Source organism: Hesperophylax consimilis, chromosome 27 (assembly GCF_061612785.1).
Source record: "Hesperophylax consimilis isolate HC1 chromosome 27, BYU_Hcon_1.0, whole genome shotgun sequence".
Taxonomy (NCBI): Eukaryota; Metazoa; Arthropoda; class Insecta; order Trichoptera; family Limnephilidae; genus Hesperophylax; species Hesperophylax consimilis.
Genome location: NC_142862.1, coordinates 3,436,489 through 3,550,914, shown reverse-complemented (window position 1 = coordinate 3,550,914; position 114,426 = coordinate 3,436,489). Strand labels below are relative to the sequence as shown.

At 35.9% G+C, this 114,426-nt stretch overlaps 3 protein-coding genes and 1 long non-coding RNA gene across 8 annotated transcripts; 1 reads left to right on the top strand and 3 right to left on the bottom strand.

Annotated features, from left to right (window-relative positions):
- Positions 1 to 9,581: 9,581 nt before the first annotated feature.
- On the bottom strand, positions 9,582 to 80,908 carry swm (Zinc finger protein swm). 5 transcript variants are annotated; one of them, XM_089648404.1, is made up of 25 exons: positions 80,499 to 80,908; positions 77,127 to 77,245; positions 72,739 to 72,953; positions 64,635 to 64,808; positions 64,113 to 64,318; positions 57,927 to 58,040; positions 57,496 to 57,690; positions 57,169 to 57,341; positions 55,189 to 55,323; positions 48,318 to 48,507; positions 39,975 to 40,132; positions 39,192 to 39,349; positions 38,813 to 38,944; positions 37,748 to 37,849; positions 36,626 to 36,892; positions 31,015 to 31,144; positions 30,044 to 30,156; positions 25,061 to 25,129; positions 21,482 to 21,583; positions 20,477 to 20,589; positions 18,987 to 19,013; positions 18,370 to 18,520; positions 16,425 to 16,553; positions 15,452 to 15,685; positions 9,582 to 14,872 (listed from the first exon to the last, which is right to left on the bottom strand). In XM_089648404.1, exons 1-25 carry the CDS (start codon positions 80,555 to 80,557, stop codon positions 14,792 to 14,794), a joined length of 3,546 nt encoding a protein of 1,181 aa, XP_089504530.1. In that variant the 5' UTR covers positions 80,558 to 80,908; the 3' UTR covers positions 9,582 to 14,791. The 5 variants fall into 5 exon arrangements, with proteins under 5 accessions (XP_089504530.1, XP_089504531.1, XP_089504533.1 ...); XM_089648405.1 differs by having other exon boundaries at positions 48,318 to 48,495; XM_089648407.1 differs by lacking the exon at positions 18,987 to 19,013.
- Positions 80,909 to 80,910: 2 nt separating this feature from the next.
- Positions 80,911 to 101,026, top strand: LOC149410482 (NADH dehydrogenase [ubiquinone] 1 alpha subcomplex assembly factor 3). The gene is made up of 6 exons (XM_089648410.1): positions 80,911 to 81,084; positions 82,489 to 82,597; positions 82,896 to 82,954; positions 95,536 to 95,629; positions 96,891 to 97,033; positions 99,868 to 101,026. The coding sequence occupies exons 1-6, from the start codon at positions 81,008 to 81,010 to the stop codon at positions 99,983 to 99,985; spliced, it is 600 nt and encodes a 199-aa protein (XP_089504536.1). The 5' UTR covers positions 80,911 to 81,007; the 3' UTR covers positions 99,986 to 101,026.
- Positions 101,027 to 102,758: 1,732 nt separating this feature from the next.
- Positions 102,759 to 104,597, bottom strand: LOC149410481 (uncharacterized). The gene is made up of 2 exons (XR_016304982.1): positions 104,552 to 104,597; positions 102,759 to 103,569 (listed from the first exon to the last, which is right to left on the bottom strand). It is a non-coding gene; the product is annotated as an uncharacterized LOC149410481 (long non-coding RNA).
- Positions 104,598 to 106,543: 1,946 nt separating this feature from the next.
- Positions 106,544 to 114,196, bottom strand: Rpn9 (regulatory particle non-ATPase 9). Its single transcript, XM_089648100.1, has 7 exons — positions 114,037 to 114,196; positions 113,818 to 113,931; positions 113,416 to 113,551; positions 110,142 to 110,290; positions 109,555 to 109,711; positions 108,610 to 108,798; positions 106,544 to 107,832 (listed from the first exon to the last, which is right to left on the bottom strand). The coding sequence occupies exons 1-7, from the start codon at positions 114,150 to 114,152 to the stop codon at positions 107,515 to 107,517; spliced, it is 1,179 nt and encodes a 392-aa protein (XP_089504226.1). The 5' UTR covers positions 114,153 to 114,196; the 3' UTR covers positions 106,544 to 107,514.
- Between the last annotated feature and the right edge of the window lie 230 nt (positions 114,197 to 114,426).

Here is a 114,426-nt window from a genome sequence, read left to right as displayed (position 1 = left end):
ACTAAAGGGATGTTTTTTGGATAAATTTTTGCCTGTAGTCGAAGTAGTAGATTCTTTTTATCATGGAAGTTCTTTTCACTTTACCAACTTATTACAAACAATAATTAAACCAACCAAGTTCTCATTGTTTCGTCAAACTTTCATATTCTCTCAAAGATGGAAATGCGCGTTATCTTTTATATATTATAATTTATCTTTGGAAAATTGAAATCTTGGATTTCCAAGAGAGCGGAAAAAAAACTTCATAACCGTGAAAACTTCTTAAGGAGGTTTCACTGTATCACTTTAGAATATTTGTTCAGTTCTTGTACAATGGAAGAAATAACTCCAAGCTCAAAATAGTTTATACTTCAGTATCAGCAAACATAATATGTATGTATATTTGTCAGTCATCATCGACCGTTGCAAAACATTGTGTTTCTGAAATTTAAAAACATTTATTGAAAAAAACCAATACAACATTAATAAATTATTGTTAAAACCTACTGACTTGAGAAATTATAAGTTGTAATATGCGTTTCATACTTTCCTTTGGAATTAAATCATGTTGAACATGCACAGATGTCAAATCTTGCAATAAATAAATGACTTTTCATAGTCCAAATGGAAAAACTTTTTTGTTAGTCAAGTTCCACGCCTTCTTATTGCCCTCGCCGATCCTTAATGATCCCGAGGTCACAACCGCCCCCTGAGGGGGAATACCACCTACTTTGGGATGTTCTGTTGATTGTACTCTGAAAGAAAATTTGAAAAAAAATCAATTATAATTAGATAAAGGGATTTAGACTTTTGTAGTTTTTTTCTTCTAGTCATATTCCTCATAACATTACTAAGGAATACTCTGTGTACATTCTCTTCCTTCAGACCCAACATTCCCAATATATATGGCGTTTTTAATTCTTAAAATTGTTTCAAATTTTATCTGCCAGATCTTCAATCAACTTTAATTGATTGCAAGCCACGTGATTAAAGGTTGTCGAACACATATAACCCCGGCATCGCCTCAGCTCCAGGCATTCATAATTCTTTCTATTATACTCCGGACCGCAATGCATTTCAATCAGCATCGTAACGGCATCGCCTCGCCTCGAAGCAGTATCATTCCAATGCCGGGTTGACCTTTAAAACCACTGAAGCACTGCAAAATGGTACCATCGAATTTCTTCCTGCCTTTTTTACAAAGTAATTGACTTGTCCGATTTATTAAGAACTATATTTTGAAACAAATAATGCTATTTAATATTGAAACAATGTTAATATCATAGATAATGGGACACAGGGGAGATGGGCCATGAATTAATACGCACGAGTGTCATTCATACTACTGCAAATCTATGCACAGCGGCGTCGCGCCTTTGTTTCTAACAAAACATAATAACTTTCGCTGCTTGAGTCCGTACAGTTTGGTTATAGCTTAGAGACTTCTATATCTCCCTTTATTTCTGTTATCTATGGTTAGCATTCATATTTATGAAAAAATGTCTATGGTACTGCGAAAGGTGCAGAGTTTAATATTGAATTCCTCTATACAGTCATGACACACTAATCTTTGCAGTCAGTGCAGTCAACCATAAAAAAAACAATTTTTACAATACAAAAGGGCAGTGTTCCATTTTTAAATCTATAAGCTGACAATATTTTTTTCTTTTATCAATTTTTGACTAAAGGACAATCAAAAAAACATTGTTTTAACCCAAATGAGAATATTTATAATACTACATGTATGATAATATTTTGGTATAAAATATGTTCTCTTTTAAATTATCAATTTATCTTACTAGTTTTATTTGTATTCCTAATTTGTATGGTGATTTAAATAAATTTATAAGTAAAATAAAAAATTAGGAAGTTCTTCATTTCGCCGACCTTTCCCTTACCACTGTGACGGAAATCTGCAGATTGGAAGCTGTAAAATTGAATCATAAAGGCAGTCGTATCGGTAAGGAATCGACAAAAACCAAGTATTGTAAAGACGCGAGAAATGTTGCGTATGATTTCTGCACACGGCAGATAAGCTATGTAGCTTGTAAATGGGTAAACTTTCTGTTTTTGCATTTACCGCTTTTACGCTGAATGCCATTAACTTGTCATTGTCAATTTGACTCACAGGTTCAATTGTAATAGATAATTTAATTTAATATATTAATATAAATTGTAATTTGACAAAAGACAGAGAAGATGGCCGAATGATGCATAAACAATAACAAACGACTGTGAATCAAGTCAGTCACCAAGTAAATGTGGATTTTTTTTTGATATTATTAATGTGCCTAAATAATGGTTCCATGATAACTCCCCATAATGACAATTCAACACTCCTATAAAGTTATGAAAAGTGTAGAAACAAAAACATTGCATCGCTTCCTCTCGCCCATCGACCCGTTTGCATTGTTTGCAGGCCCCAATACAAATATATGAATTGGTGAGCTCTCGGTATACCATATTCGGTTTTGCCTATTCTTTACCGACCCGTGGGACGACTACCTTACATTTAGCATAGTAAACAAACAAACTTAGTAAAGTCTAAGAAACAACTCGTTTTTATACTGCCAACATTAACTGTGATTGGAAATTCTCGTCCGTTGAGTTTCTCCCTGCAGTACCAGTGTGCAGAACTTCAATGCTGCTAGTTTCTCCATTTGTAACACCTGTAAAACAGACTCAGAAAACCTACATTTTGTCTGTGCGTAAGATATGGCAATCGGTCTATTAACAATGGATTATTAATCAGACTAACCTCCCTCACAGCAAAGATTCAAGGAGGTTGTTAGATATTTTTGCCACAGAAGTGGCTGAACTAGATTTAAATGTAAGACATGTTTGAGATTTATATACATTCACTAAGAGACAAATTTACTCAGGCTTCAAAAAGCTGAACACTTATCTGAGATCTCTCACTCAAAGTATTTCAATGCATGCTTTTTTTCTATCAGGCTAAAGTTCTTCCTCAGCAATATGTAAGTTTCCGATACTGTTGTTGCATATTCACCTTGCAAATAACTTGTTGCGCCCAGTCTGCATACGTCGCTATTGAAATCACAAGTCCTGCAGAGCTACCATTTCTCGAAACGTCAAAACTAGGTTTCATAACCTCACTCGCAACCAGTGGCGGCTCGTCATATTTGGGGGTACTATAGTGCTAATATTACAAAAAATTGGCATTATTGATATTGTTGTAGCCGAAAACGGATTATTGCTAGACTATTGTATTTATTAATTGCTCCGCCATGTGTGGTAACATCTTTCACCAGATGGTTGCGGGAGACTGGCGTCACCGAAGAGTTTACAAAATGCTGACAACGGGTGCCTGTATATGAATCTCCACCCAGATGTGTGGCGGTAGTCACCAAGATACTTAAATCATCGAGTATCGGATACTTGCGTATCCCTCTGGAAGAAGGGCCTTAAGTCTAGTCCAAAAATATATCGATGGATATTAAACGCCGTTAGTCCATTGAATGACAAACTAAGAAAAACGACATAATCTGTTATTTGGAAATCTGCACTCTGTTGCAGGATTGAGACATTTACATGATGGAATGAAAGCGGAAGCAGTAGCTGCAGAGAGGCAGTTTATTTTGGTAGGTAAGTACTTCATTTGCAATAAATGGGCAAAACCAGTGTTTTAATACTGGCAATGATAATAATAATATTTGTATAGCGCTGTTTTTGTGCAAAATCACCTCAATTATGATATGTTTATTGTTAACTTTTTACGTGGCCCAATCTATTGATATGCCCGTTTTCTTTGCCTACGAATTTGAATGCTTATTCTTTCGTGAAGTCATTCTTCAAAAGAAGAAATAATACAATATTTCATCCCCACGGATATAAAAACTAAACCGAATAAATTTTTTATATTATCAGGCACATACATAACCTTAAAATACATGTCAACCGTAGATTCTTGATAGTTTTTTTAGGTTCTTCACAAAAACGGCGTCATAAAAATTATTAATTCATTTTTATTAATGACCTCGACTAAATATGGGCGTCGTAATTCCCAAACTAAAAATGAATGAATTGTTCACATACTTGTAGCTTCTTAAGTTCGTAGATAATATCGTAATTTAAAAGCTAATACCTAATAGTCGCCGGCCATTCGGCCGGCACTCCGCCGTTACTTCACCACGCCGCTACAGGCCACGAACATACCTACTACGCCCGGACATTTAAGGAGGCTACGGAATATCATGGATTCCTCAGGATTACATCAGCGCCCTGGCCCTGGATATCATCCCTGGCCTGCGCTCCTCACGCCCCTATACCCTGCGATATCTTTACCGGTCTGCGCTTCACCCCGCGAAATCGTTGTCGGCCTGCATCTCCCAACTAGGCCAATCATACCTTCGGCTATCCTGTTTTACACTGGAGTACCCGGAAGACACCACGCCTTCGCCAGTGCTGAACACATCCACAAGTCCGGTCTCCGCCAACCTGCGGTGTTGAGACATCGACTTTACCGCCTCGACCACTCCACTGCCGTCATCGCCACTTACGCCTGGTATCATCGGTCCAGTCATCTCACAACTGACTCAAAATAAACGCTGTGACATCACAACCACATCTTTCATTGTCTACTACCAAATCCCCAAAGCGTAATCCCAAATGCATATCAAATCATATCTAAAGTAATGTAACACAATGTACCCACGGAAATAATATCTCATTTGTCAAGCAATCCAATATATTCTTGAATTTGGGAATCGATTTACGTTTTCGAATGAATTCTGACCAATGACGTGACTGTTTTGATGTTGATTAATTCTGACCAATGACGTGACTGCGTTGGTTTCAAATGATTTTTGACGAAATTGATTCCTTGTTTGATGACATTTCAAAATGATTGTCTCGGACTTTGGTTTCTAATGATTTTTGACAGAATCGATTCCTTGTTCGATGACGTTTCAAAAGAATTATCTCGGACTGTGATTTCGAATGATTTTAGACAGAATTGATTCCTTGTTCAGTGACATTTCAAAACGATTGTCTCGGACTGTGATTTCGAATGATTTTAGACAGAATTCATTCCTTGTTCGATTACATTTCAAAACGATTGTCTCGGACTGTGATTTCGAATGATTTTAGACAGAATTGATTCCTTGTTCAGTGACATTTCAAAACGATTGTCTCGGACTGTGATTTCGAATGATTTTAGACAGAATTCATTCCTTGTTCGATTACATTTCAAAACGATTGTCTCGGACTGTGATTTCGAATGATTTTAGACAGAATTGATTCCTTGTTCAATGACATTTCAAAACGATTGTCTCGGACTGTGATTTCAAATGATTTTTGGCAGAATCGATTTGTCTACGACAATGAATCGAAATATTTCGATGCTCAAAAAGATCAAGTAAATCATCGATTGTGCCCATCACTACTCTGTTGCATTTTAATTTGATAAAAATACAATAAAACATGCCAGGAGACACTGTGCACCTCTCAACCGCTCTTCACTAAGGAATAGTGGCGGCCATGACAGGAAAATTCTTGTCTCTGATTGAATGAAAGGGACTTTCTTGAATTTGATTTAAATCTCTGTAAGGACTTAATGTTGTTAAAAAAAATCACATTTCATTTTTTATTTACACATTTTTTCAAAATTTGTAATTGCAACTGTCGTTTTTAATACGCATTTAAAAAATAAACAAACCTTTGATTCAACTTAATGACAATAAACAACAAATTTTCGAATTTACGATTATTGAAAATAGTGATATTTAATATTATTTTCGTAAATATTAATTACACGTAAAATTGTTCATATTTGACGAATCGAGGTTCAGTTAAGATGGACCAGGAATTCGTTCAGTTTCTCCGTTACATGAGGCCAAATGGCAAAGACATCGTCGACGTAGCGCCACCATACTTGCCAGCCGAAGCTGTGTCGAGTACCACTTCTTCAAACTTCTCCATAAAAAGTTGGCTAGTACTGGCGACAGCAGACTGCCCATCGCAACTCCCTCCAATTGCTCAAACAGTTCACCCTGAAACGCAAAGTATCCCGTTTTGAGGCAGTGTTCAAAAAGTTTGCAAATGTTTTCCTCATATATCTCACTGAGCATTGTCATGGAGTCTTCTAGAGGCACATTTGTGAAAAGTGACACGACGTCAAAGCTGACCAGAATATCTCCTTCCTCAGTCTTAACTTTCTTGAGCTTACTAATCAGATCTGTTGAATCCTTAATCCACAATTCGGTTTTTCCAGTTTGCATCTGCAGTAATCTCGAGATGTGTTGGGAAAGTTTGTATGTAGGAGCACCAATAGCGCTGACAATCTGTCTCATTGGGATTTCCTTTTTACGTATTAAAAAATTAAACAAACCCCTATTCAGAATCACTGTCAAATTATCTAAATAAAAAAACCGGGTGGTATAATATTTATTATTGCAATGAAATAACCCTAGCTCTTTTCATATAAATAAATTATGTGCTCTTTTTTGAACCCTTCATTTATAGCCCCTGGTTAAGTGATTTTTTTAAGTGATTTTGGCATTACCTACCTACTAAACCTCGCTTCGATTAGCTTCTACAATGTTATGTCAAATATGTAGGATTTTACAAGTGTATTAATATTTACGAAAATAATACAGGGTTTCCCGATAATATGTGTTATTTTGAATAGCCCGCTATTTCGGTAGATGTTACTTTTGAAGCTGTCATTTTTTGACATTTGACAAGTAGAAACTACGCCATTAATAAAAATGGAACGATACACGCTTCAACAACGCATTGAAATTATTAAAATTCACTTGAGTGAATCAAATGCCATCTTGAGTGATGAGGCCCATTTCCACCTCGGTGGCTTCGTCAACAAGCAAAATTGTCGCATCTGGGGCTCGGAAAACCCAAGAGTTATTGTTGAAAAGCCTCTCTATCGTCAACGTGCGACTGTTTGGCGATGTTTATGGTCCGGCGGAGTCATTGGACCTTACTTTTTCGAAAATGAGGCTGGAGCAACAGTTACGGTGAATGGATTGCGCTATCGAGAGATGATTAGTGATTTTTTATGGCCGGAATTGAATGGTATTGATCTGGACAACGTTTACTTTCAACAAGACGGCGCTACGTGCCACACAACCAACGAAACCATTGATCTTTTACGGAAAAAGTTTCTTTGAATATCAAAATAATACCTCTTATTGGAAAACTCTGTATATAAAAAGGGTAAAGGCGATTTTCAGTACAAAATATTGTCAATATTATGCAAAGCGATAAACGTCTTCATCATTATTTGAATCCTATAATTTCTATACCCGCTATATCCGATTTTTTGACAAAATGATCTGAGTATGACATCTTGTTCACATTTTTGCGAGCAACAAGAGGAGCCTAAAATTGAGTTTCAAAACCCTCCTTATCATGACCAAAAACCATGTTAAAACTGCGAGTGAGAAACCAAATCCGCTATATCATACAGAAAGTCACTACAGTAGAACCCCGTTAATTCGAACCCCGATAATTCGAAAAAACGCGTAATTCGAAATTTTCGCAAAAAAAATTTCCGCTGAAAAATTTTTTCATACAAAATTTTTTTTAATTCGAAATTCGTTAATTCGTAATTCGAAATTTATTTTTGTCCGCGCACGAAAATTTGTTCGTGTAATTCGAAAAAGTTTGATTTTTGCGAAAATAAATCATAATATTTCGTAAATCTGTATCTAAAAGTCAGCCGTGGCGGTAAAACGCCGAAAAATGTATTTTTACGTGGTTATACATAGTCCTAATTAGTATTATTATTTTGTAAATCTGAATCGATTTACACTGGAATGTCGTATTTTTTCAAATTTATTTCGAATATCCGAGTTTAAAGGGCCGAGAAAATACATTTTACGCGGATATATGTCGTAGTTTTACGAGTTTACGCCAAATATCTGCATTTAAAGGGTCGGCCGCGACGAAACTCGGACGCGTAATTACGATTTACGCGTAAATATATTGTATTTTTACTAACTTTACTTCGAATATCCGCATTGAAAAAATACGGCGCGACGGAAATCGGCCGAAAAATTTCGATCCATGCCGAAATATGACATATTTTTACGAATTTACTTCAAATATCTGAACATAAAAGGCCGGCCGCGACGAAAAACTGCCGACAAAATTCGATTTACGCGGAAATGTATCATATTTTTACGAATTTATTTCGAATATCTGAATTTGAAGAGCCGGCCGCGACGGAATACGGCCGCGAATCCTCGTTTTACGCGGAAATATATCGTATTTTTACGAATTCAAATTCAGATATTTGAAATAAAGGGCCGGCCGCGACGGAAAATTACCGCGAAATCTCGATTTACGCGGATATATATCGTATTTTTACGAATATCTCAATTTAAAGGGTAGGCCGCGACCGAAATCGGCAGCACAATCTCGATTTACGCGTAAATATATAGCATTTTTACGAATTTATTGCGAATATCTGAATTTACAGGGCTGGCCGCTACTGTAATCGACCGCGAAAATAAAGAAATAATTGGTATTAATACGAATTTACAACTAAAATACCACCCGGATTTGAAGAGGCGGCCGAGAAAATCGATTTTCGGCGTTTTTTTTTTTTTTTTTTTTTTTCATAAAATTTCGAATTACGTGGGAATTCGTTAATTCGAAATTTGATTTTTGATGTCCGCTGGATTTCGAATTAACGAGGTTCTACTGTATCAATATCCGCTATATCGGATTCAACGAATCACAAGCAGTTATTTTGCCAAAATACAATATGGCCGCCGCTCTGACGCTACGCTCGTGTGTCAAAATGATCTACGCGTGAGTTTCTAAACCCGCCATGTCGCCTCAGTTGACTTTCAAAATCACGAAGTGAGTATCAAAATCCGCTATATCCATTTTATTTATCGAAATTACTTAATTATTGCTAGACATATATAGAAAAATAAATGCTTTTCGAAATTTTATTACTCCAATTCATTATATAAAAAATTTTAATGCATTTACTTATGTACGCTAGAGATGTGACAGTTTTTTGCGGTTTTCTCCAAATCAATGAAAGTTGATATAGCGGGTATAGAAATTACACGACTCATTTCTAGAAACGACAATCTTGGCAACATTGATGGAAAGATTTATACAGAATAACAATAGTATCTTAATCTTCTCGTAATGAATCATAATGTGTTTCGCAGAAATATACTTAACTGGCTTTAAAAAAATATGTATTTAAAACATTGGTAGTTTTAAGTAAAAATTTACCCATATTTATTATTAAAATAAAAGCCATTTGAAGGTTTGAATAATATCACAGTATGCAGAAATTAATTCTGTTTAAATTTTAATTCTGTCAAAAAAACAGGCTTAGAATAATTTCTTAATCCTTCTCAGTAGGTACTCCTTACTAGGAGATGCTGGGCTGAGGCGAAGTAGGTTTTTGGGTTCCATGATATTTCATCAAAATGACAGTTAAACACACCTTTAAAAAGTGATGAAACAAAAACTAGGTTAAGTAGTTACCTATGTAACCTATTTAACCTAGTTTTTATATAACTTTTTGTAGGTGTGTTGAACTGTCATTTTGATGAGATGCCCAGTCACCGTTTAAATCAAACATATCGCTTTTTTTTTTTTAGTTGTCGGACTTGACGTTTGATATACATCGACACAATTATATTTTTATGTAGTTTGATTCAATTCTAGTGAGACAATAATGAATTTACCATCAGAAGAAGTCGGGAGTTGAACAGACCTGGTTGAAAGTTGCGTCAATACTTCCTGTTTGGAATCCTATGAGATGTCCAGAGTCCTGGCAGCAACGAAGCCTCCTCCTTCAGAGTGGAGGACCAGCTGATGATGGCGACCCAAATCCATACCATGACGCCGTGGCTCGGACTACTATTGGACGGACTCCAGATGATTGTGTCTTGAAAAAGACATTTTTTGTCTTGAAAAAGACATTTGGCAACGTTTGGCGGACCATATACGACAATTGTTAAATATGTATATATCAAAGAATAATTTATTATTTTACGGCCCCAAATAATTTTTTTTGTCGCTGTTTGCATAATATTTTTAACTTTTCTTTTAATTCAAAACATTGAACATAAGAAAACAAAAAAACCAAACAAAAACATAAATAAAAACAATAAGAAAAATTCGGATATAATTTTTTTCCGATGCTTCTTGACAATGTGTAATTTTTTTTCTTCTTTTTATTTTGATTTGATTTTGTGTTATTCTTTTAGTTTGTTCAGATTATTTCATTTCAATAATCTGTCAGCAACTTTGGGGCCGTTTCGCTTACTTTATTTTTTTATTCAATATCATTTTTTTGTCAAAAATATTCTTTTCCAACAAAATTATACAAAAAAATGACAAATAGAATCTTACATACTAGTTTGAACAAGCTATTATTTCAAATTAAAAATTATACAAACTTACGATTTTCTACAATAATTATACAGTTATTTCAAGTGACTTTATATCTTAATTTATTCAAAGTGGTAGACCATAATGTTATGATTAATTATTCAAGAGATAATGGCAAATTTCATAATGTCACTGCTTATCCTTTTTAAAACTTTAATTAGCAATCAACTTTACAAACAAATTAGTGTCTACCTTAGAGCCAAAGTTATAATTTAAAAAACACCAAAAATTGTCAAAACCAAAAATCATGTACAAACTTTTCAACAAACTAAAAAGTAGTTTTAGAATTTATCGAAAAAATCCACAATCATTTTTAATCGTGACAAATTCAGCATTTATAAACTATTTACAATTTGATTATAAATACTTACTAATTTCACTATTTCCTAATGTCTAAAATGTCAATATCAAATATTAGACATGTCTGAACTATGTGACTATATTATATTCCTGCATTTTGTTAATGCACGCACAAAAACTAAAAATATATCAACAATACTTTAAAGTGGCGATAAAATAACAAAATTAATAATTAGTTAAAACGTTAAAAGCAAATATGTCATATTGCACACATTTTCAAAAAGGAAAACTAATATTATCGATGATAATATGAACGGTAGGGGCGACCACAACCAAGGCAAATGTTGGTGCAAAGGAATCGTCTTTCTGTGTGTGATCTTGGAAAAGAAGCGCAACTGATCGCATTAAGATCTTGAAATAGCTTACTTACATAAGTTGGTACAACTGACAAAAGCATCACAATCAGGTGGAAGATTTCAAAATATATTAGAATTAGCCACGAGTCGATACAACTGATAGTGTGTGATGCAGGATTAATAGAGAATTCAAGATCATACTTGCAGCGTTATATCTGCTCTGCCTACCCCTAAATATATGTAGTGTGATGTTATGTATGTAAGGGTGTATACAAACCTTTTACGAGGGATAACTTAATTCTGAAAGTCCCAAGATATGAATATCCCAAGAGACGTGCTAATAAGTCATTATTTATAATAAGGTAAGTCAAAAAAACCATACGCATTTTTGGTACAGTATGTATGTAAATAACCGTTACATGTTCAAAAGCTTTCGAACTTTGTTAATGACCACGATAAATTTAGAAAATTTTAATAAATAATTTATTGGTAAAATTTGTACAAAATATTTAGGAAGCTTTTGTAAATTACTAAAGTTTTTTAATTTACTGATTCAATGTTTTTTTTGAGAAAACTAAATAAATAATCAAACCGTGAAGTAATTTCGCTGCATTTAAATTTTTTACAATTTTTAATGTTCACAGCTTACTGGTGGGAATCAAAACCGCAAAATCGGACCCTAACTCAGGTGTCCTAACAACTACAGCGGATTAGAATGAATAATTCCTGTGCTGGATAGTTTATTTTTAAAAAGAGAAATCATTTTGGTTGTACAGAAGACTCCAACAAATAACTGAAAACACATTTGTTTCTTCATTTGGATGAGTAAAAAAAACAGTATTTAGAACCGTCAGAAGGATAAAATTTTTTGTCAATTTGTAAAAAGAAATCTAATTTTATTACGAGGGTTTTCCAAGAATTAAAAACCGTCCATCATTTGTAGTGGTACGGATGAAATATTTCACTAGTTGGCAACACTAGCTTGTAGCGCACACTCCCCCTCTACAACGGGCGTTCGCTCGGCTTGGTAGTTTATCCTGGTGGCTGCTGTTGGAGATGGCGCTCTGCTGTCGTCTCCAGCCAAATGTGAAGTGCGCTCTGTTATTCGCTTTCTTAACGCGGAAAAGGTCCCCGCCCAGTTGAAAGTCGATTTTTCGCCAAAAGAGAGCACAGTTAAAGCTGATCGTTATTGTGAAACGTTAAAAAAAACTTCTAAGAGCGATATAAAACAAGCAAAGGTTGAGCAAGGGCGTTTGTTTTTTGCATGAAAACGCCGCCCCCCATACAGTAGCTGTAACCACCGCGCTCCTGCAATCTTTTAAGTGCGATGTCCTTAGCCATTTGGCTTATAGCCCTGACCTGTGCCGCCCAGTGATTTTCATCTCTTCCTTCGTCTAAAGCAACATTTGGTCGGAAAATGCTTCATGACCGACAAGGAAGTCCAGGAAGAGGCGTAAAGCTGGTTGCTGACCGTGACGGGAGATTTTTATGACAAAGGAATAATGAACCTTGTACCCCTACTTAAGAAGTGCTTTGAACTTGACGGGGATTACGCAGAAAAATAGTGCAGACATGTACGAACAATACCTTACACAAATTTTGGACGAATAAATTTTTCCTGATTTTTAAAACGAAAATGTTCTTTAATTTTTGGACAACCCCCGTAGATGTTTTTAAAAGTTAAAATTAATATTGATAGTCATCAAATATAAGATATATTGTATTGCTTCAGATGTTAATTTGTATATATTATTATTATTATGAATTTTGACAGCTTAGGCTTAAAGTTGTATACGATTAATTTAGTTACTCTGCCTTCAAAAAGTGAATCTATCAAAACCCTACAACTATTACTTCTACATAAAATGTGGTTTGTTTGTAAGGCAACACTCTATGGCTATCGGGCACTTATAGAAATCTTGAAACAGGTACTTACTCTGCATAGATATTATATATATTATCGAATGGGTTAAACTTAATAACACGGTGTTAGTTATTATAACAATATGTATATATTATGTGAGATTATCACAAACAAAACTAAATATTGTTTATTAATAAATAGGAGATCATTACTGCATTATATGACGTGGATTATTATAAAACGAATTTGTTAATTTGGCTGTGATAAATAGCATTGAGTCATATTTGAATTGCTGGACGGATAGCCCATCCACGGAATATCATTCATAGATATTAAATATCCGGCAGAATTTCATAATTTATTCCGACTGCATAAATCATGATTATGCACCAATTTTAATGAATTCGACGCATGGTTTTTTTTTATTTCGAACGAGTGAAATTTTGGTTTTTGTCGCATCGATTAAATTGTTTTCTTTGGGAGATTTTTCAAATGTGATTTTTTCACCTTTCGACTTAATTTTATAAATATTTTGGTAGTTCTAAATGTACATAAGTTATTTAAAAAAAAAAAATTGTGTTAAATGTTGACGCGAATGTATTTTTGAACAAACTTCACAATAGTTAAATTTTCAAAGGCCCCCCCCCAAAAAAAAACTGAAATGCTAATATTTATAATTCCTTAATCTTTTGAGGTAGATTTTACACAACGATTGTAAACATTACGATAACCTATGACCTTTTATACTTTAAATTAAATTTAATTTCAAAGACATTTTAATTTGGACTGTTATCATCTATATGTAACATATTAATCTCCAATATTCTAAAAGGTGAAAATAATTACATGTTCTGATACACGATAGGAACCATAGTGTTAATACCCTCTATTGAAATTTGTGGTAATTTGCCCAATATGTTATGAATGCTGTCATGAATCAACATCCATTACAACAGCTATGAAACCATTATCGTGATGTTCATCAAACATCACATTAATACGCACAATGACGGGAACTTTTGATGGGAATTGAACTCTTGACCTCCGAACCCGTGGTCATACATATTGCCGTTATGTCGCAGAGGTTGTCAAATCAGGAGGTTGTCTTCACCTTATGGCAGACTTGTACACATGCGATCATCGAGACTGGTGCAATAAAATAAAACTAAAACTTTCTTCGCGTAAGATTGTTCTCTCTAGTAAAATAAAGCAGTGTTAATCTAATCAGAACCCGAATAAAACTTTCAACTTGGACATCCGGAAAACCGGGAAATGTACATGGTATCATTCTTATAAACTTTAAATGCTTTAAGTGTTACCGGAACACTTGACATTTTGGAGACTACAGAAATTCAACAGATGGCCGGCATTTATATCCGGCTTAGTGGAAAACGGTGTTTGATAAGTGCTCAGTTTGCATTGATGAAGTAAATTGGGGGCAAAAGGCATCCATTGTGATAGATGCATTGCAATCGTTCATCTTTACGACACATTCTTCTCAAAACGGTGCCAAAAATAGCCATTTGAAGATAAAACAGTGTTGAGAAATGCTCAGTTTGCACTGTTGAAGTAAAATAAGGTCAAAAGACATCCACTGTGACAGAAACGTTCCAATTATGACGATTTTTCCTCAAAATGGTGCCAAAAACAGCCATTTATCAAAAAAAAAAGTGTGATGAAAACAGACTGTCAAGTGATATTGAAAGAGTCAGCAATTACATTTATACAAATATATATAATACATAGTGATGTGCAATAGATGTATAAGGTCCGGCTATGAGGCAGCAGTGAAGAGGATGCAGGCGGCAGAAGCGGTTGCAGTTGGGTCCAGCGAGTGGAGTAGCCGGGTGGTGGCGGGGCGGCGATGCGGCGAAGGTTGGGGCCGTGGTCAACGTCTCCAGGAGCGGTCCTCTTCGTCCTCTTCTTCGTCGTCCTGCAGCAGGATGTCCTCAGATAATTCCACTCCTCCCTGGAAATAGGGCTTTTCGTTAGTTGAATTTTAACAATTGATATTGTGAGAATAAAAGATAAATAGCAGAGTGGAAGATACTCTCAGTATCACCATTCAGAATCAATATGTGTTTGGCAACCAGAGCTCAATAGCCAATTACTTCCAAACCTTCCTCTTACCCATCTGTTTCTCCACTTCCTTCAGCCTCACAACATACCCCAAATGTGGATGCCATAGTTCCACTGGCTCCGGAAAGTTGAGAGCAGTCTTATGTGGTAATCTTAGGTTTGGTGTTTCAAATCGAATCAAATCGATGATCAGCGCCATTTTGAATTTTTGAACGGTCTCTGTTTTAGCTCTATTTAACTTTCATAATTTATAGCCGCTATCTTACAGGCCTTCCCTTCGGGCGGCCATAATTTATATCTCTCGATAGTATGTTTATTTTTACACAAATAAATTCGGAAGAAGTTCGCACAAAAGTTAATTCAGTTGCTGCAGTCAATTTCAGTCAAAATAACTTGGGATGGGATGGGTAAAATGGTGATATTGAATATAAGAAAAAAATTGTTTTAATTAATAGAACAAAAAGCTCACCTCAAACTCCTGATCGTCGATGGTGGAATTGCTCTCATCGGCGTTGTTAGATGCAACGCCTTCCGGCTGCGGTTTAGCATCGGGTGTCGGCTGCTGCACTGGTACTTCTGATGATTTTTCGGCTCCTGTTGAGTTGGCGGAGGTGCCTGGCTCCGAGCTGGGGCAGGCCACGACGGAGGGCAGGACTGCGACGGGCAGGGGGGCCTGGCGCTTCAGCGGATCCATCCAGGTCACCTGGAAGTGATTGCAAAGATATTTTTATAAATAGTGCTAACTCTTCCAGAGGCTGGAAAATCATTTCACAGCCGAGCTGTTGAACACAAGTCTGATGTAACAAATACCAACTGTGTACAAATGAGGGGCCTGTTCCGTTTGTTTTACATTAGCTCCACACAGGAGGCTCTGAGCTCCCTCAGGGCCTATGTTATCTTGGGGATGCTGTGTGGAGGGTCTTTTTAGGGAAATAAAGTTCTGGGAGGGAAAAAGGCATGAGGGGTGGGTAGGAATTTGGGGGTCAGTGTGTCCAGGAGTGACGGACATATGAATCCATCCCACCCACTGCAGTGCAAGGCAATGGGTGGAGAGTCCAGCTGGAGCTGTCACAAGATCTCTCTCATCCAGTCTCTCCCGATCCGACCCGCCAAGCAGTATAGGAGGACAAACCTCACCACATGAACCCGGGCACCCCTGCTAAGTTCCCAAACGTAGAGAACCACTTGGGGTGACCTATGGCAGGGGTGCGGCGGTACACATACCTGCCTCCCCGATGGTGCGCCAGAGCAGAAAAGATTAATGACTACAGTTCCTTGGAACATCTTTCTTTGAAATACCAGTAGATAAAATTGCAATCTGTGTTTTTAAAGAGATATATTATACAGGGGATTATATCAAAGTACCACAGGAGTACTTTGGGGATCCAGACCAAAGATGTCTACCAAATTGAACAGTGGGGCTAAATTGTTTTATTTCTTACGCTCAGCGTACGGTCGTTGAACTGCTTTCCCTTGGCGGAGGCCAGTTCGGCGGCCTTGCGAGTGTCGTACTGGATCCACAGCGACGGGGTTTTGGGGTCCACCACTCGTCGCACTATTTCGCCATATTGCTGTAAGACAGAACAAACAATTTTTATAAATAGTCAACAGCTTCACTGCCAATCTACAACTAAACAATTAATACAAGATCAGTTCATGAGCGAGCCGTACAATCGAGCTAGCTCTTTTGGTGAGCCGTATTCGTACGACTTCCGGTAAACCGTACAGTACAAGTATTAATTGTTATTACATACTCAGAGACGTGAACGTCTTACAGTCTGGATTTGGATATAACCTACACCTACCTACTACTTAGCGCCTTATTTATCTTGTGTTACGAGGTAAAATAAGTCATTACCCAACGCTACTAAACAGAGAGGACATCTTTAGGAGAATCTATGTTTTCTAAATTAGGCAACTTCACGCTAAAAACATACCTTTTCAAACACAGACTTTTATTCGACAATCAGTAAACCTGCTTGTGATATACTTGATCCAAAGGGCATAATCTCTTACTTATCCCTTTCGCTAAAACAACATTTGGCCATAGAAATTTAACAAACTTTGCAACAAAGCACTTTCACTGGCCATCAGACAGAACACAAATTATGCTAAACATAAATTGGACACCAAGTTATGAACACAAATTATGCTAAATATAAATTGGACACCAAGTTATGAATACAAATTATGCTAAATATAAATTGGACACCAAGTTATGAATACAAATTATGCTAAATATAAATTGGACACCAAGTTATGAATACAAATTATGCTAAATATAAATTGGACACCAAGTTATGAATACAAATTATGCTAAATATAAATTGGACACCAAGTTATGAATACAAATTATGCTAAATATAAATTGGACACCAAGTTATGAATACAAATTATGCTAAATATAAATTGGACACCAAGTTATGAATACAAATTATGCTAAATATAAATTGGACACCAAGTTATGAATACAAATTATGCTAAATATAAATTGGACACCAAGTTATGAATACAAATTATGCGAAATATAAATTGGGTCACCACATCACCAGCCAAGACAGATCAAACATCAACGATTAATTTAAAACCTGTTTTTAAGTACACATTACCAATGGTACATATTGATTGACTTTTTATTTTCTCAACACAGGATTTCCTAGCGAGACATGCACACTACATAACCCGTGTAGTAATGTACTTTATAAAGAAGTTTGAATAAAAAAATAGACCGCCACACAACTCTGCATTGGCACACACCCGGGCGTCCCCGACTTCTTCTACTATTCACTTTTGCGTCGCATATTCTCCTTACTCAAATGAGTTAAGCAGATAAATTCTGCTTCACCTCAAATCATCCAAGTGTCCCTTTCTTAATCTTGTTCACTACGCTTTCTTCAACCTTGCATTCTTTATGGATCATGGTTTTATTTATACAGCATTCATTAATGTACTTTCATCTTTCCTCTGCCAGTTCCATGCTTTATCAGGGTTGGTATCAGCCAAAGATATTAGAAGAACGAGATATGCTATGTTGGCCGCCGGACCGTAGCCGGAGTACTACCTAATTAGGGTACTTTGAACGGTATCGGGACGTGTACGCACAGAAATCTGTTCTATGTATTAGTGCGGATACCTTAGCGCAAGCGAAGGTGTGCAGTAGTATTGGTGAACAAAACCGGCGACACTCGGCAAAACAATTCCACTCAGTACGAACTGCGCATAGCACATCTCGTTCTTCTAATATCTTTGGTATCAGCACTCTATTGTGGACTAATCCTCACTCCTCACTTTAATTCACACTCCGTAGACATTTCTATAACAAATCTGTATTCTGTGATTGCTGCTGCCATGTAAAAAATGTTAATAAAATGTTTTAGCCAAACTCACGGCGAAATGCTGCTCCACCAGGGTCTGTTCGTCTCCTTCATAACCGGATATCAGCAGGGATCTGGGTCGGTGGTCCACCGATTGGTTGACGTACAGCGCCCCCCCCTTAGCCATTGCGGCGATCTTGCTGAACTTGGCCCGTGTTGCCGCTCTGAAAAATCATTCAATGGTTTCAAATTTAATACAAATTACTGTACAGTGGCGAGCAGATTTCATAATTAACAAAAAAAGTTTAAATATTATTAATCATTGAAGATAATATTAACAACTCTCAAATCAAAAACGTGAAACAGAAAAAGATTCGGTTGCATCTAGGAATTGAACCCAGGATCTTAGCCTTGCCGAGGCTCTGCTCTACCACAGAGCTAATCAGACCCGATCCTTTTAAAAAAGAAATTACCAATTATTATCCTGTACATATTTATAAACATCATCTTAGCTTTGTAGGGGGAGTTCTTGTACAACCATAAATAATATCATAATACATAGTGCTAACTTCTATTGCCAATAAGTGAAATTAGTATCCTTTAAAAAGAGAACAAATGGTTTGAGGCCAGAATATATTATTGTTTTTTAACATTATTGATTGGGAATCAACAACACACAATACAACTTACCCGTGTTTTTTCCTTACAATCCGATAGCTTGTAATAAGAAAACCACACAGTTTTTAGAGAAGAAAGTAATAAGATAAGTTTCTACAGTGGAATCTCAGTTTACAAGCATAATTTGTTCTGTAAACGGTTTAAAATCAAAAAAAAATTCTAATGGAATGGAATCGAGGATATATCGTTCCAAAACTCGAAAATTAAAAAAAAAATTTAGGTCTTCTGGTTTAATGAATTCAAATTTGCTTTGAATTTGTGTCATTTTCAAAATTAGAACTGATTGTGAGAAGAATTCAGAGAAGCGATAAAGTACCTACCTAAAATTATTTTAATTTCCATTTTCAAACTAGGAACTGATTTGTCATTTATCAAGAATTAAGACCATCCTGTGATTTTTCACAGGTTTTGCACTAGTATTTACAAAAATGATTTATAAAAAATAAAGTAGGTACTTATATATTTTCTTACGTATTAAAGATATTTACAGAAAATGAATTTAAGATTAATATATAAGTGGGCGTGGCCTATTTCGCGATATCGCTCGCCGTACAATCCCATACGGTTGTCACTGAAATGTAATATAATACATATGGGAATGGCTTAGATGTGCTAGCCGAGCGAATTGTTGTAATTTATTTTTCCCCTCTCCTGCCGAACCGTGCTGGGATAGGAGTGCTCCTCACTCCCACACAACCTTCCAAGATCATATAGCTTCATGTGTAGCGTAAACATATAATCTATATTGTTCACGCCCACTTTACATTTATGTTATATTCACAAAGTGTAAATAGCTTTATTCAAATTTAAAAGTACCTACATGTATGTAATTAATTATTCTCACTTCTGTCTCCTTTTGATGATATAGCGGAAATGGATCATTGCATTGTCATTGAACAGATTTAACAAAAGGACAATGTTTTCAACGAACTTTTGTACCGCTTCCCACATTTTACAGATAAATTGCTTGTATAGTAAGACAGTGCTACCAATTTACTCACAATAAGAGGTTCCACTTTACGTCTGTAATTTATATGGTGACCGGATAAATCATCACAATGATAATTCATCACATTTTTAAAAAGTTATATAAAGTCATGGAAAGTGATGAAACAAAAACTTTATTAACTGGGTTAAGTAGGTTAGGTCAGGTTTAAATTAATTTTTTTTTCATCGTTTCTAATGACTTTATATCACTTTTTAAAGGTGTGTTGAATTGTCACTGTGTTGAGTTATCATGGAACCAATTTATTGTGACCGGATAAATCATCAAAATGATAATTCATCACATCTTTAAAAAGTAATGGAAAGTGATGAAACAAAAATTTTACTAACTGGGTTAATTAGGTTAGGTTAATTTTTTTTTTTTTTATCGTTTTTAATGACTTTATATCACTTTTTAAAGGTGTGTTGAATAGTTACTGCGTTGAGTTAGCATGGAACCCCGATTTATATATGATTAGAGACTATTGTGCAATAATCAACACAGGAGCTATTATTACCTCTGAGGAGCACCCCCCCTCCGGCTGGCCAGGGCGCTCGAGTGTCTCAGGACAGCCTGCTGTCTCCTCAAGTCCGCCACCTTTCTCATCAGCTCTGTTACATCTTGACCCTCCTGAAACCATAATTACACAATGTATTAAAAAAGACAGTACATTATGTATAGGAAAATGGGAGATAGGTACCGTTGTATAAATGTAAATTAATTCACTGTCGTTCTCAGACAGTTCTTGTTCTACTGGTATTTCAATGGAAGATAATCCGAGGAACTAACATCGTAGATCCCTTCGGCACCGGTGCAAAGTCGGGCAATACACCAAATGCGCACCCCCAACATGAGAAAGAGTCGTTTCTATGACTATGGCACGATTTGTCGGCCTCTGTGATTCCTCCGTCCCACAATATGGGTATCTTCAAGACCCATGTTCACTCCTCCTTAAAAAGACCTGCACTCAGCATCCCCAAAGATGATTTACACCCTGAGACAAATTATTTTCCTCAAGACCTTCTGTGTGGAGTAAAAAAAATACAGTAAAATGCATCCGTTTCAAATGAAATCACTTTCATCGCTTGAAATTCAATCTCAATTCTAAGTACGGATACATTTTATTACGTTTCGTGAACTGTGTTATTTTAAAACAGAGTAAAAACAGAACAGTTTGTAAATGCAATAAATTTAGTCAAATAGAAAAAGGGAATTTTGCTGAGAGAAAAATATTTTTGAAAGAATTTTGGAGAATACTAACAATTGTTTATGGATCATCTCCCTTGTTTCTTTCATCTTTAATCCTATCCATACAATTCAAGATAAAAAATTAAATACGGAAAAAAGTTTTTTTTACATACATTTTAAAATGATTTTCAAACATAATTTTTTTTTTGGTTTGACTGAGTATTGAACCTCCCTACCCAGAACTATGGGGTTAATTTTCTCTTCCTAGATTTAAATTCATTCATTTCCGAAAATAAAAATTAAATTCAAATAGATGTATTTAAAAAAATCTTACCTGTTGTTTTGTGAATAAATCCAATTCCGCGTCCAAGATCTCTTTCTGCGCTTCCTCCTTGCTTCGGGGTTTCTTCACAATTGTCCCCACGATGTTGGTGGTCTGGAAAGGTGTGAAAGACTACAAATTATAAGTATGTTTAGTTATTGGGCTTATCATATCCAAGGTAAAGGCGCTGATAACTCTCCTGTAACCAGAGACAATGACTTAATAACAGAAACAGAGATTACAACAGAGCTCTCAGCAGAAGGACTATTAAAATAATAAGGAAGAAAGGAGATGTGTTAATTATTGAAATTGCAAGTCTTAACCCCTATTCTGACAGAATATTTCTGCCTTGCCACAAAACTCAAATAAATGGAATATTTCTGAATGTATAGAAAAACTGTTTTTGAAATATAAAATTTTGAATGCAAACATAAAAAAAGTTTTCAAAATGGTTCACCATGTTTGGTTATGTTTTTTGTAACTAACAAAAAAAAACTATAAAAACACAAGCATTTTACTAAACAAATGTATCACAAAAGTTGTAATAAAAAAATTTCAACTTGCGGTGGGAAACTTTGGTTTCATAAAAGAGCACATTGATTAACTTCTAGATTTGAATACAAAGCGTAGTGAATCATATTTCTCACCATGACAGTAGGGGAAACAATGATTTCTGTGAGATCTATATGAACTGTTCCCAAAATTGAACAAACTACCCTGAAGGGTTGAAATACATACTTGGAATATTTTACTATGTTACTAATTTGTGAAATCTTTTACTACGTTACTTATTTGTGAAATCTTTTACTATGTTACTTATTTGTGAAATATTTTACGATGTTACTTATTTGTGAAATATTTTACTATGTTACTTATTTGTGAAATCTTTTACTATGTTACTTATTTGTGAAATATTTTACTATGTTACTTATTTGTGTAATATTTTACTATGTTACTAATTTGTGAAATATTTTACTATGTTACTTTTTTGGTGAAATATTTTACTATGTTACTTATTTGTGAAATATTTTAAAACGCAACTGAAATGAATGAAACTATGATGTAGAATTAAATGTATTGTGAGACAATGTTTGCAATAAAAATAAATGTATTATGAAACTGAAATATTAAAGGTTAATGCAATTAAAAACAATACAAAACGAAATCATTAATGTATCCATAATATCAAATACTTTGGTAAAATGCTTCAAGCCACATTTTTCAAGTTATTTCAATAATACTATAGAAGCCTCAAATCACTCACAAATATAAATAGAATTCTAAATTTTTAATTAGTTTTATGAATTTGTAAATATTCGTTTTCGTCATCTCATGTAAAATTTTCATTTTGTGACTTGAAAGGTTTTACCAAACCACAGTCGATATATTAATTTAATGCACAATGCACGTACGTATTTGTTGCGTTAGAATTTTACAAATTTCAAAAGCAGACTCTGTCAGATTGAAAAACTTTGCAACCAAACCACCAAGTGCCAATAAAAATTGAATGTGAACTGAAAATATAGGAATTTATAATAAGCAGTAGCAAATGAAACACTGGTATTCCTTTTTTTTGGGAAAACTAAAAAACAACAAACGAAAAACAATGCCTGGTTAAAAATAACCCGACGATATTTGAATTCGTATCACTGCCATCACCAAAAGCAGAAAATGATGCTTATGAGATAATGGAGGTCCGGCTAGCCAGAGGATTGAACCCGTGACGCTTGGGAACGTGACAATTTGGACCGCTCAACCAAGTAACTAATCTTCTATCTACATATCGTTCCCTTAGAACAACAAGGTTTTATTTGCCTTTGGTATGAAACGGAAAAATTGATGTTCAATGTTTGAATCTAGAACAAAATATTAAAGACGGGTTATTTCAGAGAATTTGAACAATTCTTCAAATTTCAAGTTCTGTCCAGCAACTACCCTACAATGCTATAATAACAGAACTCGAATAGGACTTTCACAGAACCTGAAAACGAAAGTTGAAATTTGATGAAGTGTTAAAATTCTTTGAAACAACCCATCCTAACACTTGAAATTTATGAAAAAGTGTATGTGCAAAACGTACTGTAATTGAATTATCTTAATGCTTATGAAAATTCTAAGCAAAAAAAACACGCGGAATTTAGCCAAACTAAACAAAAAATAACAGATAGAACCTTGTTGCTTTGAAAATCAGCTTAACTCAAAGCAACAAGATTCTATCAGATTACTTTAATCAGTTTTTTGGCAAAATGCCACAATATTCTTAAACCTAAAGATAATGGAATTACAATTCATTCTGCATATCCACTTTTCATAAATGTAATTTTTGGTTTATTTTCTCAGTTTGATGCAATTGTCAGATGGACCTAGTTGTCCCATGCCAATGGGCTCTAACACAATAGGCTTTGCAACACGTACTCTTAGTAGCGGCGGTACCATGCTCCACTCCAGGCCGCCGCGCAGAATAGGTAAAGTCCGAAAGTAAGGTAAGTAAGGTAACGGTAACGTCCATTGTGAGACTTTTCGGCGCAGCGGCCTGGAGCGGCGCGTGGTACCGCCGCTCCGAAGTGTATGCGTGGCAGAGCTTAATGCAAATAAATCAGTATTGCTCCATGGCAGACAGAACTGAGTTGCCCGTAAAATATGCAAATGGAACCTTGTTGAAGTATTTTAAAAAGAACTTTGTTGCATAACTATCTAAAAACGTACATAGAAGTTGGACACAGAAAGACAGAACCTTGTCCCAAGGGCACGATATATAAAAAGAGTGACGTGGGCAGGATGGCTTTGTTTTTATACAAATTTACAATTTTATTCCGAGATTGATGATATTTTGCACACTTGACCTTCAAAACATGAGGAATGTGACTACAAGAGATTTCCCCTTTTTCCACCCCTTAAAGTAGAATTTTGAAACTGCTTGATGAATATTTGCAAACTTGACATTCGAGATAATTAATTACTGTCCACATCTGATTTAAAAAAAGTCAAGCCCGGGCAGTGTAGAGGACTTCAGCTAGTATAATTTAACAGTTAAAAAACAAACACAATAATAGAATTTTGTTATATAATATATGATGAAACAAAACAGGAATATAAACTTCCAACAGACAGATAGATAGATACAGGCATGATAAGAAGTATTAATGACTAACGAGAACAAAATGCAACATGAAATGTATCCAGAATTACAATCAAATTAGCAATGCAACAATCTTTTGACGATAAGGACAATTTCAAGCAAAAAAGTAATCATTATGACTATAAGTAAATTTTAGACAGTTGAACGGTTACCTTTAACCACCGACTCTCGGCCTGTCAGCAATTGGTTAAATTTTGATACTTGAGGGCTCAATCAAACAACCCGTCTTATATCCTGACAAACTCCCGATTTGCTGTTAATCGACAGATAAAGGGGATCGGTCAAAATTAAAAACAGGGCATGACGTTGAATGTGACAGGGATTGTAACCTCAGTTCACCAAGCATCGTAATCGCAATGGTTGCATCGCTAATAATGTATTATGTATGTTAAATAAAGAAAAACGGCACAAAACATGGTGGATGCCTTAAGGTTGAAGCAGTGAATTCTGACCGTATATTTAGACTTGGTACTGAGGGACAAATTGTTCAACGATTCCAAAACACCAAACTCTTCTGTGTGCTGAAATAAGTTTTATAACCAAGGTGTAAGCTACAAAACATAATAAAGAGAAAATTACTGTCATACTCAAGCTATATACAAGCTAAAGTAATACTGCTAGTTTTTGCAAGGCTGTATTAAATTACTCACAACCGCACTGCGCATGGCTGTCTTAACCTAACCTAACAGATCGAGTATATATCGTCGGCTTACTGCCAGTAACTTAAGTTTTTTTTTTTTTTTTTTTTTATATTTACTCCACACAGGAGGCCCTGAAGAAAATAATTTCCCTCAGGGCCTATGTCATCTTTGGGGATGCTGTGTGGAGGGTCTTTTTGTGGAGAGGAAGGAGTGAACATGGGTCTTGAAGAGTCCCATGTTGTAGGAGGGAGGAAACACAGAGGCCGGCAGTTCGTTCCACAGCCGAGCTGTTGAACTTAAGAACGAATCGTAGAAGCGACCCGTTCTCATGTGACAAGTGTCAACTGTGTACAAATGTTGGGCGCGCGTTTGGCGTGTATCCCGACTACGCACCGGTGCCGAAGGGATCAATGACGCTAGTTCTTCAGAGCATCTTCCATTGTAATACCGATAGAACAAGGACAGCATACCTACCTGACGCCTGTGCTCTAAAGATTGCAGTCCGTTTGTTAAGATTGGGGAATCTATCAAACGGACCGCCCGTTTCTGCACAGAGTCAAGGGTTTTTTTCAGGTATTTTGGGGCTCCAGACCAGAGATGGCTGCCAAATTCGACAGTAGGGCGCACTTGCGATTTGTACAGGGTGAGCAGTTGTGTACTATTAAAGTATCTGCGGGCCCTGTACAGTACGCCCAGCTTCTGAGAGGCCAACTTTACTCTAGCTTCGATGGAGCCCCCGTACCTGAGCTGGTCACTTATAGTTACACCAAGCATATCAATGGAAGGCCTGTTCGGAAGATTGCTTCCGTTGAAGGAGACTAGATTATCATTTGGATCCCTTTTAGACGTAATCAGACAGGATTGGGTCTTTGAAACATTAAATTCGACGAGATTATTTTTACCCCAGTAGGAAATACTCTCGAGATAACCGTCCATTCTCTGCTTCAAAGCCCTCCGAGCCGTTGGAGTTTGTGTGCCCTTTGGGGGCTTGTCAAACAAAAAGCTATCATGAACTGTACTGTCATCCGCGTAACAATGAATCGGTGCACATGTCAAAAGGTCATTGATGTGCAACAAAAACAAAGTTGGAGACAGAACCGATCCCTGTGGGACGCCAGCATTTATGGAGTGCGAGGAAGAGGTGAAACCGTCAGCAACCGCCTGAATCGACCTATCCCTTAAAAAGTCAGCAATCCACGTACACAGGGATGCGGGAAGTCCGTAAGAATGCAATTTGTTGACAAGTCCTCGGTGCCAGACCCGGTCAAAGGCTTTGGATATGTCTAGTGCGACCGTTTGGGTCTCACCGTGTGGTTCCAGGCACCGCCCCCAAACATGCGTCACATACGCGAGAAGATCACCGCACGAGCGGTTCCGCCGGAATCCGTATTGACGGTCGTTGATAATTTTGTTCTTCTCGAGGTATGTGAGCAGTTTGTCGTTGATCACACGTTCCATCACTTTGGACAGAACTGATGTGATCGCTATGGGGCGGTAGTTGGCCGGGTTGGAGCGGTCACCTTTCTTGGGAATAGGGTGAATTACCGCTTTTTTCCAACCAGAGGGCACAGTGCCACACTTCAGGGACATTTTGAAGAGCTTTGTCAAAACTGGAACTATTTCCGCAGCACACCTCTGCAATACCAGGGCAGGTATTCCATCAGGTCCACTAGCTTTGTTAACATCGAGCCCCCGTATGACGTGGAGTACATCCCGATGCCGGATCCTCAGCTTTTTCATATAGAAGCCGCAGTGAGGAACCGACGGCGGAACAGCACCCCCGTCGTCGAGGGTCGAGTTTTCCGCAAACATTTTCCCTAAAAGGTTTGCCTTTTCGGTGGCGGTGTTTGCTAGTGAACCGTCAGGTCTGGTAAGAGGTGGCAAACTGGGTTTGCAAAAATTTCGACCTATTGAGCCCGCAAGCGACCAGAATGCTCTGCTGCCATGCGGGCAGGCAGCCAGCTTTTTGCTGATCTGCAGGTCGTGTTCGAATTTTGACCTATTGATGATTCTCTTGCATTCCTTTGCCGATTTGTTGTATGCTGATCTGCTTTCGGGCGTTCGAGATGTGTTGTAGGCTCGGTAAGCCGGGTTTTTTCATCGAACTGCTTCGGAGCATTGTCGACTGAACCACGGCTTTGAGCCCACACCAGTTTCTTTAGTAGTCGATTGTATGAAGCCATCCATCGCCGAATTGATGACTTCACCAATCTCCTGGGCACATCTTGAAGGGTCCGAAGTCCGAAAACAAACAGCTGACCACGGAAAAGCATTGAAATGGGCCCGCATACCGAACCAATCTGCTGACCTATAGTGCCACACTTTTCTCCTCAGCCTCTCATTGGTTGGTCTGAGGCTAACGGGGATTGATGTCGTCACTAGGCAGTGGTCAGATGATCCCAGAGGCGCTGTGACGTCAATCTTATAACCGTGTGGCACAGTAGTTAAGAATAGGTCTAACAGATTGGAGCGGTGAGTCTGGACATCAGGAACCCTTGTAGGCTCCTGAACCAATTGCTCTAATCCGTAGCAAATGGCAAAGGATTCCGCCTGTCGGCCAGCCGAGTCCGTTGGGCCTGAGAACTTCAACCATGGTTCGTTATGAACGTTGAAGTCCCCCAGAACAACAAACTCGGCCGAAGGGTAGCGGGGCAAGAGATCATCAATAGTATCGCTCAAATGTTTGAAGAGCTCGGAAGTGTCTGATTCGCTATGGTTCGGTGAGCGGTATAGACATGCGTAGAATCTTGCCGTACTGGCAAGATTGACGCGCACCCACATTACGTCGAATCTGGAGTTTTCCGGACTCAATAGTCGCACACAGTTGACGTCAGCTCGACTATAGAGGCAGACTCCTCCTTTCAGTCGGAATTTGCTTGCGAGGGTAAAGCCCGGGCAGCCCAGATAGGAGGAGTCTGGCGGCTCGGCTATCTGAGTTTCGGATAGGAAAAGAAGGTTGGGACGTTGGGACAAAAGATGGTGATGGACGGAATTTAAATTTGTGTGCAGGCCGCGAATGTTGGCAAAATTTACCAACAGTTTTTTTTAACTTAAGTCATTAACTAACAAATTGTCGAACAAGCTAAAATAATAGCAAAGGTGACTTTTTTAAATGTATTTTTGTTCATCTAATAAATATATTTGTACATATTTATTCAATAAATATATTTGTATATGTGGGAATTTTTTTGTAATGATTTGTGCGTAATTGAACAAAAATAATTTGAATTTGAAAAAAACAAAAATAAATGGCCCAACACTGACTTATTAAAATATATGTATTATTTTCAAAGCATAGCTGTTTAAAACAAAATCCATTTTCTCGAATGGAACCATTGTTTTCGCCCGGTTGAAGCGTGTTAAAATATACTATTCATATTTTTATTAGCAAACTATTGGTATTATATGCACTTGGTGACAGTTAAGATGCTCAATTAGCGATAAACAAGGTGTTATTCGACATAATGACTTATTTACTGGATAAAGCATTACAAATTAGGTAGATTGTGACTTCTAAGTTCTGACAAAAATGTAACTTGATGACTTCTGACAGTAAACCGACGATATATCCATAGGCCAAATAAGGCATTAAAAGAAGAAGTGGAATGCTCTTGGGCTAGGTTGGGTTAGGTCAGGAGTCGGCAGACCGTGGCTCTCAGATTTCATAGGCGTTGGCTGCTATTCAACTGTAGTTTCACCTCTACTCCGTAGTAGCCTCGTTAGTAGAGCACAATCGCAATGCTTATATTGCGGTACTTATCACTGGTACTAGTACTGTATCAAATATAACTAGGTATATAACTATATAATATAAGGTATATAAGGTATATATCAAATATAACTAGGTATCAAATATAACTAGGTACTATGTAGGAATAATTTTAAGAACTATTAACACTGAATTACCATTTTTTTAAAGTTTGTTATACGAGTAGTTAAGCGCACTTGAAGTGAAATGACACTAAACTGCGCTATATAAATTCCATGTTATTATTATTATTATTAACTAGCCATTGGAAATAATATAGATGCCGTCAACGACCAACACCATGCACAAAATTTTTCACATATCAGTTGGTATGTTATTATTCAACACAATGCAACGCCGCGCCGTTATATTACAACATATACTACTTATTGCTTTAGCAGTCTTAGCGCCACTGTGAAAACGTAATAATGTATAGTCGTTGAAAATTATGAGATTTTGTTTAGAGTCCGCCGACCCCTGCGTTGAAGAGGGGCATGTCAATGCGATTGTCGATTAGTGTCGATACAGCCACGCTAAAACTTGCGCATCTATTTTATATTGTATTTTGCCTCTGTATAACGGTCATGTACCAAAGAAGGGATAGAAAGAAAGAAAAATGAGGATAATTATAATAATATAATCAAGTAAAAATCAAACGTAACTTTGCAGCACAAAAATGTGGCACAAATTGACAAGACTTCAAACAAAGGTTTTACATAAATCTGTATTCTCTAAATAAAATGAACTCAAATAATGTATGTATACATTGTGACAAGCACAAGAAATATATACTTTAACCTTCAGTTAGCAAAAGCTTTTGTTCTTGCAAAAAGCTTGCGTTCGAAAGGTGCCGACTGTGGCCAGAAAATTGCTAATCCAACTGCCTAATTATCAGGCTATGGATTTAAATTGTTAATGATTTGATTTCTTTGACGACATTAGACAAAAAATAATATAAATAACTGATAGAAATGGGAAAAGGACCCAAACTGAAAAGGTTGTAAAAGAAGGTGGTGGTATGTCGGATGAGATTATGAAAGGCTAACCTGTTGCGAGGCCTTTGTGAGAGACGCTAGATCCTTTCTTGTCTTATCGATGTTGCCCTGCATCTGTTTGATGGTGCCTAGTAGAATGTCTTTTTGGCTTGCAATGGTGTTTTCTGAAAGTAAAAAGATATTAAAATTACTGAGAAAGTCGTTTGTGATAGGTAATTTATTAATAAGGCAATAAAAAATAAGATTATAAAAAATTGGATTACGGTTTCATTATCCTTTTCTCCCAGAGTGGTAGACATATATTTTTTAAAGTGCATACTGCACGAAGTCTCAACTGCTCCTAACCGTCTGGAGCCAGTGAGATTATGGCATCCCCAATTGGGGTATATTACGAGGCTGAAGGTGGCGGGGAGGAGAAGGAGATTGGGAGGAGGAGGGTGGGGAAGTACCTGGCTATTGAGATCTGCTCCCCAAATAGGGCAAAATCCATTTCAAACATTCTAAATGGCAGTCTTACATCAGGGTGATACTGAAAGTATTTTCTACTCCTAGTAATAGCCCTCGTGAAACACCACTATTCAGAATCAAGACATTGCTTGAAATGGCTTTAGCCGTGTTTGTGATCAGATATGAATAGCCAGATACTTCCCCACCTTTCTCTTCCCTTCTCCTTCCCCTTCCTATTTCTTCTGCCTCACAACATACCCCAATAGTTGGGAATGTCTACAGAAACACAAAAGAAGAAATGCAAACCACCGCCTCGAAAGGCTCGGCTATCCAACCGTCTTTTTAAAAACTCTTTTTGTTAAATGGTGGGCAAGTCAGATGTACATGGAGAAGGCTATAGTCCCACTGGCTCCAGATGCTTGGGAGCAAATGGGACTCTTGTGCTTATAGATACCTGTTTTTTCCATTCCCAACGACTCCTACGTGCTGTTAATCCATACTGAGTAGTTGCGTCGTTCATTTGGGATTTCAAAATGACACTAGTTTTACAATTAATCATAGAAATGAATTATTACCTTCAAGCCGAATGATCAGCGCCTTTTGCTGGCCGAGCTGCTTCTCGAGAAGAAGTTGCGTGCGCCGGCGCAAATCACGTACAATCTTTACGTGACCCTCTCCTCGTTTCTTAACCAGTGCCGCCATTTCCTGCAGAAGAAAGAAGATAAATAAATTAATTTGTTTATTCTTCATGAGTAAGCGATACTGCACTTTACTTGAAATCCAAAGAAAAACATTCTTACATTACTAATAACCTGATAATATTTTTATCCTCCTGATACCATGATCGTAAGTGGAAATAGAGCACAAGGAATTGAACCTGCAACGCCCGGGTGGGAACCTGAACAACTTAGCCACTAAACGGTTAATGGTATATCGTCGTTGCGCTTGCAGGACCGGCTATGTTTTATCAAATTTTATAGGGGAAGCAAAAAAACTTCCAGAATCAAGCGCAACGACAATATGTACAACCGGTTTACGATCAATATCTTCCGATTCAAGTCAATATTTATTCTTAAGATACAACATCAAACCACAGAACTTCATTGGGTATGTATGTTTGGAAAAAACGTGTTAAATTTACAAACACGTAATTTCAGATAACATTTTTTCATTTCCAATCAAGTGAAATACCTTAAGTATTTTATTTTTTTATGAAAAATCACAGGATATTCAGAATTCTTGAAAAATCCACTCCAATTTTGAAATGACAATTAAAATTATTACGTAATAAGTAGGTACTTTATTCCTTGTCTGAATTCTTCACACATAACAATGACACTTAAATTGAAAGCAAATCTGAGTTCATTGAACCAGATTTAATGCAAGACTAACACACAGACAACTAAAATTAATATTTTTGATGATTAGCGGACTTTTAATTTTAAAAAATGCGGCACATATTACGAAGGTCATTGTTGAAAGTGCGAAGAGAATTTTTTTTATTTTTTACATACTTTTGTAATAATAATAATACTCAGATGAATTTTAGTCACATTTTTGTGAAATACCATCTCAAAACTAAAGTAAAATAATTAAAATAATACTTTGTTATTCAAATAGATTATGATATTCATAATAACCAAGAAAACTTAGCATCTACAATATACAGGTGCCCATTTAAAAAATATTTATAACACAGTGAAACCACTTATAAAGTTTGCACATAAGAAGTTTTTCCAGTCCTTTGGAAAATCTTAGAAGAGAGTTTCACTGTATTACTTTCTTTAAAAGAAGGTACATAATTATTTACCTAACCACCGCACCGAGCACAAATTATGGAAATTAAACTTCAACAATTACTACAATAAACAACTATTCGAATGCAAAAAATAGGTTATGTTCTTAATTAGGGTTAGTTAAATAATTTATCCATATTTAGATTGAAACCAAGCTTTCAAAAACGTCAATTCACGCTAAAAAATCTATAATGGAGGCAAAGGATGCTTCATGCTTTTTCATGCTCAATCAACAAAACAATGAAAGTGAATAATATCGGTGTGTAATATATTTATATTTATGTGTAATATATATGTTATTTCTAGTTAAATAAGTGAAAATGTAATTTTCTTTTATCTAGAATAAAAATATTAAAAAAAAAAAAAAAAAAAAAAAAGGGATCATTTTATAAGAGAAATTTTGAACTTTGAAATTTCTTGTAGCAATTAAGTTGAAACGAAATGTAATTTCCATAACCTGCGCCTATTAAAAGGGCAGCAGTTAGGCAAATATTTTATAAGAAAGAAAATAATAAAATAATATAATCACATCGATTGTAGGCTGCATACGGCTATAGTAAAATTCCTCGCAGTTTCTTTGCAAAGGCAACTCATTTTCATTTAGATCCACTTCCATCTTAGACATTTTGAACAAATAATATATAACGTCCACAAAATCAAATAAATAATTCACGATAAATATATTAATGTATTCACTAATTTCACAACAACTTTTTAATTAGCTTGCAATATGCCACAATATATTTCACAGTGAACCAAAGAAATCGAAACAGCTGTCACGCTATAAACCAAAATGAATTTGAATTAACTATATTCATTAGTTCACACTTTTTTTAAACACCTGACTTAATCAAATGAGTATTTGCTTATGTGTAAAAGTTGTGCTGTTGTAAAATATAGTATGACAGTGCAAGATAACTGTTCATTATTTGCAAGTGCGAACAAGACTACATTGGAAAATAAATAAGTAACTGCAAATGATGACAACACAACACACAGATTGTAAAACTGTTTGATTTATTATTAAAAGATAGTAAATAGCTGATTAACTATACTATAATTTAGAATGTTTGACCTTCGAGTTATAAAGGCCATTGTACACAGATAGTGTTTGACTATTACCAAATTTAAAAAAAACTAATTTTTCTTATAGAATTTCTTGGATAAATATATCTAACTAACTATCACGCCGTTTCCTGAAGGGGTGGGCAGAGAGGAAGGACTGCCAAATAACTCAGTCTTGGCACACATTCCTTGCCTCATTCATTCACATACAGCGTCCCTTTCTTAATCTTACTGATTAACTCTTTGCACGCGGCCGTATCAACTGTTGTTACGGCAAAAAAGTCTATACTCACACGCGGCTGTATCAACAGTTGATACGGAAACTTTGACGGCCGATATTCCAGCGCTCTTTCGTCATAAATGTATTTCTTGCTCACTTGGACATTGGTAGAACTATCACGATGCTGACATCTACAAAAATTTCTCAAAAATAAAATTGTATTACATAAAAAAAGATTGATAATCAAGTGCGCCTCTTCGCGCCTTTTAGTCCTTTAGTTTACATATTTGTCAACGGATGGCGTTAGTACTAGTATGTCATTCACAACTTTTCATAACTAAAAATGATAAGTGATCATGGTGTCCCACTTGTGTCTATCAACGCAGTGGCCTAAGTACACACACGCCGAGTGAATGGCGGGACCACATTCAAAAGATACGGTACGTCTTTGTATGAAATTTTATGTTTTTGTTTTTATAAACATCTAAGAGTGTTGACACACGAGGATTTGTTTTCATATTGTGGAGAATAATCTGTTCTGTCTATATAGTCCAATAAATCATGCCAGAATGCTATAATTTGACATTCAATTGCGTGCATAGGTAATTGAAAATATGTACCGCGTACGGGTATAGATAAAACGGAGCAAATTAACGCGTTCAAAAGGTTAAGCTTACATTAGCCTTGCATTCTTTGTGGATCTCCACATTTCTCACACGATCGTACATGGTTTCGATCTCATTTCTACAGCATTCAGTCTATCAAAAAAATATTTTGTTTGTTAATTTCTCCTTTGACCACCTGAAAAGTTAAGGGTTTCAAGCTGTAGATAATATTTGTTAAAAACTATGGTAGGCTCTTCCGCACATGCTTTGGAACACTGCAGAAAAGTAAAGGATTTGCAGCGCAGTACATTGTGGGACTCTGCACTGTGCAGGGAATGGAGCAGCACGCAGAACGCTCATTCCGACGTGCATGTAACGTAATAGCCCACTAACGGTTTTAACTCAGTTTCCAAGATAAAAATAAACTCTTGTAAAATAAAATCCAGGGAAAAGCTTAGGGAAATTATAGTAGAACAGAATAGGAAGGACAATCGCATTTAAATAAATGACAATTTAAATATCTGGTCTGGCCAGTATGAACAAAACACTATGTAAATACTCATTTATAAAACGTCATGTTTGACATAAAAATAAATAAACGAGGACATATTTGCTTATAAATGAAATCCCTGAGGAATATGTGTGGTAAAACCACGTGTGATCGTGTGAGAAATGTGGAGATCCGCAAAGAGTGCAAGGCTGTTGTAAGCATAAAGAGTAAGATTAAGAAAGGGACGCTTAGATGGTTTGGGCATGTAGAGTGAGTAAGCGAAGAAAGGAGTGTAAAGAGAATGTGAATGGTAGCAGAAGTCGGGGACGCCCGAGGAAGACATGGCAGTCATGTGAATCAGATACTTGAGTCGGGCCATATCAAGAGTCAGAATAATAGAAGAGTATCTATGAATGTAAATGAGACAAGGAGTGTGTGCCAAGACCGAGTTATTTGGCGGTGTGTCCTCTCTGCCTACTCCTGCGGAGAAACAATGTGATGGTTGGGTAGTTAGATAGTTACTTTTCATGAGAAAATATAATAATAAATCAAACAGTTTGAGAAGCTCTAAAGCTGAGTGGGATAAATAACCTCCACTTCATGTCTTAGCTTGCATTTGTGACCTCAACACTCCAGTGATGTACAAACTTTTAATCAGAAACTTGTTACTAACAAAAAATGTTTTAGATTTTCAATGAAAAACTATGCAAACATAATGCAAAAAAACTTTAAAATATTTAACATTAATATTTTTGTTGGTTGAATTTCAAATAAACTTTAAACTCATCGGAACAAATCTTGACCATGTTAAGTACCTACTTATACAGTTTTGATTATCGAAAGGCACGGCAAGCAATCGACGTAAATCGAATGCTGCAAGACGCTGCGCAGAAAATTAAGTTCGCTGTAGTAAGGTAACGGTTTGCAGCGCAGTTCAGTATGGAACTTTTCTGCGCAGGGTCTTACAGCATTTGGTTTATGGCGAACCTCGAAAATGTTTCAGAATGTAGATTTTACCTTTAAAATATATTAATCTCTATGTATTGTTTGCACCCAGGAGTTGCGAGTTCATCATCTGTCCTCCGTCATAGCACAAGCTACAATTTCAACTTTTAATGGAGAGAGTAGCGCAAATAAGTAATGTCAGGTTATCGGTAAACGGGGAATGTTTGTCTTTAATTTGTTTTAAGAAAGATAAGAATAAAAAAAAAGAATTTTGTAACAAATTTCCCCTTCTAACAATTCCATATATTGACACGCATTGCAACAGGTTTTAGGAACTCAATAAATTAAACCAGTTAATGCATACTCGAAATTGATTCATATGTGTCACTGAACTAAATTGATTCATCCGGTCTTTTTAGCCCATGTCCACTGTGAATTTATTACATGTTATACAAAGGTTGCGTTCCCCTTGTATGCAAATAAGTTTTGAAGGCAGGTAGTGATGTGTCATGATACCCATACTTGTCCATCAGTGACGTGCAGTTGATGCAATGAATATAATCAGAAATTTTTCCATCATATTTATTTTTAAATCCAACGTTAAAACAAAAAAATGCCAAAAATTGCTATTTTTCCACACAAGTTAAAAATCATTCTCATTTAACCATGTTAATTTTTATTTAAGTTTCAAGTTTAATTTTTATTGTTTCAGGTAATTTTAGTTCAAAACGCGTTCATTCCTCCGTTAATGCAGTTTCCTGCATTTACCCTTCTATCGATAACTTAAAGCCAGTGGAACTATACCATAACAATACAGGAATGGGTGACATCATGAGGCAGGTTAAGGAAGGGATTTGTTTGTGTCAATCTTGGAGAGGTCTGAATTAAATAATAAAGGAGAAAAAAGTTACGCAGAGTGAAAAAAAAACTTTTTTCACCTAGCATAATGTGAGTTAAAAAAACGGTTACACATTTGACCCGTCCGACTGTTGGTCGAGGGTTCCCCCATCCGCACTATCGACCACCTGAATACAAAATACTTTTAAGGCATTTGAAAAAACTCACAATATTGGCTGTCTCCTGTCTGGCGGTGCCGTTCTCGGGCTTCTGGCTGGCCTCGCCGCCATTGGTCATCTTGGCAGCATCCCTCTCGCTGCTGGTGGGCGCCACGGCCTCCATGGACACGGCGGCCGTGGCGGCGGCCGCCTCGCCGGCGGATGCACCGGCCGCGGCCTCCTCCAGCTGCTGCTTCTGGAGCTTCTGCTGGGTGAGGAGTTTGGCTTCGGCCAGAGCCGTGTTGGTGATCTTTAGATTGTCCTTGTTGATCAGCACCTATGATAATTTGATTGTTGTATAAAAGTGGGTAGTTTTGCGAACAGTAGACCTTGCATCTAAGAAAGCATGTTTCTAATTTTCTCTTTAATTTAATTTAATAAATCAAAACCAAAACATCCTCTGAAATCATAAGATTTGTATATATTTTATTTCGAATACGGAATTGTACAATTTGTCCAAAGAAACACCACTATCTCAATGACAATTCTTTTTTCAAACATTCTTCAGGCTGGGATTATATTGAAAAAGACCCGTTAATTATAGAAGAACGGTCACTGTCACCCATATAATAACAAGCAAGTTACGAATGTTTTACGAAGTTTCAAATGCTACATGACGAATTCTGCCTGGGAATACTATATGTTAGGTAATTCCTGATAAACAATTCTGTTTGATGTAATAGTTTAACAACAATAACAGTTCAGGGGAATCAACAAGTTGTTTCAACAACTTTAAAAGAGGATTAAATAATGGCTATTTAAATGTTGAGCAAGTTTAACATAGGTGACTGTTTGGCATGGAGGCCTACCATAGATAATAGAAAAAGGGAGATGGGCCATAAACCATTATTAGTATAAAACCATGTCGCCAACATCATCCTTTCATTCCTACACTATACACCAAACGCAAAACTTTCATTGGCTCCGCCGCATTCATTTTGTCGTAGCTTGGCGACAGTCGGCATGCTTCCATGCCTCCTTTGTCTCCATTATCTATGGGGTCAACAGCGTATCCTTGAGCACAAGTGTGAAGAAATAGCAGGAGACAGGCAGGAATGGTGAGTGGAAGTGTTTCCTGGAGGAAAACAGGATTCTCCAAGGAAAGGATTGTAGTGGAGCATGAATTTCTTACCTTATTGTGCGAGCCGTGGTTGTTATTGTGGTGATTGGGCATTGCCAACTTGCCGTCCTTCACGGGCACCCTCTGTCCCGGAGGAACGTTCTCTTGTTTGCTCTGCAAAAGGGTAAACATTTAAATAAGTAAAGCACTAAGAATACAAGGTTTTTATTATCTAAACTTAATTGTATTTAAATAAAACTAAAAAACATATTTAATTAGAAATTTTGGTCACCTCCCTTTTTTACATTTAAAATAAAAATATCTATCGACAAATTGCAAACCTTGACAAATATTTTTCAAATGCTTGATGTTATTTCATAGAATTATTTTTAATTTTTGGGAGCGTTTACAGTAATTTTTTTCATACAAACTGAAAGCGCGGTATTCTCTCTTTCTAACACTGTTTAATTTATATTTCTCACCATACTACAAAATGAGATAGCATAATTTTTATGAGACCGTGTCAGGCTGGGGTATGATCTCCCAAAGGACTACGGATATTTGTTGTTTGTGAAGAATATCTTCTAAAATTGCAAAAGGGGTTGTGGGTTAATGGAATAATAGGGTAAATTATCTAGAGTAACTACACCAACACTAAACCGGCGCGCAAGAATCTAATAAGTAAGAAGGTTAATGTTTCAGATGCTAGTACTAAAACACTTTTCAAATCTTTGTCAGATCATTCCCAATTCTCTGGGCTCAATTTAAATTTCTACTTCTGGCAACATTGATTGAATCGAACCAGACCGTTTTGAGGGAAATAAAAAATGGAATCAAAAATGAACTCTAAAGTGTTTCAACTGCAAGCAATTCTGTTAGAAAAATGTATGCATTTTCTCATGGCATACAGGTTTAAATCGCATATAAAAAAATACCAGCTAGGGTAAAATTCCAATGCCAGCAGTGCATGAACGATTTGTCGGCGGGAATTTTTTTGTGACTGGTGCACAAAAGGTTTTCCAGTGGTTTAGGGTCCCAATTCGGTTAAAACTTGACCATCCAAAAGCCACTAAGAATTGCTTATTCAAGAAGACAACCAAAAAGACAAGGGTTATATGGTATCATAAGTCTACCAACCTCAGTGTTGTGCCAGAAGACCTTGATGAATCGGTTGTTCAGCACGGCCTCGGTGCTCTTGTAGGCAACGTTGGCCTCGGTGTGCGAGGAGAAGGTTATAATGGCTGCTTCTGGATCCCCTTCGAAGCTTACCTGCGGACAAAAATTAGAATAAATAAATTGAAACTTTTAATTGCACTGAAATTTCTCTAAGACAACAAGAATGCAATAAGAAAAATTAATCTTTTTTTGTAGTTGTGAACTCATTGCTGAGGATTGTGACTCCCACTCCAATTTCCCTGTAGAACAAGTTTGTGTTCTAAGTAATAAATGTATGAACCAATTGACCACACTGTTGCATCACTCTCATCTTGCAGAATTATACCAGAGTTCCACTCACTTGTATGTTGACTATCTTGCCGAACTTGCTGAAGTGATTGTTCAGGTGCAGGATATCGTTGAGGCCCCGGGGCACCTTCTTCAGCTCCAGGGAGCAGTTGCCCCCCTGCATCTTGGGGCTGATGTGGCGGCTCTGGCTGTTCTGCCCGGGCACAAACACTAAGGGAAACATTACATTATTGTAAATAATATTATACCTTTTACATTACAATGAAGGAGAGAAGAGTGGCACGACAAACTACCAAAAAAACCAATCACTTATATTTTTGAGGTTATGTATATATATGATATTTTTCAAAAAATCGGTTTGTAGTCAACGTCTCGAATTATCAGCGGTTCCAAGCCAAAAGGATGCAAATTGACAATTGAATAGTAAGAAAAAGCAATGAAATTCTATGTAAGTAAATAATTGAAAAAAAGATAATGTTTCCACTATACACTAATTTTTTATACTGTTTTCGCTCTTTTCATGAATAGCGAAAGGATTCATTTTGTGTTAGAAGTCGGAGACGCCCGAGAAAGAGATGATACAATCGAGCGAATCCGGTACTTGAGTCGGACCATGTCAATAGTCAGAATAACAGAAGAGTATGAATGACAAGCAAAATGTGAATGAAGCAAGGAGCGTGTGCCGAGACAGAGTTATTAATCCTCTCAGATTAGCGATTTGTCGCTTACATCCTTTTTGGCTTGGGACAGTCATTTTTATTGTGTGTTAGGGTATCTTGATTCCTTTGATGAGAAATCATGAATTTTCATAATTGGTTTATCCAAAATGACTCACCCCTCCTGTTGTAGTTGTTGATGGGCATGGGGCCCTGGTTTTGCCCGGGGAACTGTGCCCCGCTGCCGGGCAGCGCCGGCGGTCTCACTGACATGTTCTGCTGCCCGTTGCTGGCCTTGGGGCCCATCTGCCCGATGCTGGGGCGCAGGTCTTCCACTCTGGAAACACAACGAGCAAAAGTTAGATTATGGTGCATTTAAGTAACGATACTAATAATATTAGGGAATTCCAACATCGGGAAGTTCTAACTGGACTGTTATTTTACTTGCGACTGGTAGAATCACTTAGTATTGGTTGTATCGAATAGGAACACTCACAAAGACTTCTAACAGGAAGGTACATAACCAAATGACCATTACGAATCACACAATGTAAACTGTAACAGCTTTTTGGTGCCAAGACCGCTAAAACAATAGTCAGAGTCAAGTGACTGCATTGCGTCCAGAGATGTGCTTTATTTCAAATAAATCCATTTCAAATGTAAATGCAAAATGGGTATTTTCCATTTTGCATTTTAAATGCTTTTCTAAAAACCATTTTGCATTTTAAATGCTTTTCTGTAATATTAAATGTTAGATAGCAGTTTCTATGTTTTTACGTTGGCAACATTAGTCCCGCGCAAATTTTTTGTGGTTTCATAATTTGTAGTCGCGGTGTTTTTGGATTTACCATCATGTAATATGTTTGTTATACATTGATGTCTGGTGTCGCGAAGCTGCGACTCCACTATATTTTAAAGGTGGTGCAGAGGCTCTATGAGGCCCTATGCCACACGCCCAAAGGACCAGTCCCAAACTACTCCGAATGATAGGTATGGGACGATATATGCATCCGACAAACCCGATGGACAGTGCAATAATCAAAGGTATAAATCTGGGCTTCTGGAGCACAAGATAAGCCCAGATTGGAATGCAGGAAAGATGGACTCACCCGTTGATGACTATCACACGTCTCCAGGAGTATTAGTTGATTTCACTTCACAAAATATATGTATATTCGCCCTGTCTGATATTAATTATCACTCCGAACTCTGATAAGCAACTGACACCACTTGTCAGATTTTACATGTGTCGCAACAATATTTTTAATATGGTGACATTTTGGGATGGGTAAAAAGGTAGGTAGGACATTTGCAGGATTTGGTATTGACATTACACTTGTCCTTTAAGCCTGTGGATGCATACCTAACAATCCCATATATATTGCGCGAACATTCTCCCGGCGTTGAAAGTACCTTCCGAAATTTTAAGTACTTTCAAATAAAGTAAAAAGTTAAATGTAAAACGAAAGATGAAATATAAATATTCTTATCAATACGCTATTAATATTGCAAAGTTAAAACGAAAATTTATAAAATAATGAAATAAAGAAATAATAATTATTGTGTAGGCAAAGGACACAATTTTACGACTGGTCGTTTAAAGTTCCCGGAAGGGGTCCTTACGCGTGCGACACGAACCACTCCGTCTTTACCAGGGAACACCTCCTCAACAACACCCACCGGCCAATAAAGTGGAGGCGCATCCTCTTGATGCACCAATACTATGGTACCTACTAGAATGTTATTCGCGGGACTATTCCATTTTTTTCTCATCTGCAGAGAGTGAAGATACTCTATATGCCACTTCTTCCAATAAGATTGAACGAGGTGGTCCAAAAGCTCTTTCCTTTTCAGTAGACTAATGCGTTCATTAGTCAAATCATAAGCAGGTAGATGCTGAATCGGGGTAGACATCAGAAAATGAGCCGGAGTAAGAGCTTCTGGATAATGAGAACTGCTTAATAAACATAATGGCCGTGAATTAAGTACAGCCTCTATTTGTGTCAGAACTGTGAGAAGCTCTTCATAACATAAAAGTTGAGTACCCACAACCCTATACAGATGCGATTTAATGCATTTAATATTTGACTCCCATAATCCTCCAAAGTGAGGAGCGCGGGGTGGAATCGTCTTCCATTCAATTCTCCGAATGTTAAATTCATTGCGAAGAACTTCTTTAGTTGAATTTGCCTCTAAAAAATTATATAAGTCATCCAGACAATTCTTTGCGCCTATGAAATTTGTCGCATTGTCACTGTACATACATGAAACCGGTCCGCGTCTGGATAGAAAACGCTTAAATGCGTTTAAAAAATTGTCCGTGCTTAGATCTGATACCACTTCCATATGTATAGCCTTCGTTGTTAAACAAATAAATAGACATATATATGCCTTTTGACTTTTTACCCCACGACGCCTAGAAAGGGTTATATTTATTGGTCCGGCAAAATCTACACCCGTATGTGTAAATGCCTTTGCTTCCTGAACTCTAGCTGTAGGTAAATCTGCCATTAGCGGTATAATATTAGAAGGTGCAGTTTTAAAACAGAAATTACAAGCATGTACTCTTTTGCGTATTAGATTTCTCCCCGATAAGATCCAATAACGCTGTCTAATTATTGACATAAGGAGATGTGCACCAGTATGACAATTCACACGATGGTGAAAGTCTATAATTATATCGACAATATGATCCTGTCTTGGCAAAAGTACTGGATGTTTGTTTTCAAAAGGTATATTCGCGTTTGTTAATCTACCACCTATACGTAACAAGCCATTATGATCTAAGAACGGGTTTAGTTTTCGGATTGAAGGTGAGCATAATTTATCCCTCTGTATTAATTGTATATCGGCACTAAAATACCTATTCTGTAAAGCTTTTAATACATTCATTTCAGCAATGTTTAATTCCGTGGAACTTATAACTGTTGAGCGTGATAACTTTCGCATAAATCGTAAATATATACCACAATTCTCAGCAGTTTTGGCCATGAGGAAATTTTTAAAGCGAGATTATATATCGGAGAATTTTCCTCTATTGACGTTATCGTAAATGTATGCGATTTTTTCAATTCCAAAGTATTCTCCTCCTCTCGTGAGGGGGAAAATCTTTCGACAGGCCACTCGGATACTGGGTTCGCAGCCCAGGGCGGACCGTGCCACCAAAGAGAATGATCGACCAGCTGAGCAGGCAGTAGTCCTCGTGATAAACAATCACTAGGATTGGTAACGCCATCTATGTGATAAAAATGTTTCGCGGGTAAATTTTCCTGAATTTCACTAACTCGATTAGCTACAAAAGTTTGCCACCGGTGCGGGGACGAGTGAATCCAAGAAAGTGCTATTTTTGAATCTGAAAAAGCAAATATATCGTTTATCGAAACGAGATTTCTATAAGTATCTATAATAGATCTAACGAGTCTAGATAAAATAAGCGCAGCGCATAATTCCAATCGAGCGAGCGACACTGTTTTCAGAGGGGCCACCTTGGATTTAGAACATATCAAATTCATTGTAGTGTTGCCACCCTTATCCGTTACATGAAGGTATATTACACAACCGTACGCTTTCATACTCGCATCTGCGAAGGCGATAATATTTATCGTGCAGTCCTCCTTTACTCCCAAATATCGAGGTAAATTTAAATTAGAAAGCATCGGTAATTCTTCCTTGAATTTGACATATCTATTAACAATACTTTGGGGTAGTTCCTCGTCCCATCCTACTTTCTCTAACCACAGCTCTTGTAAAAGTAATTTGGCATATAAAATTACCGGAGCAACCAAACCTAATACATCGAATAAACGAGCTATTGTGGAAAGGATTGATCTTTTACATATAGTTTTTTCCTCCGTCGGACATATCATAAATTGAAAACAATCAGATATCGGATCCCATTTTAATCCTAAAATGCTACATTTATCCGAAAAATCCATTGTCGCGCGGTGCGACTCTGGTAATTGGGCCAGTAAATGAGGAGAATTACTCGACCATTTGACTAATTCAAATCCTCCACACTTGAACATCGCCATTAAATCTGTAGCCAAAATGATGCCTTCACTTATAGTATTTACAGAATATACAAAATCGTCCATATATAAATCATTAATTGCAACTTCCGCCGCTTTCGGATAACGATTTCTTTCATCGCTCGCTAGCTGCCGTATAGTTCGCATTGCTAGAAATGGTGAACAGTTCAAACCAAACGCGAGTGAATTAAATTGATAAACTCCAATTTGTTCATCTTTGTGAAATCTATAAAGAATTTTTTGATATTTTCGATGGCTTTCCGTTACCATTATACGTAGATACATTTGCTTAACATCTGCGGTTAATGCTACAGCGAATAAGCGAAATTTAATTAAAAGTGTAAATAAATTAGATTGCAAATTTGGACCTGTATACAAAATATCATTAAGTGACAACCCTGAACTGGTCTTTGTACTTGCGTCTAATACAACACGAGTTTTAGTTGTTGATTTATCTTTACGGATTACTGCGTGATGAGGAATGAAATATCCCTCATCAATATTAGATGAAGACGGAACTTCAACCCTCATATATCCCTTTTCCAGATATTCAGAAACTACTTCATTATAACTGCAATGCAATTCTGGCGACGTATTAAATTTCCGTTCTAAATATTCATATCGACGCTGCGCGACACGGCGCGAATCACCTAAATTATTAGGATCTATCTTAAACGGTAAAGATACAATATACCTTCCCGATTCATCCCGTTGGACTGACTCGAGGTACATTTTCTCACATTCTGCATCTTCAGCACTCATCAACGACTTAATAGGCATGTCTTCCATCGTCCAAAACTTGGATAACGCATTATATAAATCTACATTGGTTATGGGGCCGAACGTCCACGAAACCTCCGGCGTACACGTAGGTATTTCACCCATTACAATATACCCGAATACTGTCTGTATAGCCGGTGGTGCATTCGTATTATGTTTAGATAAAACCTTATTCCCCAGCAGAATATATGGAAATAACTGTGCACCTAATAAGATATCAACATCGGATGGAACGTTCCAGGATTCATCCGCTAAGTTTAAACCCACTAAATGCTCACATGACTTTGTGTCAACATGTTGTGTAGGAAGCTTATCAGTTATTTTATCGACAACTAATAGACTAATTTTATAAGTATCTTCTGAAACGCGGGATTTAATTTTTAACGCAACGTGTCCCAATATTGGTGTCTCTACTGAACCAACACTTTTAACTACTGAATTATTTAAAGGAATTATTTTAAGATTTAATTCATTACAAGTGTTTAAACTGATTAAATTTTGTTGCGAGGCGCAATCAATTAAACACCTTACGGTTACTTGATTATTTTTATTGTCATAAGCAAATAACTGCGCGGTTGACAGTAGTACATTCGTAGCTATATTACCCGCAGAAAAATTATTATAATGTTTATTATTACGCGCTATTAATGTAATGGCTTCGTTTTTCGATTGACTTTCAGTATTCACCGTGCTCTCAAAATGCAGAGCGGTGTGATGTCGTTTTTTACAAATTCTACAATCCGATTTAGATGGACATTTCACAGTTTTATGTTTATCGCTTAAGCAGTTTACACATAAATTATTTAATTTCACAAACTGAAAGCGAGCATTTGGTCTTAATTCGTTAAATTGTTCACATTTAAACAATTCAACATGATCAGAATGATTACATTTCCGACACCTGTTACGATTATTATTACTTGACTTCGGTTCGACCACAGCGAATGAATGCGTAACTTTGTTTTTATTATTAACAACTTTATTATCATTTTGCCCAGTTCGTTCTAGGATTTTAACATGCGACCGAATGTATTCTATTAAATCGGTATATGTAGGTATAGCTTTCTCCCGTATAGACATTTCGAAATTTTGCACCAACTGTATATCTAATTTTTTCAGTGCAACATGTAATATTATAAAATCGGTTAGGTCATCAATACCTAATTCCTTGAGTGCAGCTATGGAAGACGCAAACCGTTCAATAAAATTATTTAACTCATTTGGGTTACTAGGTGCCAATAATTTTAAATTCAAAATATTGTTCAGATAAAAGGTACCTAGCACGCGTTTGTCCTGATATTTCTTTTCGAGAGCTTCCCAAATTAAAAAATAATTTTGTTCGTTCGGAAGTATTCCCGCAAAAACTGATAACGCCTTTCCTTGGAGTTTCCCTATCAGATATTGCATCTTCTGCGATGTATTCAAATTTTCATTTGAGTGAATGTTTAATTTAAAAGCTTCATAAAATATCGACCAATTCTCTTGATTACCATCGAACGATGGCATCTCGATCGGTGGGAGTTTAATTAATGGTGAATTATTTAACTTCTGTCGATCACGTGATGAATCTTGCTTTGCTATAATGCTTTCGCGTATAGAAACTACAAAACAGTACTTATTTTCGAATTTACTCCATAAATCGAAATTCATATTGTAATTTGAATCCTTTTTCAACTGAAGTGTATGAAATTCATCACAAAATGTGTTAAATTGTGCATAATATGTAGCTATATTAACCGTTTGTTTAAGAAAATCCTCCGAACTTCTCGTCTCCCTGTCCGCAATACTTTTCGCTTTCTCGTATAATTCATTAACACGATTATGCATCAAATTAATCTTCGATTCTACTAACTTGATTTTAATATCCTGAGTACTATCGCTAGTCGCCATGATTAATTGTATGTAGGAATTTAAACACAACAATAATTACAAATGCAACCTAGTACATACAAATTAACAAAGTATAAAGAGGAAATAATATTTATTTATAACTTTAAATATGTTAATTTTAAATACCCCGTTGGTAATCCGGCTCGAAAGAACCAAAAATGGTGTCGCGAAGCTGCGACTCCACTATATTTTAAAGGTGGTGCAGAGGCTCTATGAGGCCCTATGCCACACGCCCAAAGGACCAGTCCCAAACTACTCCGAATGATAGGTATGGGACGATATATGCATCCGACAAACCCGATGGACAGTGCAATAATCAAAGGTATAAATCTGGGCTTCTGGAGCACAAGATAAGCCCAGATTGGAATGCAGGAAAGATGGACTCACCCGTTGATGACTATCACACGTCTCCAGGAGTATTAGTTGATTTCACTTCACAAAATATATGTATATTCGCCCTGTCTGATATTAATTATCACTCCGAACTCTGATAAGCAACTGACACCACTTGTCAGATTTTACATGTGTCGCAACAATATTTTTAATATGGTGACATTTTGGGATGGGTAAAAAGGTAGGTAGGACATTTGCAGGATTTGGTATTGACATTACACTTGTCCTTTAAGCCTGTGGATGCATACCTAACAATCCCATATATATTGCGCGAACAATGACAAAATTGTTTAAAAATTCTATAATTGTTTTAATTGTTTGACCTGAGAAACCATTTTGCATTTTCAATGCATTTTGAAAATAGGTATTTTGCATTTGAAATGCTTTTCTAAAAACATTTTGCATTTTCAAATGGAAAAGTTTTGACCCATTTCCATTTTGCATTTCAAATGGTTTTGGGTACCCATTTTGCACATCTCTGATTGCGTCGAATTATATTTGTATGTAGTGTGGTGATTGTTCATCTTGCGACAATGGCGATCAACACCAAGTAAAATACTATTAACAGATTATGAACAGGTAGATGGTATGGTAATAAAGACGATGAAACACAACAGGCATACTATGTAATTGGCATACCTACTATCATGCTCTCATTCATACATTCCCTTACATGTAGTTACTGACATTATCAATAATTTCCAACTGTTCCAAATTTTCGTCCATGCCAAAGTTGACGGTAGCTAGCTGTTCAGCGGTTTGTTATATTTTCATACAGTACTAAGAGGATTATTTTGTTCAATGGTCTCGTTCATTAACTTCCTGAATGTCAGGTAGCAAAACATCGGGCGAGAATTTGCAGAACTGAGCAAAAATGACCGTAGTGAGTTTTGATCAAATATCTAAATAAAAACAACGATTTATGTTATTAGACAACTGTCAAAAACATATATTTAAACAAATATATAAATTGGTTTTATTATTTCTACATAAGCCTGAATACATACCTTACACGAAAAACAACAATAAAGAGGTATTTTCGAAGAAATAATGACCTAAACACAAATTTTTATTTTATTTTTGCGATGCCGTTTTACATAAATGAATTTCTGATATTCTGATATTGTGGTCAGTAAATTGTCATGGAGGCTACATTCATGAAATAAACAGTAGAATCTAGGGTGACATCAGCGCAAGTGATTCTGATATTGGGGTCAGTAAATTGTCATAGAGGTCACCGTAGATTCTACTGTTTATTCATGAAATAAAACAGTAGAATCTAGGGTGACATCAGCGCAAGTGATAATGATATTGCGGTCAGTAAATTTTTCAAACATAAAGGATGGAATTAAAGCTCACACGGACATAAAAATTAGCGCAAGGATCAGGTTTTGTTACAGTAGGTAAGTTACAAATATGACGATCTCTCACCTCACAGTGGGTATGGGTATCAGCTCCCTGGACATCTGCAGATGGTGCTGTGGGTGGTTGGGATGGTGGGGTGGTGGGGGAGGGGGAGGCGGGGCGGAGAAGCGGTTGTGGTGGAGCTGCTGGCCGGGTGGCTGCTGCTGGCCGCGGGTCCAGATGTCCGGCGCCAGGGGGTTGTATTCTGCCAGGTGACCTGGAAACGTGTTCATTAGTTCATACAATTTATATATACAGACTAAATATCAAAATACCCAAACTGAATAACTAATTTATTGAAATAATATGATGTTTATATGCAAGCGATAGTGTATTTAAAAAACATCTTGAGCGATAGAGATTCTGGTTTTAGATTCGGCCCCTCTAATTCAAAAAATCATACCTGCAAATATTAATACAAAAACCTATAAACTGTGTACTGTGGTTTAAGGCCAATGAATCCACCTATATTTCACTGTCTATCAGATATTCTTAGGGGGTCAATCCGCACCAAATCATCCAGGCCATGTCACCCACCATCTCAGATTTTGATGAAACTTTAAATTTTTAATCCTTCCATATAGATAAGAAAATATACCAAATTTTACCTTCCTACCTCAACTCGTTTTTTTTTTATGGGCAGTTGAAGTTTGGGCAAAATAAGCGTTTTTACATATTCCGAGCACTCCGGAAGAGCTTGTACCTTCAATGAAAAAAAATTGTATCTTTGTCATTTATAGTGCAAATGCAATGAAAATTTTCAATATTATCAAGGAAACTATGCTGATTGCAGAAAAAAATAAATAAACCCTTTACATTTATCTATTGGGACGGAAAAGGTACTTTACAAAAAAGCAATATCTCGGGAAGGTACAGTGTTAATGAAGTAATTTTTTTTTTTATTCTTCTTCTTCTTCTTCTTCCTAGCACTATCCCAACTCATTGCCTAGGTAGGCTGTTGGGGTCGGCTCTTCTCGTTCTCAGGTTATAGCTTCTTCGGTTCTGAGTGTCGCTTTCATCTAGGCCGTTTCTTTGTAGGATTTTGGAGCATTGGATCATCCAGGAGTTCTTTGGTCTACCTCTGGATGACTGTCTTTGAAGCTCTATAGACATTGCCTGCTTCACAGTGTGGTCTGGTGGTCTCCGTCTTATGTGCCCATACCATCTTAACTGTCGTTCCTCTAGCTTACTGTTTATGTCAGTGACACCCAGGCTACCACGAATGCGTGAGCTTTTAATTTTATCTTTTAATGATACTCCTGCCGTCCATCTAAGCATTCGCATTTCTGCTGATTCGAGTTGCCTAGAGTAAGAGTTGTACATAGTCCAGCATTCGGAGCCATACATTATCGCGGGTCTAACAATAGTCTGGTATGTCTTTCCTTTAAGTTTTATTGGCATTTTCGTGTCGCACAAAATTCCTGTTACGGATCTAAATTTCATCCATCCCACTCCTATCCTATGGTTGACATCCGCTGCACATCCTCCGTCTCTGTGGATGAGTGAGCCCAGATACTTAAATGAGTCACAGTTGGCTAATGTTACTCCATCCAATTGCATCGAAGGAGTTACAGCATTTGGGTCTTCAAATGGTAAATACAAATATTCCGTCTTTTTCCTGCTAATTTTTAGTCCATTATCCTCCAGGATCTTTCTCCACCTTTCCAGGCTATTTTGTAGATCATAATGATTTTCTTCTATCAGTACTACATCATCTGCAAAAAGCATAGTCTTGAGAATACTGTTCATTTCTTGACTCGTTAGGTAATTCATGACCATTATGAATAGCAATGGGCTGAGGACAGATCCTTGGTGTACCCCCACTTTAATTGGAAATGTTGGTGACATCCCTGATGTGCATCTTACTTGTGTTTCTACGTCTGTATACATATCTTGTATGGAGAGCACATATCCTTCTGGTACGTTATGAGATCTCAATGCCGCCCATATCAGGCTTCGGGGTACCCTGTCAAATGCTTTTTCCAAGTCTATAAATACCATGTGTAAATCTTTTTTTGCATCTCGATATTTTTCAACTATGATTCTGACTGTTTGAATAGCATCTATTGTTGATTTCCCCGATACAAAGCCGCATTGATCGTCGTGTATTTTTACAATATTTTTTTTTTTATTCATATCTACAAATAGAATAGAATCACATACAAAAATAAAATTCATGGCATTTTACTTGCTTCAATAAATAAAATCCATTTTAAACTTTTTTCAAACTTTTTGTAATTTTTTTTTTATTCTTATCTACAATAAACATAGTACAACCTAAAAAAATAAAACTCCTGGTATTTTGTGTGCTTCACAGTGTAGAAACGTTTTTAAAATAAGAAATCTTTATCATACAGAATTGTTCTAGGTTTTTTAAAATCTAGATACAAAAATAAATAAAATCCATTTTAAACTTTTTTCAAACTTTTTGTGATTTTTTTTATATCTATTTTTAGTTTGTAATTGGGCAAGTTATAGTTTAGGTATATAGCTAGTAATATAGGTTGAATGAATGGACTAATATCAAAGAAACAGTCCTAGAGACAAGTCACTACATGGAAATGATGTATCTGCAACAAGAACAAGACAGAACATGAAAATTACTATCTGCCTCATCACTAAGTTTGCAGGATACTACATGCTTTGTTTCCTCTGACATGCTTAGTTCTGAGTCAGCTTCAAAGCAGTGATCATCTATATAAATACAGTAGTTGTTTCATGTTATGGTGTACGTTGTTAAAATGTCTCTAATCGAAACAAGTTTAGTTAAATGTAGTGTGGGACAACATAGTGGTACTGAATGTCACAAAAAAAGTTATACTAAGTCAGAGAAATTAACGAGTGTGGATTTGTTAAGTGAATTTGAAAAAAAGCTTATTCAACAAAGAAGTTTTGTATCTACAGACTTGGTTTTCAACATTTGTGAGCACCACAGAATATTTAACTTAAATAAATATGAAACATTTCAAAAAGCTTGTTTTGACCCGTTCCAAAGCCACAAAAGGAAAATTACAAAAACTTTAAGAACAGTATCCTTGGAATTTTCAGAGAACATTAATACCATTCTAAAAGTAACTAATAAAGCAATCCCTGGACAAAAAATTTGTAATGCATGCAGAGAAAAAATTAGTAAGAGCCAAAACCTTAACAATGAAATTGAAGAGCTTAACACTTTTCAAGAAGACATAAGTGAAGTTGAAAATGTTTTAAACAAAGAAATTTTTTTACAAGAAATCAACACTTCTTTAACTGACATTGGAGAATCTCCATTTAAACTACATGCAATACCATCCCACAGTAAGTCTAGTTACGCTAAACGGAAGTTAGATTCTGCTTGTTCAACCTTAAAGAAAAAAGTAAGTAAAGTTTTAGAAAAAGAATTTTCCCCAGTAAAATGTGATGCAAAAATACCAAGATGTATTCAAGAAAAAGCTAATGACATGGACAGGCTTGTTGAGTTGGTTAAAAAAAAATTGGAAACACAAGTTACACGCCGTGAGAGAATTCAGCTTCTAACTCTCGCTCCAACTTCGTGGAGTAGAAAAAAGGTTGCTGAAGAATTCAGTGTTGGTGAATACTCAGTTCGTAAAGCACGAGAGCTACTAAATGAAAATGGTATCATTGCTTTACCTGATCCAAAAAAAGGAAAACCATTAGACCAAGGAACAGTTACTTTGGTTAAAAATTTCTACCAAAACGATGAATTTTCTCGTGTTATGCCAGGGAAAAAAGATAAAGTTAGCATAACCAAAAATGTTTATGAACAACAAAAGACTATTGCTTTGTAACCTGAATGAACTTTATGCTACCTTCAAGTTTGAATACCCTGCTTCAAAAATTGGGATTTCGAAATTTTGTTGGTTGCGTCCCAAATGGTGTGTGCCAGTAGGTTCTCCAGGCTCTCATTCTGTCTGCGTTTGTGCAATTCATCAAAATGTAGTGTTGCTTCTTAATGCTTGTGACAGTGAAGAAACGTACAATGATTTAATGGACTACTTAGTGTGCTCAAAGAACAATAGAGACTGTATGCTTCGACATTGCGATAAGTGTTCAACATCTAGTGAAAATCTTAAGAAACATTTGTTAGAAAAATTTGAAGAATGGGACCAAGAAGATGAAATTACATACAGTGCATGGGTAACTACTGATAGAACACAGCAGGTTTCAGTTACAGTTCCCTTTCATGAATATGTAGAACATCTTGTGAAGAGTCTTGTAAAACTTCTTCCTCATTCTTTTATAACAAAGTCTCAATCAAAATATCTCAAAGAGTCCCTAAAAGCACAGCTTCAGATAAATGAAGCTGTTGTGTTATTAGACTTCAGTGAAAACTTCTCCTATGTTATCCAGAATGAAGTCCAGGGTTACCACTGGACGCAAGACAGTTGTTCACTCCACCCAGTGGTAATTTACACTTGTGAAGAGCCTGGCAAAGATCTCACAGTGTCAAGCTTGTGTGTAATTTCAGATGACTTGGAACATGATGTAAGTTTCGTTTACGAAACTCAAAAAATTGTTGCTCAATTTTTAAATCAAAAATTTCCCCAAATTCAAAGTGTTCATTATTTTACTGATGGTTGCGCAGCGCAATATAAAAACTGCAAAAACTTTTTAAATCTGTGTCACCATCAAAAAGACTTCAACTTGAAAGCATGTTGGTCGTTTTTTGCTACGAGTCATGGGAAATCTCCCTGTGATGGAATAGGTGGAACAGTAAAACGTCTTCTAACTAGAGAAAGTTTGCAACTTGGCCCTGGCAACACTATCACAACTGTAGACAAAACTTTTAAGTTTTGTCAGTCGAGAGTAGAAAATATATATTTTTACTTGCTGAGAAAAGAAAGCTTATTCACTTGCAGGCAACAATTACAGCAGCGTTTTTCACAAGCTAAAACAATACCAGGCACTCGAGGTTTCCACTGCTTTGTTCCTCTGTCTGAAAATGAAGTTGGCACAAAAAGGATAAGTTCAGATTCAGATTATGCTTTGATTTTTAACTTCAGTGGGGAACGAAATCGCTCTGAGCAACTAAGTATGGTACAAATTTGTACAAACTCTTATGTAGCTTGCGTATATGACAACCATTGGTTTTTTGGACTTGTGGTTTCCAAAGATGAAGACGAGTGTGATGTATCAATCAAGTTTATGCATCCTTTTGGCCCAGCTCCATCCTTTTACTGGCCACATCAAAAAGAAGATATTTGTTTTGTTCCACTACAAAATATTTTTAATATCGTTGACCCTCCCACAACAAAAGGTTCAGGAAGAGCTTACTACTTTCTTGAAAAAGACGTTCATCATGCTGATCAAAAGTTCAACCATCTTATGGGTCAGATCAAGAATAAAAGTAAAAAATGAACTTGAACATTTATTTGTAAACAATATTATTGTAATGTACTTTCATTTAACCTAATCCTACATTGCCTGTTTTATTTTTATTGTATTTGTTTTTTAAAGAGTTAACTTTGTATTGAAAAGAGTTAAAAAGTTGATCTTGTTATAAAATATTGCTATGGTGTATGCATTCAGGGTAAGGAACAAGGTACATTATTTTGTTGGTGCCTTAAGCTTACATTGCAAGCTTACCAGCATGTTGTAAAGGACCGAATAAGCTTGACTTTTTTTATTTGCAAATACAGTATCTAGATTTTAAAAAACTTGGAACAATTCTGTATGATTAAGATTTCTCATTTTAAAAACGTTTCTACACTGTGAAGCACACAAAATACCAGGAGTTTTATTTTTTTAGGTTGTACTATGTTTATTGTAGATAAGAATAAAAAAAAAATTACAAAAAGTTTGAAAAAAGTTTAAAATGGATTTTATTTATTGAAGCAAGTAAAATGCCATGAATTTTATTTTTGTATGTGATTCTATTCTATTTGTAGATATGAATAAAAAAAAAAATTACTTCATTAACACTGTACCTTCCCGAGATATTGCTTTTTTGTAAAGTACCTTTTCCGTCCCAAAAATTACTTTTGGTAATTTTTTAAAGTCAAGTAGATAAATGTAAAGGGTTTATTTATTTTTTTCTGCAATCAGCATAGTTTCCTTGATAATATTGAAAATTTTCATTGCATTTGCACTATAAATGACAAAGATACAATTTTTTTTCATTGAAGGTACAAGCTCTTCCGGAGTGCTCGGAATATGTAAAAACGCTTATTTTGCCCAAACTTCAACTGCCCATAAAAAAAAAACGAGTTGAGGTAGGAAGGTAAAATTTGGTATATTTTCTTATCTATATGGAAGGATTAAAAATTTAAAGTTTCATCAAAATCTGAGATGGTGGGTGACAAATCCAAAATTTTCTGGATGATTTGGTGCGGATTGACCCTAGGTTGAACAAAAAACAATCATAAAAATCACCAACCAAAGCCATTAGCTTAGCGGCGCTACCCAAATTTGGGTAGCTATCGCTCAAAGCCATTAGCGTAGCGGTACTACCCAAATTTGATCACATTTAAAACAGAATGACAAAGTTCATACGAGAAAATGACAGATTTTCATGATAATAATCAAAATAATATTTGGAGGACATGCAAACGTTTCTTCGTATGATGCAAAAGATTATTTAGTGAATTTTATTATTTGTTTTTCAAACTCATTCCTTACTCCATAAAAAATTGTCCATGCCTTGTACTTATCTGGTTTCATGAAGTTACAATAAAATGTTCAGATTGTTTTCATTTTCGAGAGAAAAAAATTGTTGATTGAATTTTCATAGACCATAATAAAATGTTAGATAAAACAAAATAGTTGTTATTATGCATCCTTCATTTTGCAATTGTTACTATTATTTTTCTTTTCGTCTCTACCTTAAAGTAGTGAAATATAATTATTTATTTTAGAAGCCAAGACTTTGTAATTAATTAATTGTTTGGTTGGTGCCTACCTGGTATGGGTCGCGGCGGAGGAATCCCGGTGATGGGCAGAGCCAGGACTCTGGACAGTGTTGCGTCTTCGAGCACCACAGGATCCAGGCCATGGTCAAACTGGCACAGGTCACCGCGCATGCAGTAGCCTTTTTCTAAAAACAAACAAAAGCATATTCATTCACAAATTTCATATGAAATAAACCTAACACAGGAGATTATTCAGAGACAGACTAATTAGTGACAAGAAACTCCATGACTGGGCGCTTTTAACATTCCCACGGCGACTATTAAGTGAGGGATATTAAATGTCCAAAGGGGACTTGCGACCTGCGAGTATATGTATCCTAATCAAGTACTACATAAGCCCTCATAAATCTTGATCACTGACTCTAAATTTTCACCGTGCATCGGCTGATTCTATTTTCGTAATTTTTTTGCGTAATTATGTCTTGCCAGATAATGTGTTCTAAATATATTTATAAAAAGTATATAATCTGCCATAAGTAGTTTCCCTAGAACAGCTAGTTATATTAAGGCTAAGGACTCACGGAGCGATTTTTACCCGCGCCCGCTGCGGTGGCGGAATGGAGTTTTATTTTCAAAACTCACGAGACCGCTCTTTTTTGCGGTGAAGCAACCGCCGCGGTTGCGGTTATCGCCCGCAATCTTGGCGGTTGATTATCGCAAGACGGACGGTTGCAAGACGGGCAGTTAAACGATCAGTTGAGTTCCACAGTTGAGCAACCCGCCGCGGCTGCGGGACCGCGCCCGCGCCCGCCGGTACAAGATAACCGCGGGTGCAGCGGGCCCCGCAAACAATCGCACACGCCGCGGGCGTAAAACGCGTCGTGAAATGTGCTTTAATTTTTTACATAAATATCTGCATTCTTCAAAGGCTGCGGGCCCGCAACCGCGACGGGCGCGGGTAAAAATCGCTCCGTGAGTCCTTAGCCTAAGAGAGATTACTTTTTTAATAGTACCCTTAAGGTTACTCTGGCAAACAAGACGTTAACGTCCAAATTTGACCATAGATTCTGGGCGGCTCTCACCCAACCGAAGCCTGGTAGTTCTTTTTGACCACTCGAATATTGTGGGGCTCCAGTCCAGAGGTGGCTCCCAAATTCAATTGTTGGGAGTACTTAAGATTTGTATAGGATTAGCAGCTGGTTACTATTGAGCACTCGCAATTTTTAAGAAAATGCATTATACATCTGAGCATTCGGTTTGGGATTCGTACTCAATCCAAAAATCATGCTTCTGAATATTAACATGGAAACATATAAAATCATACCTCTGAATATTAATATGGAAACGTATAAAATCATACCTCTGAATATTAATATAGAAACATATAAAATCATACCTCTGAATATTTATATGGAAACATATAAAATCATACCTCTGAATATTTATATGGAAACATATAAAATCATACCTCTGAATATTTATATGGAAACATATAAAATCATACTTCTGAATATTAATATGGTAACATATAAAATCATACTTCTGAATATTAATATGGTAACATATAAAATCATACCTCTGAATATTAATATGGAAACATATAAAATCATACTTCTGAATATTAATATGGTAACATATAAAATCATACCTCTGAATATTAATATGGAAACATATAAAATCATACTTCTGATTATTAATATGGTAACATATAAAATCATACTTCTGAATATTAATATGGTAACATATAAAATCATACCTCTGAATATTAATATGGAAACATATAAAATCATACTTCTGATTATTAATATGGTAACATATAAAATCATACTTCTGAATATTAATATGGTAACATATAAAATCATACTTCTGAATATTAATATGGAAATATATAAAATGCTTCTAAGAAATGGTTTAAAGTCAATGAATTCACCCATATCTCACCATTTATTTCATGATTTTGGGTTTTATAACCACATTACCTAAAGTCTAATTTTTAGTAATCACAATTTTGTGTTTGTTGTAGGACTTACCATCGAAATCTCTGCACCTCTTCTTGGTGATGGGGGCGAAGATGCCAGCGAGGGTGGTGGTGGTGCCACGGCTCTGTCCTGCACAGTCTCCGGGGTTGGAATCCTGAGTGGGCGTGTCCGCGCCTCCCGGGGGGTCGCGCATCACCCGTCTGTCGCGGTCTAGCCTCTGTTCCCTGCCAAACGTAATAAACGAGATTAGGGAAGGAACACTTGGATGGTTTAGGCATGTAACAGAGAACATATGATGCGAAAATTAATGATACAAAAAAACATTGCATTTAAAATATTCATAGCCTGAGAATGTTTTTCTTTATTTTTAAAGATTACCTATTGTCCCTATCGATCCTCTCGCGTTCCCGCTGGTCGATAATCCGGTCGCGGTCGATTCGCTCGCGCTGGTCTAGGCGGTCGCGGATGGGGCGGTCGGAACGGCCAGAGCGGTCGCGGTCTCGCTCGCGTGACACGCGGTCTAGGCGGTCGCGCAGAGCTGTGGCGGGCAGGGGGGACATGCGCTCGCGGGATCTGAAACGGTAAAACATGAGTTTTCAAGTTTAAGAAGGTTTGTTTTTTCAGTCCCTTGAAGACTGAAATGCAACATTCCAACATTGAAGAAAAGTGAGGAGAAAGAAAGAAAGAAAGATTGAATGGACAAAAAAATAAACAAACCTAACCTAACAAGATCATTCGTTTTGCAACCATTCCATTTAATTCAGTCACCAAAAAAACATGCTTTTTAATTTGTCAAAATGACTTTGTACCTTGATCGACTCCTGTTCTTTGGTGGTTCAATATCCGTCACTCCCGGGGGTGGTGGGCTGACATTTCTGTAGCGCGGCGCGCGCAGCGGTGGTGGTGAACCAGATCTCGACCTTCTGTGATAACATAACAAGGCAAAGAGTTAGGCAACAGACAAACTGAAGAATAACAAACAAAAAAGTAAAGGACAGACAAAGAAATACACTTTTGAATTCCAAAAGCAAATCAAAATGTCAACCCTTCAGTGATGAAATTTGAGTTGTCAGTTGAAATACCTACTAAGAAAATGATATCAGCCTGCAACACCTTTAACCCCTCCGACTTTTCGCGAACTTGAAGCTAAGATGTCTTTATCGAAATGTCAATTTCACGAAAACGTTGTGTTATTACCGCCTCACAATCAAAGCTCTATAAATGAAACATTACTGAACGGAGCCGAATAGTAAAAACTGTTTTAGAAAGGTTACAAAATAGGCTTTCAAATTGTTGTATCATAAATAAATATTAACATTTGTAAATATTTAAATTTAGAATGGAAACATGAAAAAATTGTAAAAATGACTCACCTGTAATGTTTTATGTAAAAACGATACTAAAATCACGGATAATGTAAAAAAAAACACTTATTTCATCGTACAAATGTACAATAAACAATTCTGTCACTTCACTTTTTGACCATTTCATACAAAATATATTTTTAAAAAAACAATTAAACTTGCGAGGCGGGTCGGCACGTCAAACGGCTTTCTTGGCGTCGTTTTACGATTTGGCGGGTAAAATTTGCTTCCACTGAGTAGGTCTTTTTACGGGTTTCTATGGATAACTTTGAATAGAGATGTGAAGCTTCATTCAATACGAATATTCTACTTTTTGTTTTAGGGATGTCACTAGAAGAATAACGGAGTTATGACGATTTTTGTGGAAACACACGCGTTGACGTGTAAACACGCTTATTGTACTTGACTGCTATCGTTATTTTATCGTGTATATCTGCTTACGTTGCTGACCGGTTAAAGAATTTTTCGAGTTTCGGATGGTTGTACAAATTGAATCTGCTGCATTTGATTGTCGTTGCTATTTAGAAATTGCAAAATTAACCACTTTTAGGAAAATATTGGCGTAGTAAAAAAATTGAGAAAAATTATTAATCTACACAATAAATTATCCATGGCAACTAATAAGACGAGAGTTTTATACGAGTACACGACTGATAAATAAATAAGAAAACTTTAATAAGCTTCTTTTGAATTGTAGCCAGGCATATCGGCATAGCCGACCAAACACCGATGATATGAAATCAATCATCTACAGAGTGACTGCTATCGTTATTTTATCGTGTATATCTGCTTACGTTGCTGACCGGTTAAAGAATTTTTCGAGTTTCGGATGGTTGTACAAATTGAATCTGCTGCATTTGATTGTCGTTGCTATTTAGAAATTGCAAAATTAACCACTTTTAGGAAAATATTGGCGTAGTAAAAAAATTGAGAAAAATTATTAATCTACACAATAAATTATCCATGGCAACTAATAAGACGAGAGTTTTATACGAGTACACGACTGATAAATAAATAAGAAAACTTTAATAAGCTTCTTTTGAATTGTAGCCAGGCATATCGGCATAGCCGACCAAACACCGATGATATGAAATCAATCATCTACAGAGTGACTGCTATCGTTATTTTATCGTGTATATCTGCTTACGTTGCTGACCGGTTAAAGAATTTTTCGAGTTTCGGATGGTTGTACAAATTGAATCTGCTGCATTTGATTGTCGTTGCTATTTAGAAATTGCAAAATTAACCACTTTTAGGAAAATATTGGCGTAGTAAAAAAATTGAGAAAAATTATTAATCTACACAATAAATTATCCATGGCAACTAATAAGACGAGAGTTTTATACGAGTACACGACTGATAAATAAATAAGAAAACTTTAATAAGCTTCTTTTGAATTGTAGCCAGGCATATCGGCATAGCCGACCAAACACCGATGATATGAAATCAATCATCTACAGAGTGACTGCTATCGTTATTTTATCGTGTATATCTGCTTACGTTGCTGACCGGTTAAAGAATTTTTCGAGTTTCGGATGGTTGTACAAATTGAATCTGCTGCATTTGATTGTCGTTGCTATTTAGAAATTGCAAAATTAACCACTTTTAGGAAAATATTGGCGTAGTAAAAAAATTGAGAAAAATTATTAATCTACACAATAAATTATCCATGGCAACTAATAAGACGAGAGTTTTATACGAGTACACGACTGATAAATAAATAAGAAAACTTTAATAAGCTTCTTTTGAATTGTAGCCAGGCATATCGGCATAGCCCACCAAACACCGATGATATGAAATCAATCATCTACAGAGGTAGGTGCTCTCAGTATAGCCGAGGTGAAAGACCATCATTCAGAGTCAAAACGTTGCTTGAAGTGGTTTTAGCCATATTTGAATAACTCTTAATAATATAATAATATTTGGCTAATTTATATAGCGCCGTTTTCATGAGAAATCACCTCAAGGCAGCAATATTATTATAAGTGTTTTAGTTGCGCGTGAGGTTTAAAATTGAATAGCCTTAAATGTGTACCCTTCACCCCCCTTTGCCCCTTGTCCCCTTTCCTTGATCCGGGCCCAGAGACAAGGAGTATTGTTATCAGTGTTATCGTTGCATCTTACCCGCGAACATTTTTGTGTCATATTGAAACCCGCATATGTTGAACTCGGCCGTGACTATTTTGGAGCACACATCGTCCAGTGAAACGTTTTTACCCGCCGCAGTGAATTTCACTGTCTTGTTTTGTTTTGTGTTAAGTGTTAATGTTAATTGTATGCAAACTGATAAGAGAACAGAACCAGCGGCTTAAGGAGAACGAGACCAGGGTAAGTCTTTGGCCTTTCCTACTCATTTTCCTCTTGCAAACACTAAGGCAATTCAATTCGTTTTTTTGTTTGTCTTAGTCTATATCGCATCCGCACCGCAACCCCCCGCACAATTGCGTACGAAAGATTTCCGCACAACCATGTTTTATTATCTTCCTTTTTTTGTCACAAATAGTGATAATGATATCCTCATTGGGATCTCCGGGGCTGAGGATGTAATTTATATATTATTGAAATTTAATAGTATGTGTTCTTTCTGATATAATTATAAATATATTACATGTTGTTTTTTAGTTCCGTTGAGTGGTTTCAGTTGAAGTCTGTATTTGGTCTATTTCTGATCTCCCTATGTTATATATCCAGTTTATATTTGAGATTTAAATGTTAAAATATTGTTGTTAGTTTTGTGAATGAGAGTGGGATTTTGTTTTAGAGTTTAGTACCATGGTATGGGAAGCTTTTTAGCCCAAATGTTGTATTTGTAGTTGCTTGTTGGATACGCCTTTGACCATGAGATCTAGTGTTTCTAATGTGTTTGTTGTTATTTCTTGTTTTGTATTTATGAATGTAAAGGAGCATTGTCTTAGAACCACAGACATATGAATATTAATAGACGAGAAGTTAAAGGCGAGGGGTTAAACCAAGAGTTGCGGGATGCAGAGAGGAAAGCTGACTGTGATTCGTCAATAAATCAATCTGACAGTAAATAGGCATCTCGAATTATAATATCACCATTTAGTTCTTAAAGGTAAAATCTGCTTTTGAATGAATAGACATTTTTACATGGGAGCGCAAATTACTCGCCACGTTATGAACAAATTTGCGAAGTCCAAATTCGGCAAAATGAATTACTTCTATTTTCAGAGTCGAATATTTTGTTGACGTATTTAGTTAAAACACTATTATAAATGTTTCATAATTTACTTCCCAGTAAACAACGATGAGCACACTTTAGAATCGCTACATTCGACCAATGTTGGAGGGTTGTCACAACCGCTCTGTTCCTATTAATAATAAAATAATGAAATCTTTAAGAAAATATATAACATTTCACTTTTAAGAAGATAATAGAAAAGTAAAACAACTAAAAAAACAAATGAAATTATATACACACAGCTTTTACCAGCGATTCCTAAGAGTATTTGGAGTAAAAATTTGGGCATCATTTTGCCGTACGATGACACTTTTTCAATTAAAAACAAAAACATGTTTTTCTATCACACATCGCCACTCGGTATAACCTAGCGCATTACGTGATATGCACTCCTTCTCGTTCCAGCAGTACCGTACATGCGAAATAACGCGCGTACCTAACACGTGGTCCGTTGCGACGTGTGATAGAATGATCCAAAAATAATATATGATCGGTGGCGACGTGCAATAGAAAAATATAATATTTTTGATTTGAATAGATAAAAAATATCATCAGACAGCATTAATGACACATACATTTTTCATTCCAAACATGCTCACTGTATCCAAATTTTACTTCCAAACATACCAATTTTTCACAATTGATAACCAACCATTTATCCTATATTAAGTGTTGTTTATGAGTTGTGTAAAATTCAAAACTCGTTTAGTAATAACGCCATTTAAGTGGAATAAATTTAAAAATGATTGGTTTAGTATCCTTTATTAATACGACGGAGTTCCAGCAAGATATAACAGATGAAAAAATAGACGTTCCAAATGATACGATTATGTATGTTATCAAAGCGCAAAAGGCGAAGGCACATCCCTGATTCTTATGCAAACGGCTTTGTGTTTCGCGTCCAGACGTATCTCGATGTGATAGTATATGTTTCTACAACTGATCCATATTATACGATGTGAATAAGCTTAAAATAAAGTAAAATAATGCTTACATATGGAATGTAATACGACAATTGGGTTTATTCTCTTTTTCACATCTATTTTTACAAATTTTCATAGCACAAGCCACCATTTTGCCGTGTTATTTCGTAAAATGAACCGATGATGCCTCGACCATAGGTCGACGCTAGTTCGCACAAGAATGATGACGTCACATTTTCTAAATTCATGGGAGGCCATACGCGAGCACAGCCGGCTCCAATGGAACCGGTATGGGGAGTGGGGAATAATACGCTTTTAATCACTTAGGGCAGGTCTACTAATATTCATATGTCTATGCTTAGAACAGAATTGTTTAATTGACATGATATTAAGTTTGTTTTCGTCATTGCTAGTTCTTTCAGAATGATTTTCATTATGACTTTTTGGGTTCTAATGAGTGATTTTAGGATATTGTCATTTGCACTACCAGGTACATTTCAACCTTTGCCACCCCTCTCCCTTCCAACCTTTGTTGGGGACCTCACAGCGCCACTGGCTCCTGACATTTGGGATTCTTGTACGTTATTCACATTTAAGGCGATATAATACGATTGCCCGATGCTCACATTTTAAATATTTCTAATGAACGTATTACTAACATCTCAAATGTTTCTAGAGGATGTAAGTTTTTTATCTATGTAAAATGGTTTGAAACTTTTATAAATCGTTTGTAAACAATAAAATTAGCGGTAAGCACCAGATTTTATTTTCCTCGATGATGAATTAGTACTTCCCAAGGGATCCCTCTAGAAACATTTGAGATTTTAGTAATACATTCATCAGAAATAATTCAAATAAAGCCCACGGAAAGATTGTTTTTCTAGGCCTGCTAGAGTAAAGTCGACCGTTTGTGCGTCCATTATGTCAGGCCGTGTGCCGAATGTTGTTTTTACATGACTTCATCACTTATGATTCCCACTTTATTTTAGAGATTTGGATAGGGCAAATTCAGGTCTGACCAATACACCAGGGCCGCTCCTTGCATATTGTTATGCACGGCTGCTTCACTTACGTCGTTAAGATTCTGGCTTTATTTTAGGGTATTGTCTCATCTTATCAGGTAAACGATGCATGCAACAATAGGTGTTGAACAATTTTAAAGTTCTGATGATGACAAATGAATATGATAAGAAAATTTGAAGCTATGATAGATCTATGCTATGATAATTGTCCATAAATCTCTCGTTTTTTTGTTGTTTATGTTTTTTTTCTTCCTCAGTATTTTGGTACATGAGAAAACAACAGCCTGAGACCAAAGTGTCCTACTATTATATTATTTGATTGGATAAAAAATATTGACCTGTTGAAACAGTGCCTGTATTTAACAGGTGTTGTAAATTGAAAAACAAGCAGGTTAGTAGAGAGTAAATGGTAATATGAATGGCAATGCGACGGCACTGCTCTAGGTTTAGTAATGAATGATGCTAGGTCACCACCTACCTGTACCTTGTCTGTAGTGGGGGGGAGCGGTTCCGCCAGCGGCCAGCGGCGGGGGCAGGGAGGGCGCGGCGGGAGCGCTCCCAGGAGCGGGAGCGGGACCGGTACAAGCGGCGGCGCCGGTCCTCCTTGTCCGAGTCGCTTTTGCGGTCGCGCCGGCTGTTGCGGGCCGGCAGGGGCTCGTTCATACTGTCCTCCAGGAGGTCTGGCATTACCTGCAAAACAAACGCTCATGTATTGGTGGTGATGGAATGAATGTCAATAATCAATACAATAATCCTGAACTGGGTAACTGAGTAAAATGCAAAAGATATGGAATTATGACAAAGGCATAACGAAGAACACCAATACACTATGTCTGCGCACTGAATTTCCACATACATATTTCTATATAGTGTGGAAACAAAAAGAAACAACTACAAATACGTATCTTTCGGTTACATGTGTCTTTTGCGTGGGGGGAGGTTCTTCAGCCCCAGGTCCTCCTTCTCTGAATTCTGAATGAGAAGCTTACGAAAATATGTATTGTACCTTGACTAGTGTCTGTTCCGTTGCGTAGGCGGGCTTTTCCTTTGGCACAGTGGCGGGCACGAACTTGGTGGTACGGTTTAGGACGATGCGGTGTTTGGTGGCCGAGGCGCTCTCTCTCTTGTCGGCGTGGCTGCGCGGGGCGAGGCTCTTCAGCTCCAGGTCCTCTTTCTCCGTCTGAAGAAGGAAAAAGTATTATTATTAAATAAAATTGTTTTTGTAGGATTCATAATAATGGTTTTTGCTATGCTCACTGGGAGGAGTTCCTGTGTCATGACAGGCTTATAGATTTGTTTTTACATTAATAATCTTTAATATCAAATTGCTTAACAATCATGATGAGAGGGTATGTTCTGGCGCAGGGGTGCCCAACCCAAATCTCTTGGTGGGCCAAAAAAAATTACTGAGCACACAGGTGGGCCACACAGTGAATAAGGCCAGATTGTGAATAATTCGCATCTCGGGGCGGGTGGCTAGAATATTGGTGAATTTTAACCGAATTTGGTAAGTTTTCAAAAAATCTTTAATTGGGCTACAGGTTGAGCATGCCTGTTCTAGGGTTCAAGCTGCCCCATTATGCTTCTTGAGTGCGGGGTGCCGATATATAATATAGGCTCGGCCATATAAAACGTCTCGCATACTTCACCAAATGGGGAACATTATCTTGAAAATATTTCCAATTATTGGCATGTTATTGCCATAAACATTAAAAATATTAATTTCAGTTATGATTCTGTCTGCAACACCGGTTCAATGAACTCTACAATTCGAATGTCCTTTGCTTTTCAAAATTGTAACTGATGATTGTGGGAACAATTCAGACGAGCGATAAAGTAGGTAGCAAAATTATATGAATTAATTCTACATTTGAAATGTGAATTTATTTTGTTTAAAAATTTAACAGATGTCAAAATTTTTCAAGTTATTATAATGGTGTTATTTCGAAAGGTAAATTTCTGATCGTCCTAAAATTGACAACTTTTATTTTTGAAAGACAATGTAGTTGCGCGTTAGGTTTTAAAATTGAATAGCCTTAAATGTGTACCCTTCACCCCCCCCCTTTGCCCCTTGTCCCCTTTCCGTGATCCGGGCCAGAGACAAGGAGTATTGTTATCAGTTGTTATCGTTGCATCTTACCCGCGAACATTTCGTGTCATATTGAAACCCGCATATGTTTGAACTCGGCTGTGTTTTTTTGGAGCACACATCGTCCAGTGAAACGTTTACCCGCAGCAGTGAATTTCACTGTCTTTTTGTTTTGTGTTAAGTGAACGAATGTTAATTGTATGCAAACTGATAAGAGAACAGAACCAGCGGCTTAAGGAGAACGAGACCAGGGTAAGTCTTTGGCCTTTCCTACTCATTTTCCTCTTGCAAACACTAAGGCAATTCAATTCGTTTTTGTTTGGCTTAGTCTATATCGCATCCGCAATACCGCAACCCCCCGCACAATTGCGTACGAAAGAGTTGCGCACAACCATCAGATTGGTCCAATTTCGAACCGGATTATATTGTATTACTTTCGTCCGCAATTGCAATCTATAATCATTATTTGTACCAAAATCATGGCATTTGCATTATAAATGAGTTAAAATTTAGTTCGTCAAATAGCTATATTAAAAACGAATTACATTTAATTCCTCGTGGCAAATTATAGGTTGACAATACATAATTTAATCGTGTATGTAGGTACCTGGTTTAACGCAAGGAATCGTATTCTAAGTAGGTACTTGTATTCAATACTCAATTCTAATACGAGTACATACTTCGCTAGCGTTAAGTACGTAGGTATGTATTAACGACCACTAATAATAGATAGTAAACAGAATAATAATTCAGTTGTTATTGAGTTTAATTTGGAAACACATATCAGAAGAATTGTTTACTTTGATCAATTACGCTAGCGTTAATTAAATTATAGCGTTATTTAAATTATAATTAATTATTTGGGTTAATTATTTATTGCTAAATACATAATGGCCACTAAAGAAAAAAGGTTGAGATTACTGACGGCTCAGCGAGATGCGTTAGATGCACGTCTTACTAAGTTATTTGAACTATCAAATAAAATTTCCGACTTGAGTATTCTAGAGGAGTTTCTTTCGTTAGTTGAAACTCTAGACTTGACTAGAAGTAAGTATGAGGACATATCTCAACAAATAAATATATTAAATTTGGAAATCGATTCAAACTTTGAACCTGATTTTGAAAGATGGTTCAAGTTCGACGATATGTACGGACATATCAAAAGAAAAATATCATTAAATCGGGAAAACACTTCGCGGGTTGTTAGTGAACAGAAAAAATGTAGTGTAAAACTCCCACCGATTGAATTGGCATATTTCGATGGGGAAATAAAAAATTGGCCCATATTTTATTCAAGTTTTATTAACACCGTACACAATAACGATACACTTTCGAATTCAGAAAAGTTATATTATTTGTTGGGAAAAATTAGTAACCGTGTTAAATCAACGTTCGCCGGGATCATTTTATCGCCGGAAAATTACGAAATTATTTTTAACTCGTTGATCGATAAATATAACGACAAAAGAGTAATATCTTCTGCATACATCGATCAAATTTTGGATTTTAAATCCTTTGCTGTTGCAAATATTAATAATCTGGAATCCTTCATTGATCATTTTGCGTCAGCTGTGGCAGCCGTTAAAAATGTAAATTTAGATAATTTGTGTGACTTTATTTTCTTACACATTGCATTGAAAAAACTTGATATGGACTCGGTGAAAGGATTCGAAACATACAATCGGGAAAATGAATTCCCCTCGTTTGAAGACTTGGTGAAATTTGTGCGTGAACAAGTTAAGATCTTGCAAAGAACCGGTTCTTCAAGGAAATCGGTGGAAAATAAAAGTGAAACTTTAAAACGGTCACAAAGATCGACGCAAGCCTATATGAGTGCTGGCAGTGAGGAAAATCGTCAGCCTATTAAATGTTTACTTTGCAATAATCTATCGCATGGAAATTTGTTTAAATGTTTAGAATTTAAAAAATTGACTGTAAGGGAACGGTTCAATTTTATCAAAAGCAAGGGATTCTGTTTTAGGTGCCTTAGTGATAGACATAAGGCTAGGACTTGCAATTCAAATCAAAATTGTCATAAGTGTAATGACAAGTTTCATCATACAATGTTACATTTTGAAGAACAGGGTGCATCGCACAAGGGGCAGTCAGACTCTCAAAATGCCCAAAGAATTGAAAACCAGAAAGCTGATCAACTGAATGATCCAAAACCGGGCTGCTCCAATTCTGATGTAGCTTTGTGTACTTTTTCAACTGTTCGATCTCATAATCTAAAGACTCATTGTACTGCATTGCTGGCTACCGCACGAGTGGGAATAATAGACGCACAGGGAAATGAACATCTCGTTAGGTGTTTATTGGACAGCGCATCTCAGAGCAATTTTATTACTCGGGATTGTTGTAGAAAATTAGGATTTTTTGAATATCAACGCCCGTCTTGTTCCACCGTTAAGGGTATTGGAGGATCGTCTAAGCCCATTACAGGCTCCATACAGACCGAAATTTACTCTCGTTTCAATCGAGCAATAAATTACAACATTACTTCATTGATTGTGAATAAAGTTACAGAGCGCTTACCTACCGCCAAAGTTGATGTACCTTCATTGTCATATTTGAATGACTTACCGTTGGCGGATGAGTCATATGGAGAACCAGGAGAAATTGACATGTTGCTAGGAGCCCAGCTCTTCCCGCATCTCCTGTTGTCAAAAAGGGTTCAAGACCCTTTTCAGAGGTATAATCTGCATGCTTTAGAAACAGTTCTAGGATACGTTATTTTGGGATCAGCACCAACTCGGGTTGAGGATAATGTTAGCGTATCTTGTTGTGCCATGCTAGAAGAACCAGATGATATTTGTCTCAAAAGATTTTGGGAATTAGAAGAGGTAAACGTACCGTCTATTAAAAGTCCTGAAGATCGTGAATGTGAGGAAATATATCAAAGAACAACCACAAGAGATCCTGAAAATGGAAGATATATGTAACTTTGCCATTTAAAGGGGATGTTTCAACCCTTGGGGATTCATTTGTAATGGCAAAGAAACGTTTTTTATGCCTTGAACGTAAATTGGAAGCCTCTCCAAAATTAAGAGAAGCTTATAATAATATTATCAATGAATATTTAGAGAAGGATTATTTGACTCTCAGCACTTCAAATGAAGGAAATGAGATGCCTTCATACATAATTCCGCACCATGGAGTTGTACGAGAGGATAAAATCACGACCAGTTTGAGAATAGTCCTGGACGCTAGCGCAAAAACAAGCACTTCCGTGTCATTGAATAATATTTTATATAGTGGGGAAAATTTACAGGGAAATTTATTTAATATAATTATGAATTTTCGTGTATTCCCAATAGCTCTTTCAGCTGATATACGCAAAATGTTTTTGTGTATAGGAGTGAAAGATAGTGATCGGAGATATCAACGAATCTTGTATCGCTTCTCGCCCAGCGAAGATATTAAAACTTATGAGTTTAACCGCGTTTGTTTTGGTCTTACATCCAGCCCATTTCAAGCTTTACGCACTATCAGGCAATTGGCCTCCGATGAAGGAGAAGCTTTTCCTGAGGCTAAGAAAATTATTGAAGAATTTTTATATATGGATGATTTTGTATATAGTATGGAAACTGAAGAGGGTGCAAAGGAAACGTCCTCTCAGTTAATCGCATTATTGAAGACTGGCCAATTTGACCTTGTCAAGTGGACCAGCAATTCGCAAGATGTTCTGGAATCTATTCTAGATTCGCATCGCTTATCAGCGATAAAGGAATTTGATGAAGTAAGCATGCATAAAATATTGGGCTTATACTGGTCACCAAATTCCGATTTATTCTCGTTTGTCACTTCTACACCTAAAACAGGTTGTACAAAACGAAATATATTGTCTTGTGTCGCAAAAATATGGGATATTATGGGCTTCATCGCGCCTGTCGTTTTATATGCCAAGCTTTTAATTAAACAATTGTGGCTACACAAATGCGATTGGGATGATGAGCCTCCCGACGATATTGTAAGGATATGGACGCAATTCTGTGAGGAACTTTCCTCACTAAATAGAATACAAATTCCGCGCCATACTGGCATCACGTCCAGTAGCATCGTAACCATTGTTGGTTTCGCAGATGCCAGCGAAAAGGCATATGGAGGTATAGTGTATTTCCATGTCCAAAATCATGAAGCAATTTCAGTACATGTTGCTTGTGCGAAATCGAAGGTTTCTCCTGTGAAAATTGTTTCTCTCGCACGATTAGAACTTTGCGCTGCATTAATACTTGCAAAATTAATGCATAACGTAGTAGAAACCTTAGAAAAACGCTTGAAAATTGAAAATATATACGCATTTACTGATTCCACTGTAGCACTTTGTTGGATTCAGTCTTCTCCGCACCGTTGGGGGACATTCGTGGCTAATAGAGTTGCTAAAATTCAATCTGAATCATCGGCTACCTGTTTTAATCATATAGCAGGCACAGATAATCCCGCTGATTGTCTGTCACGAGGGCTTACCCCCAATCAAATTTTAGATCACCCGCTATGGTTTCATGGCCCACCGTGGATGAAATTTAGGCCTGATCGGTGGCCCATTACCACATTTGATGTTACTATGGTGACAGAACTACCCGAACAGAAGTCTATTTCGTTAGTAATGACTTCTGGTTTAGAAGAATATGATATTCTTACCCTGTCAAAGCGCTTTTCCTCGTGGAATAAATTATTACGATGTTTGGTTTACGTATTTCGTTTTCTTAAGGTGTTGCCATATCGAAAATATATAAGTGGGTCAGATTTAGAGTTCGTTGAGCTTAAAATATTGCGCGAAATACAACGAGCGTACTTTCCCGGGGAATTGATAAATCTACAACAAGGAAAGACGTGTAAACCCGTATTTCAACGTTTGAGACCGTTCTTGAATGACGGAATCATAAGGTTGGGAGGTCGTTTAGTTAATTCGGATTTAAATTATGATCAAAAGCACCCCATAGTTCTCCCGCGAAAGGATCACGTTTTAAATTTGTTGGTTGATCATTGTCACTCGGGTTCCGCATTATTAATGTCTATTTTGAGGCAAAAATATTGGATACTGTCAGCCCGTAGTTTAATTCGAAATCGAGTACATAAATGCAATTCGTGTTTTCGGCTACGCCCTAAAACAATTGCACCTTTAATGGCGGATCATAGAGATTGTCGTGTCATTCAGTCTATAAAACCATTTACGCATGTGGGTATAGACTTTGCCGGGCCTTTAAGGATAACCGTATCACGCGGACGTGGAATTCGTTCTCAAAAGGCGTATATTTGCTTATTTGTGTGTTTGACAACAAGAGCTATACACCTTGAATTGACATCAAGTTTGAGCACCGAATGTTTTCTGAACGCATTCAAACGATTTCTTTCTAGGCGTGGTCCTGTGTCAAATTTATACTCAGACAACGGAACTAACTTTGTAGGAGCCAAGAGAAAATTGAATGAATTGCACGCATTTTCGTCATCTTCACATTTTGGTGAAGAATTCGCAAGTATTTTGGCCAATAATAGAATAAGCTGGCATTTGAATGCGCCAATAGCACCCCACTTTGGAGGAAATTGGGAATCCAATATTAAAAGTATGAAGAATCATCTTTTTCGGGTAATAGGAGATCAGATTCTATCGTTTGAAGAGGCAACTACAGTACTTGCACAAGTAGAAACCATTCTGAATACGAGGCCATTGTGTAGAACGCTCTCTTCAGACCCCTCCGAGCCCCTTGCGTTAACGCCAGCTCACTTCTTGACGACAACTCCCTTAAAACACCTGCCCGCCATGGAAATCGAGAAGGATAATTTGAACCTTCTATCGCGTCATGATTTACTCGATAAATTAATTCAATCATTCTGGAAGCGATGGAGATTAGATTACTTGCATACTTTGCAAGTACGTCCAAAATGGAATACTCCTACTAATCCAGTAAAGGTCGGCTTAGTAGTAATAGTGGGAACTGAAAACGCCCCACCATTACACTGGCCGTTAGCTATTATTGATGAAGTTTTCCCCGCAAAGGATGGAGTAATTCGTGTTGCTCGTGTCAGAACAGTGCTGGGATCTTATATTCGCCCAGTAATACGGCTATACCCTTTGCCAACTCAATAGTAGTCTAGTAGCATTAGGTTTAGTCAATGTAGGTTAGGAAATTTAGGATAACTGTAGGTTATGTTAATTTGTTTATATGATAAATGCCATGACAATGCGGTTTTAAAAGGGGTGATTTCGCACCCTTTCAAGGCGGGGGGATAGTTGCGCGTTAGGTTTTAAAATTGAATAGCCTTAAATGTGTACCCTTCACCCCCCCTTTGCCCCTTGTCCCCTTTCCGTGATCCGGGCCAGAGACAAGGAGTATTGTTATCAGTTGTTATCAGTTGTTATCGTTGCATCTTACCCGCGAACATTTCGTGTCATATTGAAACCCGCATATGTTTGAACTCGGCTGTGTTTTTTTGGAGCACACATCGTCCAGTGAAACGTTTACCCGCAGCAGTGAATTTCACTGTCTTTTTGTTTTGTGTTAAGTGAACGAATGTTAATTGTATGCAAACTGATAAGAGAACAGAACCAGCGGCTTAAGGAGAACGAGACCAGGGTAAGTCTTTGGCCTTTCCTACTCATTTTCCTCTTGCAAACACTAAGGCAATTCAATTCGTTTTTGTTTGGCTTAGTCTATATCGCATCCGCAATACCGCAACCCCCCGCACAATTGTGTACGAAAGAGTTGCGCACAACCACAATGTGATACTGAGGCAAATTTTTTTTTTAATAAACACTGTCAGCTCCACAAATCCTACAATTATAATATCCTGTGACTTTTCACAGGTCTGCGCTGGTCCGATAATAAAATGTCGTAAAAATATCATTACTTTGTTTTTCCATGGATTATTTACACTTCTCGTGAAAGTATGAAAAAAATATATATATACGCACATAGAGTTTTGATCAGATCTGAATATCCTGGTACTTTTCCCTTCTCCAATCGCATCAGCTAACTTGAAACTATTCACCATACAAAGTTGAAGAAACCAACACACATACTTTTCTGTCTCTACTTGGTGGCCTGATCTCCGCCTTATCGTCTGTCGGACTGGACGGCCCGCCGATGGCATTGTCCTGCAGCAGCGAGGAAGCCCCCGAGTGTGTGCTCACCGCCGTCGATGTGTCCGTCAAGGTGCTCTGCGTCAAGGAGACCGGAGCCAGATACTCCTGCGTCTCCAGCGTCTTGAAGAGCAGCTCCACAAAAGGTTTAGTTTCTGCAATAACAAATTGTAATTAAAATCATAGAACCCTGGCAACTCTTCTTAGAAAAGTCGCAAATGGTTTATATATCTTAATATATATATATATATATATATATATATATATATATCTTAATGTATACAATAGTGAATGGTGGAAGAAGTCTGGGACACCCAAGAAAGAGATTAGCAATAGCGAAGCATTGCAGGTCAACTATTCTTTAATATATTTGTGTTGAAACCTACATGCTTGCGAAGTGCATAATTTATTGCAAGCGCAAACTAGTTTATGACTGGCTTAAGAAACACATAAAAGCTAAATAAATAAATTACATTATACCCAATAAGCCCACGATTTTTGACGCCCACCAATGGAATTATGAATAAGAGTTATTTTGATGCAAGGAACCATAAAACTGGATAGAGCAATTTAATTTATTGAGAGGTGTATTTTTTTTAATCGGGTGATGTAAGTTCCACTGGTAAGGCATGACGAATCGCTAGATGAGGACATTGTTGTTTGGGCATTGGAAAGGTCAATAATTAACACACTTTATTGTAATTTCGGATTACAGGTGATAATGAAAAGAGAGTGGACAACCATGCACTTTACATGCCAACAGTTATCTTACTTTCATGATTTCTGCAGGTAGACGCAATGTTTCCTAGATGCGATTTACAGTAATATGGGTGAACGATGTTGGCAGGATGTGGGTGCGGTTTCATATTCATAATGGTTCAAGGGTAAAAACAGGCGCAACAGCTATTGAAGAGCGATGGGGCAGGGGTTATAAAATTGAAATACGTCATATTTGTATCAGAGCAAGAAGTACGAAGATCCAAATGAGCAAATAGAGCGTCGAAAATGTGAAAGAAACAAAACAAACACAAAGGACACCTAGTAGAAATAGTCAGATATACAGGACCTACAATGGTAGTGAAGGGATAGTTTGGGAAGCAGATATGGGTACCGCTGCCCCGGGAACCATTTAGTGGATAACCAAAACCTCTACCATAGGTTACCTCAAGTGGTTTGCTATGTTTTGTGACTTAGGAGGTGCCAGGGTTAATTGGGTGAGGTGTGTTCAGGTCTTGGCGGCGGATGCGCCTACCCACCAGCTGCGTCGTGGGCCGGCTCACGAGAGGCCGGTTTGGGGAAACCTTTCGATCTCTTCAGCTGGTCGTTGACCCCTAGATTCCTACCCACCCCTCATACCTTTTCGTTTTTTCTAAAATAAGGACCCTCCACACATCATCCTCAAAGATGACATGGGGTCTGAAGGAAATGATTCTCGTCACAGAATATCTTCAGCTATAGGTTTTGTTGAGACATTTAAACTTAATAATATGGCAACCATGACCCATCTCCCTTGTTTCGATTGTCTATGATCATTACAGATTAGTTGACATTGATATTTAGATAGTCAATGTCTTTTGTATCTATTCTTTTAGCCACACAGCTTGTATAATAAAAGATGAAAATGATAATTCCTATAAATAACCACTATCCATCCCCCACAAGTTTCAAGGAATAACCTATTTTTACAACAATACCCCCACCAAGTCTCAATTCTAAAATAAAATCAGTTATGTATGTTATTATGCACTGTGTTAAAGGAAATCTATTAATACATTAGGGACCACAACATTGAAGTTACGAATCTATTATTAAATTGGTGGGACCAGATATTTAATCCAGTCACAGCAGTGTAGTGTACGATTTTGTAGTTTTATTTTTCAGGTGATTACAAGAAAACGAGTCACAGCCAATGTTCCCACTAAGGTGTGCGGGTGTGCGGCCGCACTACCGTTAATAATTGTCCGCACACATGTTTTCATCTTCCGCACACATCTTGAAGAATCTCCAATATGAAGGAAAGTTATTGAACAAGAAAAGAGTTTATTGAAATGTTATTTATTATTTTCTGGGACATTAATTCGATTACTTATTTTAATTATCACATGAATATTCGTATTTGCGCACTAGCAGCTTTCTTCCTGGAAAAATAGAGGTAACGTTGGTTACAGCCGGTTTCAGCGGAACTATGGAATTCCCAATTTGGGGGATGTTGTTAGGCTGAAGACAGTAGGGAGGGGAAGGAGAAAGAACCTTCTTATACATATCTGGTCTCTAAACATGCCAAAATACATGAGTTTAACATTGTAATTTTTAATGGTAATCTTTCACCACAGTATCTTCCAACTCTGGAATGGGGAAAAAATACATTTAAGTATTATTTTATCAAATTGAAGCAATTCAGATTAATAACATTTTATTTTATTTGCCAGGTTTCAATTGTGCAATGAATCCAAAGACAAGGAACTTACCTCTCTAACACGGAGGTTGTAGCTTGGGTAAAAAGAATTTCAAATTATTATAAGCATTAACTACCCGCCTGAAATATCCATACAAATTGAAAATATCTCCCGAGTAAAAATCCCGGGTTCAATTTCCGTCGGCGGCATTTATTTTTACTCGGGAGATATTTTCAATTGTATGGATATTTCAGGCGAGTAGTTAATGCTTATAATAATTTGTTATCCTTTGTGCTATGCATAAAAACCTTATCTTATAAACATTTATTAAACAAAAATTTAATTAAATATTAGAAATTACTATTAAAATTGGTATTATTATAATTAATGAATTTTAACATTGGTACTATTTTACTAGTACACGACGCTACGCGTTCCTACTACATACTAGTTTGACAGAAATACAACCCGAGCATGATTTGAATGTTAAATTTGTTCTTGAGGTGGGAGAATATTTTATGTTGATGTAACCATAATTTAGTGGAATAAGTAATATAGGATTTAGCGGAGAAGATGTGGATTGATGTTGGAAAAAAAGGTTGGAACCCAACAATCATCTTTTACATTGTTTTTTTACGCTTTTTATAAAGAGAAGAATAATATTGTCTTCATCATATTAACTCCACGACTGAACGTGAACAAATTATCGAGTTCAGTACAATTCGGGTAGCGCCATGTTCAGAAATCAACTTTAAAGAGTAGCATATCAGTGGGCGACTTGTGGGTGGTTGCATCACACTATTTTTTTTTTACATTAACCCCACACAGAAGGCATATTTTGGGATGCTGTGTGGAGGGTCTTTTATAAGGAAAGGAAGGTAAAAGGTGTGAGGGTTGGGTAGGAATCTAGGGATCAGTGTGTCCAGGAGTTACAGACATATGAACATATCTCTCATATGGATCGAGAGATCAGTTAGAGAGATCAAAGGGTCTCCCCAAACCAGCCTCTCCCGATCCGACACGCCACGCAGCTGGTGGACAGGCCATCCTGAACACACCTCACCCGATGAACTCGGGCATCCCTGCTAAATCACCAATTCTAGCTTGCAACTTGCGGTGACCTATGGCAAAGGTGTTGGTCATCCAATAAATGGTTCCCAGGTACCCAAATGACCTTTAAGTACAGGGTTTTCCAATAAGAGGTGTTATTTTGATATTCAGTCGTAAAAGATCAATGGTTTCGTTGCTTGTGTGGCACGTGGCGCCGTCTCGTTGAAAGTAAATGTTGTCCAGATCAATACCATTCAATTCCGGCCATAAAAAATCATTAATCATCTCTCGACAGCGCAATCCATTCACCGTAACTGTTGCTCCAGCCTCATTTTCGAAAAAGATCCAATGATTCCGCCGGACCATAAACCGCACCAAACAGTCACACGTTGAAGATAGAGAGGCTTTTCAACAATAACTCTTCGGTTTTCCGAGCCCCAGATGCGACAATTTTGCTTGTTGACGAAGCCACCGAGGTGGAAATGGGCCTCATCACTCACGATGATTTACATTTGATTCACTCAAGTGAATTTTAATAATTTCAATGTGTTGATGAAGCGTGTATCGTTCCATTTTTATTAATGGCGTAGTTTCTACTTGTCAAATGTCAAAAAATGACAGCTTCAAAAGTAACATCTACCGAAATAGCGGGCTATTCAAAATAACACCTCTTATTGGAAAACCCTGTATATCTGTGTACAAAGGGCCAAAGAGAGGTTACAACAAAGCGGAAGAATCATACTGCGGTGAAGGATAAAACAGAACAGAAAATTATGAAATAATACGTTTGTTTTATCATGGAACCCCATATGGTGTTGGTTAGTTATTATTCCCCCACACATGGTGCTCCACACATTGTGATGTGACAGTAATAATATTTACCTGATTGTAGAAAGACATCTAGCTGGTCCACCATGCCGTCCCGCAGGTCGTCCAGTGGTTTGTCCTTTTTGACGAGGGCGTACACATATTTGGCGAGGGCAGCAGGGTCCGCCTCGCAACTGTTAAACAACAAATTATAATATTAAAATGGCCTAATAAAACTTGGTAATAAATACCTTGTGCATTACAGATGCAACTAATTAATTAAATAAAAAAAGTAATCAATGAAGATAATATTATCTAGAATTTTCAATGAAATGTGATATAGATATAAATAAGTATTTGTCTATAATAAATATTACAATGAGGTTCGTAAGCTTTAACGAATTAATCATAATAAATTGAAATAAAAAGTACTCTCTGACCAAATCACTTTCTATAATAATTGAGTAATCAGTCACCTACAAAAACAAACAATATAATTTCCTTTGTGAGTATGTCTCTCCATAAGGAGCGTGAACTTTTCAAAATTAGAACTAATCTTGAGGATATATTATCAAATTAAAAAAGAATATTTTCAAATTCAGACAAGTGGTAGGTAGGTACCAACACCTACCTATAATATATTTAAGAATGAAATTATTATTTTATTTTTATGTTTGAAATGTGTGTTCATACCATGAACCTAAAAAGCCCTGGACGAAGCAATTCAATAACAATTTGAAGCCTTAAAATCTACTTAAATCTTTTAATGGCGTATCCCAATCATTGTGTCATCAAATACTCCAAAAAAATCATAAGCCAATATAAATGCATTAACGCGAAAATAAAATAATAATAGTTCATTATCTACCACTTTACATACAAATCAGTTCAATTGTAGTCATACAAGATGGCTGCCAGGCAATTTCCCCTCACCCAAGATTTGGCTTCAATGCCATTCTTACAAAATCGCACTAATGCTCTGTCCAGGGATTTTCAGGTCCATGATTCATACGGCAGACCATTTTTAGAAAAGGAGCGAAGTCAAGATAGGCCCTTCTTCTAGGGTTTGCGTCTTAATTTTAACGATAATATTTTAGGATAACTGGACATGCTTAATACAAATATATATTTTTAAATAACTACTATTCAACTTAATTACTATGAAATACAACTACATTTTTACGCTGCGGGAGATGGTAAAAGATGTAATAAAGTTCAATTTTTTGATAAAATTTTAAAATTTCATGCTTTTTTTTATATGTTTATTTCTTGTCTGACGTATTCGTATTAAGAGTGTCCAGTTATTCTAAAAATTTACCATTTGAAAGAATTCAATGTAAGGCAAGAAATTGAACGTTATATTTAAAAATAAGCAATAGTTATCTATTTTACATGAAACATAATTTTGTGCTCAACGGAAAAATTACCTGCGTTTCGGCATGGATTGGCGAAAAACGCCATATTTAAAAGTAAGAAATTAAAAATTGACATGAAAAATTGGTAAAATTCCGCTGCACGCAAAAGCTTTTTAAAAAAAAAAACCACACTTGATTTCAACTTAAATATCTAATGGAGACAACTATTTAAGTCAGGGGTTTTTAGGGTGTTCGTTTGGGTTATTTTAAATTATTAATTTATGCGTATTTCCTAACCTTAAACGTAACTTTGATTGAGAAAAATGGAACTTTATTGCATCATTTACCATCTCCCACGACATAAATAGTTATTTCTTATAGTAATTAAGTTAAAACCAAGTGTTATTGATAGCTTTTTTTGCGTATTAAGAGTGCAGCGGATTTCAACAAGTTTATCGAAAAATTATGTCTGAATACAAAATTGTTTATTAATTTTACACCAGAAAGTGATCGGTGTGCCAGCATTATAATAAGTTGGGTTAGATTAGCATTATATACAGAATACAAACTATCTGATTTATGGTAATAATAACTTAATGTTGGATGATCGAGCACTATTTTTTTTTGAGAATCTGTAATAATTCATAACCTATAAATTGTTGCACGACTTTCATCGCTGAAATATTATCTTCAGAGGTAAAAGGCAAATTTTTTGATTACACCAATCATTATTTATGTGATGCCCGTTCAATACAAGCTCTAAAATGGTTATATTAAATTAACAATCAACTTCCCAACACACAAAAAAGATGAAAAAAAAATTGTGCATTTCGGCGGGAAAAAAAAAATTTGTCATTTACTGCAATAATGTAAGAAATACAAAACAGCTACATATCATATGGGATAAATTTTAATAAAATAATTTTATGATTTCCAAAATTACTTGAAATTAATAGATTTTAAGGTTAAACAAATCTTACTTGATCGTCTCTAACCAGCGATCCACAATCATGATTTAATGAAATAATTTATCACTTTAAGGAGTAAATCATGCACAGCAATGTAACACTTCTAATTTAAATAAACGAAAAAATTAATTCATATAAAACAAGATTACAATGTTTTTTTCAACCATTAAAATGTTACATGTTTATTTTAGAGAGATAAGAGTAATGTTAACGGCATTGGTTGGTAGATTTGATATTATCTTTTGAAATAAATTTGTTTAGAAACCCCCCCTTCTAAATTTGAAATCACAATTTTTAATTTAGTAGCTGCGTATCTAATAATGTTACAAATAATTTAGATAAAGAATGGCGTGCAAGAATATTGTACTCAGTAAGGGATTTTTAGGTTATGTTATCGAAATATAGATTAAACCAATTTTTATGATAAATTGACTGATTCGTGTGATAGAATCGCGTTTTAATTGATTGGATCTGTCTGATAATCTTAAACTTTTGGTTTTAAGGGGCAATAAAATGAAAACTGCGTATTGTGAAACATTTTTTTACGAACTTTGACAGGACATAGAATTTTTAGTCAAATAGTTTTTTTTAGTATGAATAGCCTGAAATATAATATAATTTTGATGGACAGATAAGTTAAATCATATCATTCATTGGCTTCGGTACATTTTAATTCTTAATTTGGTTTTACATAAATTATGAAAGATAATATATGAAAAAAAATCCAGATGAGGATTATATTGCATTGATTTTAGTTTATTGGAAACTTAAAGCGATAAAGCTATTGAATTTCAGCACAAGGCGCATTAAATGTATTTTTGGAAGCATATGCTCAGCAAAATGCAAATGTGATAGGAAATACTATAGATAAATTAAGGAAGCAATCTACGACTCGATACATTCGGGAGGTCAATATTCAGCAATGACAGATTACGGAGTAGAACAGAACTACAAAAAGAAAGGAAGCGAGATTTCAGTAGAGAATAAGCTTTACTATGAATTTTTATATTAGTTCTAGTCCGCGTCGCAAGGGTCGCTAGTGTTACACACAGCGATTTGAAAATCGAGCTTCCCGTCGTCTACAGCATTTGGTGATAGTACGGAAAGAAATATGGCCTACATACAGTGGTTCTAGAATGGAAGTCAGCCAAGTCTTAAAAGCGTCTGGATTTTCTATTAACATGTTGATAACTGGTAAACTCTGTAGCACAAGTGAAGTAAGGTTTCTAGCACTGCTAGGAATCACATAAACGTTGTTTAATTCCTTTAGAACAATTCGTATAAAAGTCAGAAAAATTTTACGCACTTCGCGAATGATCACAACGTTGAGTTTTTGAGTTACACTGCCATGCGATTGCAATGCCTTCTATATCATGCGAACGTTCCAAACAATTCCAAAACTCATAAATATTCTTCCTCTTCTTTTTTTAATGGCTTCTTCATCCAACAGACCAACCACGGGCACAGGCACATTCGTAATATGTTCGTAACCTTACAAACCGCCGTCATACTTGTATTAATTAGTTGAGCGTTGGTGTATACGTCTTTGACAGATCGATTTGTATGTGACATAACCTCTGAAGTTGAAATTTGTCATTTCTTTCCAGAATAATTAATTATAATATACTGTATAATGCGTTTATTAGCCAATACTTGTCATAAGTTACTAAGCAATTCATTTAGTCATAATGTCAAACGTATCTTTCCAAGGTAAGCACTATAAAAAAATGTTTAATTATTAAATCTCCCAATTGTTTTGTTTCAACGAAAGATGAAATAAAACTCCACCAACAATAACGTTACAATACACATAGACTTGTTATTATTTCACAAAATTAAGATAAAATGTGGCAAGTAAGAAACACTTGTTTCCAGTAAATTCTCAATTCAAACCTTGTTCATATATGACAAAGATAGTCATAAAAAATATGTGTATGAACGAAACAAATGATAGGACCGGGCGGCGTTTTCATATTCAAAAGTTGCGTCGAATGTATCCCGTGGCCGACTAGAGTACAGGCCTGATGGATTTTGAGGTGTCAAGTGATCAAGTCAATGGCGTGCCATAATAGAGTAATGACGGTTTGCAAATGGTGGCGTTTGTTGTTACTGCCGATGTGTATATTGTTTTACCGCAAGCATATAATTAGACTATTTTGAACATTGAAGTACTTAGCGATAGCAGTTACTTTGTAATTTGGCAGTTGCGCGCTCAGACCTGTAACTCTTGTCGGCTTTATATTTTCTCTAATGACGCATAAAATTTTCGAGCAGCAAAAAATTGTAGTATTTATAATAATGGATAATTCTAAGTTATTTGCGCATATTTACAAAATAAATGTTATCCCTTGGTTTTTACTAGTGTTTGCAACACTTTTTAAAGGCAATTTACTTAGAAGTGGCACACAACCTTACGCAACGTGATAGTTTAGTACTAAAACTATAAATCGAAATCACTATAATTGACATGCTTTTTTCTTGCCACTTTGAGATTTCTACAGCATGTCTATATAAATTGGAATGTCATTGCCCATCAAAAAGTACGATTTTAACGTTGCGAGACAATAATAATGAGCCATCTTTATTCCACCTTTCTCAACTATTTAATAAGATATTATATAACATTAAAAAAATTGTAAGATTTAAAATGTCAAATTGTCTGAAGACGATCGCACTCTAAATATACATTTATCATTGCAACTGTTTTATTCATCAATAATAGGATATGAGGAATGTATTTTAATAATAATTGTAACTGTCCTATTCTCGTATCCTGCTTAGCGCTCATGGCTGCTGTCTTTAATGTTGGCTTGTAATAAAGTAAACAAAATTGCATGGTACAAATGTATTTATTGTATGATAATTAATACCAAATACCTTAAACCTTTCATTGCCAGCATTGAATATGGTCAAGACTGTGGTTACTTGATTGAGTGGTCCAAAGTGTTGGTTTCAATTTCACATAGGTCCTCCATCACTGCATAAGAAACATTTTCTGCCTATGGATATGATGATATTGGGAGTAATTAATATAAAATAATAAATCGAGGTTTGTAACCTGGCAATGTTTCTTTCTTTATTTTTTTTTTCTAAATCGTGAAACTTTTATTGCAGTACCTACCCGGTGAGATTGGGCAGCTCTTATGAGGGTGATGGAAAAACCACATTGACAATTTTGAATAAAGAATTAGACAAAGCTTTATACATCGATAGCTATGGAAATGTATGTATTAATTTTTTATATTTTCTCAGTATCGCCCGTTAAAAAATCACCCTTCCCGGTTTTATTCACACTGCTATTAAAATTCAACTCGTAGATGACATGGACCCATAGACTAGTTTGTCTTTTTAAACTCTTGGTTGGCAAACACCATAAAATGAAGAATTTATTTTACTAACTGGACCTTGGACATAGTTGTTTAATTGAATCTAAATTAATGACTCTCTAAGTGTTGCCTGGAGTACACCGTATTTAATAATTAAATTATAAATTATCTAAATAATAATATTTATTTTTCCAGACAGGCTTCCGATTAAGTAACAAGGTTACCATTATAGGACCTTTAGTTATATTTCACAGGTATGTACTCGCTATTTTTTATATTATTATACAGTGCTCCAACAACTACTAATGCATATTGGAGAAAATTAAATCAAATTATTCATTTCGTACCCTCTCCCCCTGCTGTGTGTGTAAGATATCTAAGTTATTTTCATTAAGGTGTATAAAATATCTAAGGTATCTTAGTTATTTTCACTAAGGTGTGTAAGATATCTCAGTTATTTTCATTAAGGTGCAAAAGATATCTAAGGTATCTTAGTTATTTTCATTAAGTTGTATACGATATCTCAGTTATTTTCACTAAGGTGTATAATATATCTTAGATATCTCAGTTATTTTCATTAAGGTGTATAAAATATCTCAGTTATTTTCATTAAGGTGTAAAAGATATCTAAGGTATCTTAGTTATTTTCATTAAGTTGTATACAATATCTCAGTTATTTTCACTAAGGTGTATAATATATTATCTTAGATATCTCAGTTATTTTCATTAAGGTGTGTAAAATTTCTAAGATATCTCAGTTATTTTCATTAAGGTGTAAAAGATATCTAAGGTATCTTAGTTATTTTCATTAAGTTGTATACGATATCTCAGTTATTTTCACTAAGGTGTATAATATATCTCAGATATCTCAGTTATTTTCATTAAGGTGTGTAAAATGTCTAAGATATCTCAGTTATTTTCATTAAGGTGTGTAAGATATCCAAGATATCTCAGTTATTTTCATTAAGGTGTTCTCATTAGGGTGTAGAATGGTACATATACATTTGCGAACCGAGCCACGAATTACGGGAAAGGAACGAAGCAACTGCAAGCTGCATTTAGCGACATTTGTGGTTGCTTCGTTCCTCTCTCATAAGTTGAGATCCAGTTCGGTTGTTCGGCAGTTCGACTCGCGTATATGGGTCATTCCGCCGTTTCGTTCAAATCGCATGTTCTTGCAAAAAAGTCATATGAAAAATAATGTTTTTCAAGAAAGTTTTATTGGAAAATGTAGTTATTCAAAAAAGGAAAAAGTAGTATTTACCGGATTAGGCATTTGTTACTTAATAACTTTATGGTATACAAAAAACATGCTAAAATCTCATTACCTTCCCCGTGTAAATGAGGGACCGGTAAATTGATCAATAAATAAGAACATTTTACACTAGTAAAATCACTACATTCATTAATCGACCTGAATGTACAACTAATTTTGCATATTTATTGGTGTTTAATTTATTTTTAAAGTTACTGTATCATAGAAAGAATTGATATTTTGTTTTTGTCCAGAAAAAATCGCTGTCGTCTTCCGCCAAAGCGGTAATTAAAATTGTGACCGTGTTTGTCACTGTTCGTCAGCTGTACCCCACCCCGCGCCTCCGTTACTAATCAGTGTACCGCTATATCTGGACGGGGGAGGACGTGCGTCGCTGAATAAAGAAATATCTGCGATCTCCGTGCTCGAAAACGACTTTGTCACCGACCAGGCATCATTACCTTCCAGCATTTTTTAAAGTAAGTACATGTTTTAAAAATTCGAATCATGAACCCATAAACTATAATTAGTCGGACTATTTTTTATTGAAACATAAAGATTTGTAATGTCATTATTAAGCGAGTTATTAAGGAAAGATTGTCAAAACCTCATTACCCTCCGTCTCATTACCTTCCGTATCGTAAAATTTTTTGCTGGATGGTAATTTAGAGGTGTGGAGGGTAATGATAAATTTGTAAGGGTTATTTTTACGTGCATCTGGGACCAAGTTTGGGGGTTCATAAAAGTTAATATTATCAATAAAAGCAGTTTCTTGCGTTCTAGCGTCGGACAATTTCAGTTTTGGTGAAATACATATTTTCGTTTTATCTATTTACTGATATGGAAAAACAATCTGTTAAAATTTACCCTGCGAATTTTTATTTGAAAATCGATTTTTTTATTCAATGATATAATTATAATTATTCAAATGTAAACGAATAATATATTAAACAAATGGTTTAACTATTCCCCTACAGTCACAATTATTTTCATTACTTATCTTCATTACTTCAGTTGTCTATTAAAACAGATGAATTTTTACAAAATTTCAAGTTTCTAAACAAATCCAGATTTGAACAAAAATCTATATAAAGGGCATTATTAAGAGTCCAACGCAAATTTCTTGATTAAAAAACCATATCATTACTGTTAGATTTTAAATCATTTAGGAAAAAAAATATTAAACAAAGATATAAAAGTAGTGTAACAATTTTTGGGCTCTCCTGTAAAAGTAACGAAATTGAAATTATCCATATTTGTTATTCAACTTCTCACTTGATCCGATACTTATGATAATTTTTATTTATTATTTGTTACAGGCTAAACACCATAATCCACAATGGCAAAGTTAAATAAAAAACTGAAAAAAGAAGAAAAGTTATCCAAGGACAGGCTGCGTAAGCAACAAAAATATGCTGAGATTAAAAACAATCCGGAACTGTACAGTCTTCAGAAAGCGAAAGAAAAAAAAAAGATACTTAATGCGAAAAGCGCAAAAAAAGATTTGCAGCATTGAAGATATGAGTGAAAGAGCCCAGAGAGAGCAAAGACGAAGATGGCGAAAGAACTCTGTAAATTATTGGAAGAAAAAAGAGGAGCAGCGTAAAATAGAAACGATTACAGTAGAAAATATGCCTCCAATTCATGAAAATGTCAAGGAAGTACCCAATAATGTGCAAAATACTCTAGATCCTGACCCTCTCGCAGTCGAGAATGAACAATAAATCATTAAAAAAAATGTGCGTGGTCTAACGAATGTTAGAAAATTGAGGTATAGATCATTGAAAATCATTAAGACGTTACAGGACCAGATAAGCAAACTCAGGAACGAGAAAAGAAACGAACAAAAGAAATTGAAGGCGTTGCAGCTACAAAACGTAAATAGACCAATCGAAGATACAGTAGAGAAAAAAGTAAACGACATAGTTAAATACATCCCAATGAATAAAGTCGAAGATGTAAAAAAGAAATTGTTGTTCAGTGAATCGCTGTCTCGAGGATTAAATGAAAAATACAAGGCTTTAAAAAAAAACAGAGAAAAGACAGTTTGCGAATGAAATACTGAGAGACAAGAACAAGCTAAAGAAATATAAAGTACTCAGTAAAGTTCCCTTTCAAATCAGAAAGACTTTAGCTGAAAACAAGAATAACAAAACAAATGAAATAAAACGGAAGATACAAGATTTTTTTGAAGAAGATGTAAATAGCCGGGTAGCTCCCGGAAAAAAAGAATTTGTGAAACGCAAAGGTTTAAAAAAACAGAAAAGATATATTACAGATAACTTCAAAAACCTCCACGACAAATTCTGCAAAGAACAACAAAAAATCAGCTATTCGACTTTTTGTAAATATAGACCCTACTGGACTGTTTTCCCCAAAAAAGAACGAGACACTTGCCAATGCAAACTTCACTGTAACGTTGATCTTCTCATTAAAGCTGAGAATGAAAAAGGACAATTCACTTTCAAAAATTTGCCGAACTTTGATTTGAAATAGTTTTCCAGCAAAAACTTTCACAAGAATGATCTCAAGTTCCTTAAATATTATGTTCCTATTTAGATGTAAGACCTTTATCTTGTACTTATTAGTTACATATGTTGTGTTTGTTTTAAGTATCTCTGATTTTATTTTAAACTGCATTTCAATTGACTTCTGATTTTTTCTTATTTTTAATTATTATTTTTATTATTTCTATTTTTCAAATATTACAATGTTTGCTTAGGAATGTGAAAATTTTGTATTTCTTGTGTACAAACCTACTTATAAAACGTAATTATAAAGAATTTGACTATTCTTTATAATTTCTGGGTAAGTAGTATAATAGGAAAATTTTAGTTGTGTTGGGTTTGATGTTCCAGCTGCCTTTTCTTAATTTGTATTTTGATATTTTTTTCCATTATTTTTTAACAATTCATACAGATATTGCAAAAGCATAAGTAAGCAGAACTGATTACGTATGAAAAAATGTATTTCTTGTCTCCAATGTTCAAAAGTCTGAATAAAGCATTTAGTTTTTCACTATAATAGGTTTTTTTTTTTTTTTTTTTTTTTTTTTTTTTTTTTTTTTTTTTTTATATATTCAATAATATTGTTATTGGGTTTATAAAAACAGTTTATTTTTAAACAAGTTCTGCTGTGTAATTATTATTACGCGTGACAGCTGTTTCGCCCTCTGAAGGCATTATCAAACTGTGGGTAGCCCACTTACAGACGATACATTTATATTATTTCTAGGTAGGTATTTTAATTTCAATTACTGATTTCTTAATTGATTTTTGAGTAAAATATTAGAAATTATTAATGGTTATTACCCCAGCAAAGTTTCCCCAATTAGTGTAATGTTTAAATTTGACTGAATGTCTTAATGTTAGTTATTCCCAAACGATGACTCATAGGGTTATTTTAATAGCATAATTAAGTACTTCATAGTGTACTCATATTTGCCCTAGGTTTGAAGATATCTAGTAGGGGTGAACGAATTATATTTGTTTGTTCATTAATTAGAATAGCTTTCGGATTATTAGAGTTTTTGTTAATTTCTAACTGTTCTAAAAGATTCAGTTTACGGCCTTTATTTTGAACGTGTAACGGAGTTGGTTTATTATTATCATTAAGTGAGTGATTTTCATCTAGGAGATGTTTGGCAAATTGAGATTGCATTTTATTATTATTTTTAAAAGATCTAATATGTTCTTTGAACCTAGTGTTAAAGGACCGGCCCGTTTGTCCAACATAAACAGCGTTGCATTCGTCACACTGGAGTTTATAAATGCCACTATTTTGTAATTTGAGTACCTTACTTTTTGAGTTTTTAAGAGATGATCCTAAGTTATTATTTGTGCGGAAGGCAATATCTAAGCCACACTTTTTGAGGACTTTGGCAATTTTATTAGATGTCTGTCCGATGAATTCTAAACACCCGAATTTATTATTCGTCTTATTATTAGTCGCTGGGTAAATTAATTTAAGGTTATTTTTGTGTTTGTTATTATTAATTATTTTTTCAATGTCTCTACCCTTGAAGCCATTATTTTTAGCAATAGTTAGGATTGTATTTTTTTCCTTCTCGTATGCTTTCTTGTCGAGTGGGATGTTATTAAGCCTATGTACCATTGAGTGGTAGGCAGATAATTTATGTGACCATGGGTGTAAAGATTTATAATTAATGGTCGTATCTGTAAACGTAGGCTTACGGAAAATTTCAAACGTATGTTTATTATTTTCTCTACCGATTGTTAGGTCTAAAAAATTGATTTTATTATTACACTCTCTTTCAACCGTAAAGCAGATTTTACGGTTGATGGAGTTAGCAAATGTGACAAAAAGATCTAATTGTCTGTTGGTACCTTTCCAACAGACCAAAATGTCGTCAACATAACGAACATAGTAAATGATGTGTTTGTTAAAGATTGAATTTAAAATTTGTTTTTCAATGTAATCCATAAATATTTCTGCAAGAAGTGGACTGAGGGGCGATCCCATTGGTAATCCGTCGTTTTGTTGATAGAATTTATCGTTAAACTCAAAGTAGTTAGTTTCCACACAAATTTTAAATAGATCGAATAATTCTTTTTTAGTAACTGGGTTTATATTAGATTCGTCTAAAATATCTTCAATGATTTTAAGGCATTCTTGAATAGGGATATTGCTAAAGAGACTGACCACGTCTAAAGATATGAACTGGCAATTGTGCGGTAGATTTATGTTTTTTATTTTGTTTACAAGTTCGAGAGAATTTTTAACGCTATGTTTTGGGTAGAATTTAGTATGTTGTTTGAAAAGAAAGTTAAGTTTTTTGGCGAGTATTGTCGTTGGGGCGTTTATAAAAGAAACAACGGGACGTATGGGGATATTATCCTTGTGAATTTTAGGTTGTCCGTATAATGCAGGAGCCCTTGGATTCATCACCATTGCACTTTTTCTAGCGTATTTATTTGGGAATATTGATTGGCAATTATTTATTAGGTTGCGCACGTTTATTGAAATTTTGTCCGTTGGGTCCTTTTTTAAGATTTCGAAGTCTTCTGGCTTTAGGAATGCTTCTACTTTATTTAAGTAATCAATTTTGTTTAATATAACGACGGAATTCCCCTTATCCGCTTTAGTAATTGTGAGGTCGCTATTTTTAATTTTGGCTTTAATATCATTTAAAATTTCCGTTTCTTTTATATTGAATTTATTTTTATTTTTACTGGTTGATTTCAGAGTTTTTCTCAAGATATCCGCTGTTATTTGTTTAGGTAAGCCGTTATTTTTTATTTTAGACAGAGAAATTTCTGTGTCGATTGCCAAACATTCAATTTGTTTTTTAGTGATATCTGAATTTATTTTATATTTAAAGCCTTTATCTAGTAAATTTATTTCATCTTCTTCAAACGTTTCACCTGATAGGTTAATAGTTTTTGTATAAAACTCCGTATTTGTATTACTTTGATATTCGTTGACTTTTACATTTTTATTTTTAGATTCGACAAGTTTTTTAAGTTTATTTTCCTGAGTTTTGAATTTATCATATATAATTCCGCCGATGTGTTCACGAGTATCGTAATCCAGGGTATCAAATTCCCATGGATGCAGTTTAAAAGTTAATTCCGAATGCAATACCTTGATGTAGTGAAGTATTGTGTCCCTTTTCCGACAACATTCCTTAGTCTCCTCTTTCAGCCATATCCTCTGCGCTCGATGCACAGTTTTTATGGCTGCCGAGGATTTGCTTTTGGTAGAAATATGCACGTACTTGGGGATCACGTTTAACTTCAAACACTCTTGGTTAAACCAAAGGTTTTGCACTATTTTCCTATGTTTTAATTTTAATCGTCTGTAAAAAATCACTTGGGTAGCTATATCAGCAACCTTCAATTTATTTATTGTTATTAAGTTTAATTTGTAGAACTCCATTTTAATTTTTATTTTTTATATATTCAATAATATTGTTATTGGGTTTATAAAAACAGTTTATTTTTAAACAAGTTCTGCTGTGTAGAGGATATGGCTGAAAGAGGAGACTAAGGAATGTTGTCGGAAAAGGGACACAATACTTCACTACATCAAGGTATTGCATTCGGAATTAACTTTTAAACTGCATCCATGGGAATTTGATACCCTGGATTACGATACTCGTGAACACATCGGCGGAATTATATATGATAAATTCAAAACTCAGGAAAATAAACTTAAAAAACTTGTCGAATCTAAAAATAAAAATGTAAAAGTCAACGAATATCAAAGTAATACAAATACGGAGTTTTATACAAAAACTATTAACCTATCAGGTGAAACGTTTGAAGAAGATGAAATAAATTTACTAGATAAAGGCTTTAAATATAAAATAAATTCAGATATCACTAAAAAACAAATTGAATGTTTGGCAATCGACACAGAAATTTCTCTGTCTAAAATAAAAAATAACGGCTTACCTAAACAAATAACAGCGGATATCTTGAGAAAAACTCTGAAATCAACCAGTAAAAATAAAAATAAATTCAATATAAAAGAAACGGAAATTTTAAATGATATTAAAGCCAAAATTAAAAATAGCGACCTCACAATTACTAAAGCGGATAAGGGGAATTCCGTCGTTATATTAAACAAAATTGATTACTTAAATAAAGTAGAAGCATTCCTAAAGCCAGAAGACTTCGAAATCTTAAAAAAGGACCCAACGGACAAAATTTCAATAAACGTGCGCAACCTAATAAATAATTGCCAATCAATATTCCCAAATAAATACGCTAGAAAAAGTGCAATGGTGATGAATCCAAGGGCTCCTGCATTATACGGACAACCTAAAATTCACAAGGATAATATCCCCATACGTCCCGTTGTTTCTTTTATAAACGCCCCAACGACAATACTCGCCAAAAAACTTAACTTTCTTTTCAAACAACATACTAAATTCTACCCAAAACATAGCGTTAAAAATTCTCTCGAACTTGTAAACAAAATAAAAAACATAAATCTACCGCACAATTGCCAGTTCATATCTTTAGACGTGGTCAGTCTCTTTAGCAATATCCCTATTCAAGAATGCCTTAAAATCATTGAAGATATTTTAGACGAATCTAATATAAACCCAGTTACTAAAAAAGAATTATTCGATCTATTTAAAATTTGTGTGGAAACTAACTACTTTGAGTTTAACGATAAATTCTATCAACAAAACGACGGATTACCAATGGGATCGCCCCTCAGTCCACTTCTTGCAGAAATATTTATGGATTACATTGAAAAACAAATTTTAAATTCAATCTTTAACAAACACATCATTTACTATGTTCGTTATGTTGACGACATTTTGGTCTGTTGGAAAGGTACCAACAGACAATTAGATCTTTTTGTCACATTTGCTAACTCCATCAACCGTAAAATCTGCTTTACGGTTGAAAGAGAGTGTAATAATAAAATCAATTTTTTAGACCTAACAATCGGTAGAGAAAATAATAAACATACGTTTGAAATTTTCCGTAAGCCTACGTTTACAGATACGACCATTAATTATAAATCTTTACACCCATGGTCACATAAATTATCTGCCTACCACTCAATGGTACATAGGCTTAATAACATCCCACTCGACAAGAAAGCATACGAGAAGGAAAAAAATACAATCCTAACTATTGCTAAAAATAATGGCTTCAAGGGTAGAGACATTGAAAAAATAATTAATAATAACAAACACAAAAATAACCTTAAATTAATTTACCCAGCGACTAATAATAAGACGAATAATAAATTCGGGTGTTTAGAATTCATCGGACAGACATCTAATAAAATTGCCAAAGTCCTCAAAAAGTGTGGCTTAGATATTGCCTTCCGCACAAATAATAACTTAGGATCATCTCTTAAAAACTCAAAAAGTAAGGTACTCAAATTACAAAATAGTGGCATTTATAAACTCCAGTGTGACGAATGCAACGCTGTTTATGTTGGACAAACGGGCCGGTCCTTTAACACTAGGTTCAAAGAACATATTAGATCTTTTAAAAATAATAATAAAATGCAATCTCAATTTGCCAAACATCTCCTAGATGAAAATCACTCACTTAATGATAATAATAAACCAACTCCGTTACACGTTCAAAATAAAGGCCGTAAACTGAATCTTTTAGAACAGTTAGAAATTAACAAAAACTCTAATAATCCGAAAGCTATTCTAATTAATGAACAAACAAATATAATTCGTTCACCCCTACTAGATATCTTCAAACCTAGGGCAAATATGAGTACACTATGAAGTACTTAATTATGCTATTAAAATAACCCTATGAGTCATCGTTTGGGAATAACTAACATTAAGACATTCAGTCAAATTTAAACATTACACTAATTGGGGAAACTTTGCTGGGGTAATAACCATTAATAATTTCTAATATTTTACTCAAAAATCAATTAAGAAATCAGTAATTGAAATTAAAATACCTACCTAGAAATAATATAAATGTATCGTCTGTAAGTGGGCTACCCACAGTTTGATAATGCCTTCAGAGGGCGAAACAGCTGTCACGCGTAATAATAATTACACAGCAGAACTTGTTTAAAAATAAACTGTTTTTATAAACCCAATAACAATATTATTGAATATATAAAAAATAAAAATTAAAATGGAGTTCTACAAATTAAACTTAATAACAATAAATAATAGGTTTTTCTTCTTTTTCCTAATCCGCTCACCACGTCAAATGATACTTAGCATGATTTGAAATCTATTTTATTATTCAATTTCTATTCAAATTTCATTATTCACAGACATTTTAAGAACCTTAAACATGTTCACTACCATCTATTAATATTTCATTACCAAACTTCATTACCATCCAAATTTTTAAATTACCATCCAACAGTTTTTCATTACCATCCACACCTTCATTACCTTCCATCAATTTTCTTCGAATCCAAGTGTCGCACAAAGGTGCCCTTTTCACTTTTATACATCTGATAGGTACGGGAACCCATTTCTATAAAAATATTTAGTAAAAAGGCAAAAAAAAAAAAATCCGCGGAAACAGGCAAATTTGAACGTAACGGCGGAATGACCCATATATATGTAGCATAAGATATCTATCATTAAGGTGTTTTTATGATTTTTTCTGTATGTAACATGAATTTTATGTCGAAACTTCACTGGTTATTGCAACACGTAAAATGTAGTCATTAATATAAAATTGTTTTTTATAAAATGTATAAAATACATTTTTTATTATTTATTATTTACTGTTCTCTGTAATATAGAAAAATCTTAGGATTTAAAATATTTATTTGTTATACTTTTGAATTTAGCTATAACTTTGTGGTTATCCATTATGAATAAATTGAAAAATGTTGCTTTGTTTGAATCACTATATATTTTTTTTTTTGTATATGCCGACCGGTTTCTTAACAACTGTTCCATCCTCAGGGCAAAATATACTAACTTGAGATTACAAAACATTAGGTTCTGCCATACATACACTTCGCCGCATAGAAAACTCTCACCGTGTGGTACGTGTGGCAGAGTGTTAAAGTGGGGGTGGAGGCGTGCTTGGTTAAGAGTGGAGAGGAGACAGAACAGACGGTGATAGGGAATATGTCTATGATGGGACTGTTAGATGATATTTTTTGTTTATTGATAATGGATTCATTACTATTATTAAGGGATTTATTTATTTCTAAGGCTTCTAAGTTATCTAATCGTTTCTATCTATTCATCTACAGGGTTTTCCAATAAGAAGTGTTATTTTGAATATTTCGGTAGATGATACTTTTGAAGCTGTCATTTTTTGACATTTGACGAGTAGAAATTACGCCATTAATAAAAATGGAACGATACACGCTTCAACAACGCATTGCAATTATTAAAATTCACTTGAGTGAATCAAATGCAAATCATCTTGAGTGATGAGGCCCATTTCCACCTCAGTGGCTTCGTCAACAAGCAAAATTGTCGCACCTGGGGCTCGGAAAACCCAAGAGTTATTGTTGGAAAGCCTCTCTATCCTCAACGTGTGACTGTTTGGTGCGGTTGATGGTCCGGTGTAGTCATTGGACCTTACTTTTTCGAAAATGAGGCTGGAGCAACAGTTACGGTGAATGGATTGCGCTATCGAGAGATGATTAATGATTTTTTATGGCCGGAATTGGATGGGATTGATTTGGACGACATTTACTTTCAACAAGACGGCGCTACGTGCCGCCCTTATTTTATGAAATTAAATTGAGATTGGACTATTAGATTATCCTGCATGTATCAATTATATAAAATTACACCTTTTTAATGGACTTACTAAACTTGACCGACTTATCATCAAGGCGCACAATGACTAATTTAGTTTGTCTTTTCAAAATAGCGAATGGCAGATTAGACGCCATGGATTTAACGAACCTTATTACTTTGCGTGTACCCATACGTAAGATAAGACAGACTGCTCTCTATAATGTTCCAAAGTCTGCTAATAATTATTTCGAAAATTCGCCCATTCAGAGGCTACACAGATAGACTAGGTGATAATTATAGTTCAATCAATGTTTACCGCCACCACTCGGTGACCAAACTAAAAAACAATACATTAGAATATTTGTAACTATTATTTTTTTAATGATAAACTAATGTTTATAAGACATGGTTTTTTATGCATAGCACAAAGGATAACAAATTATTATAAGCAATAATTAGTCACCTGAAATTTCCATGCAAATTGAAAATATCTCCCGTGTAAAAATAAATGCCGTCGACGGGAATTGAACCAGCAACAAAGCCTTTCCTACAAAATAAGTTGGTTTTTTTCCGGTTGAAAAAATATAATAAGCAGTAATTGTTGATTGAAGTACTACTACATATTGAATTATTTGGCGTGTTGGAAATAAGCCGACGTAGCTCAGTGGTCCAGAGCACCTGCCCGGACATCAGAAGGTGCAAGTTCAATTCCTGTCGGCGGCATTTATTTTTACACGGGAGATATTTTCAATTTGTATGGATATTTCACGCGACTAATTATTGCTTATAATAATTTGTTATTTGTCCACAAAATTTCTTTTTTCTTACATTCACATAAAACACCCAATTGGGCGTAGTAAATGTTTGTTGATTACAACAAACCGTACTTGTTTATTCCTATACTAATGTTAAGCGATGTTCTGTATAGTACCCAATCTGGCATTTTAAATGTTTGCTAAATAAACATTTCATATTTATTTGACTAACATCAACAATGTTATTAAATATTGTTCCGCTACTACTTTCATAGTACCTTAAGTACCTATCTTGTACTCTTATTATTTATTGAACAACTATTACTTGAATGTACAACAACTCTCAAAGATAACTAGCATTGTGGGGTCAGACGAATTGGGGAGCTGCTGTGATCATTCGGCTCTCTCCTGTCAAGGTGACAAATCCTGTAAAATGAAATTAAATTCCATGCTCTCCCACTTCCCCCCTAGAACATACTAGGGGAGGGGAGAGGAAGATTATAGCTTCCGTGTGAGACTTCAACATATAATCTGTATAGGCCACTCCCAAAAACAGCATTGAGAGTATAAGGTTGTGTGACCCGAGCATTAACAACTAATGTAAATAATATTTGAATAAAATGTTTTTTTTTTTAGGTCTGTTCTTTCATGGAATATCAGTGGTCCCGCAGATATAACCAAAGAGTCATTAGCCCTCTTTAAAATACTGGTACCCAAAATAGACATTTTAGTAAGTTTAATCTATGTATTCATTTTGTACCACATACATATAGAATTGTATTTTAACCTGGCAAAGAAATTATCGCTAACACGTTTAAGCCTTTTAGCCCGTAAAATGGACGGCGCTGCAAACAGTTGCCTTACTTTACCTTTCTGCGCAGGGTCTGGAGCGGCGTACTCTTTCCTTACCGGACCGTCAGATGTTTAAACTCGTTAGTGTTAAATTTTTCTGCCAGGATAAAGTACAATGAGGTAGTCTCCTACAGTGAAATTATTATCTAATTATCTACAAATATAGGTAGAGTCATTTTTTTTTTTAAATAGTTATTAACTCGCAAATAATTTCCAAAGTTGTCTCCTAGAATAGGATTTCTTTATAGACCTGTAATGTAGAATTTGAAATGCAAATAAATTAAGTAGCACTTATCCTTACTGGATATTAGCTACAACTTTTGATCAAAAAAATAACTGTACCTCAGAAGTCAAAGATCAGTTGTCACATTTTTTAAATTGTTCAGGAGAGAGGAAATAGTAAAAATTTTCCGTTGAACATTGTAGGGATACCAGACCTTTTATGTTGACCTAACTTAGTTTCACATTGTTGTAGGACAACCGTATTTATACCTCTGTATAGATACTGAAAAAACTAAAAAGTCTCATACATAACTCATTTTCACCAAAAACTTGACAACCCACCTTTGACTTCTGAAGTACAGATAATTACATATTCAGTTTGGTCAAGTAAAGGACGTTTCAGAATGTTTTTCGTTTTTGATAATTAAAAATAAAACACCGTAATGGTTTCAAACTCGTTTTAATTATTGTTAAATTACAGAGCAGTTTTCATTTTTGAAAAACAATCATTTGTAAATGAGCATCATCCACTTCTTTACACTCATTTTAACCTGAAACTATACATTTCAATCACTTGCTGGGGCACTGCTCTTGGAATTGCATTGATTTCCTCTGTGATTTTTTGCTTTAGAACATTCAAGCTGGGTCGTAATGGGTTGAAAACTTTACTTTTTAAGTAGCCCCATAGGAAAATTTGGACTCATCAGTGGCCAGTTGTTGTCTCCTCGGTGCCTAATTACTCTTTCCTTAAAAATATCACTCTATCAAGTATGGTTATCTATGTGTTGACTTCAACGAAAAAATCTTTTTATTTATTGAAGTTTCTTGCCGGCCCAGGGTTAAGTGACTAAAGGTATCAGTAACACCAGTTCCATGCAGGTTTGCTTTTAGCAATAAAATGACATTTAAAATTTCAGGTTATTGGCTTAGGCGACAACCAAGACGTGAAGGAATTCTCCAATAAGGTGAAGATGTTTGGTTTCGAAATGGGGATAAATTGCGAGATGCTGACCACAGAGTTCGCCTGCTCCACGTACAACTTCCTCATATCGGAGGGAAGGTAAATACAACTTATGACTTAATAGTAGTCCCTACCATTTCATCATCACTGCGCAACATCCCGGGGTGGGATTTGATTTTCTTCTCAGGCTGCGGTCTTTCGCCATTCGCCTCCAGTCCTCCGTCCTTCCAGTCCACGGTCTATCCACCTCTTTCTGGTCCGCCTCCACCGGGGCAACTGCACGGTCATAACTTTTGGCACCCTATGTTTACCTGTGTTTGAGACCTACAGAACCTTATAATGGTCTCATATGTGGACTCATGGAACTTATCCGAGGTTCATGCACCATATGGACTTACTTGAGGCAAGAAATAGATGTAGCCCAGAAACTAGACGTTATGCAAATCTTGCATAGGATGGGATGTGTTGTGTTCGTACAAACAGGTCTCCAACTCGTCGTGGAAGGAGTTAATAGTGAATAAATAAATGGTTCTTTTAGATTAATCAGGGATTTATTAATACTCGTATCACCTTATACAAGTGACTCGATAGTCGACCTAACTAGAAGCTGGCTAATTGGAATCTGAAACAGTAAGTTTCTCTAGGAGCCTACCCACTGGCCCTGGCGACTACTGGCCACTGGCTCCATCTTGCGCACTTCTACAGAAGCTCTATGCACTGCCCTCTGTGCGTGCATCTATGAAACTCTTACTTCTCAACAGGTTTCACAGAATTTGTATAATTCATCAAATTTCAAATAATAATAATAATGTGTTTATTCCGGTATGTGGGGAGGTTAGTGCAGTCCCACACATTCCATATAGAGATACAATAAAATATATAATCAAAAACAAAAAGATAGAACAGAAAACCAAAGAAAAGAAAACAGAATAAATTGAGAATAAAATAGAATAAAATGATAAAATAATAGAAAGTTGAAGCCTTTAGGGAGCCGTGACTATATTAGGAGCTAGTATTTTTCTCCAGTGTGCGTCAATGCTGGAGGATGGAGTGAGGCGGGCTTCCATAGTGAGGATATTTCCAGAGCTTCTTATCCTTTCCCTCATTCCTGCCACCCTGGATCTAATAAGGGCTGCATATCCGGGAACTCGGATATGCAGCTCCGGGGAAAGTTAAAATTCAGATCTGTGAAAGTTATATTCAAGTTCTGTTGATATTTCATCATGGGTCGGTTGTTTCATAGATAATAACAACTTCAAAGTATGATGAATTGTTTAAATTCTGTGAAAATCATCCTTATGTTTTAATGTAGTGCTATGTGCAATTTGATAAAGCATTCCTCTTGGAATATTATGGCTTATACATGCCTGAAAACGTTGACCGTGGTCGTCATCATGACTTGTTAAAGATACCACATTGTAGAACAGCTGTTCTAGCACAGCCTAGCATGACCAGAGGAATGGTGTCTTCCCACATGATGACAAATCTTATAGTGTAAATGGATAATTAATCTGTTGGACAGTAATTAAAATAAATAATAATTCCAGAATGTGGGGAGGTTAGTGCAATCCCACACGTCCCATATAAATATACATTTTTTTTTTTTTATATTTGTAAAATAGATATAATAAATTAACAAATAAGGACAACTATGCAGGGTGTGAGTGCGCTTGGGCCCAGCGCTCACTCAGGAGTGGCGCTTGGTGCTGGTAGGCTGCGGTCACCAACGTGTTGGCGGAGGCCAATAGCCGCATCCTGGCTCCAGTGACCCGGTGTCTCATCAGGCCGGCAAATCCATTCAGTCCTAGTTCTGTGAACATTGTCGATGCGCTACTGTATCTTCAGTATCCAAATATGATTCTACAGGCGTCATTATATTGAATTCGGAGTCGTTCCATCGAGCAAGTTCGGTAATGACACCATGTCTCACACGTATACAGGCCAGTACAGAATGCGTTGAACAGTATTTTTTTAACAGTATTGCTGCATTTGCAAAATCTGCGGGCAATCATATTAGACACTATGCTTTGTCGTTCGATATCGCGATCGTCCGATAGGTCTTGATTAATAATGTGCCCCAAGTATTTCACGTTCGAACATGTATTTATTTTTGCCTCGTTAAGGTATACGGGGAGCATCTTACTTGTATCTTGACTTTTTCCGTGGTGGAACGCAATCAATTCCATCTTCTTCGGGCTGTGCATCATATTATGCTGTTTTCCATATTCTTCATAAGTGTTAAGCAGTAATCTTTATCCCTTGATCGACGGAGCTAGGAGGATCATGTCGTCCGCGTAGCTTATATGATTTATACATATACTGTTAACACAACAGCCCGCTCTGATGTCCAGGCGACTTGACAACTCGTCCATGTATACATTAAATAGAATGGGGGACATACACCCCCCTTGCCTTAAATAATAAATATGTAGTAAGATTTTAAAGTTCATGATTAGTGGATCACATATGCGACTTTCGTGTATGGGGATAGTCATCTATGGATCACATATGCAAAAGCCACGTAGATCAAGTTACAATTTTTTTAATGATAAACTAATGTTTCTTATAAATGCCGCCGACAGGAATTGAACCACCAACAAATGTAGATATAATGTCTCGACGCCATCTAGTGGGAAATTTAGCACTAGCAAAGCCTTTCCTACAAAAATAAAGTTGGTTGTTTACAGGTGAAAAAATATAATAAGCAGTAATTGTTGATTGAAGTACTAGTACATATTGAATTATTTGGCGTATTGGAAATAAGCCGACGTAGCTCAGCGGTCCAGAGCACCTGACTGGACATCGGAAGGTGAGGGTTTAATTCCGTTAAATCGTCGGCGGCATTTATTTCTACTCGGGAGATATTTTCAATTTGTATAGATATTTCAGGCGATTAGATCGAGTTGATAATCAGTGTATAATATTTATTTCAGGAGTGTAGCAGGCTGTCTCATCCCACCAAAGACTTTGCAATTTACGCCAGCCGACGTTTCGAGATCCAACGAGACATACAAATATCCATATAACGAAGCCGGTGACGTGCTTACGTAGACAATCTTCTTACTCACCCTGTTTAAATTAATAAAAAAATAATCACTGTAGCAGATACATTTATTACTTTATTTTCTCCTTTCGGAATGAATTCTTTCAGGCTTTTTTATTTGACTAAAAACTTTATCATTGAAGACAATATGTTAAGATCTGTTTGGGCTTGATGAAGTCTTCAATAACAGAAGATTTTTTTTTGTTTTTACTGCATAAAACTGCATTTCACTTTATTTAATGTTACAAAGAGTTAAATTATTCCCGACCCGGACAAAACACTTTTACTAATGGTCTGTAGACCATAATGACTGCTTGTTACTATTTTATAGGAGAGAAGAAGAAGGAATCCAGTCGGCGAGGCTTTTTATAATCTAACCAAGTAAAACACATTGACAAGCTAATTGTAAACAAACACTGTCAAAGAAAGCCAATTGATAAGGCAAAACATCTGTTTTATCTGTTAGCCCTAGTTTTACCTCTGACCGCTAGGTGCAGGAGCCTGTAAAGTAACTGGTGGTGAACTTTGCTAATGGTTCGTACATTTTTAACACAATATAAAGCGTGGTACACACGCAAAGCTCACATCAAAAGTTAATGTACAGCGCATCATCTTTTCTACCGACACACGACGCTATCAAATATTTCTTCCTATGGTAGGAGAGGGGGTCAGTTGAATTCGAGAGCGGCCGAGGAACATAATTTCATCTGTCAAAGTGACAACTTTACTTACTGACAGCTTGAGCACGTCTTTTATGTTTCTAAATTTACTAGCACACATGACGATATGAGCTAACATAATAAATAAGAAATGCATTATTAGGCCGCTTATGTCATGGCTGTCAAAGGGAACACGGAACTTAGTTGGTAGCTCCGTAATTAAAATGACCCCCTCTCCTTTTTACGGCGGAGAGGGGGACGCATAACTTTTCAAATATCGCGTCGGGAGCGGTTACGTAAAATAAATTCGGTTAGCGAAGTTCAGAACCACACTTATAGCGCGTTATCTTTTTACGTGTGTCGGGTCTGTATGGGATTGTATGGCGAGCGCTATTGTGCTTTATATTATCTGTTGATGTGAGCTTTGCGTGTGTACCAGGCTTTAGTGACACTCAAATAAAAATTTGAAACAGAAAAATATTCGGTCACATCTAGGAATTGAACCCCGGACCTCGGGGCTCTAGTTCCTTTCTTTTTAATAAAATTAATTTAAAAGTTAATATTAACTTTTATTTTTAAATTAATTAATGACAATTTTTTTTAATATGTACCTAATAAATATATGATTGATTGATGTAATTTCAAATATAGTTACTCACAAGTGCAAATATTAGGTAGTTTGTTTTCTTTAATTCACTTATTTATAAAATAGATTTAAGACTTTTCTGTGAATTCAAATCTTCGAAAATTTATGTAGAAAGTTTATAATTAATAAAAATATAATAAGCTATAAAAAACATGCCCGTTGTCACCATACGGCAATATTGGGTTTGATATATAATTAAATCATTTTTTCACTTGGCAGTTTTGTGGTGTGGCGAAGACATTTTTTTTATGCCGTATTGAAGCCATACCCAAATACCTATCTCCAGCGAACAGCAATTTCTCTAAGTGTCATTGCCTCAGATACTTAGGGAGCCATGTTGTTGAACCAGGAGACATTTATCCACTCGAGCGATACAGATTTCCGGGCGGTTTGGATTTAGCCACGCTCGTTCCAAAAATTATACCTCAAAATGTTAATATTGAAAAATATTAACTGCTTACTATGGTTTAATGCCAATGAATCCACCTATATTTCACCCTTTACCCCATATTTTTTAGATTTTATAGTATGTATATATTTTTTTAAATCGTAAACTTTACAAATAAATTAAATCTGGACCGAAATTTGAAAAAAACAAACTTGTACTTTTTAAGGGCAATATTGAATATTACTATTTTTTTATGTTGTCTATGGTCTATTATAAATGTCTATGGCCACAGACATGAATAAATGCAATATTTAAAGGCCCCAGTACACATTCGGCCAACGCGTGCGGCCAACGCGTTGGCCGAATGTGTACTGGGCCATTTTGTGTGAATTTCGCGTTTGCGGCCAACGCTCGCCGGCGAGCCGATGAGTGTCGGTTTTTCGTGCACGAATCAAAGGAATTTGGCGCGAGCGGCAAAGAGCGTTCACACATTGGCCGAACGTTCAGTTCATAGTTGCGCGTCGGCCGGAGTGGACGTGTGTGGTTTGGTATATTTAGTAGACTGTAGTGTCGTGTCGCGAATATGGCGCCATGGAGTAACGAAGAACTGTTTAGGTTCATTGATTATTATCATAATGAATCCATTATATGGAACCCCAAACACCAGCAACGCAAAAATAAAAACAGAGTAAGTAACTTGCCTCACTACATAAAATAATACATGTTTAGTTGCGATATTAATTTGTATATAGGTATACCGTTCCTAGCTACTTTTTTCGTTTTTACTATCAACTAGAGCTAGTAGTTCCTAACTACTTTTTTATTTCAGGTTAATGATGCTTGGAGTAGAATTGCAGACAGTATGAATATCCCTGTAAGTGAATTAAAAAAAAGAAGGAGTCGTTAATGGCAACGTACAGAATTCATCGTAGGAAGAAAATCCAGTCCATTAAATCCGGCATGGGTGAAGAGGAATATTACAACCCAATTTGGCCGTTTTATGAAGCAATGGACAATTTTTTAAATGACGTTTATGAATGTTCCAGCATTATTAACACAGAGGGTAACAGTGTAAGTAAAACAACATATTTATTTTGACAAATTTTAATTATTTTCTATACTGTTTCTACAAAAATAATTCATAAAATCCAACCGTATCTGGGTTGCTGTTTGGGTAGGTCTACGTGGCACATTTTGTAATGGCAACAAAGCACTATCTCTATTTTCATTTCTCCATGAACCTGGTCGTACAAGTTCTCCGTTAATGAAAGTATCAAATGAACCTGGGGGTGTATAAATATTCCGAGATGAACTACTGTATCTCAAGAAGTTATGTAAAAGTAGACAAGACATTGAAATAATAGAGGCTCGTAAAGGGGTTTCCAGAGCTATAGCTTTTTTAAAAATTCGAAACCTGTTGGATAGGATGCCGAAAGTATTTTCTACTTTTACACGAGAATGAGACAATTGCTGATTAAATATTCTTTCCGGGGATCCTTGGGCATGGTGGCCTGCAAAAGGTTTCATTATGTGGCTACTAAGCGCAAATGCTCCATCTCCTAAAAATACGAACGGAATATCATTGTCGCCATCCGGAAGTGGGCTCGGAGGTGGTAAATTCTTAGTGCCAGAAGATAGTTTTTGACATAAAACACTCTGATTAAATACGCCGCCATCACTTATCCGACCTTTACATCCTACATCGGCAAACAAAAAACAATAATTACTATCAACTAGAGCTAGTAGAACAATGCTGAAGCTGCCTTTATAGTTAATATAGTCAGACGCACTCTTTGCCGGTGATTGTATAGTTATGTGTTTGCCATCTATAGCCCCAAGGCAATGGGGGAAAGTAAATCCTTCTGACTTGTTAACCCATTCGTCTGCAGTTTCAGGCATCTGAAAAAAAAGTTTTTAACGAGTTAAAAAATTTATTAAAAAAATTTCAACATGTTTTTAACAAGTTATTTTTTTACAGGCCTCATCATCGACATATTCTGTAGAAGATACACTAGATGAACAAGATGATAGTCAAGGAAACAACTCCGTAGCTGGGAGTAACAGTAATCCAGGAAAAGTTCCAGCTACAAAGCGACGTTGCAAAAATCCGCCAGAATTAGCAGAGGCTAGCAGAGAGATGTCAAATGCTTTCAACACTTTAAATCAAGTCCTTAGTAAAGATTCTTCAACACGAGAAGATGATCCATGCGAATTATATGGAAAACTTCTTGCAACAAAACTGAGGAAATATACAGAGATTGAAAGCGAAGAAATCATGTTAGATATAGATAACATGTTGTTAAACAGACGTCGAAAATCACAAATGATTCCTAAAAATTCATACTTCATTCGTCCGCCCTCTTCTCAAAATTCATATGTCATTCGTCCACCATCTTCTCAAAATTTATACCGATCTGAATGGTCATGCTCGCCTCCTCCGCCTTCTTCCCCTCAAAACAGACCATTTTCAGCAAGTACACCACCATCTACATATTATGTTCCTAATCAACTTCTACCTCGACGAGTTCAAATAATTTCCAATGAAGTTTTAGCCCCAGCACAAATATACACGTCACAATCTTCACCCAACCCAACCCATCCACCGTCACAAGAACAGCAAGAATCTCCTGTTGTAATAAGTATACCAGAAGTCTCTCAACATACTATGACTGATGATCACAGTTACACGTGCGAAGGGTACAATTCTTCAGAAACTGACGCAACTCCATCACAAAATATTCTTTATCGAGCATATAGAGATGCATAAAAAAAACAAATTAATTGAAACCTATTTGAGTCAAATATTTGTCAACACAAATAAGCTAAGTATTATCTTGAAATAAATAATTGATTAAAAATAAAACCTTTTTTTTTTACCTACCTTAATCATATCTTTTAACACTTCATTGAGTGCTAAACAGACTTCAATCACTATGCATGAGATGGCTGGGCTTGACATTTTAAACAGATAGTGCAGACTTCTGTAACTGTCCCCGGTAGCTAGGAATCTTAAAGTCACTGCTAGCCGTATTTTTACTGGTATAGCTTCCCTCCATTTTGTGTCCTGTTTTGAAACGATCGGGGAAATTTTTTGTACGAGGTATTCAAAGTCAGTAGGTGACAATCGTACGAAGTTTTCAAACTCTCCAGATGGTCTCCCTAAAAAAATGTTTTTTTTAAATTATATATAATAAAAATAAATACCGTCACGCCTATATTTTCACAAAGGGGTGGCAGAATACTCTAGAAGTACACACATTCAAAATAGGATACTAACAATTAAAACAAAATTTGATTTACCTTGTTCTGTTTCGATGAATACTCAGCATCCACCATCTTCTTTTGCGCCATCTTTTTTTAATCACTCTTCTCTGGTGCACAAGTAAAAAAAATTTGAAAGCGCTGTACAAGTATATCGCAGCGGCCGCAGTCGCCCTAACGTCCATCTTCATCTAGCGACCAACGCCGAATGAACACGCGAATGTGTGAACGGTATCACGAAAATCTGCCGGTCGCATTCGCCGCACGCGTTGGCCGAATGTGTACTGGGGCCTTAACATGTAAGTAGATGTCCAATTTTTAGCCACTTGAGCGTTTCGCTGTATAATTAATTTCAGCCATTTCCCGCCCTCTTTCAAAAAAACCATACCTCCGAATTTTTATATGGAGACATAAACTGCTTATAGTTTTAAAGAGCCATCGAATGCACCTATCTTTGACTGCTTATCCCATATTTTTAGGATTCATAAAAAAATCATTAAGTTCATGCGTGAATTCTGCGTATTATTTACCTAATCGCCATTCGTGGTACCTACTTGGAGCAGTATTAATTATTATGACTACTGTTTGTTGTCTATGCCCTAGTTCAGTGTTCTGCAAACTTTTTGTTTTCAAGGTACACCTATCAAATCAAGAAATTTTAGAGGTACACCAAAGAAAAAAGCAATATTTATTTATTACATAATACCAACTTAGCGCGAAAGCTTTTAATTTTGACCGAAGACGTTAAAATATAAGAATTCTTGGCTTGCATTTTTATGTTGAGCTCATTATATATGCAAGTTTTACTACCCATTCTTATTTTTTAAACTCAAGCAAAATCTGAACCCTGGGCCTCTAAAAACGTCTGGGACTCATTTTTTAGCTCGTTAATCCGAAATAGCACTTTTCCACGAGAAAGCCATCGTACTTCTGTATGAACAGAAGTGACTGATGATCTGCTCCCATTTGCTTTCTTACTATCTTCACAATACCTCGATTTTTTTCCACGGAACACCAACTGATGACCACGGTACACCAGTGTGCTGCGGCACACGCTTTGCGGAACAATGGCCTAGTTGATAATCATAGATACAAATTAAAATTCGAACGTACATTTTTTAACACATGATATGATCCAATGATTTGTAAGAAAAAATATTTCAATAATTTCAGCCGCGGAATGTCAATAACAAATAATTCAGAAGAGATGCGAGACATCTCTTGTTAAAGTATGAAACTACTATGTTAGCTTTGTGATTTATTGAAGATTCCAACGTGCGGGAACTTTTGAAACAATTCCAATAAATGTTTTAAAATATCTCTTCAAACTGTCCACATTTTGGCTAGCGGATGCTTCGCACGTGTTTGCAAATTAGCCAAAAACCCTTTAAAGTAACGTCTTATCATGATACAAAACATTATAGAATATTCTATGACGGGAACATTACGTGATATCTTTCGGCATTTGATAGAAGCTCAATCACGCTGGCGACTTAACATTATCAGCTGATCGCGGAAATTTCAATACAGATACACTTTAATTCATAAAAATTACCTACCTCTAGAGCTATCCAAACTTAGTTAACAGTTATCGCAAAGAAAGAAACAAGGAAATTTTGTGATATTTTTTTTATTTATCAGAAGAGTTAAAAAGAACATTTTTAAAATTTTGCTAGCACAATCATTAACAGAATGATTTAACTGAAAATAGAATAAAATGTAGATTACTCTGCCGGCAGTTGAATTTGGTATATTAATTTGTGTAACTTTTCCATCCTCAACATATGAACCCAGATGAAAATGCTTTATCTGTCTGCTGTACTATCATTAATTAATAAAATAAAATATCTTAAACATTGATAAAGTATACACAATTGGCTCTGCAGTACCGATAATTAATGGACCCTCGTTGAAAATAAAAAGTATCTTTTACCTAGACAGACGCCCAATATAATATAGACCTTGTCTAAGTGAACGTTTTTAGGCAATTTTATAATGTGTACTAGTTTTCAAGGAATTGGAAACCTTTACATTCTGATTTTATGTACTGTAAAGGCATACCGTTGATAGATTCGGCGCAACCTCTCCTTCTTTCTCACAAACGACATGTAACAGAAAGAGAGGTTACAACATACAACAGAGCGCTCTTTCATAAACGATGCAAGTAACAAAATAAGAGTTTTCAACGGGCCCCTTTCATAAATGAAACATGTAATAGAAAAATAAGTTACAAGCGACCACATTAACGGAGCACGGAACAAAAAGAGTTTACAGTGAAATTGTGTTTTTAAAAACAAAAGTCAAATATTCTCGGTTTACGAACAAACTGAAAATATTTGAAAAACTCCTACTACCATCATAATAAGCAGAAATTTTGTTTGTGTGGTGATGGAGAACTCAGTTAGCAGAGGAATTGAACCCACAATGCCTGGATGGATGTCCGACGCATTTGACACCTCAGCCGCTAGCCAGTCAGTTACATGAGTAATTCAAGAGAAAGCGAGAGGTTGCATGGGAAATCTCAGCAAGATAATATTGCAAACCGGCCATTGTGTACGCTTCATTAATCCTAAATGAATCAGGCTACCCCAGTTTGGGTATGGTATCCCCGGCGATGATGTCCTTGCCCCAGTTGTGCAGCATCAGCGCTGTCTGTTTGACACCTTCGGCCCAGAGGTCCATGGCCACGGCCAGCTCCCCCACGCTCTCCCGCTCGAGAGCGCGCGGCCGCACCCACTGGATGCGCACGTCGCGTGACACCTGGTCAATGGCACCCTTCACCAGCTTCTGCGCCAGAGCTTTCATGACGAGGAGTTCAACTTCTTCTTCCGAGAGGTTGGTCTTCTCGGCAATTTCGGCAAAGGTGAGGCGTCGCTTCCACGGCAGCTTCTCAAATGCCATCTGGATAAAATAAAAATATTATAGTTAAAAGGTTTAACTGAAACAGTACCCGATCTTATTATAAAAAGAAGCCCTCGAGGAAAATAATTTCCCTCAAGGCCTATGTCACCTTTGGGAAAGCTGGGTGGAGAGTATCTTTAAGGAAATTAAAGAGAGAAAGTTCTGGGAAGGAAAAAGGTATAAAAAGTAAACGAAAATCGAATATTATTTGAAATGCAACTCGGTATTTGCCCATACCTGCTTTCTTTAAATACGCCCGACATCTCTCGCTCGCTTGCACATAGGAGTTGAGTGAGGCGGAACAGAGATAGAGATTCAAAACGGATTTCACGGTCATAAAACCCTCATTCCAGGAATTGAATTATTACAATAACAAATAATTTACTATCCTTATGTTGAAATACCGATGTAAACGAAAGGCACGAAGATAAATATAAAAAGAAGACTTGCATCACCATTCGATAATTATGTACATATAGTTGGGACCTTTACAAAGAGATTGGTATATAATATTCATATAAAAACATTGAATAATTCCGTCTAACTACCCTTCCTGCCGTTAAGCATCAATCGACCGAACGGGTAGAACTACCTTTCCCTGCCCAAGATGTTAATATGAATAAAACCAAAAAGTTAAATTCCCACATTAAAGCAAACGTAATAGATGAATAAAAGTGTAATTAATAAAAGTTGCCTTTGTCATTATTTTAGGTTGGTCATAACTGATACTTTAAAGTCGGTTATCTCAGAATATTAGAAAATGGATTATATATTGACCTCCATCAAGCAGAGAAGGCTCAACTTCTGCCTCAGGCCCTTCTCGTGCGCAGCCAGATCAGCCACGGAGGTCCAGCTCGGCCGCAGCCGCTCGAACTGTGCCACGTTGCCGCGGTTGACCGCGCGAAGCACGTCCACTAGCCACGCGTTCTCCGTGCCCGCCAGGCTCTCCACGATGGGGTGGGACAGCTGGAAACAAGACATTCATTTTGTTATTTCAGACGGTGACCGGGTATGTCATCAAAATGATAATTCAACCCATCTACAAAATGTGATATAAATTCATAAAAAGTTATGAAAAAAAACTAGGTTAAATAGGTTACATAGGTAACTATTAAACCTAGTTTTTGTTTCATCACTTCTAATGACTCTATGTCACTTTTTAAAGGTGCGATGGATTTTCATTTTGATGAAATATCGTGGAACCATTTCAGACACATGGTACAACTTAAAAAAATTGGCGTTTAACCTTCCCAATGCCATCATGCGTAGTGAAAATTTCCGAAATTATTAAATCCAGCATATACCAGCTTAAATAGAGAATTGATTTAGGTATGTGTCGTTATTTTTTGTATTTCTACGAAACCTATGAGCATAGCCTCAGGCTAGCTCTACACCCATTAATTAAATTTAATTAATAACACTTGAAACACAATTTAGTTACTCACAAGTGTGTTTACATATTCATCCAACTTATGGTAATTAATGTCCACGTAAGTGTGGAAATTTTAGTGCTCATACAAACTGATACACTTGTAAGTTTATTTGCGGCTGTGTCAATTAAGACAAAAAAAGGCCAAAAGAAAGTGTGATTTCGGTGACATGCATCTCTCTTATTTCTATTATCTATGGCTAAGATGAAGTCTTACAAGCAGCAGAAAATGGATCAGAGTAGTAAAATTGGAATAAAATAAATAGGTAAGACTAATTAAGTTATGGACTAACCAGCTCTCCCAGGTTGTAGATATCCTCGGCCAGCAGTGCGGCGAGGCCCAGGAAGAAAGCGTGTTGGGCCTTCTGCTTGGGCGTGCTGGACTCCTCCCCCGCACAGCCCAGTTGCCGCAGGGCCGCCCTGTAATACAGGGCATGTTCCCCTTGCAGTCTGAAATGGTAAATACACTATCGTTTAGAATGACATTCAAAATAACTTGACATTCGCAAATTTCGTCCACCACGTGAACCATTTATTGGATAAAGTGGTTTGTTATGTTTGGTGACTTGACAAAGGTATCCAGGTTCATGGGTTGAGGTTTATCTAGGTCTTGGCTGCAGATGCGTCTACCCACCTATGCGTAGTGGGCTGGATTGGTTAAAGGAGGCTTTTTAACCTCTCCAACAAGGCTCTTCTTCAACACTGTAAATGCAGGGGTCTGGCCCCTAGGGGTTAAAAAGAAAGAAAAACCTTCCCAGGTTACGAATAACATGACAATATTTGAATTCCCTAATTCCATCATTATAGTGAGAAAATATTGCTTGTGCAATGGTGATGAATTTATTTAGAAGAGAACTGGACCGAGTAATGGTGTACTAACCTGTAGTACTGGCTGGCGAGCTGGTAGTATCTGCCGTGAACTGTGGTGACTCCGTCAGCGTCTTCCAGAGAGCTCTCCAGCTCCTCGATGATGCGCTTGGTGTTCACCAAGTCCTGGAGGTCCTCCAGGTATATCTTACCTTGGAGCACCTGTAGATAAGTGATACGAATCGTTTCAGCCCAAGATTTAGGATATGGTATGATATACACTCGATGACAATCAATGTTACTATCCAGACTTGTTGGTAATTTTATGTATTTATTACAATTGTATTAAAAACTTCTACTGTCCAACTAGGAAATTCCCATTTTAGGATAGTCAAATGGACAAATCTTAATTCATATTACATAATAACATATAAGAAAAAGGAAACATAGTACAGAAGATCCTTGATAATCTGAACTAATGAAAAACAACACCTGTTGGGACTTGCGATGCGTTCAGATTATATTGTATTAGATAGAAAAATTCAATGAAAAAGCTGTTTGCTTATAAAATTCTATATCACAAAACACATTTACTTAGAATGATATATTGAAACAATGTAATGGAATTCCACCATGAATTGTCAGTATAAAATATAGAAATATTAAAAACATTTATTTAGAGACTTTACGCAGACACTCCATCTTTCAAACTATCCAATATGCTACACTTTTGTGCCATGCTTAATGTTTTATGGCGTAGGAGCCATGTTTTTAACTTAAATCACAACACAGGCTAGGATTAGAAAAAGGCAAATACTCATATGATGAAATTGAACTAACTCTAAACCTCTCTCCTTTGGAAGTCCGTCGGGAAAGAAATTACCTCATTTGCTTCTTCAAAATTATAAATGGTATTATTGATTCACCTACTCTACTGCAACTCATTCCCTTCAATATCTCCTCGCACAGACTCAGAAATAATGAACTGCTCTTTCTCAACCATCATTCAACAAATTATGGATATTATTCACCATTGTCCAGAATGTGTAGACTGGTCAACTCAAGTCAAAACCTTAACTTTTTTGGGATAAGTCTGAATGATTTTTGCCAGTCGCTAAACAAGTAACGGAATATTATAAGTGTCCTGTGGTCCTGATCCACGGCGTAGTCACTTTATTTTCTTATATTATATCTGCTTTATGTCTTTGCTTTCATGTACCTTTGTCTACTCCTGTATTTTTCATTTTACTGTATTCGTGTTATTATTTTGTAATTTGGACGATGTCCGTTAATAAATAAATAAACACAGAGCAGCGTGGACACGGCGCAAGAGGTCTCACCTAACGACAGAAAAACAGTGTGAGCGGCCTCGGTACGAGGGGAGGGGTCTTTTGTTCCTATTACAGCGACGTGATTAGTCTGGGCATGGATTATTGAGGCTCAACTATACATTGTGAATTATAAATAAAATTAAAATAAATGAGAAGCTAAATAATACAAATGTGTACATATTATTGAAATAACACATCATTTCAATTTAATTACCTTTGAAACAACTATTTAAGTTGGAGGAAATAGAAAATAATGCACTTAAATTCCGATTTAAATATTAATACGTTTTTTTCCTTCATAAATTAATAATCAAGATATTAGGTATAAGTGATGAAAAAATAAATAACAATTTTTATTCGAGGATGTAGAGAGGTTAGTGCAATACCAAACGTCCCATATAGATTGATTATTATATTATATGCACATTGATTGTACAATCGATATGTGAATGTTTTTTTTTTGGAAATACAAGTCTGAAAATTCAAAAAAATAAAAATGTAAATGTTCGTTTGTTCAAAATCTTAAATCTCCAAAAGTTCTTCACCAATTGCTTTGAAATTTTGACAAAACGTTGCATTTGAATACGCGTGTGAGTTTTACATACCTATATTATATAGATGTCACCTGTGATAGGTAAAAAGATGCTTTAAAAAAAAAATAGCGCAATATGTTCGACAAACTTGCTTTTTTTTTAAACAGCGCTGTTTCTGCTATCGTGGTACGAGAACACGCCGTCAGATGGAATGCAGGAAAACACTTCTTCTTCTTGACATATAAATTTATTGATTCACAATATAATTGCAGAGGATCTTATTTTCCTCTGCTAAAACTTAAACTGAAAGAAATAAAGGTCTAGTTTCCTCTATTCTTCAGTTTTCCCTAGGTTTACATAAACCTAGTAATTATCTCACGACTGACTGCCTAGGTACGCATGTACCTACCAGTTATAGCAACACTGCAATACTGTCTCCTGCGTAGGTACGTCTGTACCTACCAGTTATATGAATACTGCCCTTTTTCTGGGAGGTATCTGTATTTAAACTAAATTCTGAAGGACATTTTACCAAAATAAAGATGTTCCACCCGCTCGTTGGCAAACAACATTCTTAACATAAAATAAAATGCAATCAACTATTTTTAATGATACAGACGTGATTTAAACAATACAAATATTTTAAAGGAATTATTTCAAGGGAGATGAAACTTTATTTGGGGTTTTTATTACTATGGGACAGGGGTGGGAAAGGTATTGGCAAATATTTTTAGGCATAATGGTTAAACTAGGGTGATCATAAAATATAAAGCGAACAGCTCTATTTGAAAGCTGCCGCTGCTTGCAGTAAAATGTCACTAATTCTTAAATCATAAATGATACACAAACAAGACAATATCTTTATAAAAATACCAGGCCAAAGAATTGTTTTATTGTAGGGTCGAATCTGCAAATGTGGGAAGCTACACTAACTTTAAAAATACGAACTGTGAGAACTGGCCTGAAGGTTAAATTTTATTGAGCAATATGTAATAGTCGCATTCTGGAAGATACAAGCGCTATTGTTTCTCTTTCTTCACAAACCGACTGAGCCACAGCAATTCATGGCAGGGTACAGCTGGTTATGTATATAAAACAATCTTTTAAGATTTAAGAGATTTATACAAGATTTTGAGTGATTTATAAATAAGGACCTATTTTATATATATATATTTTTATTTTTTTTAAATAAATTTACCTATTTTATATTTGATATAAAAAAAGGTTCTTATGTAGGGTTTGCATATTAACAACGAGATATACTAGTACAACTTTACCCTTTTGATTTTCGAAATTTGAATGTTATCTGTGAAAAGACAATTATCTACTTAATTTAGCTTTTGATAAAATAGTCTTGTATGCTCGCCAGTTGATCACTATTCACTCAACAGCTGAAATAGGATGAGTTTAACGGGAAACATTTAAATGTTGGATATGGGAATAACTAGTACAGAATGCATAAGTAATGTGGTAATAAACTCACCTTGCAAAGGGCGAGTGCCTCATCATTAGCTTTAACTTTGGTTTCAATCTTTTCCAAAAACAAAACAGCTTCTTTTCTGTCAGTGTACTGCTTGATTATAATTGCGCAGATCTCCACTAAGGCCAAGGGGTTAATTCTAAAAACAAAGCAAAATAAACGCATCAAGACATTGTACAAATAATACCTCAATACTCTAGTTTGCACATGAAGTGTAGGTCATCTTTGTCATAAAAGAGAGATTTCCTGTAATATTCGTGATATCCAATAAAGTTTCATGATCGAGCACGATATTCCAGTTCTCACTTGTAAACGACATTTATTCAACCGGTATGTTTTAAGAAGAAAATTGCAAATCATGACAGTTGACAAAGCACAATTGAATAGGTTAAGTTTTGTACTTACTTGTTTTCAAATGTAGTCAAAAAGTTGGCGTACAGCTGAATGAGATTGTCTCCTTGCTGCAGCTGTGGAACCTTCACAAATGTGTCTAATTTTAACGTGAGTTGATGCCATAGTCTGCGAAACAAAAACAAAAAAATATTACCATGTCACCTCATACATGTCTTCACCCAAATACAATGTAAAATAGTTCGTAAGGGAAAACACTTAATTTCTACTTACTTTTTATTGTATAATTCTTCGAGCTGTGCCCAATCTGCAGCTAAATCTCTATCAGTTGTTTGTTTTTTTGTTAAAAAATCGGCTACGTCCGGATGAGAATACCTAACCTGCGCCATGTTTGAAATTCATACGAGTAATGTCGCGAAGTTAGCAACAAAACGCACACCATAGAAATAACGCGTAGGAGTAGAGCGGAGTAGGGGAGTAGTGCATAAATAAATAGTAACTCTAATCGTACTCTCATGAAATAATAATATTTAATTTCGCATTCAAATCATTTCTTTTTATGCACTTTTTCCCACAAACTAAACACATCATAAACTTTTGATTTTTTGCATAATGTGATTATCCCTTTTCTCAGCATCAAAATGGTTCGTGAAAATGTGATTT

What these genes read in the sequence shown, in the direction of transcription:
- swm (XM_089648404.1), bottom strand. Translation starts at nt 80,557, where the DNA reads ATGTTAATAGAAAATCCAGACGCTTTTAAGACTTGGCTGACTTCCATT. An exon ending in ACTTCCATTCTAGAACCACT is followed by an intron (nt 77,246 to 80,498) that starts GTATGTAGGCCA and finishes GTTGTTTAACAG; the next exon opens with TTGCGAGGCGGACCCTGCTG. An exon ending in TCTTCTGGCACAACACTGAG is followed by an intron (nt 37,850 to 38,812) that starts GTTGGTAGACTT and finishes ACCCTTTTGCAG; the next exon opens with AGCAAACAAGAGAACGTTCC.
- Rpn9 (XM_089648100.1), bottom strand. Translation starts at nt 114,152, where the DNA reads ATGGCGCAGGTTAGGTATTCTCATCCGGACGTAGCCGATTTTTTAACA. An exon ending in CTCGCCAGCCAGTACTACAG is followed by an intron (nt 109,712 to 110,141) that starts GTTAGTACACCA and finishes TTACCATTTCAG; the next exon opens with ACTGCAAGGGGAACATGCCC. An exon ending in TCTACAACCTGGGAGAGCTG is followed by an intron (nt 108,799 to 109,554) that starts GTTAGTCCATAA and finishes TCTTGTTTCCAG; the next exon opens with CTGTCCCACCCCATCGTGGA.
- LOC149410482 (XM_089648410.1), top strand. Translation starts at nt 81,008, where the DNA reads ATGCGTTTATTAGCCAATACTTGTCATAAGTTACTAAGCAATTCATTT. An exon ending in GTCAAACGTATCTTTCCAAG is followed by an intron (nt 81,085 to 82,488) that starts GTAAGCACTATA and finishes CTTTTATTGCAG; the next exon opens with TACCTACCCGGTGAGATTGG. An exon ending in CCTTTAGTTATATTTCACAG is followed by an intron (nt 82,955 to 95,535) that starts GTATGTACTCGC and finishes TTTTTTTTTTAG; the next exon opens with GTCTGTTCTTTCATGGAATA.